The following is a 144,179-nucleotide window of genomic DNA, read 5'->3' as shown; positions in this document are numbered from 1 at the left end:
GCAATGGAAATTTCATGGGAAGTTCATGTTTAAGATGAAGGAAAATTAAGACAAAGAAGATATAATGTTTTGTGTGAAGGAGAGTAGGGGACTAGAAACTAAACTGAGATCCTTAGAGCTGTACTTTAGAGTAGATTTACAAAGGGATAGTAATTTGAAGCAAAGTTATTGAAACAAAATATAATAAAGAGTCCAAATTGTCCCTTTTCATAAGCAAAGACCATGATTTAGTGACATTTTCTTGGTAATGGGAGCTCTATAGGAAATCTAAGATCAATGCTGGATATAGATTTACTTGCATTAAACATGCTGATTCTACATTATTTTTGAAAGGTTAAGATATTCAGAGACTGGTACAATAAAAAGCATTTGTTTGACTTGTTTTTTAACCTGAATAGGTTGAATAAAACCTTAAAATGATTCTGTAAAATGATAGTTGTAGCAGATACAGTTGATATCCCACCAGTATTCTCTCACTTTTACCATCTCTGTTCATACCAGTGCACTTCTAATTGCCAACTACTGAATATTTATTTTCTTGGCCTCTAGGGCTTGGTGTGTAGCTATCCAGCAGGCCAGAAGATAGCCCCCAAGAACATCCCTCACTCAAGGACTGAAGTCAATCAGTATATAACTATCCAAACTTTCTTGACACTTAATTGGTATACCTCTCAGATGTATCTTCAGCAAAGATAACCTCCATTTATCCACAGTGGTAGGTTGCTTAATAATCATCCTTCATTGCATCTCTTTTTCCTGTCTCATTTACTAATTTTTTTGGTGCAGTGGCAAAGCCTAGTAGTCTGAGCTACTTGAGAGCTAAGGCAGGAGGATCACAAGTTTAAGGCCAGCCATGATAACTTACTAAGACTTAATCTCAAAATTTTATAATCCTTAATTATAAAGAAAAATGTTATTGATTGATTAATAGATTTATAATGGGGATTGAATCCAGGGGTGCTTTGCCAATCAGCTACATCCCAGCCCTCTTTGTTTTATTTTGAGGCAGAGTCTTTCTGTATTGCTGAGGCTGACATTGAATATGTGATCCTCCTGCCTCAGACTCCCAAGTAGCAGGGATTATCGGCATGCATCACTGTGCTCTGTATTTAAAAAGAATTTATATTGAAAGAATGGTAATTTTATTTTGTTCAAAGATTTTTACTTCTTTTTTCATTGAGACATAAAATATTTTACATGTATTAAAATGATTACTTGTCAGCTCTTAAATTTTGTTGAAAATACAAAAATCTTTCTTATTTGCAATTCTGCTTTTCCTGTGTTTCAACATACTCATTGCCCCACTCTCCAATTTTGCCTTACCTTAGAAAACAAACACACAAAGTTGCCAAAGTAATCAAACATTCTCATTTCTTGATGAGAACATGGCTAAACACTAGTTTTGAAGATCCATAAGAGCAGACAAGACACAGCAATGGATTAATAGGTAAATAGTATCTATGTTTTGTATATCTGTTCAATATCTGTACATTTATGTATGTGTTCATGCATACACCTATAAAGAAGGTAGGATTTTTTTAAACTTTGAACTTAATTTATATTGTTTTTTCAGCTGTGGTATTGAATCTGTATTACAAAATTTACTGTATGATTTATTAAGAATTTTCTATTATTACATAATTAATGAAGGAGTGAATTAATTTCTGATACTCTATTATTTTTTTCTCTTCATGGGATTTATAGCAAAAGAGACAAGTTGAAGAAAGAGATTTATCATGAAGATATGCAAATTGCTTCTGCCAAAGAACAATAGTTTATTGCACATAGACAAGAGTTTGTTTCTTTTTTTATCATGTATCTGACAAGATAAAAATCCATATATTTAGTAGGAAAAAGAATAAAGTCAAGTCAACAAGTTGAACTTGATCCTATCAAATTGCAAAGTACCAATTATATATTTATAAGGAAAGATAATGAAGTTACAAGTTTTCACGAAATATCTGAGCATCTGTAATTCAGAGCTTTTACAACTACAAAATAATTCATTTTCTCCTAACATATAGCAGAAATAGGAAATCTTTCTCTGCATACTTGCAGGTTTACTATCTAAATAACATCTTTTAGCAATTCTACAGATGACCTCATTTTGAGAACTGACTTAGGATATTGAACTGTAGAAACTGCAAACAACTGCAAGTATGCTAAATGAGATATACAAGTGTGTGCTGAGTAGTTGAGTGAAAAGGGAAATGATACACCCTTTTTGAACAGGTCTGCACAATTATACATGTTTTGACCTCTGTCACTATAGTCTTTCTCACTGTTGATTAATGGAAAAGCAATCACTTTGACAGTTTAAATTCAGGAAATATATTACTATTTTAACAAACTCTAAATAAGGCAATCCATGAGTATTTTTTGACATTATAAAGGCAAACAATTGGTTTGTTAATCATTTCTTAATTTAAAATACAAAATGATATGACCATCAGAGAATTTAGCTGTTCATTGCTTTGCCACGACTACTATGAGCCTGAAAAAGGAGTAAGAATTAGAACATGAAATTAGGTAATTCTTTGCCTAATATATAAAATGTATTAAGTTCATGGTTTCCTTTTTTCTTAAAAATATATAGAGTCCTCACTCCTTATGTTACTACATAGATCTCTAAACTCCAGCTTGGAGACAACTATGGGTGAATAAAAGGTAGTAAAACTATACTTAGTATTTGTGGATTCAATCATAAATATTAGTGAAAGCAAACACACACTGGACTGGAAATTTTTCCAATATATTTTTTTAAATATACACCAGCCCCTGTGTTTGCCCTAGTTCAAACTTCTCTAGCCATTTTTGCTAGTAGTCTACTCCTTAGTTTTTTTTTCTAACATTCTTCATAAGAACAGTCAAATCCATTGGTGTGTCTGTCCAGGTTGCTCCTGAAAATAATAAATTTAGATTATTTTCCCCACAATGTGTCTCTAACAATAACCAATGTGGTAAATGTCATTGTGACCATACTCAATTTATTTCAAGCAAGAAACCTCACCACTTTCATTCACTCTGTAAATCATTAACAGTTTCTACTTTTATCATTTTCCCAAAGACATAGTCCTGGTTCTCTCTACACTTAAATCTTCTTGCAGATTTTCACCTTCAGTGGACATTGGTTCAATTGCATTCCAGGAAAAATCAATTTTCTTTCCCTTCTTTTCTTTAAAAATTTTTTTTCTGGGCCACAGTGACACAAAAATACATGACTAAAAGAATTTTTATATTGCTATCATACCTTAAGGGGAAGGCAATTTGATTGTGTAATGTGGGGAATTCACAGTCATTTATTGGTGCATTGAGAGATTCCAACTTGGACCAGTAAAAGGTTGTTTTCATCACCATTTACACCACTGTGACCAAAACAACAAGAACAATTTTAGAAGATGAAAAGTTTATTTGGGGGTTTATGGTTTCAGAGTTCTCAGTCCAGAGATGGCTGGTTCCCTTGCTCTGGGCCCAAGATGTGGCAGAATATGAAGGCAGAAGAGTATGGTGAAGGAAAGCAAGCAGCTCAGAAAATGGACACCAAGAAGCAAAGAGATTCAGGGACAAAATATATACCCCAAAGGCAGCCCCCAAATGCCCCACCTCCTTCAGCCACACTCTACCTGCCTACAATTACCACCCAGTTAGTCCTTATCAGGGGATTGATGCACTGATCAGGTTAAGCCTCTCATAACCCTATCATTTCACCTCCAAACTTTCTTGCATTGTCTCACACATGAGCTTTTGGTAGACTCCAGCTTGGAGACAACTATGGGTGAATAAAAGGTAGTATATCAATATCTAAGCCATAAGGATACTCTTCTAAATATGGTTTTATAAGGTTTATGATTATTTTGAAGTCCCTTTATTGTTAACAAACTATTATTTTCTCCCAGAGGTCTTACCTTTTATTTAAGTTCTTGTTCCTTGAAGTGTGGTCTACAGAACAGCAACATCATTATTTCCAGAAATCATTTGAAATGTAGAATCTCAGACCCCACATGAAACACACAATTAGAATCTGTATTTTTTTAAATACTTATTTTTTAGATTTAGATGGACACAATATCTTCATTTTATATTTATATGGTGCTAAGGATCGAACCCAGTGCCTAATGTGTGCTAGGCGAGCACTCTACCACTGAGCCACAACCCCAGCCCCTGTATTTTTTTTAATATTTATTTTTTAGTTGTAGTTGGTCACAATGACTTTATTTTATTTATTTATTTTTATGTATTGCTGAGGATCGAACCTAGGGTCTCGCACTTGCTAGGCGAAAGCTGTACTGCTGAGCCACAACCCCAGCCCCTAGATTCTGTATTTTTAAAAAAGACCCTACTCATAGGTGGTACATATGAACATTAGAGTTTGGGAAGCATTGTTCAAAAATGTTTTTTTAAATGTAAAAGAAAATCCCATTTGGTCATTTCACTTTGTATATGATATACTCTGTACTCTTTCTATCTTGCCTAATTCAAAATAGGCACACACATCTTTGCCTGGATACTAACTGTTTAAGGTGCCTCAAAAATATGATATTTTTGTGGATGCTAGATTGAAACAATATATTTTCTATGAAAATACTTTTTCTATATTAAAATGGGAAATTTTATTTTCTGGGTCAAAAACTACACTGTCCAATGTAGAAGGCACTAGCCACATGTGTCTATTAGAGTCAAACTAATTAAAATCAAATAAAATTTAAAATTCAATTACTCAGTCCTTTTAGTCACATTTAAAATACAGAGCATATATTGGATATTGCTGATACTAACCATTTATATCACCCCAGAAAATTCTATTGGACAATAATTATCCAGAGACTACTACATTCTCAGTTAGGCTTTGAGAGTGTCAGTTGTTGCAACAGCTTTCAGATCAGATTGGCAGCTTCACGGAACCAGGATAATCAGCTAAAAGAGAAAATCTAGTTAACTTGAGGGATTATTCCTAGTGCACTTGATCTATTTCTGAAATATCAAGCTATTTCATGTAGGTTGGAAGTGCGGGAGGAATGGTACTAGAAAATGCCTCCTCTCCTTGCATGCCTCTACAATTAAAAAGAAATCATGGCGAGAGCATCCTACTGAAATGGAGAGACTTGGAAATGGAAGCATATGTGTTAGTTTCCAATCACTGAGTGTGTGCTATTGGCTAAATTGCTTGACCTGTCTGGCTTGAGTTTGCTTCTTTATGCAATGAGAATATTGTATATAGTAGTTACCATCTGTTTCTATAACTCTCAAAACTAAAAATGAGAAACATCTACTGTTGCCATGTGAAATCAACCCATAATTTTTGTGGATATTATTTAATGAGGGATACATATTTGCTATATAGCAAACACAAGTACTGATGCTACAAATTGTTTAAAGAAAATTATCAGTTCTTAGGGAAATCATAATTAGAAGAATGGTCAATAAAGTAGAGTCCTTACACCTCAGGATAACCTAAGTTGAATCACTAAACAGAGAAATGTTATGTTAAAATTTTACTGTTTTCATAGTTTATTCTAAAATGAGCCTTGAAGAATATAATATACAGATCATTATGTGTATATATCAGTGAAATATTGACAACAAATACATGCATCAATAAGTACTCATGGACACGTTGATGTCATAATGCATACATTTATTGGAGTGCATGTTAAGATATTTTTGAAGTTCTTGATGGACAATCATAGAAGTTTATATAGCATTTGTCTAGAATAAAGTTAGACAGGAAAAGAATAATACAGTGTGCAAGAGAATTTCATTATAAATAATACAGGATTTGGGATAGGGGTATATTTCAGTGGTAGAGCATATGCTTAGCTTGCACAAGGCTCTGAGTTCAATCCACAGAACCAGAACAAACCAACAAAAAAGAATGTAGGAACAAATAACTCAAAACACTTAACACCCAAAAATAAATGAATAGATAACCCAATCAATAAATGGGTTAAGGAATTGAGCAGGCACTTCATAGAAGAACAAATATATGAAAAAAATGTTCAACATCTCTAGCAGTTAGAAAAATGAAAATTAAAACTACACTGAGATTCCATCTCACTCCAGTCAGAATGGTAATTATCAAGAATAAAGTAACAATAACTATTGGCGAGGATGTGCAGAAAAGTGTTTACTCATACATTGCTGGTGGGAATACAAATTGGAGCATCCACTCTGGAAAGCAGTATGGAGATTCCTCAGAAAACTTGGAATGAAACCACCATTTTACCCAGTTATCTCACTTCTCAGTTTTTACCCAAAGGACTTAAAATTCACATACTATCACATCAATATTTGTAGCAGCTCAATTCATAATAGTAAGCTATAGAACCAACCTAGGTGCCCTTCAACAAATGAATGGATAAAGAAACCACAATGGAATATTACTCAGCAATAAAGAGAATGAAATTATGGCATTTGCCAGTAAATGGATGGAACTGGATACTATCATGTTAAATTAAATAAGCCATTCCCAAAACACCAAAGGCTGAATGCTCTCTTTGATGTATAGATGCTGATACACAATAAGGGAGGGGGGATGAATAGAAGTTCAGTGGATTAGACAAAGAGGAATGAAGAGAAGAGAGAGGGTATGAGAATAGGAAAGACAGTAGAATTAATTGAGCATAATTTTCCTATGTATACATATGAATACACAACCAGTAAAACTCCACATCATGTACAACTGCAGAAAATGGGATCCTAATTACAATAAATTATACTTCATATTTGTATAATATGTCAAAATACATTCTACTATCTAAAAAGAATAAATAAATTTTAAAAAAGAAAAGAAAAAAAAAGAACATAGGAGTGGGAGTGTACAAATGCATAAAAGAGGGACCCTAAGTGGGGGTGCAAGGGCAGGACATTTTAGAAGATGTGGTCCTTGAATTAAGTCATCAAAGTGAAAAAAAAAAAGAAGATCTGGGCAGAATCAGTAGCATGTGCAAAGATGAATATGCACTAAGCTAACATGAAAAATGTAGAAACCACAACAAGTTCAATGCATCTAGAAGCTAAATTATACCAGGGAAGTAAGATACAAGCCAGAGAGGAGGTATAGCATGCTTGTAAAAGCCCCTGAGTTCAGTGGTAGAGCATGTGCCAACCTCTACCTATTTGTCTAGTTTCCAGAAGAAAGTGTATCAAAGTATTTCAGCTATATCCTTTTTTTCCTTGCCAAATATGGATTTTTTAAAAATATTTTGTTAAATTGGGGTAACTTATCTTTCTTTGAATAACTTGAATCATCTGCAAATTATTATAAAGAAAAGGGGAACATTTTGATAATTTTGCAGGTTCCATGTTTATTAAGCTAGCTTAAGCTTAGTGCAAACATTAAAGAAGACTTAAGACCTCTGAAGAGCTCCATGACTTTTCTAAATGTTTTCAAACATTTGACCTATTCTAAACAGTAGATTATTTTTGATCTTTCTAATTTCCAGTGGTTAGCATTATCCTTAGTGCTACTTCCTTTCTATTATTTTAAAAATCCTAATATTTAGAGAAAAACAAATAACATATGTATATGACCTTGATTCTACTCAGGAGAAAAAGGGAAATATTATTTTTCTACAATGATGCTATATATTATCGTCAAGGAAAATAGCTGACTATGACATTGATCAAATATACTATCTATATATGTATGAACATATATACCTGTAAATTATAGCTAAAAATTTTTATCAGTGTTTTATTAACATTAATTTAATTAATTACTATTAAAGTTACTAATTTGAGAGTTACCCTAGATTAAAATAGATGCTATTACTTTGTGCTAGATTCATTTCATAAAGAAAAATAATATGAAAAACAGAGACATTAAAATGTTTAAATAATCTCATAGGAAATAATATTTCCCTGAGTATGTATTGCTATACATCTGAAACACATGATTTTATTAAAGGCATAAGAGTACTAGATGGTAAACATTCTTCTGCCATGCCCTTAGTATAAGAAACATCATTACATTTTCCTTTCTGTCCCATTTACTGTCTGAAAAACTTTGGTCTTGGAAACACAACTAGAATGTAGACAATAACAATGGTATTAAGACTTAAGTTACCTTTATGTTTTTATTGGTTCATTAATGACATCAATTCACTTATTCCTACAGACCTTGTCTATTTTGGATTATTTATGATTTTAAGATAGATTAAATAATGCTAATTAATCATCTCTAAATATCCTATGTAACAATGTGGTTCAATAAGTTTATATTTAAGGAAGACATTTGTACCATAGGATACAAGTTAAATACTGTACCAATTATGGACTTGAATCTCAGCAGAAGATTCCCTTAGAAACCTTTTCTAAATCCTTAAAAAACATTCCTTGTGAAAGTACTTCATTCTGAGGTTTATTACATCAGTTTAACATGTAAAACAAACTTTTCATGACATTTTCTATTAATAATGTTTAAATGGCAGTAAGTAAAGTAAAATTTCCTTTAGTTGCTGAAGAACTGTGGTAAAACTACTTCTGCTATTGATTCGAGGAATAGCTAAACTCTGAAAATGCTGAGAAGTGATAAATTCTTTACACTTCATTATTTTATGGCATATTTCTTTGCTTGTTCTCTATGCTACACAGTTGTTTTATAATATGAAAGTATTTTCAGTAATGAAACAGGAATGCAAAATGCTTCTTAAGAGACTTTTTGTACTCTCTGTTAACAATACATAGATATTTGAGAATATAAAATTTTATTAAATCTACTTCTAAATTGATGACATGTGACTTAGATTATGAGTTCTACAGAGGAGGATTTGATCAACTATAATGTATTTACATCAACAATGTAATAAGTATAACAGGCCAATAAAAGGCTTTTAACTCACACAATATCTTAGGATGTTAACAACTAAGTTTATATGTAATCCAAAACATTTATTACATACTATAAACCAGTCACTTGCTGATTCATTACTTAAAATATCTTTTTAAATGAGAACAGATAGGTTTTAACTTTGAGTGTCTTGTGACATGTTATGTAACCTTGAGAAAGGCCCTTTTCTTCTGCACTTCAGTTTCCTCATTTTTCCTTTAATCATTTAGGTATTTGCTTCAATGATGCTGCAAAATAATTGCTAAATCTCAATGGCTTACAACAGTAAACAGTCATTTTTTTTTCTCCCTGATATATTTGTAGGTCAACCATGGTAGCTTTTTTTCAGACTGTGGATTGGATCTAGGTCTCCTTACATGTCTGTCATATTGAGAGGAGCAGTTACTTTTGTGGTAAATGCACAGAAGTACAAGAGGCCAATACAAAACACCCCAAAACAATTGAAGGCCCCACTTACATCATCCTACTAAGTAGTCATTATCTCAAGCTACTCACATAGTAAAGCTCCAAGTCAATGGGGCAAAGAAGGAAAAGCCACATATTCTATTAATAGACACTACCAATTTCATGGCAAAAGGAATATGAGCAGAATTCAGATAGAGGAAAGGAATGAAAAATTAGTAACAATAATTGAATCTACTTTATTTCTCTTCATTCACTAGATTTGTAACTGTTTTTTTTTTTTTTGATAAATGAAATGGTTTCAAGAAACTTTATTTGTAGGGGTTGCATATTTACATGCTGCTTTAGAAAATGATGTACATGTGTAAGGATCCTTTGGTAGAACTATGGTATATTATTTACAGGCTAACAACAAATTACACATTAGAAAAAAATGTATTTACATTTAGAGAATTAAATTTTTAAATACATATTATGAGGCTCTGGTAGCTTTAATTATTCATTTCATCAGTATTATCATATTGCAAGAAATAAAAATCTTACAGAATCCAAGTGATTGGGTGAGCAGACATATGATTTTTCATTTAGTTTTACATATTTCCTTTGCTAAATAGGGCATGCAGTTTACTGGACAGTGCATAAAGCACAGCTCTCCCTTTTGGAACTAAGTTGGCAGGCAATTTGGTTTTAATCCTGTCTGCAGATTGCTTGTGCATTCCCATACATTTCAACTCTGATCCTCTAATGGTCATCTGTTATGCTGTGATTACATGGATGAACTACAAAGAGATCATCTGACTAAACTGTTAAGTTAAGGGCACCTTATCTGTATAAAGAAAAAACGTTGCAATTCAGAATAAAATATATTGATGATTTACAATGAAGTTTGACCCCTTAAAAAGAATACAAACATGCAACTTTAACATTCTGCCCACAAAAATGATCTAAGGAGTAATTCTCTACATTGTTGACAATACCAACACAATGGTGAGATTCAAGAGGGATTTGGGGACAGGAATATCTTTTTTTTTATTTGTTCTTTTTAGTTATACAATGATAGAAATAGCATTACACTCTAATGGCTACATATTTTAAAGTTACGAAGTGCTGAAAAGTAATAGTATCTTCTATTGGAACTAATAGTTTTATGTAGCATTTTTGGTACCCTTTTAACAGAAAAAAAAACTGACTATTATAAGCTTTTCCCAAGAATAATGTATTACTTGGTTCAAGACATTATTACTTCCTCTAATGATTCCTTCCATGTAATAACAAAGATAAATTTTCACAGTAACCTAGTGGTTTTTTAGAGAGGGATACAAGAGGTTGAGTTCGAAAAGGCCCAATTTAAAGTGAACAATAATCTCACTTGGCATATAAAGCATGCAAGTCCTTTCCCCTTTTATTCATGCCATAACTAGAATGTTAACAAAGGTTGCATACTTAATTTTTTAAAAATTTTTGTTTGTTCTTTTTAGTTATACATAGCTGTAGAATATATTTTGATATACATAAATGAAGTATAACTTCCCATTCTTGTGGTTGTGCATGATGTCAAGTTACACTGCTTGTGTATTCATATATGAACATAGGAAAGTTATGTCCAATTCATTCTACTGTCTTTCCCACTCCCATCCTCCCTCCCTTCCCCAGACTCCCCCGTTCAATCCAGTGAAACTCCACTCCTTCTCCCCCACCCCCACCCCCCACCTATTGAGAGTCAGCATCCATATATCAGAGAGAACATTCATTAGGCCTTTGATTTGGGGGGATTGACTTATTTCACTTAGCATGACAGTCTCCAGTTTCATCCATTTACTGGCAAATGCCATAATTTCATTCTTCTTTAAGGCTGAGTAATATTCCATTGTGTATATATATACCACAGTTTCTTTATCTATTCATTTGTTGAGGGTCATGGAGGTTGGTTCCATATCTTAGCAATTGTGAATTGAGCTGCTATAAATATTGATGTGCTGCATCACTATAGTATGCAGATTTTAAGTTCTTTGGGTATAAACCAAGGAGTGGGATAACTGAGTCAAATGGCGGTTCCATTCCAAGTTTTCTGAGGAATCTTCATAATGTCTTCCATAATGATTGCACCAATTTGCAGTCCCACCAGCAATGTATGAGAAGGTTGCATACTTCTAAGCATCATTTTACTTTTAATTTCCCAAAGTCCAGTTTTCCATGTATATGGTTTCACAGACAAAAGCTAATATCTGATTTCCTCTTATCATCTTGAAGGCAGTTGATTCCCCTTTTCCTTTTATCTGTATCGAATTATCAGTAAACACCTAGTGAGGATCTTCTAAGTTAGCTAGGTGCTATGTATGCATAATTATATCTCTACTATCTACTCACTGACCTCTGCTTCATTTTCATCTGAAAATTAGAAATAATCATTATACTCACATTCTGAGATGGTTTTAAGAATTAAAATAAATGCTGGATATAAAGTGTTCAGGAAAAAATTGCCTAATTCATCATTCATTAAAAAAATACATAGTAAGCATATAATATAAGCCCAGGCACAGTTCCAGACACTAGAAATTCAATATTTGAATAAGACAGACAATAATGCTGTTTTTATGATATTGATACTTAAATGAGAAAATAAAAATGATAAACAAAAAAATGAACAAAATGGTACTACTAATAAGACCATTTTTATAAGTGAGGGAATTGAAACTAAAAGAAGATAGACAACTTACTCAAGATTACAAAACTAAAATGCAATAGAGCCTGGATTAAAACCTAGGATTATGATATCCTCAAACCCAACTTTAAAACTGCCACTATCAAGATGCTGTTATACCCATTATGAGCTCTAAAACAATTCCCATTGCAGCCTTCTTTTATCCTTTCTACCCCAATCTCTAAAATCACTATACCATGTTGTTAACTTTATTGAAACATGATTTTCCCCTGAAGTGACTGTATCAGTTATGATAGTGGAGTTTGGGGATCACTTAGAGGTCTTTAATACAGTACTTATGCTTGGCTTATGCTTGGCTTGCCTCCAGAATTATTATTATTCTAGGGTGTGGATCATGTGATTCCAATGTACAGTCTTTTTAGAATGATGGATGCAAATATTTCTAATCTGAATGTATGCAAAAAAATATTGTCAAGTTTCTTCCTTTTGAAATTCTTCTTTTTCCCTGGGTAACTTTCCTGGATATTTTGGAAATTCTTATCATTATGGGTCACTTCTGCATTTCCCTTGATGCAAGCAAATTTCTCTCTCTTCAACTTCTTTCAAAGTTCATGTATCTATGTTTTTTTCCAGTTACTTGATGGTTTTGGCTTCCTTCTAGATGGCCCTGTTGAATAGTCTCTAGATATTTTGATTTTATTCAACTTTACTGCATTTAAAAAATTGTTCTTTATATTTTTCTCCAGCAAGCAACCCATAACTTTGACCCCATTACAGTCAATTTGCAGAGAAGTATCTCTCTATTGTGTCTGCACATACTAATCTGCAAGTCATCTTCAGTAGTTGTTTTTCTATCCAGTCTGTGTCTTCATATGTCACCAGTACATAGAATGAACAATTCAGGATATGAACATAATGCAATTTTATATTGGTCTCACTTTGCACATTTAATTAAGTGGGATAATATAATTTCACCCATGAACAGGACTCACACAAACTCATGCTCTATCTCAAATGTACTCCACAACACACATTTGAACATTTTATGCTCCAAAAGGTTGTAGGCTGATTTTAATGCAGTCACCTTAATCCAGTGATTAAAAATGCTTTAAGTTTTTTCAAGCAAGAGTCAAACACTGATCATCTATGTCTCATGATTGTAGACATTGAACTTTCAAAGTGTCTACAAAGAATTCTTCTTTATGAAAGCATATATTGGCTCAAAGTTTTGGAGGTTTTAGTCCATGGTTGGTTAGCCCCATTCCTTTTAGGCCTGCAGTAAGGTGAGTACATCATGGTGTGTATGTGTGGCTGAGGAAGTTGCTCACTTCATGTTAGTCAGGAAGTAAAGGGGGGACAGGGTCTCAAAATACCTTTCAAGGCCACTCTCTTATACAACCAGAAGACTTCCAACTAGACCACACCTTGGAAGGTTCTATAACCTCTCAATAGCACCACTAGCTAGGGACCAAACCTTTAATACATGTGACTTTGGGAGACATTTATACAAACCATAGCAATGATAAATCACTGATACTGAAAGAAATTGCATTCTTCCCTGTTATTTGACTCATTTTTTATAATGTAGTACAAGATATTGCATTCAATGTTTCAAATAGAATATATTTTAACATAGTGTCATAATTGTTTCACCTCAATCTACTAGGAGCTCAATCTTAGCATCACTGTAAGTGGTATCGCCAGACATTATGCGCCTTATGATGTGATGGAATGAAGTATTCTTGCTTTAAAAAAATGAAATCTAAGTCAAATCAGCCTCTAGATTAATTTAGAGTTTGCAGGAAATACATAGCATAAAGGAACAAGTTAAATGATGCTACTAGAAAGCACAGAAAAAAATATGACAAATGACTTAGTTTCTCCAGAATAATCAATGATAAAAGGAATGGAGAGCTTTATAGAATAAAATAGACTTAAAGGACTAAAGAGACAAACGTGATATGAGGTTCTTGTTTGGTACAATTAAAAATGAAAAAGAAACTGTAAAACTCATCAAATCATCTTGGGAAGAATGAGTGCATTGAATATTGTTTGGTTATTAGATGGCAGTAAAAACTATTGTAAATTCTGGTAAGTATGAAAAGTACGTAATTGTCATGTAGAAAAATTAAAATATATTTATGATTGATATATGTATAATAAAGTTTACATATGTATGTACAATAAAATATTTACATATACATTGAATCTAAAAGGGCTGATATCATAGAAGTGGATAGTAGAATAATTGTGGTTACCTGAGGCTGGGGAGAGTGGGGGGATGAGGAAAAGTCGATCAATGGGTGCTCAGTTACAGTTAAATAGGAGCTTAAAGTTCTGGGGCACAGTTGCACAGTAGGGTGATTACAGATAATAATAATGCATAGTACATTTCACAAAGAAGAAAGGAAGGTGAAAGTTTTCCCCACAATGATCAGTGTTTAAGGAGACACCAATATCTTATTAGTGTCATATAGAGAAAAAATAATTTCTCAAAAATTTGATATATATAACATACAGTATTCTTACTAACTCATTTAAATTTACTTAAACAGTAACTAATTTATACATTTATTGAACAGTACATAGTAACCAAGTAATATATATAAAACTTTCAGTTTTTAATTGTCACTTAAATTAAAATTTACTAAATTAAAAATAAATAAATCTTTGGGGGAAGAATGGGATTGGAATTTGAGCTATACTCTATTACAACTTATGGAACAGTGAGATTGCTGCAAAACTCATACTCTTTTTTTAAGAGGACACAACATCTTTATTTACATTTATGTGATGCTGAGGATTGAACTCAGTGCTTCAAGCATGATAGGCAAGCACTCTACCACTGAGCCACAACCCCAGCCCCCAAACCCATATTCTTTAAGAAGCAAAATATTAGCTAATATTGCAACTCAATACTCTTTAACTTAAATTTAGTGATTCTTAAATCTGGTTTTCTCCTAGAACCTTAAAAAATCAAACATACCGAGACCCTACTACATACCAATTAAAAAATAACCCCTGATGTTTGGTCTTATGTATTTCCTATTTTGTTTTATTTTTGGCTTTACCTTTGTTTACAATATGAAGAGTTGTGTATTACTGCAACCCAACCCAACTCTATTAGGTTGAGCAAACCTGGACATGTAGATAACTATACTAGCTATTTCTTTGTAGTTGGATATTTTATAGACTCTGCACAAATGATGTCCCAAAAGTAGATCCCACTGGTGGCAGTAAAAAGATGCTTACATGTACCATTCCTAGAGTGAAACACATTAGTATAGAACAATGTTTCTCAAACTTGGTTTTCATAAGAATCATCCAGGGAACTTGTTAAAAATATATTAAGTGGCCTACCTAGAACCTGCTGAAGAAAAATCTTTGAGGATTTCTAGGATAGGACCTCAGAGCTTGTGTTTTTAAGAAACATCTTGGATCAATCTTATGGTGAGGGAAATTTGCTCAACACTGGGGAAAGTCAGAGAAACTAATATATTGCACCTAGTCCTTGTATCAACAATTGCCATTTTTCAATCTCCGTGATTTTAGAAGATGAAAATTTTAAAGAAATTCCAAATGTTTACTCACTATATTATACATATGTACACTTTATTATACATATTCAGTTTTATATATATATTCACATACATACATACACAAACACAGTAGCCATTCTAATTGGGTGGACATGATATCGCATTTTGGTTTTGGTTCACATTAAATTTTTCTTTAAACACACACACACACACTAGAATTTTAACCAAAAATACAGTACAATAATATTCAGTTTGATTAATAAAATGTCTGATTTTTGTCAACTCCATAATTTCTAGTTACTTAAGAAACCATATCCCTAATTTTTAACAATTCTTCTTGGCCTCATAAGAAATCACTAATTTATGGTCTGACAATGTAAATATGTTTCATATTCAATAACAACAGTTAACCCCAATATCTTATTAGTGTCATATAGAGAAGAAATATTTTTTTAAAAAATTGATATGTATAACATACAGTATTCTTACTAACTCAATTAGCTGATTCTGAAGTCCCAATCAGTACTTTATTTGAAGCCTCACCTTCATTATCCCCTCAAGTTTTTGTCTAACAGCATGCCTCAAAAATAAAAATGAGTCTTCAGAATATATCCTCTTTTTTACATCTCTTGCTTCCCATTGCATCAACGATAGTACCTGGAACAACTTAACTGGTTCATTAATGTTTGTTGAATGAATTAAATGCATTAAAAAACACATTAGGAGTTGAATAGTCTCAGAACATTCAAAGGCCAAGTCATAATTATTTAGAATCGAATATATTTGTTTCTCTGGGACTTTTCTTTTTACACCTAACAGCATGTACCAATCCTAGGCCCCAATAGGGACACATCACACTGTAAAATAAAAATTTAGTGTTTATGCACCTCAGATAGAGCATTAATCTCCAGGATATAAAAGAACTCAAAAAACTTAACACCAAAAAAAAAATAACCCAATCAATAAATGAACTAAGGAACTGGACACTTCACAGAAGAAGAAATATAATCAATCAACAAATATATGAAAAAAATGTTCAACATCTCTAGCAATTAGAGAAATGCAAATCAAAACTACACTGAGATTCCATCTCACTCCAGTCAGAATATAAATTTTCAAGAATACAAACAACAATAAATGTTATCAACGATGTGTGGGAAAAGGTACACTCATACATTATTGGTGGGACTGCAAATTGGTGCAACCACTATGGAAAGCAGTATGGAGATTCCTCAGAAAACTTGGAATGGAACAACCATTTGACCCAGTTATCCCATGCCTAGGTTTATATCCAGAGGACTTAAAATCAGCGTAAAATACGCAGTCACATCAATGTTTATAGCAGCTCAATTCACAATTGGAACCAACCTAGGTGACCTTCAACAGATGAATGGATAAATAAACTGTGATATAAATACACAATGAAATATTATTCAGGCTTAAAGAAGAATGAAATAATGGCATTTGCCAGTAAATGGATGGAACTGGAGAATATTATGCTAAGCAAAATAAGCCAATCCCAAAGAACCAAAGGCCAAATATTTTCTCTGATATGCAGATTCTAATTCACAATAAGGGGGGGGCGGAATAGAGGTACTTTGGATTAGACAGAGAGTAGTGAAGAGAGGGGAGGGGGGTATTGGGGTAGGAATGAAAATAGAATGAATCTGACACTATTACCCTATGTGCATACATGATTGCATGACTTGTGTAACTCTACATCATGTACAACCAGAAGAATAAGAAGTTATACTCCATTTATGTATGATGTGTCAAAATGCATTCTACTCTCATGTATAACTAATTAGAACAAATAAATTTTTTAAACAAAAGAACTTAGTGTTTAATTTATACTTTCTGTTTCTCAGATGCAATTAACCCCATCTAGAACCTGACTTTCATTAGGGCTTTGCAGTCTCCCTCATGGATTTTATGTTGATGATTTTCTTTATTAACATGTAATTTCTTCATGTTTTCCATTTGACAAGGAGTAAGATTTCTTATTTCTTCTTTTCCTCTTTCCTTCTAGAGTATTCTTAATTGCCCTCTCACAACCTCTTCTGGAATCATCCATTATATTGATGATTCAGTGTTCCTGCCTCCAAAGGTATGGTGGTAATAGATCTACTGACAGAGACAAAGGGAAATGTTGCCAATTACTGGTGTTCGTGATATATACATACATATATTATATGTATGTATATATATGTGTATATATACATTATGGTATGTGGTGTTTGTGATATATTCACACACACATACATATATATGCATATATACACATATCTATTTCTATATTTAATTTTTCTCAAAACCTTGAACTAAAAGCTTTATACCCAATATTATATTGTAAAATATTTCAAGCATGCAGAAAATTTTACAATGAATACTCATATACCCAACACCATTATTCTATAATTAACATTTTACTACACTTGTTTTATCACATATCTATTTTCCCACCCATCTCACTGCACATTCATAATGCCATCTTAGTTTTTGGTAGGCATTTTAAAGTAAATGGCACATGTCAGTTCACTTCAGTCCCTAGCATTTCAGCATGCAAATCATAAGCTAGAGGTCAATAAAAGTACTTTTATTTTTTTTTTTCTAAAATTTCAAGTGACATTTACTTAAATGATAATCACAAATTGCAAACACATAGTTTGGTAAGTTTTGACAAAATAACTCAAATCCTGTCACAATGTAGAAATGTACTACCATCACCCCATAAATGTATTCTCATGTCCCTTTCTTGTCAGTCCCCAGCCTTACCCTTCCTCTTAGAGGTAATCATCACTCTTTTTACCAACATAAATTAGTTTTCTTTTCTTTTGATTCTTTTATAACTTCCATTGAATGAAATTATATGCTATTCCTCTTTTGGGAAAGGCTGCTTTCAATCAATATGATTATAACATTTATACGTACTATTCTGTATGCAAGATGCTTACTACATTTTAATGCTAATGAGTATTTCATTATATGAATATACTACACCTTGTTTTTATGTTTTTCTATTAGTAAATACCTGAGCTGTGTTTCCAGTTTAGTTACTATGAATTAAAACTCTAAGAATCTTCTTGTATGTTTTCTGCAAACATGTTTGCATGTATTTTGGGTAAATACCTACAAATGCTAGTTTTAATGCAGGTATACTTTAGTTTTATATGAAATTGCCTGACCTTTTTTCCAAGGTACTTGTGTTATTTCTCTCTCTCTCTCTCTCTCTCTCTCTCTCTCTCTCTCTCTCTCACACACACACACACACACACACACACACACACACACACCAGTATAAGAGAGTTGTATTCTAGTTATTTCACATCCTTACCAACATCTGGTGTTGTCACTCTTAATTTAACCAGTTTTGTGGGTATAGTAGTATATCATTGTGTTCTTAATTTTCATTTACCAGATGAATAATGATTTTGAGCTTTATTCATCTCCCTCTTGGCCACTCCTGAGATAAATAATATTTGTTTATTAGAAATTGTTTTTCTAAATATTACTTACTAGTATATTACTAAAGATTCTTGTGACCATATTCATTAGAAAATATAGTTGTTCTTATTGTTTATGTTAGATTTTCATCCATCCATTTTTATATGCAAATATATATACAAAATATATTTTTTTCAGTTTTCCTATTTAAGAATGCAAAGTTATTAGAACTTGCTTCCAGAGATGTAGACCATCAAGTGCTTAGTGTCTATTTTGTCTTTGATCCATGAAGATATTTATCTTTATTTTGAACCTGTCATTTTTATTTTTATTTTGTCTATTATTCTTTATGTTTGAATTATAAAGAATACATATCATAATGTCATCTTTCTGTGTCATCTTCACCAGAATTCACATCTTTACCACTGTATCATTGATTTTTGGTTTGATTCTTGGTTAGAGTTTTATTAGATGTAAAGGTTCTTTTGATGAGGGGACCCAACACAAGGACATTCAAATAGCTCTGAAAGGCAGAACACTTTGTTACTTACAGATTCAAATGAGACAAGGCTGCTAGGCAGGGCTATACAGATGGTTATAGCAAGGGACAAGTTAACTATAAGCTGGAACTATAGGGAACATCACGTATATTAAGAGTTTGTTGGCTATATTGTGCAGGCTACCCACAGATTGGCTAATTTGACTAATTTCAAGTGCTGTAAGGAAAGATGTCTGCTCCTATTTGTCTGATACCTAGCCCCAGGGCTATTGAGGCTGGTGTATAGCAGCCCCAATTGTGAAAGTTGATTAGGGAACTGGTTGAAGTGTGGTCTTAATCAGCCACTTAAGAAGGAGAAATGTCAAAGGCTGGGGTTGTGGCTCAGTGGTAGAGCACTTGCCTAGCATGTGTGAGGCACTGGGTTTGATCCTCAGCACCATATAAAAATAAATAAATAAAATAAAGTTATTGTGTCCATTTACAACTAAAAAAATATATTTAAAAAAGAAGGGGGAAATGCCCTCATCCAAGAACTCAAAACTGGGTTAACACAGCATTTTTTAAAAATATTCTTTGGTTGTTAAAAATATTTTTTAAAAATATTTTTTATTCATTGATACGTGGTGCTGAGAATTGAACCCAGTGCCTCACAGATGCTAGGCAAGCGCTCTACCACTGAGCCATGACCCCAGCTCTGAGACAACATTTTTAAAATGTTTTTATTAGTGCATTATAGTTATACATAATGTTGGAGTTAAGACAGCATTTTTCTAAATCTATATTATCATTAGGCAAACTAGAGGTCCATATACCAGTTTGTCATTCCTGGCTTTTTCTAAACTTTTAATGGAATAGTTGGAAGATCAATTATGTATGCAAGTTAATAAATAAAGATTTGAGATTATAAAATTAAAATTTGATAAATTGAGCTATGCCAAAATTTAAAACTTCTGGGCATCAAAGGACACAACAGAGTGAAAAATCAATCTACAGAATGGAAGAAAACATTTGCAAATCTGATAATGGGGTAATATCCAGAATATGTGAAGAATTTTTGCAACTCAACAACAAAAAAGCAAAAAAAAAAAATTAAAAATGGGCAAAGGAGTTTGATAGATATTTCTCCAAAGATGCGCAAGTGATCAACAAGTAATGAAAGGTATTCAGTATCATTAATCATTAGGGAAATGCAAACCAAACTTGTAATGAGAAATCACCTAACATTAACATTGCTTGTATCAAAAAGGGAAAATAAACATTGGCAAGGATATGTCAAAATTGGAACTCTTGTGTACTGTTTGTAAAAATGCAAAATGGTGAAGACAACTATGGAAAACAGTATGGTGGATTCCTAAAAAATTTTAAATTAGAATCACTATATGATCCAGCAATTTCACGTCTGAAACTGAAAGCAGGGTCCCATTGAACCCAGAATTAAATAGGCAGTCAGTATAGATAGGTAAATCAAGTCAGTCCAGTTTTGAGTGAGTCAGTGGAAGTTGGAGAATGTTCCCGGAGGGATTGATATTAATTCCTTCAGAGCCCTTCCTCCACCCACTCCAACCTATTGCCAAGGTAACCTGTCCCAGGAATTGCCCCTCCCTACAAGGAGCTAAAAGGTTGTTAATGTGTCCTTGGCTGCTCCATCCTGTGCTTCAGCCCACCTATTTTCCACCTTTTGGCCACCCACCAAGCATTCCTGGGCCTAGTCCTGAGCCTAGTTGTGTAAGCAGGAAGGAAAAAGATGTGTGTGGGGGCCATGAGAACAAAGGAAGCCTAGGACATAGAAAAAGGCAGAACACCTCCTTCTTGGGATACCAGTATACCAGGATACCAGATATGGCCCCCTTCTCCCTCCTGGGAGAAGTCTATGCTACCCCTTTTGAAATAAACCCTGCTTTATACTTGCCTTGGCATGCTTCTCTAATGTTCAAACTATTTATAGCAGCATTATTTACAGTTAGCCATGAGGCAGAAGCTGCCCAAGCATAAACTAATAAATGAATAGACAAAGTGTGGTATTTTCATTGTTATTATTATTATTATTTATTCTCAAAAAATAAAGAAATTCTGACACGTTACAACATGTATAAACATCAAAGACAATACGCTAGCTGAAATAAACCAGTCCCAAAACACAAATAAAAATTCCACTTATGTGATACCTGTGTAATCAAATTTATAGAGACAAAAAAATAGAATGGTGATTGCCAGGGACTTGAGAGTGGAGGATTGGGGGTTATTGTTTAATATGTACATATTTTTAATTTTTCAAAATGGGAGAAGTTCTGGAGATTGGTTATTCAACAATGTCAATGTACTTAATGCTAATGAATGAAAACTTAAATGGTTATCAAGATAACAAATGCTATGTCCTTTATATTTTATAATTTTAAAAATTACTAAAAATCTGGCATTTTATTTATTTTGGGGAGTCAATTAAATAGTTATATTTAACTACCATGTATTATATATAATTGTATCATTACTGTTTATCATATATCATAAATGCATGAACTTTATAAAATATAATAGTTTTATTAAATATTTGTGCTGAAATAATTTGAATGGCATGATAGAAAAATCTGAAATAAATAATAAATAATTATTTTTAAAGCATACAATGAAGACATAATTAGTTTTTGTTTTCCTGTAAGATTTCTCTGATACCAGTGATTGTGAAAAAACCTGAGTAAAAAGTTGTCTGGTGAAACAGTTCTGATAACTATTGCCTATTAAATGTCAAGCATATGATAGTTTCATTTGATTTTAGAATTGGGATAATTCCCTTTTTTAAAACATGGGATGATTATTATATTTGGAAAATTTCAGTTCCAAACTGCAGGCTGTTTATTGCAGAAACATGATACTCCATGGTTGGAGACTTATTTATACCAAAAGCCTTCTGCCACTAGTGAGAACTGATATCATGTATACAGGGACTAAAAGAGAAAAAGAATGTGAAGAGGATACACATAAGTCTCAGTCTTGAAAAGAAATATATTCCTAAAACACAAAGTGATTTTCAAAATCATGTTGAAACTACAAAATTTCATGTGACTTTAAACATGATAGTTACATAAATAATGACACATGTCTTTACATAAAGCCACTGCTATTATCTCTGTCCCAATATTTTGTTCATATATTTCTCCTTAGACAGGAATTTTGGGTAAATTTTGGGTAAACTTGGTATCAATTTGTCAAATATTTTGATCAGAGCAATGCAAACCTGACTAAAACAATGCAGACTTTATAATTAAGGTAAATTTGGATAAAGGAATATATATGTACATAGAGAATTAAAACCATTTACAAAATCAATGTTTGTGCCTATCAATGGATGAATGGATAAATAATTTTTGATTGATACATCTATATATCCGTGTGTGTGTATGTATATGTGTATATATGTATATATGTACATATATATATACATATACATATATATATACACATATACATATATATACATATATAGATACACACACACATCTGTGAATATAAAGCTACAGATATATATACAAAAAGGAATATTGGGCCAGGATTGTGGCTCAGTGGTAGAGTGCTTGCCTAGCATGCATGAGGCACTGGGTTTCATCCTTGGCACCACATAAAAATAAACAAATAAAAGTATTGTGTCCATCTACAACTGAAAAAATATTTTTAAAAAAGTAATATTATTCAGCCATAAAGAAGAATGAAATTCTATCCTTTGCAGCAAAATCAACATATTTACTGCAAATTCTAGCCAGAGCAATTACACAAAAAGTAGAAATAGAAGTATGTGAACTGAAATAAATAAAAATAAATAAAAACTGATCTTTTTATTAAAATCCCTTCTATTCACCTTTAAAGAGAACCTTCTTTATTTCAGGCTTATAATCTAACACTTTGCTATTACAACAACTTCCTCAGTATGCTTGTTGGGTAAACAACCAAAAATTAGTATCTCCTTACTGGAAATGCTACAACCATTTTGCAAAAAGCCAACAACATGATCTATTTGAAAAGCAATATTACAAATAGTTTAGCTGCTTAAAATGCTTCTATGGGTCCTAGCCACTTGTAGAATAGGTTCTAAATTTCTTAAAAATGCCTTATGACCCCCTCACCCCTTTTTTTCCCTAACCCCATCATTTCTCATTCCCTATTTCAGACACTAATAACCCTGACTAGTCATTAATTCCTTCATCCACTATTTAATTTTGCTTTACAAAGACTTTTATTATAATGTCCAAGGATATCCTTCATCTCTTTCCTATTCCTATTCTCACAGCCAATGCGTACTTGCACTATAACTAAGTAAACACACTATTTTCTTCCTGAATTCCTCATTTTAAATCATGGTATGCATTTCTCCTAGGCATCCAGTAACACCATGTGCACATTTCTATTAGCACATTTATTGTTTTATTACTTATCTTTTATCTTCAGTGTTTATCAAAATAAATTATTATTGCCATTCAATGCTAGTTGGTTTCATAAATCTTACAGAGATTTTTTTTAAAAAAATGTTTAAAAAAAAGGAAAGAAAGAGAGAAAGGAAGAAAGGAAGAATGGATGGATGAGGGAAGGACAGGGAAGGAAGGAAAGAAGGAAGGAATTCTACTGTAGAATATATTTGACATTTGAATATATTTTCCCTCATAGTAAGGTTTCTTTTCATTCCTAGATTCCACCATTTGGGGGAGAATGAAAGAAATTTTAACAATGGATTGATATTTTCCTTTTTGTCTCACACATATATCTCATGGCTGGATATGCCAGATATCCTCATTCATCAAGCCAGATTGTCTGATACAAGACTTTATATGTGATATTTCTCTCTCCATTGTCAAAAGTTTTATTCAGAATGTTGATTTCTAAGATCAGGACTTTCCCAACTATTACTTTTATCTGGTCCTTTGATTGAAAAGAAGTAATGTTTTTTATGGCAGGTAGATTTGCTTCTTAAATTTATTGTCCATCTATATTCCACTTTAACTTGCAAATTGGACACTGTGCTTACAAAGAGATATTTTTCTAGTCTTCACAGCTCTAAAGCCAGGTCTTCTTTTATTCAGGAATTAATGCAGTGGTCCCCTGTGGCCAGAGAGAAGGAAAGTTTAATGCTCAGGGCTTCTTTTTCATGTCCTCAGCCTCCACCGTTACAAAATATGCAGTCACACAGTTTATTTATTGCCAACCACAGCCTTTATTATGCATATTTCTATCTTCATAGACTAGTGTAAATATAAATAAAATAGCAAATAAAAAGTATGTAAAACAGCATGACAGAGATAATTTAAATGGAAAAAATGAAATAAGAAATTCTGAATGTGGAAATGAGTCATAAATGTCATTTCTATATTTTGAAGAATACAATTATACATTGTTTTGATACTAGATATAATATAAAACTATAAACCTACTTTAAATCCACAAAAGCAATAAAGTTTAAACATCAAGGTTGACAGTCTCATTATATAGTACATTTGCCCATCCTCAAGACTGCTTCAGAGATATCCAAAGAAAATGTATTTCTATGATCCATGGAAATATCTAGTCTCCAGCCACATCTCTGGAGATCATATAGTCCAGAAGCAATTTATTTGAGAAATCTAAGAAATTGAGCTTCACTAACCAAAACAAAAACAAAATTAAAAATAAAAACAAAACAAAACAAAAATGATTTCTGTATTTCTACTCTACCATTTTCATTAAACTTTTTACTCATGCCAGCTCTCACTTATCCATATTTAAAGCAATGTAAGATAATTCTGATAATTACAAATTCCCTAAGCATTGAAAAAACGTCTACTTTAAAACTATGGTAGCAACCCTTGGAAAGAAGTTCATGAAGACTGTTTATTTTCAGTTTTGACTAGTCAATAGTTCCACAGTAAAGTAAAATCCTCTTAATATAAAGAACATAATGGGCTATGAAAACTTCTTAAATTATGCAATAGTGAACTCTACCTTACTTAACGATCTTACTAAGCATTCAATAGGGGTTTTTTTATGTTTTTGTTAGCACATTACAGTAATACAAAATATTAAGGTTAATTTTGACATCCATGAAATATAATTTGCTCCACTTCAGTTCCAGATACTTCTTTCCCTCCTCTCACTTTTCCAACCCTTTCCCTATTTCCCTTCCTCTGTTCTACTGGTGTTTCTTCTTTTTATTTATAGTTCTTTAAAATTGGTGCTTTATAGATATAGATAAAGGTGGAATTCACTGTGTTAAGTCCTTATATGTACATACCATAATTGGGTCAATTTCATTCCACCATTCCTCCCTTTTCCTTTCTTTCCCTCCTCCCTCCCGCTGTATCGCTTTCCTACTATACTGATCTCCCTTCCATTTTCATGGGATTCCCCCCACACAACAGTGTTTTTTGAGAACTAGGGTCAATTAGGAATTAATATAACTTTCTAATGTTAAATGAAATGTTTCAAATTACACAGTGAGAGATTAGTTAGTATAATAATATTGTGATTTTATCCAAAACTTAAAATTAGCATATTATATAATATATTTATTAAAAATAAAACATTACACCATCATTTTTCTTTTATAAAAATATAAACTCAAACTCAACATACAATATGGTATGCTATGATAATGGAAACCTTATTTAATAAAGATATACTTTTCAAAATGAATATATTTGTGTATATATATATATATATATATATAATTGATAAAATAATTGACCACCTAAAATAATTTGGGTGGGCATATTTTCTGAAGGACAGTTTGGTCTTTAATCAATTTTCATAACAGGCATTTCAGGAATAATCCTCTGATCGAATATTTTTTAAAAACTAGTGGTTTTTAAAAAAACTTGTATGATTCCAAAACATTTACAGCCAAATAATATGGGATTATAAGATTTGATGCAGATTTGAACACCATGGTAATGCAATATACCCATTAGGAAGACAAAAGGGTAAAGTTAAGTATCATTCATTCTTTGTATCATCATTATTTTATGAAACCCTTATATAAATAAATCTTAATTGGCAGTGGATGTAAAAGTGATGTCGTGAAACAATACATAGTACAGAAATTTTAAGAATCAGCTACTGTGAGTGTGAAAATAAATTACAAACACATCAAGGTTGCTAAATATGTGAAGAATTTCAGCTGGGAAAATTGCAGTTCAAAATTAAGGGTAGAATTTGGTTTTAGTGCTATGAATCAAACTGTCATTCTCTATTTTCTTGGTTTCTGTTAATATTTGCTACCAATCCTTCTCAGAGTAATAACATTCAGTCAATAAGTGTTTTTAATTAATTAAATACAATATATAAATTATCTAACATATATTAGGTGTTGATATATTTTAGTTTTACTATATTTGAACAGAATAATCCAATTTTACTTATTTTGTTTCATTTATATCCTTATTTTCATTATTAATTGTACCAATATATATTTCTTAATTTAGTAGTTTTTTTTTCTTTCCACCATAAATGGAAATAGACAGCAACATTATTGGCCAGATAGTTTTTGATTGTTCTTTAAAACAAAACTTCCAAATCTGGTTCTTGGAAAAAAAATACAGCTGATATGGAATATTTAGATTATATCATTTTTAAAATTTTTTATTAGTTATTGATGGACCTTTATTCATGTATTTGTTTATATGTGGTGCTGAGAATCGAACCCAGTGTCTCACTCATGTAGGCAAGTGCGCTAACACTGAGCCACAACCCCAGCCCCTAGATCATATCATTTTATGTATAAAATGTTTTGTTTTGAAGTATGTGGAGGGATTGAGTTTCTCTTCATTGTGAAATGCAATTCATATAAAAGAAAGATCCATGCTCACAATTAATAAAATGTTCCACTTTGCTGTGAATTATTTTGAACATGTATATTATTTAAAGATCAAGGAGTGTATTTATAATATTTTCTTAAGGAGAGAATTTACATAGCCAGGCATGGTGGTGCACACCTGTAATCCCAGCGGCTAGGGGATTACAGGTTCAAAGCCAGCCTCAGCAATTTAGTGAGGCCCTATGCAACTTAGTGAGACCTGGTCTCTAAATTTAAATATATATATGGCTGGGAATGTGGCTCAGTGGTTAAGCACCCCTGGGTTCAATCTTTGAACCAAAAGAAGAAGAAGAAGGAGAAGGAGAAGGAGAAGGAGAAGGAGAAGGAGAAGGAGGAGAAGGAAATTTACCCATCAGTTTTCTGAACATGCAAAATATTTATGATATGGTGTTGATACATATAAGATAATTATTATTTAATATTTACTCTTGGTCAGGCACTAGGCTATAGAAATGACAACAAAGAAAACAACTTTGAATAGTCATTTTCTCCTTAGATTCTCAGGCTACTGAGACAGGTCATTTTAAATAAATATGTGTGACCAATGCTTTAAAATGCTGTTATCAGCAAATGAAACCGGACACTCATCTTGGTCCAGAGAAAAAGGCAAAATTAGAACCCATACTGCTGATGTGAGGGAAGAGTAACCCATAAGATTAAAATGAAAATATTATTTAGAGACCTTGTATGTATTTACAAATACACATGCATATATACATATAAATATACATATACATATGTAAATATATTGTAAACATAAATATATTGCAAACATAATAACTATAAATATTAAAATATATCATAAATATTGTGTATATCTCACTGCAGATCTTATGGTATCAGCTCAAAGTAGCCTTTTTTTTTTTTTTTGGTACTGGGGATGGGGATTAAACTAAGGGACACTTAATCCCTGAGCCACACCCCCCAGCCCTATTTTGTATTTTATTTAGAGACAGGGTCTCACTCAGTTGCTTAGTGCCTCAATAAATTGCTGAAGCTGTTTTGAACTCTTGATCCTCCTGCTTCAGCCTCTAGAGCGGCTGGGATTACAGTCTACAGCACCCAGCAGAAAGTAGTTTTTGACACTCAGAAGAGGAGATCAACTGCTTCATTATCATCCCAATTCATTGTTTAAGAAGGAAATAGAGCCTGATATCTTAAACCCATGATATATTTCATGATTTATATGAGTATTGAATATATATGTACATATTATGTTGTATATAATTTTAATATTTTTTAAGCTATCCTGCTCAGTTTGTTGCCTCCCCTGGATACTGCAGTAGGTACATGAGGGATCATTTAGAGTAATAAATTACAGAAGAGATAACCTCTCCACACTGCATCAACTCTTCCACACACATAAAATATTGCTGTATCTATGATATATTCTACTTGCATTGTGTTTGTATGGGAGTCTCTAGATTAGTATTATCCAATAGACATTTCTGCAGCTATAGAACTGTTGTAGTGTAGTACACTCTAGCTGCATGTGACTATAAAGTATTTGATATCTGTTAGTGAGACCAAAGAACTGGAATTTTTAAATTATTCTCTAATAATTTTGATGCAAATGGTAATTATCACAGGTGAATAGTGACTACTAGACAGTGCACTAGATTGGATCAGTCAAAAATCAATCTTATTGCCAATGGAGCAGAGCTTGCTAGGTGGTTCATTACACATTACACATTTCATTATATTAGCCTTTCAGAAAATGGGCTCCAGGCCTACCTAGATGAAAATTTCCAATATCAGCATTATTGATATTTTGGATCATATAATTCTTTGGTATGTGTGTAGGGGAGGTGTTCTGTGTATTACTCCTAACCTTTATTTGTCTCTTGGATGATAGAAACATCAATATCCCCAACTTAGGGCAACACGATATCTTCAGGTATTGTCAAATGTCACCTGGAATTTAAGGAGCATCCATTAGAGAACCACCATTAAGTGTAATTATTCCTGTTGAAATTCTGACCCTTCTTTGGGAAAACTGTCTTTAAGAATACCTGGCTTATTTAAAGAGGTTCATTGACATGTCCTGTGGACTGAATGTCTGAATATATGTATGGAATATCTGAAGTTATGACTATGTAGTCAGAGGTGGAGAGAAAACAATGAAGGAAAAAAAGAAGTGGAGAACTAATTCCATTACAAACTCAATAAAAGATTAAATTTTAAATCAGATACTTTTGAGTCTTTGCACTTTTGACTTTGCAATGTGACTTGCTCTGTGTTTCCTTGGAATTACTGTCCATTTGAAGAGTTTCTAATTTTACATTATTTGGGCACATTTAATTTAACAAGTATTTAAATAGCATTCTTAAATCTCACCCCTGTGTGATAAGAATAGAAATAAAAATCTGTTCTAAATCTGTTCAGGGTCAGAGTCACATTTATAACCTCAAATGAAAGCAAATTGACACAGTACACGTGAAGAAGGAATGGATCTGGTCACAGGCAGTGAGGGTGAAGAAGGTATTGTCTATAGGTGTAGTCCTAAATACAAAAATTCTAGAAGCAACAGTTATATACAGTCATAGAAAGAGGAGTCTCTGGATTCAAGTCTAGTCAGGCATATTCAAGCTGTATGACCTTTGGAAATTATGTTCTTCATAATTTCTTCATAATATTCTTCATGTCCTTCAGCCTGAATTTTCTCATATTAATTGTATTAAGGAAAACTCTATCTAGGTCCTTCATCTTTGATTTAGCATTAAGAATAAACTAAAATGCTATGAGTATTCATAGCATTATAAACACAACTAGATAATCATCTCTTTATGAGCTCATCGTGTAATCTGGGCTGCAATAACTTATACTTACATTCATAATGAAGGCCTACAACAATGTAATAACTACCTGTGATTTTTTTTCAGAGTACATAGTATATATTAATTTTTAGTAAAACATTTCTCATTTATCTGAAAAGCTTGACTTCGGTCTACCAAATTAAAGTTGATTGTATAGACTATAATTTGTCATTGTGCTAATGTTCTCTTTATTTTTTAAGCTGAAATATTAATATCTTTGGTGGTTTTAATTCAAAATTTTAAGCTTTTTTGGAAACAAATCTACATGTGTTTACTAATAACTTAAGTGCACATTTCATTCTATTTATTCCTACTGAGTGTAGAAAGATGCCTCCATGATTTGTTGGGGATCATCTTAGATATAGAGCTATATATGATAATAAGGAAGATATAATTCAATTCAGCAATTATCAAATGCCTTTTATTTTCAGGTGGTTATTAAGGAAATATGCCAGCATTGTATTTTAAAAAATTGTCAATTCTTGACATAATACTTCTAAATATGTTTTAGATTTCAAATTATTTGTTTCTCTCTATCCCAAAGAAAATATGATATAGGAAAATACCCATAATAAAAGGCAAAAGAGATTTTGACTGTATGGTATGTTGAGGAATAACACTTTAAAATTGTGCTGTGATGTTTTAAAATCGAAACCTAGAATGCAGTTTTGCAAGGTAGGTAGGGATTATGAAAATATGATGAGCTCAAATAAAATCAGCTTTTAAATTTTGAGGGAGTTCTCTAGGAATTGTGCATTATAGACCACATTGTGAAAGTATGATATTTAAAATAAAATGCATGTCAATAAAATATGTCTTGACTATATGAAAGACTAATATTAAGAAAACTTGGGGAAATTGTTATATAAGTTCCATTTCAAAAATAGCTCTAAATTTTTTAATTGATGATGTTGTAAACATATGTAAGGTGAATGCTTTGGTTTAAATGTTTGTGTCCCTTGCCAAAATCCATGTTGAGGTGTAATCCCCAGTGCAACAATATAAACAGGTAGAGATGATTAGGCCGTCAGAACTCAGTCCTTGTAGATGGGATTGTTGCCCTTCTAAATGGGATTGTTGCCCTTCTAAAAAAAACTTAACAAGGAGCAAATCCATCCCTTTTATTCCCTTTGTTCCTTCTGCCATGTGAAGACAGTGTTCTTCCCCACCAGAGGACACAGTAATAGGCTTCATCTTGGAAGTACAGAGTGAAATCTCACAGGACACCAAATCTGCCAGAGAATGGATGGATATTGAATGATGGATATTTTCAGATTCCAGAACTACAAGAAATACTTTCTATGATTTGCAAATTACCCAGTCTATAGTATTTACTTATAGCAACATAAGAAAACTAATCCAGTAAGGATCTCCATGAATAAGTTTTTTGAAATGATTGAAGAAAAACTGAGCAAAGGAGCTTGGCCTAATTACTTTCTCTATTTGTTTATATTAAAAAGGTTTGATTGCCTTGATTAAGTGCACTACTATGATACATAGATGGTCTGTTAATAAACAATGTCAGAAAATGAAGTATTTCCAACAGAGTTAATATTTTATAGTGTTCCATGAATTCAGAAATATTAATATATAAATATTTTTACAATAAGATGATTCCAACCCAATAAAGTACATTGATGATGGAATAGAATCCCCAAATTCTGGATTAAGAATTAATTTATTTTAATGCTCTTGGAAGACACTACCTATTTGGATAAATCAATGTTGGGGTAAGCCTCAGGGAGTTATAAAGTATATAGAGAACACAGAAAAGAGTTCTAAGGTATAAAGTTATTTGAATTACTGCAGTTTTATAGAAGAGCTTTTTAAAATTTTTATTTGTTCTTTTTAGATATACATGACAGTAGTGTATATTTTGACATATTATACAAACATGGGTTATATCTTATTCTAATTAGGATCCCAGTATAGGATGTGGAGATTGATTGTGGTGTATTCATATATGTACATAAGAAAGTTTTATCAAATACATTCCACTGTTTTTCCTATTCCTATCCTGCTCCCTTTCCTTCATTCCCCTTTGTCTAATCCACTGAACTTTTATTCTTCTCCTCCCCCACACCCTTTTTGTGTGTTAGCATCCATGTATCAGAGAGAACATTCAACCTTTGTTTTTTTGTTTGTTTGGTTTTTTGTTTTGTTTTGTTTTGTTTTTGGAATTGGCTTATTTCACTTAGCATGATAGTCTCCAGATTCATCCATTTACTGGAAAATGTCATAGTCATTGTTTTTTTTTTATGGCTGAGTAATATTCTGTTCTCTCTATATACCACATTTTCTTTATTCATTCATCTGTTAAGAGCACCTAGGTTGGTTCCATAGCTTTGCTATTGTGACTTAAGCTGCTATAAACAGTGATGTGGCTGTGTCACTGTAGTATGCTAAGTTTAATTCCTTTGAATATACACTGAAGAGTGGTATAACTGGGCCAAATGGTGATTTCATTCCTAGTTTTTGAGGTATCTCCATACTGCTTTCCAGAGTGGTTACACTAATTTGCAGTTCCACCCGCAAGATATCAGTATATCCTTTTCCCCACATTTATTGTTGCTTGTATTCTTGATTGAAAGTGTCCCTAGTCCCTTCGTGATCGATGGTCACTCGGCTACCTTGTCACGGGGCAGGGGAGGGGGGGGGCAGTGTAGAGACACAAAATCAACACACAGACTCCGGGAGCTGGTAAGAGAACTGGCTGGAGACCCGCCTCAGTTCATAGTCCAGTAGCTCAGTTTATTTTTAGAATGCACACAACAGTTATAGGGGTTGAGTGGGGCATTCCTGTCAATCATACATAAGCAAGACAATATCCATAAGCCAATCATCTTCTGCCTAATGTAACCACACTGTGAGGAAACTCTAAATATTGCTGTCCTGGCAGAAAGCAATCTGGAAGTGTCTTTAGCCCTTACTGAGTCAGGGGTTTCATGCCCTGAAGCCCCTGACTCTCAGTCTCTTGGCTGGGCAGTTTGGCAATGCTGACCACAAGTGCTGAGGATGTAGTTTCACCCCATCCTGCAGGCGCTCCTGTCAGGCCTGAAGGAAGGTGGATATTTCAAGCACTTCCAAGCTGCTAGTAGCTGCTAGCTGTGACTGAAACTTATTCCAACACTTGATCATTGACATTCTCACTGGAGTGAGATGAAATCTCAGTGTAGTTTTAATTTGCATAGAAGATCTTTTATTATAATGATAAGAAGACTCCTTAAAGATGGAAGGGTGGGGGCGGGGAGTCAATTATTTGGGAGTTTGTGCTTTGCAGTGAATAGAAGCCCAAAACAAATTCACACATTGTAACCGAACAAATGAAAGAAAAAATTTCCCCTGGTATGGTTGGAGGAGTAATTTAGGATAAATAACTAACTGACTTCTAGTCAGAGCTATAGAAATAATTCATATATGTTGCTTTATTTAAAATTTATGAAGCACATGTGACCTCCTTGAACTTGGAATCAAATCAAATGCTACAACCTCAAATGTTTATGTCAACAAGAACCTTACTTCTGCTTCTTGAGTTCTTCTCATAATACAGAGTCCAGATCTCCAAGTCTTTCACCCATTTTTTAATGACACATATGTGGGTGTGCTTGCTGACCTTTTGTGTCAGCAGATCTTATCTAAAATCAACACAAATTAGCACTGAATTTCTAATAATGTTTGAACTCCAATGGGATGTTACAAGTGTTTCAACCCTTTCCTCCCATGTTTCTCATTAGCTCTTAGGCAAATTTATTCATCTCATTCCCAATAAACAAGATCAATACCAAAAGCTATTGAAAGGAGCCTTCTGGGCTTGGCTGACTATAATCTAGATATATATGTCTCCCAAGTTTACAAATGACTCGTTTTTCATATTTGAAAAATTAATAATTGACATGTAAGAAGAAGTAGAAAGCGAGGGCAAAAAGAGAGAGAGATGGAAAAAGAAAGAGGAAGAGAATGAGAAATTCCAAGATGAATTTTTTTTTAGTATATAAACTGTTTATTAACAGAAAAGGCCTACAGACTCATTTCTTTATGGACACATCCACAGTATACCCACAGTGCCCAGTGTTCTTGGTATGCTGGCCTCAGACATGAAGTCCCAGAAGTGGCACAGCCCACTCTGGGCCCTAATCTTCTAGTTTCTCTAGGTCTTCCCCAAGCTTGTTGTCTAGACCCCTGGCTGGAACCTGGCTGTATTTTTCATCCTTTACATCCTTACATCTTTTCAAGAACCAGTCTGGGATCTTGTAGTCTCATGGATTCTGCATAATTATGATTACATGTTCAACTACATTCTCAGTGAGTTCTCCAGCCCCTTGGTACGGACAATATCTGCTTTCCTCAATACCATATGAGCTTGTTTATTTTCCCATTCCCCTCAAAACCTCTTATATGTAGATTCTGCAATCTGTATTTGGGGTAAAAATGGGAGTTCATAACTCACTTGAAGCTAATGTATGCTAATGTATGAAATATGATATGTCAAGAGCTTTGTAAGGTTTTGAACAACCAATTAAAAAAAATACCCATATGAGCATATCTTTGCCCCACACCCTTAATGGCAATGATGGCAAAGGCTCTTTTCTGCTACCCATTGAAATTTGTGTTGAGTACTTGCAAAAAGTGCTGGAACTTCTCAGGAATCACTCTAGATATGGCAGCAGCAGATTGGTAGCCTGCAGGCCTCCTGTGGAATAGAATAGATTAATTACTTTACAGAAGGATTTCAGGTCTTTCTTAAAAATGTTTAAACTTAATGTACCCATGAAGGTTGGATCAAATCCTGTTTCCAATATTCGTAAGGACACATATGCTGCTATTCAGTGAAGACAATTATTATGATGCAGATCATTGTGTACTGTGTCATTTTAGTAACAATAGAAACTATGTGTAGTGAACTGAGGGCTGTAGTGCATGCCTGAAATCCCAGTGGTTTGGGAAATTGAGGCAGGAAGATCACAAGTTCAAGGCCAGCCTCAGCAACTTAATGAGACCATGTCATAAAAATATATGTGTGTGTGTATGTTCCATATATGTGTGCGTATATATAGAACTGAGAATGTGACCCAGTGGTAAAGTGCCATAGGTTCAATCCTCAGAAAAATTACAAATAAATAAATAAAGATATATAATGAACTCATCTCAAAATCATTTTTTCTGTATTTCTAAAAATATACTAGTTTTTGTTTAAAAAGCTGGTTTAAAAATAGATGACATATGGTGTAAAAGACAGAGATAAAACAAATGAAATTTTTTCTGTAATAATACAATACTCAAAACCATATCCTATTTACAACAGGAATGAGATGCTATATGGAAATTCAGAAAACAGAAAAATAATGTAGGAGAACTTGTATCAGCAGCAATCAGATAAAATCCATTCTGCATTTCTAGTAAAGAAGATTTAGAGGCTTATACACAAGTTAGAATTTTTTTAGCAAAGGTGAGGGTAAGAAGGATCAAAATCTACAATTATTTTCATAGGAGTAGAAATTGCAGGGACCACAGTCAATTACAACACACTCAATTGACTGATTTTCAAGAGAGCACTTGGTCAACTGATTTGGGGACTTAATGACATCTGTAACATCTGTTCACAGCAATATGTAAATTAGTGTTTGATTGAGTAACTGGGACGTATATATACTCCAGGGAATGGGAAACTTGAGGAGACATCTTAATATTCTCCCTGTCATAATGCCTACAGGCCATAGGTTAATATTTGTCTCCTTGGGGAACTCTTACAAATTTTCCCAAGGACACATGTGGAAACATGTTTATTAGAGCATTGTTTGTAAGGAACTAGTCAGAAACAATTTAATGTAAATGTCTATTAATAGATTAATGGATAAAAAAGGTATTATTTTTATATAATGTGAAACAGTGGGCTGGGGTTGTAGTTTGGTGGCAGAGCATTTCCCTAGCATGTGCAAGACCCTGAGTTCAATACTTCATACCAAAATAAAAAAGGTTAAAAAATATGAAATATGTAATTAAGCCATATGTATCAAAATACATGAACCTCAAATATATAATGTTGAAAAAATGCCAGTTTTAGCAGAATCCATAAAGTTTTATATCATATTTAAAAGATAGTATCTGCAATACTTCTCTTAGGGGTATCAAAGCAAATAACACCTATAATATAATTAACTTTAAAAAAAAGCAATTAGGATGTAGACAGGAACTTCACAGAATGTGAAATTTTAATTTAATATAAAATAAGCGTTTTATTAGAAATTTGGAAAGTGCACATTATACAACTAGATACTACTTCATATCCTTCTGAAGTTCTGGCAACAACTAAAAAGTGTGAAAAGCCTCGTATAGGCTAAGATCATTCATAGAATGTCAATAAATATGCATATCGATGTAATTATTTTGTCCATTACTTTTTGGCAATGACTGGTTATTGAAAATGTCATAATCTGAGTACTTAGAGGGATTCCTTCTGTCATGAAAAGGAGGTGTACATGATTATATTCATTGCCAATTTCTCAGGCACGGTGGCACACACCTGTAATCCTAGCAGCTTGGAAGGCCAAGGAAGGAGGATTGAAAGTTCAAAGCCAGCCTCAGTAACTTAGTGAGGCCCTAAGCAACTTCATGAGACTCTGTCTGTAAATAAAATTAAGAAAAGTTGGGAGTTGGGGATTTTTTTAAGCTTTTTTATTTTGATATGAAGTATTGAACTCAGGGCCTTGCACATGCTAGGGAAGTGCTCTGCCACCAAACTACAAAAAAAAAAAAAAAAAAAATTGAAACTACCTAAATGTCAATAATAAGAGAAGAAATTAACAAATAGGGGGTCATTAGCATACATTGAATATTATATCTCTGTTTTTCTAGTAGTCATAGCTGATTGAATGGAAGACTATTTTGTGTGTTTCTTAATGTCCATGATTCCACTGATAGGTATTTGGAGACTTTTTAGTGTACTATGCTTGCCCACGTGTGTGACTGTTAAAATAAATGTGTATATTCCTTTTAAAGAAACTTTATGTAAGAATTATGAAATGTGTTACAATTTTGAGGTTTAGCAATAATTATCTAAGTGGGTGCTACTATAGCTATTATGTAACATGGCAAGAACAGAGTGATCAGTAACCTGGATTTTGAAGTGATTCAGATAAGGCAGAGAGGAATGATGATCATCATCTCCACAAAATGTTTATAATATCTTACAAATACTGAGGACACAAACCATAAAAGTCCTAAATAAATCCAGAAATATACTGTGTAAATGCATTGGAAATCTTAAAATAGTGAAGATATCAGTTCCTCCCAAATTGGTCTATAGATCTGTAGGTTTGCCTTAATTACTTTGAAAATTTCAGCAGTTTTTTGTAGACATAGAAAAAGCTTATTCTAAAATTTATATGGCATGGCACAAGCCTGTAATAGCTAAAATAATCTTCCAAAAGAATAAAGTGGGAAAAATATTTTTACCCAATGTTAAGGTTTACTACATAACTATGATAATAATGACAATGTAGTGTTGGTGGAGGAACAGAATGAAGACCCAGAGGCAGACCTTCACAATGTGCCCTACTAATTTTTGACAAAGGTGCAAAACTAATTCAATGGAAAAAGTATAACCTTTTCAACACACACTGCCATAGCAATTGGACATGCCATGTTTTAAAAAAAAATCAACTGGACATCCCTACATTAAAGAAAAAAAATCTTGACCTAAACTTCACTTCCTATTTAAGAATTAACTTAAATGTTAAAGGTAAAATTTTAAAACTTTTGAAATAACATACAGGAAAATCTTTGGGTACTGAGTTATGTGAAAAGTTCTTAGACCTTCGACCAAAAGTATAATCCTTAAGAGGAAATATTGATAAATTGGACCTCATAAAAATAAAAACTATGCTCTGCAAAAGATCCTGTTAAGAGGATGAAAAGCTATCCAACAAGGAACTAGTATATATAACATATAAACTCACAAAGTTCAACAGTAAAAAATAAATGATTCTTGTAAAACTAATTATGCACTCATGGGAATTTATCTCATACAAATAAAAATTCATGTTCACATCCAAAGTTTTACACTAATAAACTGCTTGTAGTGGCTTTATTTTATTAGTCCAAATTGGAAACACCAAAATATCCCTCAAGGGATGAATGGCTAAACAAACTATGGTACAATTCCTACCATGGCATTTTGGTATAAATAACTTTCTTGGTGATATAAGATGTTAGAGAATTGGCAATAATAATTTTCAGGGGCCAGGAATGAGGCATACTTGGTATAAAGGCAATACAAAGGATCCCGGTGGTGATGGAACAATATGTCTTCACTGAGTTAATACTGATATCTTGTTTGACAGATATATAGTACTAACATTTTACAAAATGTCATCATTGGGGAAACATGATAAAGTATATACCAGGTCTCTCTGTATTGTTTGTTATACATGCATGTGAATATATAATTATCTCAAAAAAATTTTTAATTAAAATTCAGTATAATTAATGATTAAAATTCTAGGTTCTAGAAACAGACTACCTGGTTTCAAATTCTTATTCTACAAATTCAGGGTTTTTTGCTAGAAGAGTAGATTTTAGGTACTCTTGCCACAAAAATATATAGGATGATAGCTATATTAATTTTTATGATTGTAGTGACCATTTCACTAACTATATGTATATGAAAATATCATGTTATACACATTAAGTATATACAATGACTTTTTTTAAAAGACCACAAGAGGCTGCGGTTGTGGCTCAGTGGTAGAGCACTTGCCTAGCATGTGTGAGGCACTGGGTTCAATTCTCAGCACCGCATATAAATAAATAAAGGTTCATCAACAACTAATAAAATATTTTTTAAAAAAAGATAAGTAGTAAAAATAAGTTAGGAGCTGGGGTTGTGGCGCAGCAGTAGAGCACTCGCCTAGCACATGTGAGGCCCTGGGTTCGATCCTTAGCACCACATAAAAATAAATAAATAAAATAAAGGTATTGTATCCAACTACAACTAAAAACTAAATATTAAAAAAGTCAGAGTTATAAATGTGATGGTTTATCCATACAGTCTTGCAAATTATATTTGTTACATTCATTTACTTATATTTTACAATGTTTCTTTTAGAAATGTAAATTGTTTACTTAGCAAGCAAAATAACTCATTTGCCTTATATTATTTTGATCTACAAATATTTCCATATCCAAGTTGCCTATATTCTTCTCATTCTCTCAACTTCTGCTATTCAGAAAACCTCTAGGTCTGTCTCTTGCATTCACAGATTTGCAAACTACAAGTAAAATAAATCATGGAACCAATTTAAAACCAATGTGAAGCTTTGTTCTTCCACATAGAGTAGTGGGGTAAATGGATGCCTAAGAATTTTATTATGATATGGTAAATGTTATGATAGAAGAATGCAAATCCTCATATAGGTTAACAACAGAAGGATATTTAATCTGAACTCCAAGAGTTATGAAAGTCTATCTGGAGGAAATGGCTCCTGATTTAGGTCTCAAAATTCAATAATGAAAGAGTAAGGAAAAGACAGGTTTTCTACGAAAAGGAAACTTAGGACAAATGATAAAGAGATATGAAGTTGCTTGATATCGAGGTCCAAAAGCAGTCCAATAATTCAATTGCACAAAATGAGTGGTGAGCAGTAGTAAGAAATAAAACTGGAAAGAAGAAATAATGAAAAGGTTTCATTTTACCTAAAACATTTTACATCATGGTAAGACAAGTATTTTATTTTGTTGAAGAAAAAGAATAATTAAAAGTTTTTTAAGTATATGAGGCATAGGTAATTTTAATTTCATATAAACCACTTTGCAAATGGATTTGAAAAACATCACAATAAAAAAGAGATCATTTTGAGGGTCGCTGAAATAATAACACAAGCTAGAGTTGAGAAGGACTTAAATAGAACAACGGCATTTGAAAATGAAAGGGTAGATTCCAGAAATGTTTGAGCAATAAAATTGGCAGAATATGGTGATTCACAGGAAGTAAGAGAACCAGAGTAGTTGTATTTGTTATCATAGTAAATTACCTCTGCAGCTGCAAACAACAATAAATATTTATTATCTCACACAGTTTCCGTGGGTTTGGATTCTGGGGCAGCTTACCTGGATGGTTCTGGCTCAGGTATTCTTATATGTTAATGTCAGCTAGTGCTGCATGTTAGCTGGCCTGATAATGGTTGGAGGATCTGCTATCTGGGTAACTCACTCACATGGAGGCTGGCAAGAGACCTAAGTTCCTTGTTGGCTGTGGCAGGAGAAATAATGTCCTTGCCAATGAACATTTTTATAAGGTTGCTTGAATGTCTCCATGATATGGCATCTGGCTTTCCCTAGAACCAGTAATTCAAGAAGAAGGACAGATAGAAAGCTGTAACCCTCTTTATGATTTAGCCTTCAAGTCAATCAGGCATTTATGAAATACCTTATAGAAGTAGGAGTTGACCACACATGAATGACATGAAAAAATCATTGCAGGCACAGCCGTCAATAAAGTCCACAGTTTCTTGGGTGTTTAGGTGGCTTACAATGAGAACTACATGATAATCAATAGAAAATGGACAGGATTATTGTAGTTTATTTGTTTGGTGTATCTATGTTTCTTGAAAGTGGAAGGTGTCAAGTTAAATTTTGGAACTATATGACAAATTACTATATGACAACTATATGACAAGTTCCTAAATGCTTAGAAAGTATATATATATTTAGTGATGGAGAAATAGATATTTTGGAATCATCAGCTTTTATATGGTACTTAAAAACTTAAGATTAGGGCTGGGGTTGTAGCTTAGTGGTAGAGCACTCACCTAGCACGTGGGAGGCACTGGGTTCAATCCCCAGCACCACATAAAAATAAATAAATTAATTAAAAAGGTATCATGTCCATCTACAACTAAAACAAGGAAATATTTTTTTAAAAAATCTTAAGATTAGTCAAATTGTCCAATTAGAGCATTAAAAATGAAATGAGAGAAAACATTGTTTTAAAAGGTTCAGCATGAAAAAATTAAATGACCAGAGAAGAAGAAATAATGAAGATTGGAATGGTAAAAATAAAGGAAGTGAATAGTTTAAGAAAAATAGCCCTTAGCAAAGTCGAAGAATGAAGAAATATCAAGAAAACTAAAAATGAGGATTGGATTTGGCAATATTTATGCCACTAAATGATGTTGCCAGAGCAGTTTCAAGTGTGGTAATATTAAGACAGAAAAAAGATGTTTTTTGTTGTTGTTGTTGTTTGTTTGTTTAAAATTTTTATTAGTTTTTGATGGATCTTTTTTTATTCATTTTATTTACATGTGGTCCTGAGAATTGAACCCAGTGCCTCACAGATGCCAGGTAAGCGCTCTACCAATGAGCCACAGCCCCAGCCCCAGATTACAGAGTTTTAAGTACAGGAAAATTAAATAAAAATAATTGTAAATATGTATTAGTTGTGTTCTTGTCTGGAAAGAGAAACTCTTCAGAATACTTAAGAAATAGGGAATATAGGGGGCTGGGGTTGTAGCTCAGTGGTAGAGTGCTTGCCTAGCACGTGTGAGGCACTGGGTTCAATCCCCAACACCACATAACACTAAATAAACAAAAATTAAGGTATTATGTCCATCTACACCATCTGCTATGGTTTGGATTTCCCCCTAAAACACCCATGCAGTTGTGTTCAGAGGTGGGGCCTTTGGGAGGTGGTTGGATCATGAGGGGGTCTGACTTCATGAACGGACTTATGAATTCACAGCTTAATGTGCTATTGGAAAGCAGTGGAAACTTCAGGAGGTGGGGCCGAGATAGAGAAAGTAGGTCATTGGGAACATTCCCTTGAAGGGTGTAGTTCCCCTCCCCAGTCCTTTTCTTCTTTCTATCTCCTCTCTCTTCTCTCTCTCCTTCCTGGTTACCCTGAAATGAGCATCTTTGCTTCACCACATGAACCGCATACTCCCTCCATGATGTTTAGTCTCACCACCTCACCACCACAGGCCCAAAGTGATGGGGCCAAGTTACCATAGACTGAAACCTGTGAAACTGTAAGAAAAAATAAATCTTTCTTCCTTTAAGTATATTTCTCTTCGGTATTTGTCATAGTAACACAAAGCTAACACACATTATCTCAGAAGTTGCTGAAGTTCCTTTGCTGAAGGGATAAAGTAAGGATTGAAGTTACTGATACCCTGAAATCACAGTATCCTGGAGGAAGTTAGAATCAACTCTTGTGGGACATGGAGCCAAAAAACAAAAGCAGCTGTTGCTGATCCTGCCTTGTTGACAGGCCGTGAAAATAATTGTGTTCTAATAGTGTTTCACATTGGCAGACTACAGCTGAAGACAATTGAGCTGACAATCTAGGAGAAATATTTCTCCTGGGGTCAGTCCCAGTATGATACAAAACAGAAAAAAAAAAAAAAAAAAGGAACGGATGTGACATAAAAGAAACATGTGACATAACTATTTTTTTTAAATGTACTAACCCTGTAAAGACAAACCAAATTTAGAAGCCCCATGTGAAAAACTTTGTAGAAGTTTAATGCATAATGAAAAATGATTTTCATTTAAGATATTTCAAAGTCTAGGCATATGCTCTAGGTAAAATACCTATAAATTGAAGCACTTTTATCTCACCACTTTCAATGTAGAAAGATTTAGCCTGACTTGAAATAATTGGGCTTGATATTATCTCTCATAATACAGGAAATCATCAAGAATTCCCTGCACAGAATATATTCATGCAAGATTTAGAACTCATTTTATTTCTAATTAAATATTTCCTTTCTTTTTGATTCAGTGAATTTTTCATTTTTAAAGATATGAAATAGTAATAAAATGAGATGTATACAGACATTCACCCTAGCCATAAGATAGACAACATGAAAAATATAATTTTATCACTCGAGTTACTATAGATATTGGTCCATCAAAAATTTAAATATTATCAATCTAGTAGGATATTCGGTGGTACACAATTATAATAAGCATTGTTGAAGGGCTCACAACATCCATTTCCCCCCTCTTTGTGAATCCTAATGGAATCTTGATTTAGTTCAAATATTTAATATTCTCATTCAATCTGCCTCAGAGGAATCTGGTTCCACATATCTCAGTGGTGTGAGCTTGACTGGCTTAAGCTAATTAGTACATACTATTTCCTAGATACTGAAAAAAAATTGGGCAAGTAGCATAAATGGATTATTGGGGCGTGGGGATAAAGATTTCTCAGAGTGCTGTAATGCAAGAATTCTTTCTTTTTTCCTGCAAAATTGTTCCATGCTCTTGTGGGGGACATAACTGCTGCAGCCATCTTGCTATCAGCTAGGGAAAAGGGGCAAGGGTAAAGTCAAAATAATTTCAAGAAAATTAGGCAAAAGTTATTGACTTATCCCCAACCTGAAACCTGACCTAAAACTTCTCGGTCAGTTATGTGGGTAAATAAATTTTTAAGAATTATTTAGGTTAGTTTGAATTGTGTCTTCTCTTTCTTGGCTGCCAAAAAACATCATAAATCAATGTACCAAGTATGTGTATGTGTTCATTTCTAAACTTATGAATCCTACACTTCATTCTTAACAATGTAGATATCATTTTAAACACCAAGATATTGAGAACAATGCCAACAGAATCTATATGCAATCTCAAGTAACACTGATATCTAATGTATAGTTTTTATTGGAAATGAATTTTAGCTCATATTTTAGCTTCAATTTTAGCTTCATATCTTAATGTTCTAAATTAAATCTTTCTTTACATTTAAATTGACTCTTCCTCTTTGTATATGATCTATCCTTATATGAACGAGTCAACATCTGCTTATTGAACAATTAACAAAATGCAATTAATAAATCTTAGTATTTAACCTAAAATTCAGTAGTATAGTAGATACTAGAGCAAAAATTCTCACCAGTCCTGGAATCTTTCTTTTCTAAATCATTTTAAACTCTTCAGTTTTTATTTATTTTATTTTTAGTTGACAAATAATAATTTTATATATTTATAAGCTAGACTGTGATATAAATCAAGCTAATTAACCTACTACCTCACCTATTCATTTTTTTAATGAGAGCATTTAAAATCTACTGTCTTAGCAGTTTTGAAGTACAATACATTATTGTTAACTAGAATCTCTAATTTAATAGATCACTAAATTCCTTTTTTGTTGTTAGATAATGAAATGCACTGACCCTCTTCCATGGAGGAAAATTATGTAATAGGAAAATACAACAAAAACTTGCATAAACTCTACTGGATTCTTAGTGTGAGTAATGACAATTCCTGCAATAGGTTACCCTTTATTCAATAGCAAAATACAGCTTAAGGAAAAACCTCTACCACTGTTAAGGCACATCATTTACAAAAATTTAAATAAATCTGACAGATAACCTTTCAATGAGGAAGAATTTACCTTGTAGTTCTGGGTTTGAGACCTAGACTTGGAGAAAAAAAATGTTAGCTCAGAGATAACTATAATCTTATTCATTGTGGTGTCCCTGAACACATAACTTGAATATATTTTGTTATTGGTCTTTTTCTAGGGGGTGGGTACCAGGGTTGAACTCAGGGGTACTTTACCACTGAGCCACATCCCCAGTACTATTTTTAATATTTTACTTAGAGTTGTTTATAAAGACCAGCTGATATAAAAATCACTGAGTTGTTTAGCACCTCACTTTTTGCTAAGGCTGACTTTGCTGAGGAACTCATGATCCTCCTGCCTCAACCTCATGAGCCACTGGGATTACACGTGTGCACCACCACATCCATCTGTTATTGGACTTAATGCTGGATTTCTTTTATTTTTGCACGTTTGAGGTAAGAACTCTTCAAAGATATTCATCTTACATGTATTTATATGTGGATTATATGCTTATATGTGATTTAAGTAATATTTAAATACTCTGAGGGAATTAATTTGTATTCATCACACTTTAAACATAAGATTTGGTTCATATTTGGAAATACTGTATCACATATTTATTAAAGTGTCTGATAAAACTACACATGAGTGCAAAAACTCTACTGGATTCTTAGTGTGAGTAATGACAATTTCTGCAATAGGTTACCCTTTATTGAATAGCAAAATACAACTTAAGGAAAAACCTCTACCACTGTTAAGGCACATCATTTAGGACAAATGAACAAACATGAAAATGACACGTGACCACTGGCATATCAAAAGCTAATTCTGACATCTGCAAACATTTAGAAGAATTTAATGTTTTCTATTTAATATTCAATAAATGCTTGTATTGTAAGTGAATCCACTGATTGTCATATAAAGTAGTTTGCCCCTCCCCACCCCAGTACTGAGGATTGAACCCTATGATGCTTTATTACTGAGCTACATCTCCAGCTCTTTTTCTTTTTTATTTTCAGATAGGGTCTTACTAAATTGCTCAGGCTGACCTCAAATTTGCGATCCTACTGATTGAATTTCCTGTGGAGCAGGAATTACAGGTTTGAACCACGATGCCTGGTTGTAGTATTTCTTTCAAGGTGACCAAAATGGACATGCCACACTAGGCATTCTAATTACCTGAACCCGTGTCCACTGTGTGTTTGAGTTTCTCATATTATTTGCATATATGATTTTTATATCAGCTGGTCTTTATAGTATTTTAAGGAATGAAATAAAATGTTTTGGCTTTGTAGTCCCTAACTGGAAATTATATTGTGTCAAGGAAACAAAAGCTTTTCCTTGCAATTAGGAATTAATTGCTGTTTCTGTGGCATTGGCATTTAACAAGAACATCAATAATGAAATTATTTAATAAATCAGAGTAATTTATTTATAGTGTATTAGTAATAGGACAATTGGGGAGAAACAAACTGGGAAAATCATCCTCTATTTTCTCTATGGAATAGCATTTGTTTTATCAAAATTTAGGAATTTGTACAGAAACAACAACACTTAAATTGCTCAGAGTTCTAAAGTATTCTTATTCAATGCTGTCATTTCCTGATATTTAACTGCTTTTTGGAGGGATTTAAAATAAAGAATTTTACCTATTACTGGAAAAGTCAGTCAGTATTTTTGTTTTAAGTGATGAATAAAAATTGTGTGTATTTGTGTTATACAACATGGTGTTTTGATATATGCACACTTTGTGAAATGACTAAATGAAGCTAATTAACGTACCATTTACCTTATAAGCTTGTTTATTATAGTGACAACTTTCTAATATACTCTTAGTGATATTCAAGTATATAATACATTATTATTAACTATACCCACAATGTTTTTCAACAGGTTGCCTGAACTTATTTATCCAGTCTAGTTAATATTTTCTATTTTTTAACCAACATCTCCTCTAGCCTTCCCTTCTCAGGCACTGATAATCACCTTAATCACCTTTCTGTTTCTGTGAGCTCAACTTTTTTCAATTTCACACATAAGGGAGATCATGCAGTATTTGTTCTTCTATCCCTGGCTTATTTCACTTAGCATAATATCCTCTGCATTCATCACTACTGTCACAAATAAAATTTCCTTTTTTAAGGCTAACTAGTATTCCATTATGTATGTACTGCATTTTTTTTTATCAGTTCATTTCTTCGTGGACATTTAAGTTGATTCCATAGCTTAGCTGTTATAATACTGCAATAAACATTGGAGTATAGATATCTCTTCAAAATACGAATTTCAATTTCTTTGGATATATATACTCAGAAATAGAATTGCTGGATCATAAGGTGGTTCCATTTTTACTTGTTTCAAGGAAACTCATCACTGTTTTCCATAAAGGCTGCACTAATTCACATTCCTACCAATAGTGTATGAGACTTCCCTTTTCTCTACATTGTCACCAAGACTTGTTATTTTTTTAATAGCCATCTTAACAGATGTTAGATATAAACTGATTGCGGTTTTCATTTACATTTCCCTGATGAACAGAGATGCTAAGCATTTTTTCATATACTGTTTTCCTTTCATATGTATTTTTTAGAAACATCTTTCCAGATACTTTGCTCATTTTAAAATTGGGTTAAAAACAAAAGACCCTGAATAGCCAAGCAATCTTGAGCAAAAAGAATAAAGTTGAAGGCTTTATTGTAAATTTTGATATTTTCAAAATTTACAATAAAGCTATAGTAATCAAAACAATATTATATGGGGACAAAAATCAGACATATAAACCAATGGAATAGAGTAGAGGGCCCAGAGATAATCTATGCAGTTACAGTGAGCTGATCTTCAATTAATGTGCCTAGAACATACAACAGGGGAAAACTGGGTAGCTATATGAAGAAGAATGAAGTTGGGCCCATAATCACCCAATATACAAAAGTCAATTCAAAATGGATTAAATATTTAAACATAAGACTTGCTATAAAGCTATTGGAAGAAAACTCAGGGGAAAGATTGTTGGCATTGGTCTTGGCAAAGAGTTTTTGGATATGAAACCAAAGCACAGGAAACAAAATTGATTTTAGACAATTTAGATCACAATAAACTAAAAAGCTTCTACAGAGCAAGGGAAACAATCAAGAGAATGAAGGTACAATTTACAGAATAAGAGTAAATATTTGTGAACCATACAAATATTCTGATAAGGGACTAATATCCAAAATACATAAGGAAATCAAACAGCTCAATGACAAGATGTCAGTATTGTTTAAATATATAGAAATATTTAAGGTTGAATGTATGTTTGAAAGAGCAAAACACTGAGGCTTTGCTGCTCAACTCCAATTCCTATAATATACTTTGTTTATTAATATAGAAAAATATACAAAACATACACATGAAGTGGTCCATTAAATAATACATCAAGATTATCTGTCATTATTAACAATAATCCAAGTCATAGTGATAAATCAAAAAGTATCACTTTCTTGTACCTCTATGTTATATGAAAAATTAATTCTTACTCATAAAAATGAACTAAATGTAAGATGAAAGTTTTGGTTACTGATTTTGTTCTTGGAGAAATTGCTGTGAAATACTGAGAAGACATGTTTTGAAAGAGCTAGTATCTATACTTCCATGGACCTCTGTTTTTAAAGGCTATTTTTCATAGAACTGAGCCACTGGTACTGTTTTTTCCATCTGATACTTTTTTGACATTCATGCAGCAAATATTTCAAATGGGACATTATATCTTGAGAGGATAGATAGCTAAAACTGAGTATGCAATCCTCTTCTCTTCTTTTCACAGTAATCACAACTTGGCCTTTGATCTGACTTGAAACTCTTTATCCTTCTCTAAAACACAGTGGGAGGAGGCTTCTTCTGCTGGAATTAAGTAGGGCAAGATGTCATGTGATAGTAATAACTCCTTCCATCTCTCCTAATGTGAAAAATCTTTAGATACCAACTATTTGGTAAAGACAGATGTATAATACATTTTTGGATTTTATCTCCATTTTTTTCCTGCCAGTTAGCATATTATTTTTTCTTTAAAAGCTCTAAAAGTTTCATGTCAGTGAACAGGAACAGAATATTTTACAGAAAAATTTCAAAGAGATTTTTTTGTAAAGATGCACCCCTAGTGATGAAGCGTTTGTGCCGAGAATGATAAGGGTAGTTTCCCTATTGTTCACACAGCAGGTTGTCATCTTTTTCTTCTTAATAGGGAAAGGTCTTATCCTCAGCAATGCTGCATGAGTTTTCCAGTTACTTGGCAACAATAATAAAAAAAAAAAGACACCAGCAATAAAGGGCCCATCATCAACATCATGACAAATCGGATGCCTCAGCTGGTTTTAATGGCCATATGGAGATATTAAATTCCTTGCTTTCAAGAATTAAACCCAATGCATGTGATCAGGATAAACCCTGGTATGTGTAGCAATGTGAAAATTTCAACTCCTGTATGTGACTTAATATGTAGAAAATGTGAATAAATATGAGACACTTAATAAACAAAGCAACCATGGTATATAAAAGGCATTTTTTTCTAATTTAAATATCAGGATAAATTTATTTGGCACATCCTTAAAATCACTGACAGCTAATATTATGAGGTCATTTACTATGTGTGTGCTGCTGTCTGTTACAGAATTAATAAACAGAAAGTTTTGATCAAGAAATACAGCCATTCATAAATGAACTGTTAAGACCAATCAGAATCAGGAGAAATCTTAATATGATACACAAACACAAACAAATGAAGTTACCTGTAATAAAAAGGAACACGATAACCATACTGAAGATGGGGGTGAAAAAAGAACTAATCTAAGTAACTTTGGAAAACAGCAAGATGATTGGTTGCTATAAAGATAAAGAAAAAAAAGAATTCTGCACAAGTGCTGTTTTCTGGTCAGTAAATGTATGTCTCATAGGAGTATTGATAAGACATTCTGAAACTAATGTATGTATATAGGTTTAAGCAAATAATAAATATGCTATAGATAATAAAATCAGGTTCCTTTTGGAGAAAGCTGTTAGAAATAAAGACTAAATTGATCTCTCTGCTGTTGAATTAGAATCTGAGATACCAATAAAAACTAATTATATGTCTAAACAAAGAGATATATAAAAATAGATGTGTTTCTATATATGAGCTAATGTCCAAATATTTTCCAGTGTTGTCTGCTGCGAGGCCCTAGAACAAATGACTCTTCAGTAATAATTAGCATACCTAAGTGCACAGATCTTTGTTTCTAGGCACTATTCGTATATAAAAGGAACCAAATTCATCTAGGACAAGAGTAGGAAAAACCAAGAGGAGCTTATGGAACCAGAATAATGAATGTTTTCAAAAAATATGGGAGGCAGTTGTTGTAAAACACAGAAGCCAAACTAAAAAGCTGCCTAAAAAGCTGCTAACGGAAAAGCCTTGAGCAGCAAAATAAATAATAAAATAAATAAATATTGAATTAAACTAAAAATAAAATAAATATTCATGCTCTTTTGCTAATATAAATAAATAATTCATGAAGTATATTTACAAAATGTGACAGCCCTTCTGTGTAGTGGAATTATAATTAATAAATATGTTAGGAAGTAAATAGAAATCTCCAGTAGGAAAATACCACAGTGGTTATTATTGCACACATGATTCACCAATGGGTACTAGAATCAGTGGACAAGGATTCAAGATGATATTTCCATAGTCTTAATGTTTCTCCCTTGAGATATGCTCTCACTAAAAGAGAAATGATTGGGCTGGGGTTGTGGTTGAGCAGTAGAGTGCTAGCCTAGTATATGTGAGGCCCTGGGTTTGATCCTCAGCACCACACATAAATAAATAAAATAAAGGCATTGTGTCCAACTACAACTAAAAATAAATAAATAAATATTTTTTTAAAAAAAGAGAAATGATCATAATTTCATAGCAGAAATGATCATCAGAGACCACCTTGATTAGGTAATCAAGGTCAATGTCACACATAATAATACATATCAACATAATGAAGCCATTATATGGAACACTGAGAAGGACTTTGCATAATTTTTATAGTTCTCTTTCCAAGAAAGTAAGATCTTAGTCTAATAATGAAAGGATACCAGATATCTTTGAATTTAATTGATGGATATGCAAGAAAAGAACTGATCAGTAATCTTAAAGATATCAAGGTCATGAAAAACAAGGAAAATCTGAGAAACTATCACAGATTGTAGGAGTTCAGGGACAAATATCTAAAAGCAATGTGGGATTTTTATTTGGATCCTTTAAAAAATGACATTAGTGGAAAAATTGTGATGTTTGTATAAGACAGTTAATTTGGTTAATGCTATTATGATAATATGACTTTCCAGGTTATGGTTACTGTACTATAGTTGTCTAAGATGTTAACATTGGAAGAAGCTGAGTGAGGGACATATTGAAACTCTATTTATTGCTTTTGAAAGGGTTCTATAGACCTAAGAGTATTTTAAAATCTTAAAAATGTGCCATTATTGAACAAATCCAAGAGAACTTCATTTCTAATTACTACAAACTGTAAAAACAGGTAAAATGCATGAAAGGATTATTTTCAGATGCTGAAAAATAGCCCAGAATTATGATCTCTAAAAGAAGAAAACCACATGATGTAAGCTTCCAAACCTTGAGAATAGAGCATCAAGTTGAATTCTGCCTAGATGCAATGTCTAGACTGATGCATGAAAGATAAGCCTAAACACAACACAATGGACCCTGTACTGAGGACACAGTGATTGGAATTTGGGAATACTAAGACCACTAGATTTGACAGGATAAGTTTTTGGAGAGAAGAAAGCTGTGTAGAGTTAATGCTCCAGAAATTTGTACAAAGGTCCCCATTTGACTGAACATTAGACTGCTCATATGAAGGGGAGGATTCCATGAGGCTGGACAAAGAATAACTACTGGTGGGATAAAGGAAAAAATACTGGAAAGCAGTGAGCTGAATAACAACTGGAAGGCAAACATGACAGGGATATCATTGATATTGTATAGCCAGATGGAGAGTCTTCTTTGATCATTAAGAGTCAGTAAAGCCTCAGAAAACAAGAATAATGGCTACCATTGTTGTATAACAGATACAGGATGTACTAGAATCCTGTCATTTAGGTACCTATGTTGTTTGAACTTAGTGATCCCTTACATGGACTCTGGAAATTGCTCTATCCCAGATCCTCTTGATGTTTCATATTGCTGAGGGTGTCCATTCCCTGACACCTGATCATTTTGATAAAAGTGTTTCCTCCTCAAAGTAAAGGGAAATATCTTGTTGACATTTTATTATTTTAAAGCATGCCCAAAGAAAGTCTGGTACTCAAGAAAGAACCAAAAAATTAAAAAAAAAAAAACACTTTCTATGGCTGAGAGATTAAGTTAATTTTCTGCTCAATCTACTTAGAGAACAGGGAAATTAAAAAATACAACAGTGAGACAATATAGCTTCAACCAAAAGTTTGAACAAAATTTAAAAGGTTGATACAATAAAATGCCTGTGAGGCTTTAGAATATTCACAGCTATAAAGAATATGAATTGGTACAGCTTTATAAGAACAAAATTTCAGAAACATTAATAAACATTTGCAATCATCACATTTTCTACTTTAATCCAATTTTTACTTCACTATCTCCTTCCTATAAAATGCATATTTGCACAAGAATTCATGTTCAATGATGTTGATATCAATTCTATTAATCATAGTAACAAATGGGAAACAATGTAAGTGTCCATCAGGAAAAGATTGATTAAATTAATTATAGCATATTCACACTTTAGAATTCTAAGTGGCTCTGTATGTATTTCCAGAAAGATACTGCATTCATTTTACTTGGTGGCAATGGCAAGAGAAGGAACAATATATAATCTGTTGTTCATATATGTTAATAACTCAGAATGTAGTTTTTTTTAACTGGTTTTGTTTAGTTATACATAGGTCAGTCCCAAAAAGCTGAAGGTCAAATTTTTCTCTGATATGTGGAAGCTAATTCAAAATAAGAGGATGCTGCAGTCTGGCTGGGCACAATTCAGGAGCCACTTGTCAAAAGAAACAAACTTTATTTTTAGAACCACACACACCACACCACACAGCTCCTCAGGAAAACCTTCAGAGCCCAACTGCCACCACCGGCTTCCCACAAGCCTCTCAACCTCCCCCACTCCTCCTGCTCTTGAGGCCGATTGGCTGGGTCACATGGGCGGAGCCAAAAAAAGTCTCCCAATGAGCAGCTCCATGGTCTGAAAGGGCGGGGAAACAGCCCAATGAGCATCACCACAGAGGAGCCAATCAGTTGGCAGTTAGAAGTTGCTGGGGCCGCTGTGAGCCAATCATTAGGTGGCAGCTGGAAGTTTGCTGGCAGCTGAAAGTTTGCTGGCAGCTGAAAGTTTGCTGAGGCCCCTTCGGCTGTGGCTCTCAACATCTCCCCCTCTCTGTTTAAACAACAAGCATGTGGCTTAGGGACCGTGCCTGCCTTAGGTTGTCCAATAGTACATATGGTTCTTACCCGTTATCGGATGAGCTGACCTCAAGGCATCAGCCTCCTGTCTTAGGTTGGTACCATTGCAATTGGATCTTACCTGTCACTGACTACCGGTCCAGTATACAGCCACACCTGTGGATAGGTCTTTGTATCAGTGAGGGGGGGTGGTGAGGTTCTTTGCCTCACCTCTGATGGTCCCCAAATTTTAGCTGAACGACCATGACAAGCAGAAGGGAGGAAGATACACCAAGCCAATTGACAGTTCCTTTTGGAAAAATTGTACCACCGATGACATCATCAGCAAAAATACCCCAACACTACCAAAAGTCACTGCACCAACAGATAGTTCACAATGCATACAAGTGAGTTCACAATGCATACAAGTGATACATAGTCCAGGCAAGTTTTACAAGCGGTTCAGTGATGGGTATTGCAGAAGCTGTAGATTGGTTTTATCTTTGTCTTCACCGGCACTCGGATGAAGATAGGAATTCTGGCAATAATGGCTAAAGAAAAAATTATATAACATTCCAGAAGGCACTAAAAGAAAACAATTTTCTTTTCTCTTTTTTTTTTTTTAGAAAACAATTTTCTTAACAATGTACCTTATCTTCAACAGAATTATTAAATATAATGAAAAGGAAAGGTGAAAGTAAACAAACAGATCTGTTAACCTCCTTTTTTGTTCATATATTAAAACAATCCTCAACAGCTGTTTACCCAATTTAAATTAAGCCATTTAAATCACGTGAAAAAAAAATATTTGGAACCATTTTTTCATGAGCGCTCATCATATATGATATATGGACATACATACATTCAAACATATAACACAAAACACAAGTGTGCCCACATAATATAATACATACAACACATAACATAATTAAAGGCCTTATAACTTTTTACAGGTGAAATCTCCATTGCAATGTTTAAAAACTCTATAGTCAAAAAAAACAGAACTGATCAGCAAAACATTAACCTAGGTCTGTATGAGCTCAAAAAACAAAATAGAACTTTATGATATGGGAAAGGGCAATAATAAAATAGATATTGAAAAAAGCATCCTGGTTCTGTCGCAGATGTAAGAATAGCCAAACTGGAGTTTTGGGTATCAGTTGTTATGGATTTGAGCCAAATCATCTTCTTTTTGGTCTGTAGAAATCGCTTTAGTTAATCTTTCTGGAATCCAAATCGGCTGCTGTTCTCCCTGTGGAAACACATAAACAGACCCCCAACTCCAGACAATCACTGGGTCAGGACCTTAGTTAATCTCTCTGGAATCCAAATTGGCTGCTGTTCTCCCTATGGAAACACACAAACAGACCCCTGACTCCAGACAATTACTGGGTCAGGACCTTTCCATTGTCCTGTTAGAATATCCTTCCAAAGTACCTTGGGCTTATGTACATTTTTTGGACACATATGCCTTTCTGCAGCACTAAGCCCTGATGAATCCAAATTTTAAAAGTTTAGAGTAAAAAGGTTTATTTTAAGTTTATCTTTGGGGAATATATACCCCTTCCCAATTCCTTCTTTTTGCTTTAATAACTACATTTTAATATTTGGTGAGCTCTTTTAACTATGCCTTGTCCCTGTGGATTGTATGGGATTCCTGTTATGAGTAATGCCAAATGTTGAGCAAAATTGTTTAAAAGAGGAAGAAGTATAACCAGGACCATTATCTGTTTTTAACTGTTTTGGAACGCCCACAGTGGCAAAATTTTATAAGCAATGAGCTATAACATTTTTAGTTTTTTCTCCGGCATGAAGGGAGCCCATCAAAAATCCAGAAGAAGTATCAACTGTAACATGCAAATATTTTAATTTTCCAAGTTCTGGCAAATGTGTAATGTCCATCTGCCAAATATGGTTAGGTATCAATCCTCTAGGATTGACTCCAAGATTAACTTGTGGTAAAAAGGTCACACAATTTTGACATTGTTTTATTATTTGTCTAGCTTGTTCCTTAGTTATTTTAAAATGCTTTTGTAAAGTATTAGCATTGACATGGAACTTTTTATGAAAATTTGTTGCTTCTTCTAGTGTAGAGAAAATATGTATGTCATGTGTAGTTTTATCTGCTAAATCATTGCCCAAACTAAGGGCTCCAGGCAATCCTGTGTGTGCCCTGATATGCCCTATAAAGAACGGATCTTTTCTGTCCCAAATTAGACTTTGTATAGTGGAAAGCAAAGAGAAAACAGTAGAGGAAGGGGAAATCCTACCAGCATCTTCAAGGGATGCTATAGCATTAACTATATACTGACTATCAGAAAATAAATTAAATACAGAATCTTTAAACATCACAAAAGCTTGTAATACTGCCTTAAACTCTACCTTTTGAGCTGATTGTTTGGGTACTAAAAATGTAAAAGTTTGATCAGGGGTAACTACTGCTGCTGTACCATTATTTGACCATCAGTGAATATATTTGGAGCACTCATGGTAGGTGTTTTTCTTGTCATTTTTGGAAAAATTACAGGATGCAATGACCAAAAAGACAATAAAGGATTAGATGGTAAGTGCTTATCAAATGAAACATTAGATTTGCACATGATTATTGCCCAAGTATTTAACTCATTAGCTAACTCATCAATTTGATCCATAGTACATGAAGTAATAATTTTATTGGGAGAAATTCCAAACACTCCCTTTGCTGCTTTTATTCCTTTGAGTATTAATTGTCCTACAGCCTCAGGATACCTAGTAAGAATAGTGTTAGGAGAATAAGATAAATGTATCCATAATAATGGACCTTCTTGCCAAAATACTCCTGTAGGAATATTTTTTGTTGGTATTACAATAAATAATAAAGGCAAACTTATATCAATTCTATCCAAATGCATATTTTCCATCTATGTTTCAATGATTTTTAATGCCTTTCTTGGTTCAGGCGTTAACATTTGGGGTGAATTTAGATTTGATGGACCTTTTAGGATATCAAATAAAGGTCCCAACTCTCCTATTGGTATACCTAGATAAGGCCTTATCCAATTTATGTCTCCTAATAACTTTTGAAAGTCATTAAGTGATTTGAGTTGATCTACTCGTATTTTAATTTTTGGTGGACGGACCATGGTTGAGGATATTAGAACTCCTAAATAATTAATTGGAAAATTTCATTGTACTTTATCTATTGCTATCTCTAGATTAGAATTTTTTAATAAATTTGTAAGTGTGACATAACATTCTAGCAATGTGTTTTTATCTTTGTGTGCTAATAATACATCATCCATATAGTGAAATATTTGTAGTTCAGGATTTTGATTTCTATGTGGCTGGATTACTTTGTTAACATAAATTTGACACATAGTTGGGCTGTTAGCCATCCCTTGAGGGAGTACTTTCCATTCATACCTCTGATCAGGACCTTCATGATTCAGTGCAGGGATATTCAATGCAAAACGTGGACTATCCTCAGGATGAATTGGAATTGAAAAAAAAAAACAATCTTTAATATCTATAACTAAAACATACCAGGTTTTTGGCAAAGCAGACAATTGAGGAATCCCCGATTGAGCAGGTCCCATAATAACCATCTCATTATTAATGGCTCTTAAATCTTGCAATAATCTCCATTTACCAGATTTCTTTTTGATGACAAAAATGGGAGTATTATGGGGAGATACAGAAGGTTGTATATGTCCTTCCGCTAATTGTTGTTTGACCAGGTCATGGGCTGCTTGTATCTTTTCTTTAGTCAGGGGCCACTGAGGAACCCATACTGGTCTTTCTGATTTCCAAGTAATTTTTATTGTCTCAGTGGCCCTTTCTGAAAATCCAACCCATGTCTGTCCATTCCTTGATCTATTTGTATTGGTGCTGCTATATCTTGTTCTTGTTTTTCTAATCTTTTTCCTTTCCTAAAACCTTGTCTAGTCATAATAGTGGGTGCATTTTGGTTGATGTTATTTGTTAATGACAAACCTAATTGATCTAGGACATCTCGTACCCATAAATTTACGGGAAGATGATCCAATACATATGGCTGTATAGTTCCTTCACATCCTTCAGGATCCTTCCAATCTAATACCATTGCACTTCTATGGGGATTAGTCGCCACTCCTAGGCCTCGAAGCGTTTGAGTGACTTGTTGTAAGGGCCAGTGTTTTGGCCATTCTTGATGAGAGGTGATGCTAAGGTCTGCACCTGTATCCAGTAGCCCATTAAATTCATGTCCTTGAATATTTAGTTTTAGCATGGGGTGAGAATCTAAATTTAAAGAAACCATAGCCCAATCTACACCTGTGGAGCCTAATCCCTTGGAACCTCTTTCTACAGTATGACTGGAAAATTTATCATGTAGGCTGGGTATTATTAGTACCTGTGCTATTCTATCTCCTGGTGAAATTACTGATATACCCTTTGGAGAACTGGCTATAATTTTTATTTCACCTTCATAATCGGGATCAATTACCCCAGGACTTATCATAACTCCTTTTAGAGTAGAAGAGCTGCGTCCCAATAATAAGCCTACTGTTCCTTTGGGAAGAGGTCCTTTTACCCCTGTGGGAATGATTTGAACTCCCATCTCTGGAGTTAGTACTGCTGTGGCGGAGGCACAGATGTCCAACCCTGCGCTCCCTCTGGATTGTCTGATGAGGGATCTGATGGACAATGTGTCCTGGGCACTACCCTGATGGGGTTGCTGGGTTCCTCCAGTGCTCCGTATATTTGTGGTTTTGGGCCCGGGAGCATTGGGCCCCACCCTGTCCATTTTTTGGCAACAGAGCCTGATGCCTTTCTCCATGATATCGTGGATAAACACCTGGTCCTTGTTCGTTTTTTGATAATGGAGTACCCTCTATGGTGGTTTGAGAACGGCATTCATTAGCCCAATGTCTCCCTCTATGGCATCGTGGGCAAATACCCGGTATTCTACTCCTTTGATACCTAGCTTTGTTAAACCCTCCTCCTATGGGGCAATTCCTTTTAAAATGTCCTGTTTGTTCACAATTGTAGCATGTTCTTGGCCTGGCATCTAAAGCCTGTTTTACTGCAGCTGCCATGACTTGCTCTTGTTCATTAATGTCTCTACATAATTTAATATATGTGTTTAAATCTTCATGTTTCCATGGTCTAATGACTTCTCTGCACCAACGATTCGCTTGCTCATAAGCCAGTTGTTTTATTAATGGCATTGCTTGTTCTGTATTCCCAAAAACTCTGGTAGCTGTTTGAATAAGCCTATCTACAAATTCAGCATAAGGTTCATTAGCTCCTTGTATTACCTTAGATAATTGACCTTGTAAACCTCCATGTCCTTGTAAAGTCTTAACTGCATCTACAGCAATTTGTGAATATACACCAGGATCATCTCCAGGGACAGGCAACTTAAAACAAAAGTGAAGCAAAACAAAAGAAGAATCTTAAAATGGCTACCCATCCTCTTGCCCTTCCCTCAGGGGCGAGCAGTTTACCTTATCACTTACCCTCAGTTGTTCCCCATGCGGCCCACTAAATGCTGCAGTCTGGCTGGGCACAATTCAGGAGCCACTTGTCAAAAGAAACGAACTTTATTTTTAGAACCACACACACCACACCACACAGCTCCTCAGGAAAACCTTCAGAGCCCAACTGCCACCACCAGCTTCCCACAAGCCTCTCCACCTCCCCCACTCCTCCTGCTCTTGAGGCTGATTGGCTGGGTTGCATGGGCGGAGCCAAAAAAAGTCCCCCAATGAGCAGCTCCATGGTCTGAAACAGCCCAATGAGCATCACCGCAGAGGAGCCAATCAGTTGGCAGCTAGAAGTTGCTGGAGCCACTGTGAGCCAATCATCAGCTGGCAGCTGGAAGTTTGCTGGCAGCTGGAAGTTTGCTGGGGCCCCTTAGGCTGTGGCTCTCAACAAGAGGAGATTAAAAAAAAAAGAATAGAAGAAAGATCAGTGGAAGAGACAAAGCGTAATGAAGGGATGGGTAGAAGGGAAAGGATAGGGAAAGACAGTGGAGTGAATCTGACCAACGAATCTCACCATTATGTACATCTACAATGTAGTTTTTATAGTACATCTATGGAAGGAAAGTCCTAGAATAAATTTTAAAATTGAATGAGTCTTTAATTGTAGTTACTTCTGAGGAGAGGCATGAGTTTTGGAGGAATATGATAACAAAGGAGAATAGTCATTTCTCCATATTTAGAATTTGGAGGCAATAAGAGTATCAGCAAAATTACCTAAAACCAAAATTTTTCTCAGGAGTGAACAGAGAAACAAAGGACAGTGAATAATTCATTCATTATTTATTTTCTTATCAAAGATAGCCTGTTATAGAACCATTCGTCAACTTCCAGAAGGACTCCTTTGTTTTTCAGGATTCAGCCTCAGTATATGTTTGTTTACATAGCAATTTCCTTAGTCTTTCTTCATGAACTATTTATTGTATAAACTTTTGGTTTCTGACCTAGGTAAGCTCACTCACTGCTCTAATGTTCAGTGGCCAGTCTCAAATAATTAACCGTATTAGTATCTGACCTCAGATATCAGGTGATTTCCAAAACCTTTTTTTCTAACCACAGGTTTATAAATTAAGAACAAGTAGGTTCTGTACCAAATCAGACTCTACTCACCAGCAGATTTGAAAGCACTCTGTCAGTATGGTGAGGCCACCTAGGGAGGTGAACTCTAAACTTCCCTGTCCAGAGTGAGATGACTGTTTCTGTTACAAGAGGTTCATGCTTCAGGACAGGACCTCCAGAGGGTTGGAATCATCTTTCAGGGAGAAGGCAAGGGAATCTGGGATGTCTGTTCCTCTGGGAGCAGATGTAGTCTCCAGAAAATGATGCTGTGAAGAGCTAGCCAACAGTTAAATTCCAGTTAGGACAGGAGGGCACAGTGGGGAAGACCCTGGAGAAGGGTTCTATAATGCAGAAAAGTGCTGGAACTGGGCACAGGTGCTGATACCAGGGCAGAATCAGCACTAGAGGCACCCCAGGCGTAGGGGCAGGAGGACCCCAGGTAAATGAAATGAGCTCCACCGATAGTTTGATTCTTTTTCAAATTCCTTCTTTGGGTTTGCTTTTGGTACATTGGCTACAAGATCTTTCTTTTTATTGACTAAGAAGAATTGTGAAATAGTGAGGAAAGAATTAAGTAGTGACAAAATAATTAAGTATTAATTAAGTATTAATTAAGTAGTGGCAAAAGTGGAACACTGTGGCTTCTAGAGGAATTCAGAAAAGGGATCTGATCCTGGCCCTCTGACATTAACTATGTAAACTAGGCAAATTACTAAACTAAATGAGCCTTAATTTCTTCATCAGTGAAGTGGGCCAGGCAAACCCTATCTTCTCGGATTTGTGCGGCATGTAATTCACATAAAGTACCTGGTACTGACTGGTATGCATTGAGATTTTGAAGACTGGCAGTTATGGCCAGGCACAGTGTTGCATGCCTGTAATCCCAGCATCTTGGGATGCTGAAGCAGGTTCTTTGAACTCAAGATCCTCTTGCCCTAAGCAATTCTGTGAGACCCTATCTCTAATAAAAGATTAAAAAACAAAAGGTGGGAATTGGGGGGGGTAGCTGGGGATGTGGCTCAGTGCTTAAACACTCCGCAGTTCCATCCCTGGGACCAAAAACAAACAAAAAAGAATGGCAGTTAATAATTTGATGTTTTGACCCCAGATGATACAATCCCTTATGAGATGTAGTCTTTTTTGTTTTTTTTTTCTTTGTTTTTTAATCCAAGAGGTGGCCTTGAACATGCAATGCTGTAGGACATGGAATAATAAATTGACCAAAAATTCTGCCTAGCAAGAAAAAAAATGACCTAGTAAGTCTTCTCCTCTTTCAGGGTAACTTATTTATTTTGGATGTGGGAGAATTCTCTCAATCGGGATGCAATTCAAATCTCCTAAAATGTGTATCAAAAACCAACTCCTGTCATGCAGGGTGGCAGACACCTGTAATCTCAGTGACTGAGAAGGCTGAGGCAGGAGAATTGTAGGTTCAAGATCAGCCTCAGCAACTTAGCATGGCTTAGTTACACCCAGTCTCAAAAAAAGCATGTGTGTGCAGTGCGCATGCGTGCACGTGGTGGTTGGGGGGATGGGGGGATGGGGGGATGTGGCTCAGTGGTTAAGCCCTCCCCTCCCCCCTGTAATCCCCAGTAGCCCCCCCAATGAAAAAAAAAGCTCCTTCCCTTCCTTTCTCCCAATTTCCTTTTGATCCAAACTTTTCATATTTTCATCATTTAATACATATCCAAAATCAAGTCCTCTCTCAAAGTTTGTCAAATTATACTAAAGGTAACCTAGTGCCCTTCTAATGGAGTAGGCTCTGGTTTCCTCAACCTAGAGCAAATTTTATTAGCATAGTGTTTTATGGGCTTATCACCTCAAGAGAGTATTGTCTAAATGTTGGCAAGGATGGAGGGAAAAGGGTACACTCATACATTGTTGTTGGGACTGCAAATCAATGCAACCACTCTGGAAAGCAGTATGGAGAAAACTAGAAATGTAACCACCTTAGAAAACTAGGAATGTAATCACCATTTGACTCAGTTATCCCACTTCTTGGTGCATATCCAAAAGAAATAAAATCAGCATATTACAGTGATGCAGCTACATTAATGTTTAGAGCTGTACATTTGCAATAGCTAGGCTATGGAGCCAACCTAGATGCCCACCAACAAATGAATAGATAAAGAAATTGTGGTATATTCCACACAGTGGAATATTACTCAGCCATAAAGAAAAATGAAATTATGACATTTGCTGGTAAATGGATGGATCTAGAGATTATAATGCTAAGTGAAATAAGCCAATCCCAAAAAACAATAGGGCAATTGTTTTCTCTGATATGTGGAACCTAATCCACAATAAGTTGGGGGGAGAATAGAAGTTCAGAGGATTAGATAAAGGAGAATGAAGGGCAGGGAGGGGGGATAGGAATAGGAAAGACAGGGGAAAGAATCTGACATAACTTTCTTATGTACATGTATGAATACACCACAGTGAATCCCACCATTGTGTACATCCACAAGACTGGAGCCCTAGTTAGAATAAGATGTATTCCATGCATGTATAATTTTATCAAAATGGACTCTACTGTCATGTATACCTAAAAATAATCAATTTTTTAAAAGAGAGTATTGTCCTTATTTTTAAAAAGCAAACAAAAATTCCTTGGTCATGATGCCGATAAAATCACTAATATGAGCATTTTGTATACCTGCACTGGAACAAAGAACAGGACAATTTCCAGCTCTGTTCCAGATGGAGAATTTGCTGTTGTTTACCAATTATTTCAAATACCTGCAAAGAGCATTTTTTCTTTATAGGCTTAGTCTCTCACCTCTGAGACATACCTCCCAAGGGTCCAGTCCCTGATCATCCTCCTTTAACTTACCACCCAGCTTAAGTTAAAATCATCTCCCATCAAAAAGCTTGAGGTTTTTCAAGATCCTACATTATCTTGTTTCAGGGCATTTATTCTTCATTGCTCTCATCTGAACCTTCCACTCTCACCCACACTTCACTATACATTTTCACTTGTCTTTTATGTCTTAAAGGATATATTACCATCTTATATGATAGCTATTACCGGACTAAAATTTTATAGATAGTGGTTCAGTCTTCCTTTTCTTGTCATCCTTACTTTTACCATGGAACTTTCCAAAGAGCACATGCTCAATTAATATTTGAGGAATAAGAAGCCAGTGAATAAGAGGTCAAATTTACTATAGTTTATTTTTTCCATATTTTTCAATAACTTAAACACATCAGATATAAAATTTTACTATACAAAGTAACAGGATAGAAGAAATAAGGAAAACCATGAATTTGCCATCTTTTACTAATATTTTCTCTATTTATTAATTTCAACTATGTTACTGCTCTTTTTTTTTTTTTAGGGAAATGCCCATTCCAATGTCATGTTTTCTTATTATAGACCATTAAATAAGATGGTAGCTTTCTCAATTTGTTTAATAATATAGCAAAACTCTTAACTCTTTTAAGATTTATAAATAATATTGAATATGTAATCAATATTCATATACTTAGATACTGAAGCTAATTAAACTTTTCTAAAAGAATCAACATTTGAAATCTTTCAACAAGAAAAAAATATACAAGTTATTCATGTAGAACAGAAACACAGATATGATATGCACTGTGTATCTTCCAATAGTATCTCCAGTCTCCACCACTTGGTTGAATGCTCTCTTCAAACACAAAGTAAGGAAAGTGCTTTAGCCATCATTGGGGTGGGAGAAGCTGCTAGAACTGAACCCGGAAAGTGCACTGGCCATTGCACCAGTAAGAAACAGAGCTGCAAATCTGGCTCAGGCTCTCTATTCCTCATCTCTCAAAGCTTCCTCATACCAGGATGGGAAGGCACTAGGGACCACATCATGGATCTTGGCCAGAAACTCAAGGATTCTCATTTTGCTGGTTTTGGCATGGGTCCAGGGGCCCCACAGGAATTGATACTTAGGAGGATCACTGCTGGGCACCTGCTGGTACTCTAGGTACCTTTCCTGCACCAAGTCTTGGGTGATGAGCTTCCATAGATGGAGCACCTCCTTCCTGTATATATCCCCACCACATTAAGACTTCCCAGATATCTTCCTCAGTGGCACAATTGCCCTTCTTGAAGCTCACATATAGGACAGTCATCAAGAAGCCAGTCTTAGGCATGATCTCCTGTCCTTAAAGCCTTGCATCTCTGGTGGGATGCAATTTGCTAACAAGGATATAGCAGTGCCTGGTTGGATCAACTTCCTTTACTTCAATACCAAAGGCAAGCACCATGAGCTCAGAGGATTTCTTGAGGATCTCAGGGAAGTGCTTCTAATACTCTTTGATGGTATACTTCAGCAAGTCTTCCTTTGTTATGGAGTCTCTTATGTTACGCTTTCATAACAGGAATTGCACCAACAAAATCACATTCTCATCTAAAGGAGTTGTGCATGAATGATTGCTGGTGTACAAAGCCTGCAGTGTTTGGCTTTCCTCATCTTGGCTTTGAGAATCTTCATCAGATTTAGTGCATGAAACACCTACAGAGGTAGTGGTCATGGATAGGACTCTCTGAGGCTTCTGGTATTTACTACATGACTCAGCAACAGGGGAGTTCTTAGGATTATCATCAGGAAGAGGAGAGGAGGAAGAGGGGTACTCTTTTTCCTCTGATGCAGTGGCCTGAGCACCCTGGAGACCCTGAGTCTCACTTGAGGCCTGCTGGTATTTCTCACAAGCACAGAGCTTACTTTTCTGACCCCAAGGCATGATGACCCTGATCAAGGATAGGGGAAGGACAGCAGGTAATGCAGGTACCTGGAGGAGTGAAAATGAAATGAATGTCTGCATTAACCAAGTTTGCCTGTACAAGTTTCTGTGAATGTACTATTTTAAGAATCCTCAGGGCTCCTGTTGTAATCACCCTGTCCCCTGAGAGCCCAGTGGAAGAAGTCTGAGGCTGCAGCCAACCAGCCCTGCCTAGGGCGAGTAAGGGCTAAAAACAGGTGCTAGCTGGTCTACACCCTGCAGGACATGAAGTTTACTATCCGAATCATCCTGTCAACTGTTGACAGAGTCTAGGCCTCCTTCCCTCTTTGGTCCCTGAAAAGGAAATGAGAGTCTTTGCCAGGTACCCCAGCCTGGTTTTCCCAATTTAACAACAGGAGTGGGTTTCTTTGGGATCCCTGCTTTGTAGATGATTAGGGTTTTTGTGACCGTCTCCATTAGATCAAGGCCCTCACCTTCCTGAGACCTCCCCATCCCTAGTGGCCCTAACAGGGGCCTTTCCAGGGAGGCCAAAGGGGCAAGTGTGTGTATATCTACCCTCTGTTGTAATGTTAAGGGTCCCCTCAGTCCTCACTCAAAATCCTCTCCCTTATTTTGTGTAAGGACCAGCCTCAAATCAAATTCTTCATTTTAAGAGACTAAAAGACAGAACTGAGGGGGTGTTAGACCTAACAGACCTGTCTAGGGTCTCTTAGCAATGTGGGTGGGGGACAAGGCGTGGTTCTATGAGTCTTCCTTTGTTCAGCCAGGATATGAGAGGCTTAAAGTTCTAAATGTCTTCATTTTGACTCTGCATCACACCTCTCCTCTGCAGACCAAGGCATGGATCTCCCCAAGTTCCCTGAAATGGAAATCAAGGGAATATTTCAAGCTGAAAACTCTGCCTGGGGTTTCCCATGGGTAAGGCTCTGTGCAGGACCTCTCTGTTCTGAGGTGCTTCAGGGTTGAATATGGAGGAGAAGTAAGGTGTCCCCATCCTTGCTTTTTTAAGGCTCCTTAAAAAATAGCAACTCCCTAAAAGCTCTGAGTAGTTTCCCTACTGCAAACCTTGCAGAGAATGGGTCATATTTCCAGATGAGATAAAGATAAGAAAGCTGCAGCACAAAGTAGGGCTGGATGTGTAGTGGGTCGTAAGGAGTGGGGGTGGGGGGCACTGCAAGATGCGGTCTGTTTGCCAAACTGCCAAACTTAAACTTTTGGGACTCTTCTGTTCCAAAAGGTCTGCTTTCTAAGGGGAATTGCCTGAGCTGAATGATTTTGTGAGTCTCGGATCTGTTGACAATACTAACATTAATCTGCCCAGTGTAGTGACTTTATTTTTTTGCCCCTCCTTTATGGTATAACTTATATTTACAACCCTAAGCAAATACATGTGCATGTGTATTATTTTTCATGAAAGAACTCTTAACCCTTGTTTTGTGTGGTTCACTCTTTTTTGCAGTTTGATATGATATTAAATTTTAAAGGCCAGTCATCAGCCAAAAATAAATGAATAGAGGTTTCAGATGGTTTTTAACACAGTTTTGAAACCATCCTGTCTCATCTAACTCAAACCTTTGTGTTGTTTGATACTATCCCAAGATACTTGCACAAAGGGTCTGATGTACATTTCCAGATACTTCAGTGAAGTAGAAATTCATTGTTCCAAGACACACTGGGAAGAAGCCTAAACTTAAAAACTTGTCCAACCAATTCTATCATCTGCTTCTTTTGCAAGCTACAAACCTATCTCTACTTCAGGGCATGCTCTCACTTGCCCACAGCAAAGTACTAGTTCAACACAGACTTGGTGTCCCTCAGGGATGTCACACATTTGTTGTTTTTCTGCTGTTCATATTGTTCTTTCGTTTCTCTTTTCTATTGTTTCTCCAGGGTTGATTTTGAGAAACAGCAGCCAGAGTCTGGTTGTCATTCCAGATGTAGGCAGTATGTTAGTCTACTTGGACTGCCATAACTAAGTACCATATACCATGTGACTTAAACAACAAAAGTTTTTTTTTTTTTTTTTTTCACAAATCTGGAGACTAGAAGTTCAAGATGAAGGTAGTCAGTAGGATTAGATTTTGGTAAGGACTTTTTTACAGGCTTGCAGACACCAGTATTCTTGCTGTGTCCTCACATTGCACATTCTGTGTACCTCTGTAGTGAGACCTGTAGTTTCTCTGCCTCTTCTTATAAGGATACCAGTTCTTTCAGATTAGGGCCCCACTCTTATGATCTCAATCAACCTTAATTACCTTCCTAAAGGCCTAAGTTCCAAATAAAGTCACATTGGGTGCTAGCACTATACATGTGTGTGTGTGTGTGTGTGTGTGTGTGTGTGTGTGTGTGTAAAATTGGTGGGAGCATAATTTAGTCTACAATAAACAGTAAATCTGTAAATAAGAAGTGACATCTTTACAATATTCTTTTCCCCATGAATAAACATACTGTGCTGATCTCTCTCTTTTTTTTTTTTTTGAACTTCTTTTCCTTAAGCTTATTTTTATAATTTCCTTCAAAAAGATTATGTACATGTTGTTGGGTTTCATCTTGGATAAATTTTGGATATTTTCTGCTATTGTGAGGGTTCTTTTTATTATCTTTCCTAACTAGTTATTGATTTTGTGTGGCTAGGCTTCTGAGTTTTTTGTAGAGATATATATACAAGAGCTTTCTGAAATCTCTTATTCCTTTGAGTATTTTATACACTTATTGCTTTGGATTTTCTAATTAGAGGATCATATTTTCAACATTTATTGTGTCTGTCTTTTCAGTAGTTCCACTTCTTATTTAGTTTGATATTTTTATTGCTCTGGTTATGTATTCAAGTCCATGTTTTAACAGTAGAGATGGTACTGTATATCCATTTTTGTTTCTCAACTTAAAGAGGATATTTCTAATACTTTACATTTATGTAAGTTTTCTGTAGATTTTAGGAAATGAAAATTCTCTTATAATGTTATTATTTTTTAATATTTATTTTTTAGTTGTAGTTGGACCCAATACCTTTATTTTATTTATTTTTATGTGGTGCTGAGGATTGAACCCAGGGCCTCGCACTTGCTAGGCAAGCTACTCTACCACTGAACCACAACCCCAGCCCTCTAATGTTATTTTGCTATCAGTTTTTATCCTGAATAGATGTTAAATATTTTTATAAGTGCTTTTTCTGCATGCTTGGAAATGATCAAATGGCTTTTTTTTTCTCCAAGATATCAATATAAAGAAATTTCAACTGGAAGTTTTCCTAATGTTATATCATCTTTTCATTTCTTAGACACAGCCTACGAATTCATTGCCACATTGACATGAATTTGTTTATGATATATGCCTCTATATGAATGAGTTTGGATCAAGTGATCATTTATTGGGATGTCATTGCATGGTCTTTGTATCAAGGTCAACTCAACTGTTAAAATGTGCTTAATAACTTCCCATCTTTTTGCATAGCTATCAAGAGTTTAAAAAGGCAATTAGTTTTTTCCATGACCATCTCGTGAAATTGGCCTCCAAAATTTGAAGGTTCTGTAATATTTTGAGGGAGGAATGGAGCCTAAACTAGAGTCTTAAAGTTCATAGCAAAGTACAAGCAACAACAGGAAAAAGAACATCAATAGGACTTTATAAAACACTTTTAAAACCAAACAGTTTTGTATATCAAAGGATATTATTAAGAATGAAAAAGATAACCTTTAAATTACAAAGTTCAAGTAATTCACAGAAAGGCAAAAAGGGGAAATAAAAGAACCAAAAACAGAGGAAACAAACAAAACAAATTGTAAAATGAAAGATATATCAATAATTGCATTAAATCTAAATGGTCAAATCATAACAACTAAAACAAACTGGTAAAATAGATAGATATACATGTCCCAAACATTTTCTGTCTACTAAAATATCACTTCACATTTTATATACATGGGTTAAGAGTAAAAGAAAAGGAAAATACATGCTATACAATGTGGTATGCAAACCATAAGCAAATAAAAACTGATGAATGAGATCCTAGATTCTATCCTTAGTTCTGCCACAAAATATACAAAACAAAGCAAAGAACAACAACAACAAAAAAAACTGGATTGAATTGACTTTATTAATGTTAGAAATGTAGATTTCATAATAAAGAGACTACCAGTGATAAAGAAGGGATCAAATAATGATAAGAGAGCAAATTAATCAAGAAGGTAAAATAATTATAAATGTCCATGCATATAAAACATAGTTTTAAAATATCTAAAAAAAAAAACTGACAGAACTGAAAAGTACACATATTCAAGGTTGTACTTAGGATCTTTAAGACTTCTATCTCAGGAATCAAAAGAACCAAGAGAAAGGAAATTATTAAAAGCATAGAGTGAAAAACACTATCAGATAACAGTATCCAGACAATACTCATAAAACACTTGATTCCCAAACACTCAAATACATATGATTTTTTATACACAGAGAATATCCCACCAAGAACAACAATATGCTGAGTCATAAAACATACCTTCAAAATGTAAAATAATTGAAATCATGCATTTACATTCTCTTCCCCTAACGGAATTGAACTAGGAATCACTACCAGAAACAAAACAGGGAAATTTACAGACAATTAAACGAAGCAACATAATTATAAATCACATGTAGATCAAAGAAGACTTCTTACTGGAAATTTAGAGTATATAAATCAATTAAATAAAAAGGAAAAATATTTCAAATCTTTGGAATGCATCTAAAGGAATCACTTTAGGGAATTGTATACCATTAAATTTTTTTATGTTAGGAAAAAATAAATAGTTAAGTCAATAATATAAACTTCCTTCTTACAAAACTAGAAAATCAGACAGATTGAAGGAAATACATTAAAACAAAATTAGAAACCAATAAAAATGAAAACAGAAAAAATAGTAGAGAGTATCTATTAACTAATAATCTGCTTCTTTTAAAATAATAAAATCAATACATGTTTAGCATGATTGACAAAGAAAAAGGCACAGAAAATATTAGAAACAATATCAGAAAAGAAGTAGAGGAAATTACCAAGGACCCAAGAGATATTAAAAGGATTACAAGAAAATACTATAAGTGACTCCCTACATAAAATTTGGCAACTCAGAAAAAAATGAACCAATTCCTTAGAGAAAACTACCTACAGAAACTCATTCAAATTATAATAGCATGAAGATTTCTATAGCTATTTTTCCAAGTATTTCTTATTGGTTAATAATAGTTATATATAATATTAGGATTATTTTGACATAATTATAAATGCATGGAGTATAACTTGCTCCAATTAAGGCCCTAGTACTTACCCTTACCTTCCCCTTCTTCCCCCTGTTCCCTCTCCTCTACTCTACTGGTTCTTCTATTTATTTCCATTTTTTTTGGTAAAATCAGTGTCATGTGGATATACATAATGGTAATATTCAATTTAATATACTCATATATTTGCATTGGAAAATTATTAGGTCAGATTCATTCCACTGTTTTTCCCTTATACCTCCCTCTTTTCCTCCTCTTCAATCCCCTTCTTCTGCTTCCCATAACTATTTTTAAAATGGAGTTCATAGCTAACAACTTGAAAGCACATTCTCCCAACTTAGGTGGGAAATTCCACCAACCACCTAAAGAAGAAATAACACAAATTCTATAAAACATCCCCAAAATTAAAAATGAAGATGGTGTTTTCCAACTGGATAATGATTATAAGTACTTTTTTATTTTTTATTTTTAGATACACATGACAGTAGAGTGTATTTTGACATATTATACGTACATGCAGCATAATTTATTCTAATCAGTATCCCAGTCTTGTGGTTGTACATGATGTGGAGATTCACTGTGGTGTATTTATATATGAACATAGGAAAGTTAAGTCAGATTCATTCCACTGTCTTTCCTACTTCTATCCCTTCCTTTATCCCCCTTTGTCTCTACTCCACTGAACTTCTATTAAAATAGACAAAACAATACAGTAAAGGAAAACTACAGAACAATATCTTTCTCTCAAACAAAAATCTTCAACAAAATACTCGCAAACCAAATCCAGAAATATGTGAAAAAAAAATAAGGCATGAAAAATTCTAGGAAATTCAGGGCTGTTCAAAAATTCAAAATCAATCAGTTATCCATTATATTAACAGAAGAAAGAAAACCACAAAATTGTATTGAATGATGCAGAAAAAGAATGTTACAGAATCCAACACTTATTCATTATAGAATTTTACAAAACATTAGAAATAGAAAGGAATTTTGTCAAGGTGATAAAGATCATCTATAAAATATCATAGCTAATATTATACTCCATATGGAGAGAATGAATTCTTCCCCACGAAGATTGGTAGGTTGACTCTCACCACTGTGCTTTGACACAGTACTGGGAATCTTAACTAGCTGATATCACAGGAAAAAGAAATAAAAGTCATGAAGACTGGAAATAGATGAAATAGAAAAAGTTCCTATTAGCAGATGACATGATTGTCTAAAAGAAATCCCAAGGATCTACAGGAAAAATCGGGGAAAAAAGTGCCCAAATCCTTTAAATAGTAAGTTATCTAAGCAAGTTTGTGGGCTATAAGCAAGATGATGAAATAAAATCTTTATTTTACATATTAGCAATAACAATTGGAAATCAAAATTAAAATAGACAATACCACTTACAACAACTAAAACTTAAATACTAACTTTAGGTCAAATAAAGTGCTTATTTAGTCTGTAAGCTAGAAACTATAAAATGCTAATGGTGAAATAAAAGACTTAAATAGAGAAAAGCATCATATCCATGAATTTAAAGAATCAATAAATAAAGATGGAAATTTTGCAAAAAGCTCTCTGTATGTTTAAAATTTGCTATCAAAATATCAGATGTTTTGTACATCTATACAAGCTGATTCTTTGATAGAAAAGTGAATGAATTAGAATAAATAAAACAATTTCAGAAAGAATTAAATGTGAGGAATTATACTACCTCAGGGTAAGACTATAAAACTGCATTAATCAAGTTTATATTAATTGACTGGGATATATACATAGCCAAAAAAACTAAAATAGAAATAGACCCTTACCAGTATAAGCAACTGATTTTTAACCACATATATAGGAATAGCAATTCAATAGAGAATCTGTAGTCTTTTCAATACTGTTGGGACACTTTGATGCTTACAGATTATTAAAAAAAAAAAAGGCACATTGGCCTAAATCTCCTCCCTTATAAAAATTATTTAAAATAGATTATAGTTCTAAATATAAACCATAAAGTACATTACTTTTAGAAAAGAAAACAGGAAAAACATCTTGATGGTGACCAAGAGTTCAGATATGGATCTGAAGCCATAGTTCATAAAATAATTTATGGGTAAATTAAATCATATATACAACAAAGCATTTGTAATTTCAAGAATTCCTTAAATTCAACATCAATCAAAAAAGACTCCAATTGTTTAGAAAGACATATAATTGAAACATACAGACTTCAGCCAAAGAGGATATATGGATTACAGACAGATGAAAAGGTATTCAAGATTATTATCATTTAGGGAAATGTAAATTAGTAGAATATAACATGGCCTAGGCTCTCTGGACAACAATTCATAAGTTTCTTATAAAATCAAACATGTATTTATCATATGATCTAATATTTACCCTAGAAAATGAAAACTACTCATAGCAGCATTATTTGTAATAAGCAAAAATTAGAAACACCTCATATATCCTTTGATGAGTGACTGGATAAACAGATCATGGTACATCCATGGTACATAAGAAACACTACTCAACATTAAGAAGAAACAGACAGATGATACAAGCAATAACTTGGATGTATATAAGTATGTTTTGATGAGTGAAAAATACCAATCTCTAAAGGTTACTGTGTAATTTGATTTACATAAAATTCTTAAAATTGTAATATTATTATTGAGGAAGGACCAATAGTTTCCAGGTTAGTTGGAAGACAGTAAGATTATAAGGAGGGTATACAATGTCATTTCTTTAGGGTGTTGGAAAAATTTGCATTCTTATTGTAATAGTGGTTACAAAAATCTAAACATATTACATATACACATATATATCTTTATTGAATTATATATATATTTTTTTCTCAGACATGAAAAACTAACAAAAACAATAAAAGCAATGAATGCATGTTGAAATTGATTAAATCCAGATTAGATTTTCATTTTAGATTTATTTTACTTAATAATATACCAGTGTCATTTTCTGAGTTTATATCATTGTACTATCATTATTTAAACTGATATCTTTTGAGAAAGCTGAGAGAAAGGTGTTCAGGAACTCAATGTACAATGTTTGCAATTTTTAAGAGCCTAAAATAATGTTAAAATAAAGGGTTTAAGGACTTATGATTTTAACTCCAACATAGAAAGAGCTCAGAAGTCATGACTTCCAACTTCATAAGAACTAGCTGGAAAAAATTGAAAATCAATGACTTTCCTTGGACTCAACAGGGATATTAGGTTACAGAGGTCAGAAAGCAAACTGCCACCCTGAAATCTGAAGAGACAGGCACATTCAGAAAGTTACAGTGATTTGCTTACCTGAAGCAGAAATTACTGTGAGCCACTGAGGCAAAACCAATTACTTCACTAGTAATATTGACAAACTGCTGTAGGTTGAATGCAGACTTATGTGACACTGCAAAACTTCTGGGGGTTACAATCACAGAAGAGACTGCAGACATTTTCAGTCTTTCCCTCCAGGAACTCCCATCAAGTTCTCATGATGAGGATCTGAGAAAAATCTCTTGGTGGCTCTGTCACAGGGGAAGGAGGAATAACCACTATGTTGTCTTCACAAATCCTTCTCCATAACAGAGTCCTATTCTCTAGGGCATCACAGAAAGCTTATCTCACATAGAGGAATCAATTTCCACTCTAACCCCTAGCAGCTTTTCTGTTTCACTTAAGGTGGGGAGGGGTATAGTCAACATGGTATGGGGATCCAAAGAAATATATTGGGAAATACATAGCCACTTCTCAGAAGATGATATATAATCAATCAACAAATATGTGAAAAAATGTTCATCATCACTAGCAGTTAGAGAAATGCAAATCAAAACCACTCTAAGATTTCATCTCACTCCAGTCAGAATGGCAGCTATTATGAAGGCAAACAAAAGTAAGTGTTGGCGAGGATCTGGGGAAAAGGTACACTCATACACTGCTAGTGGGACTGCAAATTAGTGCAGTCAATATGGAAAACAGTATGGAGATTTCTTGGAAAATTGGGAATGGAACTACCATTTGACCTAGCTATCCCACTCCTTGGTCTATACCCAAAGGACTTAAAAACAGCATACTACAGGGACACAACCACATCAGTGATTGTAGCAGCACAATTCACAATAGCTAAACTGTGGAGCCAACCTAGATATCCTTCAGTAGATGAATAGGCAAAAAAAAATGTGGTATATATACACAATGGAATATTACTCAGCATTAAAAGAGAATAAAACCATGGGATTTGTAGGTAAATGGATGGAGTTGGAGAAGATAATGCTAAGTGAAGTTAGCCAATCCCCCCCACCCCCAGGAGGCTGATTCATAGTGGGATAGGGAGAGGAAGCATGGGAGGAATAGACAAGTCTAGACAGAGCAGAGGGGTTGGAAGGGAAGAAAGGGAAAATGGAGTTATTAATGATGGTGGAATGTGATGATCATTATTATCCAAAGTACAGGTGTAAAGACACGAATTGGTGTGAATATACTTTGTATACAACCGGAGATACGAAAAATTGTGCTCTATATGTGTAATAAGAATTGTAGTGCATTCCACTGTCATATATAAATAATAATTTGAAAAAAAGACATAGCCAGGTATGGAAGCTAAGAACAGAGGCAGGCAATATGGTGATAAACTCTTTGAAGAGGAACAAAAACATTTATGATGATCAAATTCCCTAGTAGATGGACCATTAAAATATTGAGATCTTGTTTAAAAAAACTATAGAGCACTTTTTCTTTCCAATATCCTACCACCACAGCAACAAGCCTGCAGTATAATAACAATGGATTACAGTTGAAAGATCTGCAAAACACATGTGTTCTCTGAAGACCAATACAAAGAGATCATAAAGCAAGTAAAGGAGACAAAATCAAAGATAGAGAAATTTAAAGCTTCTTATACCTATAATTACCAGAAACATTAAATATAAGCCAACTCTTAGCCATGTTAATATCAATCCTTACTACAAAAGCACATTTTTCTCAGTACCTGTCACTAATACACATCTGGCTTTCCACAAAAAAATTACAAGGCAGATAAAAAAAAATCAAGAAAGAACACAATCTAAAAAATAAAGCGAACACTAGAACCACACTTGGACATATTGCAGACATTGAAATTATCAAATGAGTAAAATAATAATTATGATTAGTGTTTTAAAGCCTATAATTGAAAAAATAGAAAATATGTAAGACCAAATGAGCAATATTGTAAGTGAAATAAAAATTACAAGACTCAAAACTAAATTCTAGCAATACAAACTGTAGTAAAAGAAACAAAGAATATCTTTGACAGGCTTATTAACAGGCATGATACAGTTTTGAAAAGAGGGTTGATAAAAAAACTTCCCCAACTGAAAAGAAAGAGAAATATAATTAACAGAACATCCAAGAACCAAAGGATGAAATCAAAAGGTATAATAGAATAATTAGAATGTCAGAAGGAGAAAAAAGAATGCGATAGAAAAATATTTGAGGTGATACTGATCAAGGGCTTTCTATTATTAACAGATACCAAACCATATATCCAAGTCAGAGAATATCAAGCAAGGAAATTATCAAAACTAACAAACTCTACCTAGGCATATCATATTCAAACTGAAGAAAAAAAGACAAAGAGAAAAATATGAAGAAATTCAAAGAGGGTTCAATATACCTTTCCTACAAAGAAAGAAAAGTAAAAATTACAACAAATTTCTTGCATCAGAAAAAGTGCAAGCAAGAAAAAAAATAACTGTTTACTCAGTTTGGAAAGAAAAAAAATGTCAACCAAGATTTCTATATTCAATAACATTGATACCGCAAGTTACTGGTGACAAGTCCTGCTTCCCCACATGTTGAAGTATTGAAGTATAACATTAGAGAAGCACACCAAGGCAAGGATATAAAGCAGGGTTTATTTTAAAAGTGGTAACAGACTTCTGGGAGGGAGAAGGGGGCCATAGTTGGTATCCTGGTATCCCAAGAAGCAAGGACCTTCTGCCTTTTTATATGTCCTAGGCTTTCTTTGTTCTCCTGTTCTCTTCCCCTCATCTCAGTCCTTCTGTGTATGTGACTAGGCCCAGGAGATGCTCCAGGGAGAAAAGCCAAGACCCAGACCTGGTTCCCTCAGGAGGAGGGGTGTCTTGCTTTTTATAGAACAACCCCCCTCCCCCCACACACACACCCTCTCTTTGTTTTCTGCCTACAACAAGTCCAAAAGACAGGAAGGAGTAGCCCCAGGGGGTAATCCTTGTGTTGCAAAGTGAGATCCTCCTTCTCCCCCAGAGGTGTTAACAACCAGTTAAGCAGAGAGGTTACCTATTAACAACTCATTTCCTTTTCTTTGATAATCAGCCCTTTTGCCCCAGTCTCCAGTGAAGGAATAAATAGAAGTAAAATAAATATTTAATTTTTATCATTCTTAACACATCCCTGAACTGACTGGTGGATTTCCATTATTCACAGCTAAATGAATCTCAGAATATTCAAGACCAAGGTTCCTGGAAGCGGAAAGGCTAAACCATCCAGGAAGCTTAGAAAGCTGAACAAAAATCACATTAAACTTTTCCCAGTAACCAATATACTGTACTTCCAGTCAGGCGACTTTTTTTTTTTTTTTTTTTTTTTTTGGTACCAGGATTTGAGCCCTGGGGCGCTTAACCACTGAGCCACATTCCTTTATATTTATTTATTTATTTATGCACTTATTTATTTATTTATTTATATTTTAATACATATACATATATTTTATACACATATATTTATACATATACTTTTTATTGTTTATTTTGCTAAGTCATTTTTACTTTTTATTTTGAAACAGAGTCTTGCTAAATTGCTTAGGGCCTCACTAAGTGCTGAGGCTGGCTTTGAACCTGTGATCTTTCTGACTCAGTCTAAAAAATCTTTGAAAAAAATCTCCTGAAACTAGTAAGTAATTATGATCATCATATTGTGTGCCAACAATAAAAATTAAAAAGCAAAAATACCACACCACAAAAATAAAATACTTAGGTATAAATCTAATAAAATATGTACAGGACTCATATGCATAAAACTACAACCAATAAAGGAAGATTTAAATGAATGAAGAAACATTTCCTCTTCATGGATTGAAAGACTTTTTGGAAGATGCCAATTCTTTCTAGCTTGATTCATAGATTCAATGTAATGCCAATAAAAATCCCCACAAGTTTTTGTAAATATTAATTTGAATAACTTGGATCTAACTCTGATATTAGGTAACAAAGATCTTAGAATAGCCAACACAATACTGAAAAAAATGTATGAGGATTCACAAAACCCAACATCTAGATTTAAGATAAAGCATTATCTAATACGGTGTTGATACCACCAGTTATTGGAGTTCTGCTCCCTCACATGTTGAAGTTTGAACATTAGAGAAGCACACCAAGGCAAGCATATAAAACAGTGATTAGCAGAGATTCTAAGAGAGGTGTATCAAGCATTCCTGTGCTCCTTTTATATGATATATCTGCTCATGCAGATCACCCTATAACTTCAGACTGATAATGATGATTCAAAGATCCCTTAAGTTACTTGTATAAGTTGTTCAGGACCCTCCAAGATTCCATATCTTCTCTCCTTTGGTCCCTTGTTTACCCCTTGTTGACTATATGCTGAACTCTGAATTTAGAACCTGACTGCCATCTTCTGTGAACCCTCTTGACTTGGTTTAGCTTTTGATTTCTCTCATAGACTCTGGAAATTGTTCTATCCCCAAACCCTGATATTCCTCACTAACATAAAGTGTCTCCTTTGGAATATTTCCTGGCATGGAATCATTATGACCAAATCCTTGTTTCTCAAAGTAATAGTCTTAACTGACATTTTTAAATTTTAGAATTTTAAAGCATGCCTCATAATACTTCAGAAATCACTGCAGAAATTCTGCCTAATACGTAAGAACATAAATTGATATAGCATTGTTGGAACAGAATTTCAGCAATATTAATACAAGTTTATTATCATCACACTCTTTTCACTGTAACCCAAATTTCACTTTTCTGTCTATTCCAAAAGAAAATATTCATATTTTCCCAAGAAATCCTGTTTGATGATGTTGATATCAACTTTATTAGTCATAGCAACAGATGAAAAACAGTTTATGTGTTCATCAGGAGAATTGTGAAATCAATTATAGCATATATGCACCTTAGAATTTTATGGAGTAGTTAAAAGAGGAATATGGATCTATGTGTATGTTCATAAAAAAAGATCCTTCATTTATTTAATTAATTGACAAGGTCAAGAACAGGCAGAACAGCGCGCACGTGCGCGCGCACACACACACACACAGACACATACACACATAGGTTAAAATGCAGACTGTTTTTTCTAGTACATCTCTGTAAAGGAAGGTCCAGAAGATATTTTAAAATAATGTCTATAATATTTTAGATTGTGATTACTCATAAGACAGAAATTTAGAGGAATATAGTAAGGAAAGGGAATTGTTATTTATCTGTATTGTTAGATTTTTTGCAGCACCACCAGCAGCCACAATATAGGTACTATTACTTTTGTTATTTAAAATTTTAAATAAAACATAAAACAGTGTGTGTATTCATATAAAGTAACTGTTAATGTATATAATGGAAGAAGCTGAAATATGAAAGCTTTAATACAGAAAAAGTTTATTTCTTGTGCACATAAATTCTGATATGACTATGCAGGGATTTCCACAGTCAGGTGATCAGGGATCCAGACTGGCTTCCACTGTATGACTCCACATTCATCATGGGATCTGCCTGAAAGCATAGATGTGACATACCAATTCTCAAGTACCTTGGCTGGAAATGACACACATTGTTTCAGTGGAAAAGATTCAAATGAACCTTCCTAAGTACTAACGAACTTGGAATGTAGTATCCCTATATGGATAAGAAGGAAAGCAAGACAGAAAGTAGATCAGCACTTGCAAATTTTGCATAAACAGTTATATAGTAGGTGATCCGTATGATGCAACTTTTTTAAAGAAATTCTTTAAATAACTTTATTTATTTTTATTTTTTTAGTTATACATGACAGTAGAATCTATCTATACACACACACACACACCACACACACACACACACACACACACACACACACACACATATATATATATATATATATATATATATACATATATATATATATATATAATTATATGAGAATGGAGTATAGCTTATTCTAATTAGGACCCCAGTCTTGTGGATGTATGCTATGGTGGGAGAGGATTCACTGTATGATGCGAATTTTACAATTTGCATGACAGAAGCCCCTGCATTGTCAGAGAGGTTTCTGAGAGTGCCAAAGTTGGCTTGCAACTCACCAATTTTTTCTGGTGCAAGTGTTTTCATATATGATACCAATTTTCTAAATGATCCTTTATAAATATCAGCACTTGGGGTTTACATTCTTTAGTCAGTAAAACTTTTCATACTTACCTTTACAATCATCTTAATACATGGAATTTTCTTCTTTTCATTAAATGACCAAAATCATAACTAGTGAGTGTCTGCTACCCACTCTTGATGAATATGCCTGAACATTTATTTATACAGTTGTCTATACACATATTGGAAAAACAGGATTTGCCCCTGGAGTAGATACAAACAAGTCATCTGAAACATGGGAATTATTTTTACATTTTTTCATAAAGGCTAGCATGCTAGGAGCATTTTCAACATTGGTGGTAGACTAAATAATTGCTAGAAAATGATGTCCATGTACTTATCTTTGAGACCTGAAAATATGTTATGCTACATGGTTAAAGGCACTTTGCAGGTTTATTAAGGATATAAAACCAATAATAAAATAGGGAAATTATACTGGATTACTGGGGTGGGCTAAATATAATGGCATGAGGCTTATAAGCAGAGATCTTTCTATGGTTGGAGGCAGAAAAGATATGCAGCAGAGGGGGAAGTTCAGAAGACTCCAAGTGTGAGAAATATTGAAATTGCAATTGCTGATTCAAGATGAGTGGGCCCATGCACAAGAAATGGGATGATGTCTTGAGGAATTCTGGTTGGGCCAGCTGAATTCAGCCAAGAAACAGAAATTTAGTCTTATATCTGCAAGAGGACCAAAACCTCCAATAACCTGAGTCAGTTTAGGAGGTTCTTCCTAAAGCCTAGTAATGAGTCCAAGCTCTCATAGTTTTGTATAGGCCTGTGACAAGCCATAGTAAGAATATAGTAGAGATATCCTGTATTTTTAATTCACAAATGTGAGATCAGAAGTATGTTTTGTTGTAAAATGTGGATTTGCAGAAATGTGTTATTGCAGCCATAGAAATCAACTACATTCTCCTTGAGGTACTACAGGATTTGTTAGAATCCAACCTCTGTAGATGGTTGGTTGCTGCATAATGACTTCCTTGATCCTTTCTCATTTGCTGATTATAAGAGAAGTTTATGTTCTTGACCACTTAAGTGTACTCAGTGATGAATGGATTTAAAAGCTAGTCTCAAATAAGTCTCAGATTAATTTCTTCTTTCTAACTAATGTTATTTGCCTTCTAAAGTCTCTAACTTCATAGTTAACATCCCAAGAATCAGTTGACTCTATGTTAAATTTGGCTCTACCCACAATTTGGGGGAAAAAATCCTTTGAGAGTGGGGTAGAAACATCCAGAACAAAAAACAGATGCTTAAATTTCACTGCTAAAGTAAATAATTGTGTGAAAGGGGCTCTTGTTTTCGGAGGGATTCCACTATAAGTGAAGTGAAAAACAGGGGATATTTGTAGGGAGTCAGGTCAAGCTTTCTTTTGACATAGTGCAGATACAGCATCCATGGAAAGAAGTAGGGCAGAACTTGGTGTCAGGTATGATGCATATGTGGCCATGAGGACCCACTTTGCTGACTCAGGGGAAGAGCACTGTAATTCTTTTTCTAGGCCTGGTCCCATGTGCCATGCCTGGACAGAGTCAACTCTACAAGAGGACTGGAGGGACAGGTGAATGCTAGGCAAATGATGCCCATAGGCACTCTTCAAATGATGTTTAATTCTCATTTTCTCTTTTATTTATTACAACTGTGTTCAGTTCATTGCTCCCTCACGTCTTCTTTTAATTTCCTAGGAGATATTGTGGAGTACCAAGAAATGAATTAAGAGGCTTAAGGTTGGCCTAGGCAAGGAGGAGTGAGAACAATATGAATTCTAGATGAGTTCCATGAGCCTGATTCTTTGTCTTCTAAGTGGGCTTGATAATCTGCTGCTCCCTTTCTCATGTTTTCTTTGTGAATGAGGAATATTGAAATGTATTTATGAAAGGAAACTGGTACAGTGCCTGATCCTAATGTGAAGACTGCCATGCCAGCACAGTGGCTTCTAAGCATTCCATCTCATATGAATATTACCATTTTTTTCTCAGACACTCCCTTGTGCTGATGTGCACAAATCATCGTTTATACACTTACATGGAGACCAGACTATAGGACATCTTACACTCCCTCCCCAGGCAGAGATTTATCTCCCCTTTATTCATGATATAAAAATGTCTTGTAAAAGCAGTTTTCCATTCTAGACTTTAGTCTCTTTACACTGGAACACACCATCTGAGGTTTGGGCCCCTGCCCACTACTTCCACAGGCTAATCTGTCCCACCACTCTGTTTAAGTTAAAATTATTTCACACTGAAAGACTCGCAATTCCTCAAGGTACCAAATCCTTGCCATATGGCATGTATATTGAAAACCCCACCGTCTTTTGATTTTTGCCCTTTTGGTTAGAAGATTCTCATAGCTATGGACAAAATGTTTGTCCCCCCCCCAAAAAAAAAAAATCAGACATTAAATTTTATATCCCCAATGTGATGGTATCTGGAAGTGGGGCCTTTAGGAGGTAATTAGGTTATGAGGGGGAACCCTCATAAATGAGATAGTGCTCTTATGATAAAGATCCCAGAGAGATCCCTCACCCTTTCTTCTATGTGAGGAAACATTAAAAAGACTGTAGTCTATGCATCAAACACTGTATCTGTAAGTACTTTGATTCTGGATTCTGCAGCCTTCAAAATTGTGAGAAATAAATTTCTGTTAATGGAATAAGGACACCAGAGTTCTCTTTCTCCACTATGTGAGGATACAATAAGTAAACTGTGAAACAGGAAGAGAACTTTCACCAAGAATCTGACCTGCAATATGATCTCAGACTTCCAGCCTCTGGAACTCTGAGAAATAAATGGTTGTTGTTCAAGCAATCTGAAGTGAGACATTCACCATCTTCCTTTAATCATGGCTGCTCCAAGTCTTTAAATTTATAAGTACAGGGATGATTCATCTTCATCTTAGCATTTCAGGTATGAAAACAAGCCTCCCAAAGAGTAAATTCTCAATTATTTCTTGAGAAAAATATAAGCCCCTAAGAAAGAGTTCTAATGTATTATTATTTTACATTCTTCAATAAAGTAAACATAATCTGGTACAAAACAACAATTACAGTGATAAGTGAGACCACTTATGATCTTTTATTTTTTTTCTCTATATCTTGAATCAACTTTTACAATTCTGAGTTTTTTCACAATCTTAGGAAATGCCTAATTTACTGCCATGCTGTCATGTCCTAAATGAATAAATATGATGGAAATTTTCCTAATTTGTTTTACAAAAGAAAAAACCCTCTTACTCAATTCCATTCACAGCAATAAATGTTTGAGCAATGTCATTCATAAGTTTACATATGAAGGTACTTTAACCTTCTGATGACATGAATAATATTTTTGAAAACTTGTTGAGGAACACAGAACAGGAAAATAACATTTTTACACATTGTATTGTCTCCAGACCCACGCTTGACCTTCCACTATGTAGATTGTGGACTTTTTGACCACAACGTGGTAAATGACTGAGAATTTACTTGGGGCGGGAAGAATAACTGGACAGGGCCCTGGATCGTGCACTAACTATGGCACTTATGTGAGCCCTTGCTGCAGCTCTGGCTTGGGCTCTTGCTTCCTCATCTCTCAATGCTTCCTCATACAAGGTTGGGTAGGCACTTGGGATGGTATCATGGACTTTGGCTAAAAACTCTAGGACTTTCATCTTACTGGTTTCTGCATAGGCTCTTGGGCCCCACAGGAATTCATAGCGCGGAGGATCACTGTCGGGCACCTGCTGATATTCCAGGTACTTTTCTTTCACTAAATCTTTGGTGATAAGCTTCCTGGGCTCGCCAAAAATAAAGTGCTCTCTACCACTGTATAAGCCCATTGCATTCAACATTTGCCAGACTTGCTCCTCAGTGGCACGGTTTCCCTTTGTGAAGATCACACCCAGGATAGTCATCAGAAGGCCAGTCTTGGGCACACCTCCATCGTCACCCAGCCTTGAATCATAGCTTAGTTCCAGTTTATTGATGAGGATATAGATATGCTTGTTGGAATCCATTTCCTTGATGTCTAGGCCAAAGACCAGTTCCAAGTGCTCAGAAGCTTTCCTCAGGATCTCAAGGAAGTGGCTCTTGTGCATTTGGATTATGTTTCTCAGCATTTCTGCCTTTGTAATGGGCTCCTTCATTTGATACTTGTACAGCAGGTAATGCACCAATATAACTACCTTCTCATCCAGACGGCCTCTGGACAGGTGCCCAGTGGCAAGCTGGGCTTGAGAAGAGCTTGGTCTTTCCTCCACTTGGTTGTTCCCACTTCCATTAGATCTTCTGTATGAAACAACAGCAGAAGTAGTGGTGGTGGGTGCAGCTCTCCAAGACCCTTGAGGATTACTAGTTGTTCCAGCAGCAGCTGAACTCTGAGGATTACTCTTGGAACGAGAGGAGGAAGAGGAGTGAAACTCTCCACCTGCTCTTGCAGTGGCCTGAGCATCCACCAGACCTAATGGCTGTTCTTGGGTCTGGGCCTGACGGCGTTTCTCACGAGCACGGAGCTTACTCTTCTGACCTCGAGGCATTATGGTTTTAGACCGGGCAGTAGGGAGAGAGACAGGTATTCTGCAAACAACAAAAGAGAGTGAAATTGTTGGGCCACTTCAATTAGGAGACAACTCCTTGGCTTTACTGAAGGTTACCTCTGCAGTTTTCCTTGAAATCACTGTTCTAGAAACTCACAATGTGCCTATTCTGTGACCTGTCTGTCCCCTTAGGAGTCTGTGGAAATAATTAAGGTATGCTTTTGGTTGTTAGATGCCAGATCTGCCTGGAGCTTACTGGAGCTTAAGGCAGTGGCATTGTTCTGGGTTGTGGGTCTTTCTTAGTTCACATTAAGGGTTATCAACTGAATCCTAGCAGCACTTGGGGTCCCTATGATCTATTTTTTTGATGATGACCCCTCATTTTACAACCCTCATATCTGTGAGGTTCCATAGGATGAACTGAGGGGAACCTCACCTCACCACACCTACCTGGAGACACAAAGGGATGAAATCACAGGCTTCATGGGAATCTGTACTGGGGTAATTAACGTTCCTAGTCATCACACAGTGTTTCACCTTCACTTTTGCTAGGAACTGTGACTCCTCCCCCTTCTGACTTTAGATCTATTGCCCCTGAGCAAGGGTCTCAGTCCCTGAAAACTCCAAAAAGACAGGGAAGCCATAGCATAATACATCTGCTTTTGGTTCATTTAGGTCTGAAGGTGCAGCTAGTACTCTTTGTGACCCTTGCAATTCTGAGATTGGTAGTCCTCTCAGTCTACACACCTGCATTGGAACCTCAGGGAAGTAAAGGGATTGATTTTAGAGAGGTGGTGCCAAATCAGCTGGTGTCAAATGGTGAGGGAAGAGTTCCAGATCCTGCCTAAAATTAAGGTAAAGACTCTGAGTTAACAAGAAAGTCTACACACAGGATCTCACATTGACTTCCAGAAGAGCCTGGGACTTCTCCCTAACAAGATGGGGCTGACCCTCTCAGGCAAATGACCTTATTTCCTTGGCTTCTGAAGTGCAATGTAAGGGAATGCCTCTCCTGACAGCTTTGCCCCAAAGCCTCCCTGGACTAACAGCAGGTGTGGCTTTGTGTGGTACCCTTTATTTGTGGATCCCTCACTCTAACCCCTAGCAGAGCTGAGGGATCATCCCTATGTTGACAATACCATCTTGCTCCCATTCTAAGGCATTCACTTCCCCGAGACCCCAAAGGCATTACTCAGGGTTCCTTACATCAATCCACCCTCACATGTAGCCTCACTGGACCGGAAGTATGAATGTGGGTCTGTGATTTTATGGACATTTTGGGGTAACTGTATCAAATTTCTCCCATTAGAACCTGAGAACCCTTCCTCTGCTGGTCTGAAGTCAACACCCTGGCCCTCTCAAAATCCTCTGAGGGAATTTAGTAATGACTTTGAGATCATCTGTATGTCGGACAACTCCAATCTAATTTCTATCAAAACTGACCTCAGGCGGGGTAACTCTGGGAGGCCCACCAGTCTGAGGTGGGCAGTCCCATCACACCCAACTTATTATTTACCTTAATTCTAGGCAAGGACTAGGGCTCTTCCCTCAACTGACCTGGTGCTGTGCCACCTCACACAGACGCTGTCATCTCCCTCAAACGCCAGAGGCGGAAGTTGGTATGCGTCACATCCTCCCATGCCCCGCTCCCCCAGACAGCCGGAGCAGGAGGCGGGGCTCTGTGATGTTCCTTCAGTTCAGAGTGGTTGATTTCCTCAGACTTTATTCAAGTTCTCCATCTTTTCTTTGATTAAAGTCTGGGAACCCTTCCTCTGTTGGTGTGAAGAAAACACCCTGGTCTAATATCCTTACCCGCCTTAGTCCCTTTTGAAGGAATTTAGAAACTACTCAGAGATCATTAAGTCCTATGATTCTGGTCTAGATCCTACTAGGGCTGACAGCAGAGTCAGAGCTCTTGCCTTCCAGTCAAGTGGGGGATATCCACACACTTAAATCAAGGTCCTTACCTTAATTTCAAGAGGAATCTGGAACTCTTCCCTCAGCTGACTTAACACCACCCCTCTCAGACAAAACCCTTCACCACTTCCCTGAGGTCCCAAGGCCAGTATCAGGGTGCATCACCTCCTGAAAACTTTGCCTGGGTTCTCCCAGGATTTACACATGAATAGGCTCTGTGGAGTTGACACTGATCTGAGATGAGGGTTTGCTTAGAACTCATATAAGTTTGTTTATTTGTTTATACTTATTTTTTAAAATTTACACCACGATGGAACTCTTCTTTCTGATTACCTGAGTTAGCCTTAAATGAAGGGCATCCTCATGTTACCCTTCAATTTTCAGAAGAAATAGTAAAGGAACATCTGAGCCCCCTCCATCAGGAGGGGCAGAGCTCATAGCGGGGGTGGGTCACTGTGCCTCTTTGTATGTCTTGCATGTGTGGTTTCTTCAGAAATCACACAGAGTCCTAACATTCCGTTAGCACCTTGGACCCCACTCTTAACAGACTTTGGGCAAATACTCAGGTCCAATGCTCTCAATTTCCTGAGTCCCCAGAGGGGCACTTCAAGGAAATTCCAGCTCAGGGTTGACCGACCGGAACTGAGAGCAGAGCAGGATTATGTGAGCAATCCTCCCTCTTCTGCTGGGAGGATCTTCTCAAATTCAGTCATGTGTAAACCATGGGAGAACCTATATAAGGATTGCAGAAATCGATGTACCCTGATACCCACCTGCATTGGTACCTCAGGGAAGTAAAGGGATTGGTCTTAGAGAGTTGGTGTCAAATCAGCTGAGGAAAGAGTTTCAGATCCTGCCTAAAATTAAGGTAAAGACCCTGAATTAACAAGAAAGTTGTCTGAGATACACTAGTCTCTCAATCTTCTCTCCTCTGACTCTTTGTTACCTAATGTTAAACCCTGGTTATACACCCATGAATGCCAGCTGCCCTAGGCTCTATGAACATGGTTTAACTTGTGATCTTTAGCACGAGTGTTTGCAATTATTCTGCTGTCTGGTTTGCTTGAAATAACCTCATGAACTAAGGTTTTCCTCTGTTGGCCCATTCTGATACCTGATCATTTTGTCCAAATTACTCCTCAAAGTAAAGAGAAATACCTTTGACATATCAGAATTAAAATTCTGTTTTGACATATCAGAATTAAAAGCACGTTCTCAGAAGAATCCTAGTGCTCAAGTCATCACTACAGATATCCTGCTTTATAGATTAGGGATTAGTTTCATTTCGTGTTAAAACTACTGAGAAAACAGACAATTGAAATAATAGACAATAACAGCGACAATAATTGTACCAAAATTTTTCTCCAAATTTAAATTGATCAAATAAAATATTTGTGAGAATATGCAACCCTTTTTTGGGAAGGAATTTTAGTAATCCAAAAATTTCAAGTCATCACACTTTCAACTTGAACCTAATTTAAACTTTTAAAAGCATCTTTAAAATAATGAAATAACACTATTTGTCCAAAAATTTATGTTCAGTAATTTATATTTCAATCAAAGTATCAAATGTGAAACAACTTACACATCTATCAAGAAATGAGTGGTTAATTATTGCATATACAAAGTGATTTTAAACGTGAGGGGGACGGGGTTGTGGCTCAGCAGTAGAGCGCTTGCCTAGCATGTGCAAGGCTCTGGGTTCAATCCTCAGCACTACATAAATAAAATAAAGGTATTGTGTCCAATTACAACTAAAAAAACTATTAATAAAAAGTGAGGGGCTGGGGATGTGGCTCAAGTGGTAGCGCGCTCGCCTGGCATGCGTGCTGCCCGGGTTCGATCCTCAGCACCACGTACAAACAAAGATGCTGTGTCCGCCAAGTACTAAAAAATAAATATTAAAAAAAATTCTCTCTCTCTCTCCCTCTCTCTCTCCCTCTTTAAAAAAAAAAAAAGTGAGGTAGATCTGTATGGACAGTTTCTTCATTCATTTATTTCAGTGACAAGGGTAGGGGAAGAACATGTTTTGACACATATATAACCAATACAATCAATATAAAAAGCATTTTCATTACTTTTTAAATAAAATTTGAAACCATACAGATTTTGTTTCTTGCATGATTGGTTACATTAGAAATCAATCACTTTAAGATACATGGAACCCCACTCCCACATGTCAACTACTTCAAAATTAAATGGCACACTTATAAATATCTCACAGGTCAAGGAAGAAAGCACAAGAAAAGTAAATAAAAGGTGCTTTGAACTAAGTGATAATAAAAGCTTAAAATATCAGAATCTCTGGGATGAAACAGTACTCAGATGAACATTTGTAACTTAAAATACTTGTATCATAAAGAAGTTAGATTAACAATCAAATTATTTTCAAATAAGGTAGTAGGAAGAAAAAAATAAGAGTAGGAGCAGAAATATATGAAATAGAGAAGAAATAATACAGCTAAAAGTTGATAAAAATCAAACAAATCTAATCAAGAAAAAATCAAGAACACAAACAATATTAATAGAAAGGGAGCTATCATAACTCTACAGATGCTAAAAATATATTAAGGTAATATTACAATTTAATGCCAATATATGTGATAGCTTACATAACATTGTCTATATTAGAGAAGGATCCATGTGCTGCTGAGAAGAAAGTGTATTCAGTTGTTGATGGATGAAATATTCTACATATGTCTGTGAAGTCTAAATTTTCAATCGTATTTTTTAGTTCTATAGCTTCTTTATTTTGTTTTTGTTCAGAGGATCTACCCAGTGGTGACAGAGGCAGGGTAAATTTACCCAGTATAATTGTGTTGTGGTCTATTTGATTCTTGAAACTGAGAAGGCTTTGTTTGATGTATATAGATGCTCCATTGTTTGGTGAATAAATATTTCCTATTGTAATGTTTTGTTGATGTATAGTTCCCTTAAGCAGTATGAAATGTCCTTCTTTCTCTTCTGATTAACTTTGGCTTGAAGTCCACTTTATCTGATATGAGGATAGAAACTCGTGCTTGTTTATGAGATCCATGTGAATGATATGTTTTTTGTCCATCCTTTTGCCTTCAGTTTGTGGGTGTCTTTGCCTATGAGGTGAGTCTTTTAAACACAGCATATTGTTGGGTCTTGTTTTTAAATCCAATCTGATGGTATATGTCTTTTGATTGATGTGTTTAGGCCATTTACAGTCAATGTTATTATTTTTTTTAAAGAGAGAGAAATAATTTTTTAATATTTATTTATTTATTTATTTTTTTTTTTTTGGTGGATACAACATCTTTATTTTATTTTTATGTGGTGCTGAGGATCGAACCCAGCACCCCATGCATGCCAGGTGAGCGCGCTACTGCTTGAGCCACATCCCCAGCCCCAATGTTAATTTTGAGAAATGATTTTTATCACCTTCCATTTCGATTTATCTCTGGTTTTTACTTTGAATTAATTTATCCTCTGATTAACTATTCTTCTAGCATAATTCCTCCCTCTGCTAGTTTTCACTTTTATTTTTCATTTCTTCTTCATGAAATATCTTATTTAAAAATGTTTTGTAGTGCAGACTTTTTTACTTGTGAATTCTTGTGATGAACAGGGACAGAGCAGAGTTTATATAGGATGTGATGATTATGAGGGAGGAGGAGAAAAGATAGAAGTAAAAAAGTAAAGGAAGAGTGAAAGAACAATAGAGATTGACTCTTAACAGAAGAAGAGAGAAAATAATCAAGGGAAACAGAAAAATATATATGTAAATTAAAAATATATAAAGAAAAATATATATGTAAAGTAAAAGAAAAAATATATATGTAAAGTAAAAATTAAAAAAAAATTAGAGTACAAAGTAAAACTAAAATATAACAATCAAACATTGTAGTCCTCAAAAAATGATCCATGAAAAATAACTCTCTTCAAAAATGCTAAAAATGAGAAGAAAAACAAATATGAGCATATATAAATGTCTGTATAATATTAAAGTCACAATTAAACAGAGAAAAGGGAAAAAAAAGAGAGAGGGAGAAAAATCTTGATGAAAACTTAAAGAATTCTTTCCATTGGAGTTCAAAAGATTCTCAGCTTCTCACCAGTTTTAGGTTGGGTCATCTGGAGTGTGATGTTCCACCTTCTAGATTTCTGGAGTGAGGGAGGTAATCCCATAGGTGGAATTCCTGAAGGCAGGATTTAAGTTTAGGTGGGCTCCAGGCTCTTTGCTGAATGCCAATTGGTCTGGAGTTTCAAATCAGCCGAACTCCAGGGCCTAGTAATTGCCAGTACACACTGGAAGACAGTACCCCAGAGATCCCCCTTGGGTTCCACTTCTGTAGTGGAGGAGCTAATTCTTAGTCCCCTATGTCACTGGCAGCCCCCACATTTCCTGGTCTTGGGTTCAGTCTCCAAACTCAATTCTCTCCCACCCTTGCCCTTCCAAATTCCCCACCAGACACATCTCTCTCAGCCTGTCCTGAAAGCAGCCAGGTTGGAGGGGGAAGGGTAGAGCCAGGTGGGCTTCCATGACCAGTTATCCACTGGCTAAACCTCACTCCACATTTGATTTTATACTGTTCATTTAAGCACTCTCTGTGGTGTTCAGTGTGTGTTTACTGGGACTGTATTTCAGGCCAAACTCAAGTTTTACAGGAATTAGCTCACTCAGCTGTTGGCCCCACACCAGCTGCAAAATGATTCCTTCTTTTGTCCTCCACATACCGCCTGGAGAGATTCTCCCACAAGGATATTGTGCAGCACACCTTTCAGTTTAGTTAGGCAATGTCCTTGATCTCTAAATGCTCTGTACCAAGACATGCCTCAGGTCTCCTAGAGATTTGGGTTCCTTTTAGTTCCTTATCCCTCCACCTTGCTTGTGGAGGAACTCCTCTGACTAGTGCTTCCGGCCCAGCTACAGCAATGGCTGTGCTGCTGGGGATTTCTTCCTTATTTTATTATCTCCAACCTTCTGAATTCCCAGTCTGCTTTGAATGTCCAGTTTTAAATTCCAGTAAAGTTCCCCCACTTTGCTAAGATGTTGCCTGTCTACTTTCTTGGTTTCACTCCACAGAACAACCAAGAAAGTGACCGCTTCTATTTTTGCCATCTTGAGAACCCCCCACAAGTCCATTTCCAAGTACATGTGGGTGGACTGGGAATATAATAATCTTCTCATGTGCCAAGGGAGGAGAGCACAACAAGAAATAGAGTCTCTCTCATGAACTGTTACATGTCTCATAACTATGAAACAAAAAAGTAATTATTAAAAAGTCTGGCTAAAGCTGCATTAACCAATGCATATTAGAAGCAGCACAACTGAAGTACTTGCAAGAGAAAAATGAAGAGCTGGGCAATAAAGGAAATTGAATATTAAAGGTGTTCAGTAAAACCTGTCACCAAGCGATAGACTGGATAAAAATAGGAGACTTGGGTCCACAGCATTGAAGCAAAAATATACTGACAACATAGGAATTATTACAATGATATATCTATTACCCCCTCATAAATGAGGAAGAGTAATCTATCTATCTAAACATGAAGAAACAGGCAAAAAAGCCCCGCCACCAATTTACAATCTCCAACAAAAGGATCCACACATATTTAAAGGGATGAAATTCCAGAGAAAGATTACAAAAAAAAAAAAAAAAAGATTATTTAAAGGATTACTGACCAAAAAGAAGATATAAGGAACAATTAACAGAGAAAATACCAGAGGTGGAAAATTATTTTAATAAGGAGATAGAGATTCTGAAAAGAATCTAATCAGACCTGAAAATGAAAGAAACCATAAATCAAATACAGTATTCAGTTGAATGTATCACTAATAGATTAGATTATGTAGAAAAAAGAATTTCAGACCTTGAAGACAGGGTAAATAACCTTGTAGGTCAGTAAGCAGTAAGGAAAAAAGACAATCATCAGAATATACAAGAAGTCTGGGAAACATTAAAGCAACAAACTTAAGAGACATTAACATTGAAAAAGAGATGAATACACAAGGTAATGGCATTAAGAACATTTTCAGTGAAATTAGAGCAGAAAATGTCTACACCTTAGAAAGGGGATTGGCATTTACATATGGGAAGCACACAGAAACCCAAATAGACAAGACCAAATCTGAACCCCACCAAGACATATCATAATCAAATGCCTAACCTATATAATAAAGATAGAATATTAAAAGCCACAAGAGGAAAATGTTGGATCACATTTAGAGGTAAATAAATAAGACACACTTCAGACTTCTCAGACACTAAAGGCCAGGAGAAATTGGCATGAGATAATCCAGACTCTGAAAGAAAACAAATGTGAGCCAAGATTGCTATATCCACCAAAATGTTCATTCATAATAGAAGAAGAAAATAAAAACTTTCCAGGGCTGGGGATGTGACTCAGTTATAGAGTGTTTGTCTAGCATATGTGAGGCACTGGGTTCAATTCTCAGTACCACATATCAATAAATAAATAAAATAAAGGTTCATCCACAACTAAAAAATATATATTAAAAAAAGAGATGAGGCTGGGGTTGTGGCTCAGTAGAGTGCTTGCTTAGTATGTGTGTGGCACTGGGTTTGATTCTCAGCACCACATAAAAATAAATAAAGTTCCACCAACAACTAATAAAATATTTAAAAGAAAGAAAGAAAGAAAAAAATTCCAAGATAAGGATAACCTAAAAGAATTTGTGACCATTAAGTCAGCAGTACAGAATATACTTAAAGAGGGGTTCCTAAAATCAAACAAGAATAGTGCTACAGGGCTGGGGTTGAGCGCTCGCCTCGCATGTGCAAGACCCTGGGTTCGATCCTCAGCACCACATAAAAATAAATGAATTAATAAAAGGTATTGTGTCAAACTACAACTAAAAAAAAAAAAAAAAGAATAGTGCTACAATGTATCCAAATCTCCAAGACACTATGAGTGCAGTTCTAAGAAGAAAGTGTATGGCACTAAATGCCTACATTTAAAAAATATAAAGGGTTTGGGGTTGTGGCTCAGTGGTACAGCGCTTGCATAGCATGTCTGAGGCACTGGGTTGAAGCTTCAGCAACATAAAAAAATAAATAAGGGTATTGTGTGCATCTACAACTAAAAAAAAATCTTTAAAAAAAAGATCCAAATAAACAATCTAATGTTACATCTCAAGACCCTAGAGAAGCAGTAACAAATGATTTTCAAAGCCAATAGAAGACAGGAAATAGTTAAGATCAGAGCTGAAATTGATACAATAGAGAATTTCAAAATTACAAAGTATCAATGTAACAAACAGTTCTTTGAAACAAGATTGTAAACCCTTAGCCAAACCAAAAAAAAAAAAAGAAAGAGAAAGAAGACCCAAATTCACAAAACTAAAGACGAAAAAGGAAATATCACCACAGACACTTTTGAATCCCAAGGATCGTTAGAAAATCTTTTGAAAATGTATACTTCAACAAACCGGATTATATAGTAAATTGACAAATTTCTAGTTACATGACATGCCCAAATTGAATCAGGAAGATATAAAAAAGCTAAGCCAACAATTATCAAGTAATAAAATTTAAATATCAATTAAAAGCTTTCCAACAAAGAAAAGTCCTGAACCAGACATATTTTTAGTAAACTTCTACCAGAACTCTAAAGACGAATTAACACCAGTCTTCTCCAAATTAGTCTACAAAATTTAAAGGGAGGGAATGCACCAAGATATATTTTTAAAAAATATTTTTAATTGTAGATATAGCTATTTTTATTTATTTTTATGTGATGCTGAGGATTGGACCCATAGCCTCACATATGTCAGGCAGGTGCTCTACCACTGAGCTACAATCCCAGCCCACACCACTATATAATCTATGAAGCCAGTATAACCCCAATATCAAAACAGACAAAGACACATGAAGGAATAAAAATGATATGCCAATATCCCTAATGAACATAAATGAAAAAATCCTTAATAAAGATTACCAAACTATATTTGAAACCACATTGAAATGATAGCACACCATGATCAAGTGGGTTTCATCCCAGAGATGTATGGTTGGTTCAACATATGCAAAACAACAAATGCAATTTATTACATAAATAGAATCAAGGACAAAAATCACATGATTATCTCAATAGATGCAGAAACAGCATTTGATTAAAAATCAGCACCCATTAATGCTAAAAATACCAAAGAAACTAGTGATATAAGGAACTTACCTCAACATCATAAAGGCTATATATGTTATATCCAAATCAAATATCATACTTAATGGAGAAAAACTGAAACCATTTCCTCTAAAATCAGAAACAAAGAAAAAGATGTTTACTCTCAACACTCTCATTGAATACAGTTCTTGAAATTCTAGCCAGAGCAATCAGGTAAGAGAAAGAAATTAAAGGGATACAAATAGGAAAAGACATCAAATTATCTCTGTTTGCTGATGACATGATCCTATACTTAGAAGTCCCCTCCCCCCAACAAAAAGCCAGCAGAAGACTTCTAGAGCTGAGAAACAAATTTAGCAATGTAGCAGGATACAAAATCAACATATAAACATGAACAGCTTTCCTATATGTTGATAATGAATCTGCTGAGAAAGGAATCAGGAAAACAATTTCATTTTCAATGGCCTTTAAAATACCTGGGAATAAATTTAATCAAGGAGGTGAAAGATACCCTAAAATGGAAACTATAGAACACTGAATATCGAAATTAAAGAAGGTTTTAGAAGATGGAAAAACCTCCCATGTTCTTGGATAGGCAGAATTAATATTGCCCAAATGGCCATCCACCAAAAGCAACCTATAAATTCAATGCAATCCCCATCAAAATATCAATGACATTCTTCAGAGAACTAGAAAAAAAAAACCCAAAATTTATTTGGAAGAATAAAAGACCCAAAATTGAAAAAAGCAATCCTGAGCAATAAGAGCAATGCTGGAGGCATCACAATATCAGATGTAAAATTATACTACAGAACTTTAGGAACAAAAACAGCATGATAATGGCATCAAAACACACATGAAGACCAATGAAATAGACTAGAAGTCACACAGAGAAAAACTCATATAAAAAAGTCATCTGATCCTTGAAAAAGGTACCACAAGCATACATTGGAGAAAAGATAATATTTTTAACAAACTGACTATCCATATGTAGAAGAGTAAAACTAGATCCTTATCTTTTAAACTGTACCCCACAAAAAAGCAATTTAAAGTGGACCAATGGCCTAGGAATTAGACAAGAAAATCTGAAATTGCTAGCACATTATGATTACATATATAAACAGGATTCTTTGAGGTGTATTTGTACATGGACATAACATAATTTGGTAGATTTCATTCCCTAGGACTTCCTCATGCCCTCCCACCCTCCCTCCTTTTCAATCCCCTTTCTCAAGAAACAAGGAATGGAATTACCATATGATCCAGCTATCTCACTCCTTGGCATTTATTCCAAAGAACTAAAGTAAGCATACTATATGATATATGCATACCAATATTTATAGCAATTTAATTCACAATAGACAAGTTATGGAAGCAGCATAGGTGACTGTCAACTGGTAATCTGATAAAGAAAATGTGGTACATATTCCCTATTACTTACGAATCGAATCTGTTTCCTGCTCATCATGCCTGACCATAGTTATACCGGTGCCCTTAGGCACATTGAAAATTGAGACTTTTTTCCCCTGTGCCAAATACAGACAAGAATCAGAATGATGGTGAATTTTTTAAAAAAATTTTCTTATCAAAGTTGACATATCTGCCAGGGAGACAATATCCACATTGATGGTAGGCTAAGTAATTGTTTCACAAAGATTCCCATGCCCTTGTCACCGAAACATGAATATGTTATGGTACATGGCCAAAGGCACTTTGAATGTACATTAACATTATAAAATAAAAGAAAATAAAGATATATGGGATTATCCAAGTGGACCCAAGCTAATGACATGAGAACTTAAAAGCACAGAACTTTCTCTGACTGGAGGCAGGAGAGAGAGATGCAGTAGAAGGGGAAGTTAGACTCCAAGTATGAAAAGGACTCAAAATGTGTAGATCCACATGCAGGGACTGGAAGGAGGCCTTAAGAAAATCTGGCAGTGCCAACTGAATGACAGTAAGGAAGCACGGTCTCAGTCATATTACTGCAAAGAACTGAATTCTGCAGCAACTTGAATGAGCTGAGAAGATTCTCCTGAAAGCCTATGATAAGGTAACTGCCAGCTGAAAGCCTGATTTGAGCCTTGGGGTAAAATGAGTCCAGAATCTAGCAGAATCATCTCATCCTTCACACCTATGGAAATATAGCTAATATTTATAGACATAATAAACGTGTGCTTCTTTAAACAACTAAAATTTGTATCAATTTGCTTTAGCAGCCATAGAAAACTACCACAGCTTCCTAGAAAGACTACAGAGTTTATAAAAATTAAGTGTCTAAAATATCACAGTGACTTCATTGGTACTTCCTTATCTAATCACTCAGGAAGCAGATTTTGGGGTTTTGTTTTGTTTTGTGGTACTGGGAATTGAACCCAGGGCCTTGATACATGCAAGGTAAGCACTCTACCAACTGAGCTATATCCCCAGCCTGAGATTTTGGTTTTAAGTTAAGTTCACATATTAATGTGTGGATTCAGTAGTCAGATTCAAAAAAGTTGTCAGATTAGAACCACTTCTTTTTCTAATTTCATCTGCTTTGTAATACCTCCTCTTTATTTCAGTATTATATCTCTACTTCAGGGAATAATATCAGTAGAATCTGCACCAAATCAGACTCTTCTCACCTTTGGATTTGAAAACACTTTTAAAGTGTGATAAAGACACTCAAATAGATGAAGATGTCTCTAAGCCTCACTGTAGAAACTGATTACATGGCAGGAGCTGTTGCTGTCATAAGACATTCAGAGGAAGGCAGGACCTCTATGAAATTGGAACCCTTTGTGTCAGGTGAGAAGGTAGGGGAGTCTGGGCTATTTCTTCCTCTGGGAACAGAAGAGGCTGCTGTGAAGAGCTGACCAGCAGGTCAGTTTCAGTTTGGACAGGAGAACACACTAGGGAAGACCAAGGAGCAAGGAGAAGGACTCAGTAATGCAGGAAAATGCTGGGACTGGGAACAGGTTCTGGGTCAAAGGTAGAGTCAGTTCCTGAGAAGCCCTAGGGCTAAGGGCATGAGGAACCCAGACAAATGAGCCCCACAACCTGAGTCTCATTCTCACCTTCCTTCTTTAAGCCTGCTTTGGTATTTGGCTACAGGGTCTTTATATGTTGTGATGTTGAAGTCCTAAGAAGAGAAATGAATTAAGAGATCCAAAATATGCCTCAGTCTGGAAGAAAAAGAAAAGTGTGGGCTGTAAAAGAATACAGACCGGGAGTTTTTTCTTGGCCCTGTTTCTTATGAACCATGTGAACTCAAGAAAATTGCAAAGTTCCACAAACTCAAGGTTTGTATCTGTGATGTGGGCTCAATGTTATCTTTTTCTCTGGCTCATGTATATATATATATATATATATATATATATATATATATATATATATATATATATATATAAGTTTTACTGTTGGAATGTAAGTATTATATAAGAAATCTGCCCAATGCCAGCCTGTATGAGTCTCTTGACAGTTACTAGTAATTAATAATATATATTTTTATTGCAAGCATTACTGAGCTCCCTTCTTGGAAAGTTTTAGTTTAATTTTAATCCTGGGGATGTCAAGAGAATATGCAGTCCTCTAGAATATGGAACACCATTATCAGCTAGAATGTTTCTAAGCAAAGGTTACTGAAGATCAATCGATCTATCTTTTGATCAATTGATCATGCTTGGGAGAATCTTCCCCAACTGGATGCAACTCAAGACTCCTAGAAAATGTGTAAAATGCTTTCTCACTTCTATCAAAACATGTATCCTTCAGCTTTGAGTTTGCCAAATTATGCTTAAGATAAGCTAGTTTAAATACTCTATTAATAGAATGGACTCTGCTATGATTTGAATGTGTCCTCCAAACAAACATGTATTGGAAAGTTAATCCCTAGTGCAATACTTTTGGGAGGTGGAGACTGATGAGCAATGATTGCACCATGAGGACTCTCCAATCATTAATGGATTAATGCCACTATTCTGGGATTCATGTTATTATTCTGTGAGTAGGGATATTCTAAATGAAAGAGTAAGTTTAGGCCCCTTTTCTGTCCCTGTCATCCTCTCATCTTTTGCCATGGAATGATGTAGCAAGAAGCCTTTTTACAAGCTGGATACAGTGGAGAACAGCTGTAATCCTAGTGACCTATGAGGCTGAGGAAGGAGAATTCTAAGTTCAAGGCCAGCCTCAGCAACTTGGTTAGACTCTATCTCAAAATAAAAAATATACTGCCAGGCGCCAAGGTGCATGCCTATAATCTCAGCGACTGGAGAGGCTGAGGCAGGAGGATCGAGAAAGCCAGTCTCAGCAAAAGCAAGACACTAAGCAACTCTGTGAAACCCTGTCTCTAAATAAAATATGAAATAGGGCTGGGGATGTGGCTCAGTGGTCTAGTGTCCCTGAATTCAATCTCCAGTACCCACCCCAAAAGACAGAATTATCCTAATTTCACAGAAACTTGTAGGAAGTGATGTGTATAGAATATCTAGTTTGTACATCATGTTCAACTGCACTGGAGTAGAGAGAACACAGGACACTTTCCATTCCTGCCCCAGGTAGAAACTTCTCTCTGGAGAAATTATCCTAAGCAAATACTAATAAGTAGTTTGTTTGTTTTTCCATTACAGGCTTTAGTCTTTCAACTGTAGTCACATCTTCTAGGAGGATGGTCCCTGCTCACCACTCAGAGCTTCATCTGAATAACCTTACCCAACTTAATTTAAAAACGATACCTTTGAAGGACTTGCATTTTCCCAATGCCCCAAATCACTTGCCTCAAGCAATTTATACTAGATGCTCTCCTCTAGATACATTTTCCCCTACATCCTCACTCTTTCTTTTGACTTGTCCTTTAGATCTTATATCTCCCCATGTAATGTCTACTCCTAGATTCTAAAATTTATTGGGCATAGATAGGTCTTGTTTATTCTGTCATTCCTAGTTCAAGCACAGACTCTACCAAAGAGTGATGTTCAATTAATGTTAGAGTAATAAATGAGTTAGTGTGCAGTTGGTTTACTTTGTTACTATGTAATTATCCCATATTCTTGAATAATATATCTAAAGTGTGTGTGTATGTGTGTGTGTGTGTGTGTGTGTGTGTGTGTGTGTTTGTGTGTATTTGTACCAGGGATTGAACCCCCAGAGTGCTTAACCACCGAGCCACAGTCCTAGTTCTTTTTTCTGAGAGAAGTTCTCACTAAGTTGCTTAGGACCTAATTAAATTGCCAAGGCTGGCCTTGAACTTGTGATCCTCCTGCCTCAGCCTCCAAAACCACTGGGATTACAGGCATGTACCACTGTGTGCAGCTAAAGTGTATATGCTTTAATCTTACAGGGCAATCGAGTAAAAGTGAATAGGGAATGCAATAACTAATCATTTTTTATCTTGTTTTCTCTGTTTCATGATCCTCATTATTACATTGTTCCATTCTTTCATATGTCTAAGGAAATGCTTAATTTACTACCATGGTACCTTTTTCCGAATCACTAAATAAGATGGATAGCTTCTCAATTTGATTTTCAAAATAAGCCGGGTATGATGGCACATGCCTGTAATCCCAACAGCTTTGGGAGGCGGAGGCAGGAAGATCGCAAGTTTAAAGCCAGCCTCAGCAAATAACAAGTACCTAAGCAACTTAGCAAGATCCTGTCTCAAAATAAAATATAAAAAGGGCTGGGGTTGTGACTCAGCAGTTGAGTGGCCCTAGGTTCAATCCCTGTTACAAAATAATAATAATAATTAACAAAATAATAAATCACTATTAAATATCATATACAGAAAAAGGTTGAGCAATGTCATTCATAAACTTAGATTCTAAAGTTACTCAGATTTCTAATAAAAGGAACATTGCCTTAAACAAATTATTAAAATTACTACATAGAATATAAATACCAACATGTTACATGCTGTATTGTCTGCAGCCCCACCTTGACCTTACACTACTGATATTATAAACTTATCAATTTCCTAGAGACGAATCTGACTTAGACTTTACTAAGGGTGGGATGAACTCCTGGATGTGGCCTTGGAGCGCACAATGGCCAGGGCACTAATGCAAGCCTTTGCTTCAGCTTTGGCTCAGGCTCTTTCTTCCTCATCTCTCAATGCTTCCTCATAGCAGGCTATAGGAACAGAATCATGGATCTTGGCCAAAAACTCCAGGACTTTCATCTTACTGGTTTCAGCATGAGCTCTTGGGCCCCACAGGAATTCATAGCATGGAGGATCACTGTTGGCCACCTGCCGATACTCCAGGTACTTTTCCTTCACTAAATCTCTGGTGATCAGCTTCCTGGGATCCCCAAAAGTGAAGTGTGCTCCTTTCCTTCAAAGAATCCCATCATATTTAACACTTACCAGACTTGCTTCTCAGAGGCACAGTTTCCCTTTGTGAAGATCACAGCTAGGATAGTCATTAGCAGGCCATCTTGGGTACACTTCTTTAGCCTTGCATCAGAGCTTGGTTCCAGTTTGTTGATGAGGACATAGATGTGCCTTTTGGGATCCACTTCCTTCAACTCAAGGCCAAAGACCAACTCTAGGAGCTCAAAAACTCTCTTAAGGATCTCGGAAAAGTGGTTCTTATGAATCTGGATATCATTTTTCAGTATTTCTGCCTTTGTAATGGGCCCCTTCATTTGAAGAGCAAGTAATGCATCAATGTTACTACCTTCTCATCTAAATGGCCTATGAGAAAGTTCTCAGTGGCCACTGGGCTTTCTGGGGATCTTGCCCTTTCCTCTAGATTATTGTTTATACTTTCAACAGATCTTGTGAATAAAATAGCTGCAGTAGTGATGGTAGTAGATGGGATTCTACCAGGATCTTGGGGTTCATAAAGTGTCTCAGCAAGGCAAGCATGAGGAATACCCTTGAAATGAACAGAAGAGGAATAGGCATAATCATCTTCCTTTGCTACAGTGGCCTGATCACGCACTAGATCTTTAGGTTCTTTTGGAGTCTGGTGGTGTTTTACCCTGGCCTTGACTTTGCTTTTCTGACCTGAAGGCATGATGACTGTTCAGGTGCAGCAGGCAAAAGTAGATGATCTAGTGACCTGGAGAAGAATGGACTAGGTGTTTGTTCTTCTTCACTAGAGAGACACACACTTTGGCTTTATAGATGGGTCTTTTGCATATTTTGTGTGGTGTGTGTGTGTGTGTGTGTGTGTGTGTGCACGGGCATACATGCGCGCATGCTATTCAAGGAACCCATACAGCCTTGAATCTCTGATCTGCTCGTCTCCTGCCTGAGACATAACTAGGATGTGTCATAGTTTGCTACCCACCACATCTGATTTCTGAGGAGAGAAAACAAGGCCTGGCAGGTTCCAGCTTTGAGGCAGGGGATGTCTCTTTGTTCCTATTCAGTGTTTTCTGGGATTCTTCTACGCTGTTGCTTTGATGTTGACTCCTTATTTCAGTGCCATCATCTCCCTTCTATCCTGGAAAAGAAACTGAAGGAGATTCTTATCTGACCATATCTACCTGGTGATACCCAGGATGACAGAACAGCTCTGAGGAACACTGTTTATACTGGGGTCAGAATTAGGGTTCTCATTCTTCATTCAGGATCCTCATCTTCACTTCTGGCATGGTGTGGGCCTCCACCTTCTTCTGATGTGAAACCTATCTCCCCAGAGAAAGTACCACATCCCTGAGAATTCCAAAGCAGGAATTGAAAGAGCCCTCACCCTCACATAGCTCTCTGATAGTCCCTTGGTGCTTAAAGTGTGGGCAGGACTCTGCCCAACCTAAGCCTGGAGTGGATAGTTCCCTCAGGACTTAAGATCCTTTCCTTTAATATTCCTGTTCGAGGCCTGTGACTCCTGTTCTGAATTAAGATTGATACTCTGTTTCAGTGACCTTATCTCCCTGAGTTTCCACCAGGAGAAATCAGTATGTTTCATCAGGTGATCCTCCTTTAGGGCCCGTCAGGAATCTTTGAAGTCTGTTATGGGGAAGAAATAGCCTCAAGCTTCACTCAAAGTCCTTACATTACTTCTAAGCAAAGTGGGGAAATAGTTCCTCTGAAAACCAAATGCCAGTGTTACATTCAGACACTCCCATCTGGGGCCTACTTGGGCTGATATCAGGGGTAAGACTCTGTACCAACCCTGCCCTTCTGGGTTGGGTGGTTCTCTTATATCTCAATCACTGTCCTTACCTTTAGTTATGTTAGGATCCGGAAACACCTCCATCTGTTAGCCTGAGGCCGTAATCCTGGATCAATATTTACGTCTTACCCCTGATATCAGCCAAGTAGGCCCCAGGAATGGGTGTGTCTGAATGTAACACTGGCATTTGGTTTTCAGAGGAAACTATTTCCCCACTTTGCTTAGAAGTAATGTAAGGGACTTGAGTGAAGCTTGAGGCTATTTCTTCCCCATAACAGACTTCAAAGATTCCTGACGGGCCCTAAAGGAGGATCACCTGATCATTTATCAATCTTAATTCAGAACAGGAGTCACAGGCCTCGAACAGGCATATTAAAGGAAAGGATCTTAAGTCCTGAGGGAACTATCCACAGGCTTAGGTTGGGCAGAGTCCTGCCACACTTTAAGCACCAAGGGACTATCAGAGAGCTATGTGAGGGTGAGGGCTCTTTCAATTCCTGCTTTGAATTCTCAGGGATGTGGTACTTTCTCTGGGGAGATAGGTTCACATCAGAAGAAGGTGGAGGCCCACACCATGCCAGAAGTGAAGATGAGGATCCTGAATGAAGAATGAGAACCCTAATTCTGACCCAGTATAAACAGTGTTCCTCAGAGCTGTTCTGTCATCCTGGGTATCACCAGGTAGATAGTTCACTTGAGATGATGGCCTGAAATAAGGAGTCAACATCAAAGCAACAGCGTAGAAGAATCCCAGAAAACACTGAACCACAGCAGCCCAGTTCAGACCAGCAATGCCTTTATTTCTCTTTGAAATCAGAAACAGATATAGAGAAACCAATGTATGCCACCCCCTTTATATAGGGTCTCTCAGGGCTCAGAGCAAGGGTGTAGCTCTTAGGAGTACTGAGGTAGCCTGTGTTTTGTGGGGATTATTTATTCTGAAAGAGCTCACACAGGGGTCTTTCTTCTACTTCTGTGAGGGCTGGGACTCCTCTCTCTCTCCTGATCTGACTCATCCAGTCAGAAATCAATGTTTTTCTCCCCAACCACCTCACCTTATACTCTATGATCCTCAGTCTCCATATGAAGTGAAAAGGTACCTCAGCCTAACATCTGGGCATGGAAAAGTACTAACCAGGCACCAGGTTCTGGGCTAAACGGTCTTTTCTGAAGTGAGTGATTCTCTCAGAACTTCCTTAGGGTTTTCACTTTTACTTCTCTTAGGGTCTGGAACTCTTCCTTAGTCAGCCTAAGGATGGTAACTGGTTCAATGCCCTCATCTCACAGTAAAAGTTGACATAAATTTTTACTGCATAGAATGCATGCAATAATTTTGGCAATCGCTAGTACAAAATCCTTTTTTTCCTTAAATTTTCAATTCAATCAAGTCAAGGTTATGACAGTAATAAATGTAGAGATTTTGATTCCACATATACCTGTCACCCCTTCAATTTATAAAGGAACTATACTATCTTTAGTGTTTATGCAACTACCTGGAAATGTTTGTATTGAAGACAAGCCCCCTCCTTTAGCATCTGATAGCAACAAAGACCACCAGACATAGTCACAAGAACAGCACTGTTCTGCAGAGAAATCAGGGACTATGGGAAGCAAAATAAGCTGGGGATAACATCAGGATCATTTTTCAAGATATATCTACACTCAACCCTTTACTATAGAGTCAGTGAAATAATTAGCTTCAGGGACTACCGCCTCTTTACACCCACATACTCCCTTGTATTATTCATGGCCCCTACTTGCCCTGTTGTAGCTGGCTTTAATCACCAATCACACCCAGTTTTACAGCATCAACTTCTGTGGTAGAAGGGACACATATACAGAGGAAGAAATACCCATTCTTGTCAGGGATCACAAGAATTCCTAGGCCTGCAATGCTAGCAAGAATGCATTGAACCACCTGACACCTGGTTTATTGTCCTCACTTCATAGTAAAAGGTGATAGAAATTTTTACTACAGGTCACACAATAACTTTGGGAATGGCTACTACAGAATCCGTTTTTTTTAAAAAAAATTTCCAATTCAATCAAGTCAGGGTTATAACAGTAATAAAGATACTGAAGAGATGTAATAAAGGCACTGAAGAGATGCTGCTCTTCCAGAATCCATTAATATCACTGAGTGATGCAGAGGAGCTTGACATACTCTACCTGACAAGTGGGTAAAGGAGATTCTGAGGGTGGGTGTCTGTAATGCCTCTGATCATTTTGTCCAATTGATCCATTCACTCAGATCATCATGCTAATAATGATTCAGAGACTCTCAAGCTTAGTCATCAAAGTTATTCAAGATTCTCCATTTTCTCTCCTTCCTTCTTTACCCTATTGTAACAGTGGTCCACTTCACCTTTGGAATATAGCCTCAGCTGCTTATTTTAAAAGGGACATTATTTTGTTCTTTTCCTCTTCTTCCTCTCCCCCTCCCTAACCTGGGACAAGGAACAATATTACCTTTTCCCCATCGTTGGCCTATAAGTTATCTGTCCTTGAGTGCACACACCCAGCACAGGAAGGAGATATCATCAGAAGACCTAGGAAGTGACTTTCTCCCAAATTAACAAGTGAATTTCCATACACCATCAGGGCACACCAGGGACCCCGTTTGGGACACACCTGGAATGCAGCCTTTGAGGAGCTCCTTTAAAAGCCCTATTCTCCCTTATAGGCAGAACCACAGCCTGTGGGACTGGAGTCCCCATGCTCCTCCTTTGCTAGCAAAGCAATAAACCTTCGTCTTCCTTTTTCTCAAAACCATGTCCTTGTTATCCAATTGGCTATGAATTGGCATCAGGGACAAGGACCGAACTTTCAGTAACACTGCTACAAGTCAGAAGTGGATATTTGACTTCCAGCTTCTGTAGGCTCTCTGGACTAGGATTAGCTTATGATATGTCTCATGCATTCTGAAAATTGTTTTACTCTCCCGAAACCCCTCATTAACTGTGGGTTTCCTGTGTGGGTCCATTCCTGGCATTTGATCATTCCACCAAATTGTTTCTTCTCAAAGTAAAGAGATATATTTTATTGACATATCAGTATGCTAAATTATGTACCCACTGTTGTTCAAGACAACATTATTGAAATTTAACTTTATGTATGTAAGGAATTAAGTACAATTCCTGCAAGACTTTCTTAGAAAACAAGGAGATACAAATTAAAATAAGAGTGAGACAATCCATTTTCAATCAACTTTAACCAAAATTTTAAAAATTTGATAAAATAAAATGCCTGTGAGATATTAATTTATTCACATTCATTAATATGTGAGAATATAAATTGGTACAGCTTCATTGGAACGAAACATTGTGAGCAATATTCATAAAAATTTACAGTCCTCACACTCTTTCCACTTTAATTTGTGTTTTTACACATCTTTCTTATAATGAAACATGCATGTTTGCTCAAAAATTGATGTTCTATAAAATGTTGTTATCAATTGTAATCATAGCAACAAATGGGAAGCAATTTATGTGTCCATCAGGAGGAGATTGGTTCAGTTAATTGTGGCACATACATACTTTGTAATTCTAGGGAATAGTTAAAGGAGTAAAGTGGATCTATAAGTATTGTCACAGAAAGATATTGCATTCATTTTAGTCAGTGGCAAGGGTATGAGGCAGAATGATATTATGACAGTTATAAATTTATGTTAAAACTTGTATATAGATGAAAAAGCCTTAAATAAATGTTAAAATACTACATGTAGTATTTTTAATGTGGTTATCTTTGAGGAGAAGCCGAATTTTGGAGGAAGCAGAGTTTGTATTTATCTGTATTTTAGAATTTTTTTACTACAATAATATGTCCCTTCTTCTTTGTAATTAAAATATTTCAATAAGAGTAACAGCAGAAAAAGTAGCTGTGTGTTATACACACATATAGGATGTATACAACATAATAGGAGAAGCCTGAAATCTGAATAGCTTTGAAAGGAAAGTGACCACAACACTCAGAGCGACCAAGAGAGCTTTATTGCAGCAGTGCAAAAGCGGAGAAAGAGAGATTGAGAGATAGAGATAGAGATAGAGAGAGAGAGAGAGAGAGAGAGAGAGAGAGAGAGAAAGCAAGAGAGGGAGACAGAGAGAGCAAGAGAGCAAGAGAGACAGAAAGCAAGAGAGAGAGAGAAAGGAAGGCCCCGCAGGAGGGAGTTTTTATAGCCCAAATCTAATGGGGTCTCTGGGTCTGCAAGCTGCCTTCTTGGTGTACAATGATTGGATCACACAGTATTTGCTAAGGGTGTCATCTTCTGCCTTCAGGCAGATGGGACTGGGGTCAGATGTGGGTTTCTGTTACCAGACCGGTGTTCAGCCTTGAGTGGGGTTGAGTGTTCAGACTTGGCACATATGGTGTGACCCTATACTGCGTACATCCATAGAAATGTAAAGTTGTGCTGCAATTGTGCATAATGAATAAAAATGCATTCTGCTGTCATATATACCTAATTAAAATAAATTAATTTAAAAAGCTTATTTCATATGCAAATAAAATTTGATGTGAATTGGCAGGTGTTCTCTGCTGTCAGATGACCTAGGGATCTAGGCTACTTCCAACATATGGCTCCACATCTAAACATGTATTTTACATGGTCATTACTGGATGGAATAGAAAGCATGAAGATGGCAGACAGGCTCTCAAGTGCCTTGATCTAAAGTAAAAAATCACAATTCTGCTCATATTTTTTCAAGGTTAGTGACATGTCCTTTCCTAACCACAAGTAAACTGGCAATATAGTCTCCATATAAACCAAGAATAGAAAGCAAGACACAAAGTACATGAGAAATTGTAGTCTCTTCAATTAACTGTTACTTTGTAGGCACCCAATAAAAAGCTACTATTATAATTTGTTATGATGATAGCCTTCTTTGTTCTTGGGAGGTTTTTCTGAAAATATAAAATATCATTGCTATTCAGAAGCACTTTCTTGTGACTATCTATGACAAGTGTTTTTAAATCCAGGATCACACCATTTTTCAAAATGATTCAATAAATCTCCACAAGAAGGGTTCACCCTTTTCTATTCAGTAGCATCTTTCTATACTAACCTTTTCACTAACCTCTATAATCTCTAAAGACTGAGAAATTTATTATTTTGTATGGTCTCTGGTCAAAATCATAACTTGTGAGTTTCTGCTATCACCACCCCCCACCTGATGAACATACCTAAACGCTTGTACAGGTGCCCTTAGGCACAATGAAAAAGCCAGAATTTTCCCTTGGGGTAGATACAGACAAAAGTCAGGAGAATGATGGTGAATTATTTTTTATTTTCTTATCAAGGCTGGCATTTCTGCCAGGGAGACATTTTCTACCTCTGTGGTAGACTGAATAATTACTCCACAAAGATTTCCATACTCTTATCCCTGAAAGGCATGTTATGTTACATGGCCAAAGGCACTTTGCAAATATAATTAAAATTATGGAATGGACCTTAAAAATAGGTTATACTGGATTGTCTGCACAGACCAATCTAATTGCATAAGCCCTTAGAAGCACAGAAATTTCTAAGGCAGAAGAGAGATGCAGCAGAGGGGAATGTTACAGTCCAAGCATGAGATAGGTTTAATGTGCCATTTCTCATTCAAAAAGTAGGAATTCACATGCAAAACTTCAGAGAGGCCTCAAGGAACTATGGCAGCTCCAGCTGATAGTCAGCAAGGAAACTCATTCCTCACTCAAAACTACCAAGAACTAGATTCCTCATAGAACTAGATTCTGAGAACAACCTGAACAAAGCTGGAATAAGATTCTCCCCAGTGTTTCCAAATAAGAAGCCAAGATTTGAAATTTCTATTTGGACTTAGGTAACTGGGAAAATAAACCAGAAGCAGCAGCAGCACACACTTCTCACCTACAGAAATGTGAGATAATAAATGTGTGTTGCTTAAGTCCCATAATGTATGGTAGTTTGTTACATCAGCATAAAAAACCAGGGCTGGGGTTGTGGCTCAGCGGTTGAGCGCTTGCCTAGCACGTGTGAGGCCCTGGGTTCGATCCTCAGCACCACATAAAAATAAATAAAATAAAGGTATTGTGTCCAACTACAACTAAAAATTAAATATTTAAAAAAATATTATGTTCTCTTGGAAGGACCCTAGGATTTTAAAGAATCTAGCAGTCCCCAGATAATATGTAATTCTCATTTTCTCCTTTATTTATTACAACTGGGGTTGGTATATCAACCCTAGTTCCTTCTTTTCATTGTCCATAAACATTATGTAGTAGTGTGAAGGGAAATTAATGAAGACATAACATTTGCCTCATGTAGGAAAGTGCTCACTATGTGGCTTAAACAAATTGAGACCAGGGTTCTGACACATAGGAGCCATGAAGTCAGGTATACTGCAAAGTTCTATAAGGCTCAAGCTTTTTGTGAAGTGAGCTTGATAAGCACTGCCTTTTAGGACTCTTGGGATATATGTAATGTCTGAAAGTCTCTGGCACAGTGCCTGGAATTTATTGCCTCTTTAATAATTGACAGCCAGTACTATTAATTTGACCACAGACCCTATCAAAATCTGCTCCGTGATTTTTGTAAAACAAGAGATGTCAGAGAATATGCAGCACTCTGGTAACTGCACACAACTCATTGAAAATAATGTATAGCAAGTAAAACTGAGTTATTTACTATACAACTTTTTTTTGGGGGGGGGCAGGAGTACTGGGGATTAAACCTGGGGTAATTTACCACTGAACTACATTCTGAGCCCTTTTTCTTGGGACAGGGTCTCACTAAGTTGTGTAGGGCCTTGCTAAAGTTGTTGAAATTACAGGAGTGCACCACCACACCTGGCATTATATAACTTTTTAGGGACATGTTATTTATTGTGGGTGTGGCAGATTCTTCTCCAGCTGGAGGCAACTTAATGATTTCAGGATTACTTTCAAGTACTAACGCCTTCCTTCCCTTCCAACTGTCTTTTCATCCAAACCACACTTTTTTCATTTATTTCACACCCATTCAAAATCTATCCCTCATTTAGGAGTTTGCAAATTATACTCAAGACAACCTAAAACGATGTGCTTTTAATTGACTGGTATCCTTTCCAGGCCAAAGCAAATATTGCCAGCAGGGTGGCTTCCAAGGACATTCCTATCAGGTGACCATTATTTCTCAGAAACTTCCTAGACCTGATCTGCATAAAACACATAGTTTGTGCAATGTGCTCTACTATAATGTAAAAAGGATACTGGGACAGGAGGCAGAACCCCTTTCATTAGGAAGAAATCTGTTTTATCTGTGACTCCAAAGTAATTGCTAAAAGCAGTTTCTGTTTCAGGCATTAGTCTTTTAACTATTGACACTTCATTTTGAGGATCAGGCCCCTGCTTACCACTCCCATAGCCTCATCTGATCCACTCCCCAGCTAGTTACAACTTGATTCATACTGAAGGATTGACAGTTTCTTAAAGCCCCCCACCCACTTGTCTGAGGGCATTTGAAACTGACTACTCTCATCTGGATTCTCCTGACTTCTTTTAACTTGCTATCTTCTTAAAATGACAGCTGTTCCTAGATTCTAAAATTTAGTGGGCAAGGGTGGATCTTGTTTATCCTGATATTCCAAATATTAGCATAGAGGCTTCTATAAGCAGATGCCTAGGTAATGTTTAAGAAATAAATGAGGACAGCTGTGTGCAAAAGAATTTATTATGATATAATTTCTACTATATTCTTGAAGAAGCTAAATAAATCCAAGCATATATCTCTTAATTTTATAGGACAGGCCAAAAGTGATTACAAAATACAGCAATTTATCATCTTTTACTTTTTTTTATTTAGTTATTTCAGTCTATTTAGCTGCTGAGTTCTTTCATATTTCCAAGGAAATGCATAATCCACGTTCTGTTATCTTGTTTCAAATCACTAAATAAGATGGAAAGTCTCTCAATTTATTCTGTAAAATATTAAGACTCTTGCAGCTTATAAGCATCAATAAATGCATAAATCATGCCATTCATAAGCTTGGATTCTGAAATTATGTAAACCTTCTATTAAACAGAACAACAGTTAAATAACTAAGTTACCATATAGAACAAGGATACACATTATACACTGTATTGTCACCAGCTTAAAGCATAACTCACATGAATCAAATGTATGAAAGATGAAAAAAAAAAGAAAAAAAAAAGATCCACTGAAGAGAAGATTAGCTTTCCTCTTCAAAATCATAATGCATTTTTCTTAGCCTTCACTTGGGACAAGAAAAGCTGCTGGATGTGACCTTGGGACGAGAACTGGCTATGGCAGCATTATGGGCCTTAGCTGTAAGTCTGGCTTGGGCTCTTTCTTCCTCATCTTTCAAAGCCTCCTCATACCAGCCTGGGAAGGCATTAGGAATGGTATTGTGGATCTTAGCCAAAAACTCCAGGACTTTCATCTTGCTGGTTTCAGTATGGGATCTTGGGCCCCACAGGAATTCATAGCGTGGAGGATCACTGTTGGCCACCTGCCGATACTCCAGGTACTTTTCCTTCACTAAATCTCTGGTTATCAGCTTCCTGGGATCCCCAAAGATGAAGTGCCTCTTCCCATCATACACCCCCATCATATTTAGTACTGCCCAGACTTGCTCCTCACTGGCACAGTTACCCTTTGTGAAGATCACACCCAGGATAGTCATCAGCAGGCCGGTCTTGGGTATACCTCTGTTATCATTCACTTTTGCATTGTGGTCTAGTTCCAGCTTGTTGATGAGTACATAGATATTCTTGTTTGGATCCACTTCCTTCATGTCAAGGCCAAAGACCAGCTCCAGGTGCTCAGAGGCTTGCTTCAGAATCTCAGAGTAGCGATTCTTGCACATTTGGATTACATTTCTCAGCATATCTGCCTTTGTAATGGGCTCTTTCATTCGATACTTATACAGCAGGTAATGAACCAATACTGTAACCTTCTGGTCTACAACGTTTTTGTGCCAGTGCTCAGTGATAGCCTGTGAGACATTTGGCTTTCCCTCAACCTGGTGCTTAGTGTCTCCATTAGCTGTTTTATGTGAAACAGCTGTAGCAGCAGTCACCACAGTAGATGGGGCTCGCCCAGGTTCTTTTTGATTGCTGATTGCTCGAGGAGTAGATGAACTCTTAGGGGTATCTTTGAAATGAGAACATGAGGAAGAGTGGGTCTCTTCTTTGGCTGCAGTCGCTTGAACATTACCCATATTCTTGGGTTCTTCTTGAGCCTGGCGGCGTCTCTCCCGGGCACGGAGCTTACTCTTCTGACCCCGAGGCATGATGACTGGCCACAAAAAGTAAGCAGGAGTGTCAGAAAAAGGACAGGTGATTCAGTGTCTTGGAGAAAAGAGAGAGATTATGTCATCCCCTTCTGCAAGGAGATACCAACCACCTTCCTAGTTTTCCTGGAGGGCACTGCTCAAAGAATTCATTAAGTTCCTTCTCCCGGTGAGGCTTCCCACAAGGCACTGTGAAAATAACTAGTGTTTAAGCTGCAGCCCTCCAGTCCCATCTGTATCCCATTGGGGCTGACACAGTGTCTGACAGTTGCAGATCCTGTGGAGCCTCTTTTATTTTTGGGTAGGGAATATTTTCCTCAATTCACATTCAGGACCATTACTTTGATTTCTGGAAGGACCTGTGATCTCTGTGCTTAACCATACTGACTGACTCCCTCATTACAAAGCTTTCATCTCCCTGTGTGAGAAAATCAGAGAATCTCATATGACTTTATCTGCTGGGGACAACCTGGAAAGGTTGCAATGGAAGAACTCTGTAAGATCCTTTCTATCCTGGGATAATAATACCTATCAATCTTCCCTCAGGGTCCTCATCTTTGCCTCTTCTGGGATCTTATTGCTCTTCCTCTACTGACCTGAGACCTAGACCCTCACACAAGGCCTTCACATCTCTCAGATTACTGAGGAACAAATTAGGGAGGCTTCATAGTAACATATCTTCTCCAGAAATCCCTTTCAGGAATCACAACCCTGGTAGGGTTTTCTGAAACCCCCTATTTTCTCAGTATGAACTCACGATTTCTCACCAGAACTCCTTACCTTGGCTGCTTAATACATTTCCCTCTGCAAACTTGAGGTTAATACCAATCAGACCAAGGCCCTCACTCACATGATATTCCTAAGTATGTTGTGTATATGTAGAGTTAAGGCACTCAGAATGACAGATATACTTAAGGCTGCCCAAAGTTATCAAAAAAGGCAGGATGTTCCTCCCTCACTCTTCACTTTGACTTTCAGAAGGGCCTAGGTGACTACCCTCTAATGACTTGCCACTGCCCTGTCAGGCCAAGGATTTCATCCTCCTGTGACCACTAAGGATAAAGTAAGGAATACTTTAACCTGACAGTACTGCTGATGAGCTCACAGCAGTAGTGGTGCTCTGTGGGGCTTCCTTTGTTCTGGGAGAGAAAGTCTCCCTGGTCCTTGCTCAAGTTTCTGAATGTAACTCTTGATTACCCTGGAGACTCCTCCCTCTGCTGAATTTAGCCTTACACCAAGGTTCTTAAGAACTCTGTGCCCACCAGAAAATTAAACTGAGGCCTGGAGGGGTGGTGCATGCCTATAATCCCAGCAGCTTGGGATGCTGAGGCAGGAGGATTGCGGAGTTCAAAGAAAGCCTCAACAACTTAGTGAGGCCCTAAGCAACTCAGCCAGACCCTGCCTCTAAATAAAATATTAAAAAAGGCTAGGGCTATGGCTCAATCGTTGAGGGTCCCTGGGTTCAATCCCTGGCACACACACACACACACACAAAAGTTAAACTGAGGGCGTCAACTGTCTTTTTTTTTTTTTTTTTTTTTTTACAGTAAGCCATGGGTTTCAGAGGGCTCAAGTCAGGGCGTGGCTCTGTAATACTTCTGTGGGGAAGGGAGAGGGGATGGGGGAGAGAGGAGAGGGAGGCGGGGAAGGATGAGGGAGGGCAGAAGGATGAGTGGGGGAGAATGAGGGAGGGCGGAAGGATGAGGGAGGGGGAAAAGGGGTGGGGGAGAGAGGAGAGGGGTGCCCAGGGGTAAGGATGAGGAGGGGAAAGGGAGGGGAGAGAGGAGCGAGGGGAGAAGGGGGAGGGGGAAGGAAAGGGTCGGGATTACAGGCATGCACCACATGGAGAAACCTCAGTTTACTTTTGGGGGGGAGGAGGAAGGGCAGTTTTCCACCAAGGTCACGTGGAGGTATTTCACTGATTAATGGCAGAGCCTGGGCTCCTTTCTCTACTTGTCTGGGATAAACACTCTAGTCTAATACCTTCAATGACTTGGAGTAGTTAGAGGTGGCAGTGGGGCACAGTACTTCCAACCACTTCTGCTTGAAATCTCCCAGGGTTGACAGCAGGGGTCATACTTTGTCATAGGATTCCACTATTATGGGGGAGGGGTAGTTTTAGAGAACTCACATAGAGCTCTTGTTGGTTCTAGGCATATGATAGGACCCTTCCCTCAGTTGGCTACAGGCCAACACCCAGGTCTAATTTTCACTTCAAACGCTTAAGCCTCTATAAATGGAATTCAGAAGGTAGTATACCAGGCAGTCCCCAACCAGGGTCCTCTGAGGCTGACGGCAGAGGCGGGCTGGGAGGGCTTTCTGTTTTCGAATGTAAGGGGTCCCCTCAAACCTTATTTAACATCTTTACCTTGTGGAAAGACCTGGGTTCCTCCCGCTGCTAAGCTGACGCCATTTCTTTTACAATAAAGTTTCATCTCCTAGATTCCAGTGGCGGAAGTCAGTGGGGGGAACATATCCGGCCCCCCCTGCCCTTGCGTAGGAAATTTTCAGGGCTTCCTGCACTGTGGTACAATATGGGGGTGACTCTTTGGCGCCCTCTCTGTTTCGGAGTGCCTAGTAACATAAGAAAATAGAGCCACATTTTGTTTACTGGCTCATAGATTAAAGGCTCCGTGAGGAGAAAGAAAAAGAAAGAAAAACAAAAATTCCCAGCAAGCTCTGGACACTTTCCCAGCTTAAGCCTTTACCCATCACGGGTTTGCACCCCAGATGAGAGCTGAAATGGAGAGGATGCAGCGCAAGGTAGGCATCCCGGGAAAAGTTCTGAATTGTAAGAGAACATGCAGAGTGATCCTGGGGGTCTTCATCAGCTAAATTCAGAGGGTTGGCAGCAGGGGTCATACTTTGTCAGAAGATTCCACTATTATGGGGGAGGGGTAGTTTTAGAGAACTCTCATAGAGCTCTTGTTGGTTCTAGGCAGATGATAGGACCCTTCCCTCAGTTGGCTAAAGGCCCACACCCAGGTCTAATTTTCACTTCAAACGTTTGAGCCTCTAAAAATGGAATTCAGAACTTCAAGATATATTCTCTTGAAATTATGCAAATATGCATGTTTGCATAATTTCAAGAGACTCAGATCTTTTTTATTTTTATTTTTAAAAATGTAATTCTATTTATTTATCTGTACCAGGGATTGAACCCAGGAGTGCTTAGCCACTGAGCTACATCCCCAGCCTGCGCCCCCCTCCCGCCTTTTAATTTTTTTATTTATATGTGGTACTGAGGAGCAAACCCAGGAGCTCACACATGCAAGGCAAGTGCTCTACCACTGAGCCACAACCCCAGTCCCCTCAGCCCTTTTCATTTTTATTTTGAGACAGAGTCTCACTAAATTGCTTAGGGCTTCCCTAAATCCCTTAGGCTGCCTTTGAACTCAAAATCCTCCTGCCTCAGCCTCCAGAGCTGCTGAGATTGTAGGCATGTGCCACCACACCCTGGGAGACCCAGATCTTTTGGCCTTATCTAATATTGCATTGAACTGTGCAGTGAAATTCATTTTAGATTTGATCCTCATTTGTGGTATCAAATAAATTACATGTATGTTCTAATATTACTGCTTTGTGCAGCAAGACTTTTGACTTTACTATAGTGATCTATACACCATCTTTCAGAAGTTAACTTAGTTATTTGAATAACCCCATGGCCTTGTCCTTGGGTCTTTGAAAATGACAATCATTTTTTTTTTTTTTTGAGAGAGAGAGAGAGAGAGAGAAGAGAGAGAGAGAATTTTTTAATATTTATTTTTCAGTTTTCGGTGGACACAACATCTTTTTATTTTTATTTTCTGTGGTGTGGTGCTGAGGATCTAACCCAGTGCCCCGCACATGCCAGGTGAGCACATTACCGCTTGAGCCACATCCCCTGCCCGACAATCATGTTTTTAACAATGAAGTTCTATTTCTTTTTAATATTCCTAACATTTATTTAATTTTGTATCTTATTATCTCTGGCTATATTTTCTGGTGATATACTGCTATGTCTTGCTCCTTATGTTAACAGGAATGCTCCTAACAGTTCATATTTTACACTTAAGTTTGAATACTGTAGAATTTGGCAAATGAAGCTTCCTTTTTAATGTTAGTTTTTTAAATGTTATTAAATGCATTTGTGTTTTTTTCCCCCAAAGTCTTTTTTGAACTTTAGGACATGATTAAATGCCTTAAACAAAACAAAACCTAATCTGTTAATGTGGTGATATTTTAGACCATTTTTTATTCTAATAATATTTTTACATTCCTTGGACACAGACTGTATTCACAGCTGTACTGTAAGGATTTATTTAGAATCTTGGCCTCTACGTGGATGATGTTGGCTCAAGTGTTCTTTTTGCAGTGTGTCCTCAGATGGTGGTTTTCTTACCAAAGAGAGCTAGTCTAGGAAAATGAGTTGAAAAATTTCTGATGGTTTTGTGTTCTTTGGATGTGTTTATGTGAGATGGTGGTTACTTATTTGCTTATTATTTGGTAAAATTGCCCCCCAACTACCTAATGTTGAAATATTTAAGGATGGCTGGAGCTTTGTTCACAGTTAAACTTTGTATTGCTTAATTACATTTTTCTATTTCTGTTTGGACCAGTTAGTCTATTCAAATATTTTTAAATAATAGGCTCCTTTCATTTGGGGTTTCAAATTTAATGGCTTTATATATTCCTTATATTACAGAAATTCTCAAACATATTCAAATGTAGAGAGAATATATTAACACTCCGAATCAGCAATCATCAACACATGAGCTGATCTGGTTACATTTATATTCATACTTGCCATCATCTCTACATAATGTGAAACAAATTCTATATATCATGATATTTAATTTTTAAATATTTCAATATCTTGTTCTAAAAGATGAAAGCATGACAAGGTATACTATCTTAAAAAGTAACTCCTTAATATAATCAAATGTCCGGCTATTTTTCACATTTACCTAACTGACTTACATAATTTAAAACGATTTTTCCTTGAACCTGAGTCCAAAAAGATCTATTTTTGTCCCTGTTTTTTATATCCATTAATATATAGGTCCTTCTCCCATCACAACACACATATATATACACACATAGACATACCTCTTTTTCCTAGTAATTTTTTGTTTTAAAAAAGCCAGACCTGTGCTCTGTCCAGCTTCACATAGTATGAGTTTTGCTGATTACAAAACTGGTATCTTTTTCCCCTTGTATTTCTTTCAATTGGTAGAAATTTTTTTTTTCTAGATTAGGTTTAATGAATGTTCTCTTTGTTTTTTGTTTGAAAAAAATCACCAAAGAGCTAATACAGTGAATTTCCAACATGAAAAATGCCTTCCATCATGAGGGAAACTAACCCAAATGCCTGTCTTGCTTTCTGATAATACTGGCAATCTTTGAAGATTAGCACATTTATCTATTAGTTAATTAAAGGTTGCACAAAGTTAATTTTCTAGTTCTATGAGTCCCTCTGAGTTTATTAAATAAAATATATCTTTATGTAGAAATCATTCTTTGTCTACCATTGGTAATGGCATTTATTGTGTTCTCTTATAACATTTAAATTTTTCCTGTTCCTATAATTTATATAATATTATTTAACAAATGTCATTTATTTTCCTGTCTTTGTTTTATAATTAATAGTACCTATGAAATGACCTGTTGTGTGAATCTTTTCAAAGAATGGGCTTTTGTTAGTTGCCTTCACTGTCTTCTAATTGATAATTTCTTCATTTATATTCTTTATTGCCTACAATCTGTTTCTTTGGGATTTTTTCTATTCTTTCTCAAACTTCTTGAGTTTTCATGTTTTAAATACTTCTGATTTTTCTATTCAATCTATTGAAGTCTGTTAATATCCCTCTGAGTAACTATTACTTAGTATTTTCCACAGGTAATGTTATAGAAATTTATGTGTAGTGCTCCAATATTTTACAAGTTGAATGTATGTCTACTGTCATGCTCTTATACCTTTTTGAATAGGTGTGTAAATACTATTGAGTGAAAAAATATTTTTGAGAAGTATGTGAAAGAGTAGAAAAGATCATGGACTCTAGAGCCAGAGGTAGATGTAGAAAAGATTACACTTACTGGGAGAATATAAATTGACACATTTATTTTGGACAAAGGTTTGTCAGTTGCTTAAAAAGTTAATTATACATCTGCAATATGACCTACCTATAATACTCCCAGGTATTTTTCTGAGAAGAATGAGAAGAAATGGCTATGCAAGGATGTATATATAGAAGTTCATGGCACCTTTATTTGTAATTTTGAAAAAGTGGAAACAATCCAAATATCCATCAATAGATGACTAGATAAACTGTGGTGTATACAATGAAATATTATTCAGCAATAAACAGAATTAATTTTGTTTCCAGGACCAAGGGCCAAACTCAGGGCCTTTTGTGTGCTAGGCAAGCATTCTGCCACTGAGCTAAAACCCCAAACCCCAGAATGAATTATTGATAAAGAGTATAACATGGATGCATTTCCAAGCAATTTTTCTGAGTGATAGAAGCCAGACAAAATAGTTGGTGCTGAATTATTCCATTTATGCTGAAATACAGGAGATGAAAACCAATTCATAGTGACAGAAAGAAGATCAGTGGTTACCTATAGACTCAGGGATTTACAAGAGATTACAAAGTAGCATGAAAAATCTCTTGGAGACAATGGACATATTCATTATAATGATTGTGAGGGTGGTTACATGGATGAATACATGTGTCAGAGCATATCAAATTGTATGCTTTAAGTATATACAGTTTATTGTAGATACGTATTTGTTAATAATAATAGAACTATGAAATCAACATAGAACAAAAGATACTTTAAGGAAAATGAATCTCCAGTAAGCTTTATATTGGTAGTGCTTAGTCTGTTTGTTTAACTCATTTATAAACAGGCCAAATATTACTTAATTCCTTTTAGCTTAGTAGACACCAACTATTTAAGTAGTTGTACTGCATTTTCACATAGGTGAGATGCAATTGTGTATATATTATTCAACTGATCTTTCTCTTCGATAATTTTGGGCTCATCTTCTTTCTTTCTTTCTTTTTTTGTTTTTTAAAAGTTATTGATGGACCTTTATTTTATTTATATATTTATTTATATGTGGTGCTGAGAATAGAACCCAGTGTCTCACACATGCTAGGCAAACACTCTGACTGAGCCGCAACCCCAGCTCCTCAGCTTATTTATTTACCTATAATTGATTTCTAATATATTTAGCCATAATTAACCAAATTCCAAAGCTCACAATAACAAAAACAACAAGTTAATAGTACCTTTAAATTAAGGTTAAACAGCCAGATTTGGTGGCACACAACTGTGATCACAGTGATTCTGGAGATTGAGGTAGGAAGATCACAATTCAAGGCCAGCCTCAGAAACTTGGTGAGACCCTCAGCAATTTAGTGAGACCCCGTCTCAAAATAAAATAAAATTAAAGAAAGGACTGGGAATGTAGCTCAGTGGTAAAGCATCCATGGGATCAATCCCCAATACCAAAAAATTAATAAATCATAAATAAATAAACTGACTAATTAAGGTTAAATAAATTCTATATGAATAACTTTTTAGACCCAGGATTATTATTATTATTTTGGGGGGTACTGGGGATTTAAGTCAGGGGTTCTTGTCCACTGAGAAACATCCCCAGCCATATTTTATTTAGAGACAGGGTCTCACTGAGTTGCTTAGTGCCTTGCTTTTTGCTGAGGCAGGCTTTGAACTTGTGATCCTCTTGCCGCTGGGATTACAGGCACATGATTATTACAAAATAATCATGCAGATAGTTTAACCATGTAGGGGTGACTAATACACATTAATTATATCATAGTAGATGCTCATTATTCTGTAATTACCATACAAATGTAAAAAATATTCAGTAAGTTTCTTTAAACAAAAGAGAATAATAAACTAGCTCATGACAAATGAACATGTTCAGGTGAGCTCAATTATAACCAGCAGTTACAAGGCATAAGCCCCCAAACAGAGAGTAAGATAAAGTGCTTGAGAAATTTGTACACTGACTAGACTTTGTTTAGAATAATTACTTTTTTGCTCCTTTCACAGGTAGGTAGCACTTTACTCAAAATGGGTTATTTCTTTTTGAGATTGGCTACCACATCCAATATTGTGCTTTGCTTATACATTTAATGTGACTATTATATAGATTGTATTTTGATATTCACATTAATTTTATAATCACAAATGAACTACTAAGATCTAAGATTACCTTGGCAAGTAATTCATTCTAAAAGCATCTTACTCCTGCTTTGATATTTCTGTTAGCCCTGAAATCTCTATCTAATCAATGAATATATGGTCACTGATTACTCCTTTGGGTAATGTCTCATGCCCTTATATTTACCACATCCTTAATCTCTGCTATCACTTTAAATACTTAAACAATTTCTGACCTGGTTTTCATATCTAGCTCCAGTAATTAGAATTGGGGTGGAGTTGAGATTTTGGTCAGTATATAATTAGTTTTGAAAAAAATAATTAATTCTATCATCCTATGACTTATGTATACCAACTGTCAACATTTGGGTTTTAATTTTTTACTTATCTATACATTTTAGCATGCTGTCTATAAATAAGGACCAAATGTTACCATTGCATTTTTATGAGTTGCTAGGTCTGAGAATAGGAATAGTAGAAGTGTAAGCATAGATTTCAAATATCATCAAACTAATAGTACTGTGATGAATGTCCTAAAATTTATTTTTTTTTCATGTCTCTTTATCTCTGGGTTTTTAGGGTCCAAGATTAAGCACAGAGTGATGCTGACACTGTATTTCAGAGACATTTAGTAATAATCATAGACTACTGAGATAGCAAGATGACAAGAAGATGGTCCCTGGGCAGTGTAATGGCCTCCCTGAGGTAGAACCTTACTTTCTTTTCCCATCTCCTTTGCTCATGTCATCTAGTTACCTATTCTAACAGGGAGGGTAGTAGGTAGGACATGAGCCTATGACAGAAAGTCATGCAGTTTCAGTACTTAAATGCCATTGTTATACCCCTGTAGTTTTGAATATAATCTTATGAAAAAGTAGCATGTAAATCTTTTTCAGAATTAAATAAGATAACCAGTGGGAATTATGAATAGAATGGATTTGTGTACTTCCGATTGGTATACTTTCCTCATTGTTCATGTTGCTTACACATAGAGAAAAGAAGAAATAAATTCATATGAGTAATTAGCAAAGGCGCTTAGAGTGTTGTGGTTTAAATATTCACATATAGTACTCCAATTTTATATTTGTATATGAAATAGAAAAAAGTATAATATAATAATATAAATTATATTTATACTATATATGTATTATATATAATGTCTGACAGTTCTAACATCTATTTAAAATAAAAATGAACATAAACAAATGAAAACAAAATTTTAACAATTATAGTGTTATCATCATTAAGACATGCATGTGTGTGTGTGTGTGTGTGTGTGTGTGTATGTGTGTATGTGTGTATGTGTGTGTCTTCCAAGGATTTTTACACAAACTTTCTTGAAAAGACAGTCTAGAACAAAGGGTAATCAGTATCCCACTTGAAAGACATACAGAAACAAGTGGACCATGGAAAATTGTTCCGTAACCATTACATGTTCTATATACTCCATTTAATAGTTGAAGTCATTGGCATGGTTTGTTTTCTCCTACTTATACCTAAACTTTTGATGAAGTAATAGAGATGGAGTTAATTTGGGAGAACACATTGACAAAAATGATTGTCTCACCTAATATATTTTCTTAACATCCATATGGATATTATATAATTGGAAGAAAATAAACAGCAGGATATAAATTTAAAAATTCACATAACATACTGGTTTCAAGTATTATATGTTTTAGTGACAAGTTACAAAATGTACTCATTAATGTAAAGCCTGTTCTAGATGAGTTTCTTTAGTAGGAAGTTAAAGTTTAACTGTAATGAAGTTAAGATCCTTCTTTTTCTATTTTGTCTGTAAAGTAAAATATTCTGTAAAAATATTTCTATGTGCTTCTAAAATAAATTGAGGATATGAGGGACAGACAGGTGAATATAATGAATGAAAGCTGAAAGGCTGGGGAAATGTTCATTTCACTTTACATACCCCATTAGTATATGACAGGTAAATGTTCTTGATTGTTCTGACCCCAAAGTCCTAAGTTTTTCCTTTTTAAGTTTTCTTTTGTTTTTAATGGATACATAATAATTGTATAAGGTCTAAAACTTTCAGTGGCATAATTATTAGCATTCATTCTCTTCCCTAATAAAGCATGTTTAAACCACTTTCTAATATCCTATGAAAAATGAATCAGTGAGAGATAATAATACATAAGTCCTTACCATTGTTCTAATGGTAGTATCTTCTGGTTACAGGAAGACTTTTGAAGCATTAAAAGTAAAATCAGATTTAAAGATTTAAAAGTTTTAAGCACTGTAATAATCTATTCACGAGAAACCTGAGTGCTCATGATTACTTTAGAATTAATAAGAAAATGCATAGCAGTGCCAAGAAAAAGAAAAAGTTGCTTAAAGCATCCAAGGGAGAGGGAGGGGCACATCCCAGAGACATATCCCATCCTATTTCCTAAACACCAATAAAAACAAATTGAGAAACAAAAGAAAAAAAAAGGAAAAAAGAAATGCCTCTTCTTGTACTTTTCAAATCCCTAGTGACTTTAACAGATGAAATTTCTTGTTGAGGAGGAATGGGGTGTGCTTTGGGAGTAATCCTCTTCAAATCAACTCAAATCACAGATACACACAAAACTGCTAAAAATCTTCTGGTTATTATATCACTTATCAGAATGTGTTGAAGCTATGTTTCAAAACCAAATATAGTCATATTAAAACTGGCTGTAAAATAGTCCAAAACATATCAGCTCTGCCTCTAAAAATTCATGAGAGTATAAAAATAAAAATACAGAATATACCATGTGAAGCTGAAGATTCCTTATCATTAATTTTATTTCTTGTTATAAATTCATGAACATGACAATAATTATTGCACTAAATGAAAAAAATCTTTCTTATGAACTGACCCTGATGGCAAGAAGACAAAAATCCACATTTTAAAAATATGAATTCAAATTTCTCCTTAACATTGACATAAAAACAGACAGTGACTAGAGTTGCATCAATCCTTCCCAACTGTCTCAAAAAATATGTGCACTGTTACAATAAAAACAGTTCACCAGCTGTTTATGTAAAAATTATTTGATGAAAAACAAGCATGGCCATATGGCACTCTAGCTCTGCTGTGGGAGCATGAAGAATAATTTTGTAGGCTGTAGTACATAATGGTCATGCTAAGTAGGGTGTCAACTATTGCAGGCATATTACATTAATAGTTAATCTGTCCTTTTATCCTCTAAGTACTTACATTTCTTAACAGCTTGTAGTTTGGAAACAAGTTAACAACTCACTGATTAAGAATTAAAATTTTGGAAATGACAAAATATTTGATGTAATGTGGACATACAGAATATTCATTTACTAATTAAAGGTATTGTTTAAATAATACATTAATTGGCTAATGTGAATGTGATAGGGCAGCTGGTTCTCATTTCTAACTAAAGGTTTTAAAACTATGAATATGTTGAAGGTACTACAAAATTGATTTAGAAGAAAAAAATTAATTAGAAGAGGTACTTCATGTAAGAGCCAAATCAACATACCCACTTTGCATTCCCAAAGTGTGAGAATTGAACCTATTCGCCTTTTATATTCTTTGTCATGTCTATTGTTGTGGCTTGCAAATAGTAAGCATATAATAAATGTTTGCTGAATAGAATCCTCTTAGAAAGAATGAGTTGTAAATGCCACTAGCAGATCCTCAAGCCCTTAAGTTTGTTTAGAACTTCTGGAATACTCAAGGACTAACTCTTAACCATTATATAGGCTTTGTACTTGAATGTTTATTAGGTCATGAAATTTTAATATCTATCTTTCACTTTAATTTTTATATTTTGAGTTGTTTACATACTTAGAGCTAGAGTCAACTAAAAAGCAAAACAGAAAGATTTAGGTCTCATTCAGCAAATTTGAGTACTTGACCTAAGAACATTTAAAAGAAGGTGGAACCTAAAATGGAAAACAAAGCCAGGTTAGAATCCAGTCACTCACATTTGTATGTTTTGGTCGATATCTTGACAAAAATTGTTCGTTGACATGTGGATCATTTATAACTTCCAAATGTCAATTGAGTGTCATGGTGACATTAATAACTGAGAAAGAAACCACAGCAGAGATAGTTCTGTGAGAAAAATGTTGCAGACATGCCATCTATTTCTAGAATGCTTATTCTCTATGGTTTCCATGGTTCATTTGATACATGAATGCCTAGTTTAAAGTCATGATCTATGTGTTTTTCCCCATACCAATTTCAAGATAAATATATTAATCTTTTGTTTCAGAGATTTAGAACTACACATTAAATAATTTCAGATTGGTAACGGACTTCTTGCTCACAAATGGTAAACACAATTAGTATGTGGGTAATGTGTCTCAGGATAATACAGTAAAAAGGCTACAAACTCGAGTATGGATACATATCTGGTATTGGTTTGCAGAATGTAACAGTCATAATCAATGAAAGATAGATAGGAAAGTCACTAGAAAGAACTTTCTAGGAAACAAAGTCATTAAGTTGATATAGACAGAAAATGACAGCTCAAGGCTTAATATTTGAGTTGAATATCAATGGTCAGTCTAATTAAAAGCAAGAACTACACTAAGAGGCTATCCAGTAGATGTGTTAATGAGTACCATCAAAACATATTTCAAGTGTAAAAGACCTTGAGGCTCTCTTGTGGGAATGCCTCCAGCCTGCTCTTTTGTTTCAGAGGTGCAAAAACAGGAAGACTGGGGTTAACCCAGATGGAAGTTATAGGAAACCTGTAAATTTGGTGCTGTGTTCAATTTGTGTTTTACACAGAAACTAACCTAGTTGTGGTTTAAGTTATAAGACTGTTCTCCATTTTGGCAAGACCTAGAATTCACCTGGACTTCAAACCTATCACAAACATATTTGGCCTCCCAGAAGGCTTCAAGTACACCAAGTATTGATTTTACTTCTAGATTTCTGTCTTCTTCAAAGTATTTCCTCTCTACTTCCTTATGGTCTTGTTACTTTTCTGATTATGTATGTATATAGGTTTTTCCCTTGTCCACATTTTTTCACTAATGTTTTAGATTATGTTGGTTTTAGATTATGCAATCTACCATTACAGAGTTGGTCCGACATTTTCTTCTAGTAGGTGCCAGGTTTTTTGTCTAATGTCTAGGTCCTTGATCTACTTTGAGTTGATTTTTGTGCAGGTTAAGAAATAGGGGTTAAATTTCATTCTACTACTTATGGATTTCCAGTTTTCCCAGCACCATTTGTGAAAGAAGTTATATTTTTTCCAATGTATGTTTTAGGTGCCTTTATCTAGTATGAGATAACTGTATTATGTGGATTTGTCTCTGTGTCTTCTACATTGTACTATTAGTCTAAATGTCTATTTTGGTGCCAATAGCATGCCGGATGGCTCAGTAGTATAGTTTAAGATCTGGAATTGTGATGCTTCCTGCTTTACTCTTTTTGCGAAGGATTGCTTTGGCTATTCTGGGTCTCTTATTTTTCCAAATGAATTTCATGATTGCTTTTTCTATTTCTATGAAGAATATCATTGGGAATTTAATAGGGATTGCATTAAATCTGTATAATGCTTTTGGTAGTGTGGCCATTTTGACTATATTAATTCTGACTAAGAGCATAGAAGGTCTTTCCATCTTCTAAAGTCTTCTTTAATTTATTTCTTTAGTGTTCTATAGTTTTCATTGTAGAGATCTTTCACTTCTTTTGTTAGATTGATTCCCAAGTATTATTTTTTTTGAGGCTATTGTGAATGGGATAGTTTTCCTAATTTCTCTTTCAGATGATTCATCATTGGTGTATAGGAATGCAATTCATTTATGGGTGTTAATTTTATATCCTGCTACTTTGATATATGAAACTTTAGCAGTAACATTTATAGTTTATACAGATTTGAATTTTCAAGTTAATATTAATTTCAGAGAAAGAAAAATTATAATTTGTCACTTGTTTTTAAAGTCTTACATTTTACTATCAATAACAAACCCTCAAAAGAGTATATTCATTTCTGAAGTAAATATGCCCTTCAGTTGATGAATGGATAACAAAAATGTGGTATATATACACAATGGAATACTATTCAGCATTAAAAGAGAATAAAATTAGGGCATTTGCAGGTAAATGGATGGAATTGGAAAATATAATGCCAAGTGAAGTTAGCCAATCCCAAAAAAACAAATGCAGAATGTTTTCTCAAGGTATAAGAATGTTGATTCATAGTGGGGTTGAGAGTAGGACCATGGGTGGATTAGACAAACTCTAGATAGAGCAAAAGGGAGAGAGGGGAAAGGAGGTGGCATGGGTGTAGGAACACAGTAGAATGACATGGATGTCATTACCCTAAGTATATGAATGAAGACACGAATGTTATGAATATACTTTTTGTATAACCAGGGATATGAAAAATTGTGCCCTGTATGTGTAATATGAATTATAATGCATTCTGCTGTCATACATAACAAATTAGAGTAAAAAAGGAGTATATTCATTTCTGAAGTAAATAAAATTATAAATTTATAGTTATAAATTAACATTAAATTATAAATTTATCAATAGTTACATGGAGTAATGATTTCATAAATAAATACTTGGTGATCCCTATTAAGGAAAAATACAGAGCAAGGGATAGTAGTTAACACATGTAAAACAATAATTTCATAAACTAGTCTGACATATCTTCAGCATAAAGTTAATTGCACACCTGAAAAAAATGAAAAAGTAAATAACATCTAATAAAACTGATAATAAATAAAATCTCCTCTCTTCATAAATGAGCTATTGAAAGAAAAATTGTTTTTTAATCAGAAGAAAATATACTCACATATGTGACCTTGAAATATATATATTTGCTTATATATATAAAATAAATATAGAGTGTAAGACAGGGCTATTGTATATTTTGCATTAACAGATGCAACAACTTTTCTGACTTTTTAACCTAGCTTTTGAAGTTTTAAAATATAATGAAATACTTGTACATAGGTGACAATAACCAAAGAAATATCCTCCCAATCCCAAGCAAATTAATATATTTCTCAAATTAAGATTAATAATTATAATATTAGAAAAGGCAAATGTTGTACTTGTCAAATCAAAATATGAACTTCTTGAAGAATCAAGCATGATAGCTTAATGTACATGGATGGAAAACAAGAGTCACAGAAAATATCTCATTCTTTCATTATTTAGTTACCCTATTGAATATTAGTGAACATCTACTGTCATGCTAGTATTACATGGTACAAAAAAGTACAATGTTTTTGCCTTACGGTTGGATATTTAGATTGTATCTATTTTTCTTTTAGTGAGAAAAGATGATTATTTTTAAATATCCCATATCTCTGATTATTTCCTTAGGACACAGTCTAAGAGGTTTACTGGGATACTTCTTGAGGTGATATAAAACAACTTTAATTGATCAATTCAGAAGAATTTGTGACATTGTTATCACTTTTTTTTGTACCAGTGATTGAACCCCAGCATTTAAATTTTTTTTTATTTTGAGATAGGGTCTAAGTCAGCAAGCCTCACTAAGTTGCTGATGCTGGCTTTGAACACAACTTAATTGTGTAAAAATGTTATCTGGTGTTCTGATTGTCATTCTAGGCAACCTATTTAACTTGGAAACCCTTACATAGTTGAATATATGATTTCCATTTGAAAGATCTTCTTAAACATTTTTCTCTGTTACACCAACATTGACTTCAATGATTCCAAAGTTACTTTTTAAATATATTTTAAAATAATTTTAATTACATTTTATAGGATATATCTTACTTTGGCAGTGTGATGAAACGTAGGAAAACGTGCCTGTTTGCTTAACACTTAACACAGAATGTTTTACGATTCTATTGTTCTAATGTTTGTGATCAAATCCATGTGTTCTAAACTGCTCATTTTAAGAATAAAATTCTAATACTTACCTAGCAGGGGAGATACCACGATCACGAAGGTGGTTTTCCCAGGGCGAGGCTTCTCCATTGCACTCCGCATGTGCTGACCCCTGCTATTTCCCAAAATGTGAGAAGCTTGACTGCATAGTTTGTGATAGTAGGGACTCCGTTCATGCTCTCCCTGGGAAAAAAAAAAAAAAGAATAAAATTCTACATGTTATTTATATTTCATCCCATTTTTCTTAAATTTAGAATGCAAATTTGACTCTGTTGTTACCTTAGTATGTAGGTCTTGAAATTAACATGTCAGTCCTAAAAGTAGTTACTTTGAGCACAGTTTATGAAAAGCATGACACTCTGAATAAAAGAAACAAAGCTAAGCAACAAAAACAGAAAAGTTTTCATAAGTTCATTAATTACTCTTTCTAAGAAAAACACCCAAAGCTCTTAACCCAGGCCTATAACTCTTCACATAGCCACACGATCTAGCTCCTTGTCCTCTTTCCAAGCTCAACTCCTGTCATTCTTTCCTGCCCTTCCTTTTCCTGGTACTGCTACCTTTTTCACAATACCTTTACTACTTGTTGTTCTCTCTATCGAAACTTCCAATACATATTCACATCAATCACTCATCTAATATTTTTGGAGCTCTCGATCTTTCCTGACTACCCTCATTATTCTGTAAGCCTTTGCTTGCTTTGTTTTTTTATTTGTCTGTACCTGTCATTATGTGTATAATGTCATACTACCCAATAAAATCCAAGCTTCATTAGGACAGTGACTTTGTTTTCTTAACTACTGCATTCCCATCACCTAAAGCATAGTTTATTAAGTAATAGGCTTCTCAATTAATATATACTGGGAGCCAAAACTGAATCAATATAATCTTCATATTCTCCATGTGAGGCCAGTTAATACTCTACTTTGCTTCTGACACAGAAAATTAGCAAGTTAGTACACAGATTAATGCATGTAATCAAGTGATGCAAATTCTGTCATATATTTAGTATAACAATTTTATGAAAATGTTATCAAATCAATGTCATATTATTATAATTGATGACATTTTTGTGTGTCGAAAAATATATGGCCAAGTTATATATTATATTTTAACTGATTATTTCCCTGATAATTATCTCTTTTGTTTTTCACTCCTCTTTCCCTGCAGTCACCCTTTCAAGTGTCTTATTTTGTTGCTTCAGGAGAGGGATAAGAATGCAGGAAAGAAATATTAAATCTCTTCTGGATTTAGAAACTTAATATCTAAAGTTCTTAGGAAGATAACTGTCGAGGACTGAAAAAACAGAAGGAAAAAAATCACAAGAATAAGCAGCTGTTAAGTTTTGTATATGCTCTATCCCCCAATAGGCTCACGTACAGAGAATGCAGGAATGTTCAGAGGTGAAATGATTTGATTATGAGAGCTGTAACCTAATAATTTGAAAGGACTATTGTACTAGGTGACAACTGTAGGTAGCTAGGATATGGCTGAAAGAAGTAGTTAACTGGGGTTTGTATTTTGTCCATGCTTCCTCATGCACATGCTCTCTCTTCCTACCTCCCTCTCTTTCTCTACTTCCAGGCGCCAAGATCTAGCAGCTTGTCTCCCCAGTGCCATTCTACCATGATGTTCTCCCTTACCTCAGGCCCAGAGTAATGGAGTCAGCTGATTATGGACCGAGACCTCTGAAATTATGAGGCTAAAATAAACTTTTCTAAGTTGTTCTTGTCAGGGATTTTGGACACACAATGAAAAGCTGACTAACACAGCAGAATTTCTTTATTTGCTTGATTTTATCTACAAAATACATTTTCTACATTGAGGAGTAGAGAGAAGACAGTAAGTAGAGTGGCGTTTAAAATATAAGATTTTGGGTACTAATCTGCTGACCTATCAGTCACATCTGTTGGTCATAAACAACCTATATGAACTATTTTTGGAGGTGACCTTCTAGATAAGAATACATATTAGAGTATTCCAGAGAGAGTGGCCAAACCGTGGGAAGGGAAAAGGACTCCAAAGAAAAAAATGGCTACATAATGGAACTAGACACACTGTGTCTTCAATGGCCCTAGTAAGGATGATCTGTTCTTTTTTGTGGCAATGGGGTGGGGGATAAATTACAATTTTTAAATTGGAAAACAAATAGACAACTTGGAATATTTTTGAGGCAAATTGTGCCATAAGCAGACATTCTTTAAGTGGCTAAGCAATAAAAAACAACTAACAATAAAAGAAAATGTTTCTGGTACAAGATCAGCAGAACAAAAAGATAGTGAGTTCCTGTTTTGCAATAGTGCAACTTTTAAGTATTGTTGACTGTCCCTAGTCCATGCAGAGTTACAACTCCACTCTTCAACAGCAACATGCTGACAGTTCCTACAGAAAACTACTTTTAAAAAAGGCATAATCCAGATGTTCCCTCATTTGACCAACTCTATCTAAAGTTTGGATGCTCAGAGGGCTTACCTATATCCAGAGTAAGCCGCATACAACATGTTACTTGATCAATTTTTTAAAATAAGGGTTCAGGACAATGACAAGGGAAGAAAACATGGAGGAATGAATTCCTAATTACTATTCATGCATATTGTTTTTGATAGTAGGGGGAAACCTTTTATAGATAAGTTACAAACAAAAGGCAAATGAACAATTTTGAACAAGAAATTTAACACATTCTGTACAATGTCTTCACTTTGTTGTCATCATTTATATAAACTCTTCATAGTTTACTTGACCATCACCATCAATATCTGCTTCCCTCCTCATTTCATCAACCTCTTCATCTGTTAACTTCTCTCCGTGGTTTGTCCTCACATGGTGAAGCTCTGCTGCACTAATATAGCCATTGCCATCCATATCAAACACACAGAATGCTTCTCTAATTTCTTCTTCACTGTATCTTTCACTTTTCTTGCCATCATTGTCTGAAATTCAGGGAAGTCAGTTGTTCCATTACCATCAGCATCTACTTCATTAATCATGTCCTGTAACTCTGCTTCTGTGGGATTCTGCCCAAGAGACCTCATTATAGTTCCCAATTCCTTTGTTGTTATAGTTCCATCACGATCAATGTCAAATAGTGGAAAAGCTTCTTTGAATTCTGCAATCTGCTCTTTAGTCAGTTGGTCAGCAATGCCGCAAGCACTGCTGGTTTCTGACACATGACCACACATGACTACTTGGCTCACTCGTTCCACTTGAACTAATCAATGATGATCTGTTCTAACTCCTTAGCACTTTGAAGCTTCCTTGAAATTTGACCAAACCTATAAGAAAGGTGTTTAAGCCCCAGTTAACCAAGAACAAGTTTCCATTGCTCCAGTAAATTGGGGATCTTAAATAGATATTTGCATATAACAGGAAAAAATAAATAAGTGAAATAAAATGATTACATTTCATTTACTGTAAAGCTATATACACTTGTTTTCCATATTCCATATACCCTCTTGCAAATTGTGTGAGTAATGAATTTTAAATTTCAGGGTCTTTCCCTTGCACAGGACCTCACTCAAAACTGTAGTATGCTCTGGCAGCTAGTTTGCACAGAAAGTGTTCTCTACAAGCCTTTCCAGAAAATTGTCTAAAATGCTCAGAGACTTGATAAGAAATGAATTTGAATTATTAACTGCATCAATCAGTTATGATTTACCTTCTCACTCAAAAAGGAACCTCATATATATTATACTGGAAATACATATGTGTGTGTGTTTGTGTGTGTGTGTGTATCAACCTAATTACAAATGTATAATTTTTGTATGCTTTTTCTTGACAAGGCTATCAAATTATTTAAGTTTTGTGTTTCATCTAACCTGAACCAACCCTTGTATATATGTAGAACTTTAGAAAGATACACACCAGGCTGATTAAGTGTGTGAACATTTGGGAATCAGTTGTAATGAATCAAGTAGGGAAAAGCTTTTCTAGTTTACCTCATATGCTTTTTATAAGTTTTGACTGCTTTCTGTCATATACATATCTTTTTCTAATTTCCTAATAAAGATAAATTAATAAAATATAAAATAAACAAACTGACAAACAAAAGGAAATAAAGTGTTCTGATCACTTATTGAGACAAAATAATACCACATCTTTTTCATTTCTTTCAAATCCAAATTTACATAAATTTTATTATTATTTTTAGAATGTATAATAATTTCATTTTTCAGCTTTATTGAGGTACAATTTACATATCATAGAAATTTATGCATTTTTAATTCAATATTTTGTATTGAATTTAGACTCATACAACCAGCATCACAATTTAGAAGCACTCCTTTGATATTTCTGATGTTCACCCTATAAATTAATATTTTAAAAAATGTGTTTTTATTTGCTTGTCCTTTTCCTCCCTTGTTAACTATTTTAGTTGGCTTTTTTGCTGTTGTGACCAAAAGATCCAATGAGAACAATTTAAGAAGTGGAAAAGTTTATTTGGGGCTCACAATTTCAGAGGTCTTAATCCATAGCTGACTGACTCCATAGCTCTGGGCTCAAGGTGAGGCAGACTTCATGGCAGAAGGATATGGTAGAGGAAAGCAGCTCAGGTCAGGGCAATCAGGAAGCAGAGAGAGAGAGCTCTGTTCACTAGAGGCAAAATATAAACCTCAAAGGCCCATTTCCAGTGACCTACCTCCTCTAGCCATATCCTCCTGCCTATAGTTACCACCCAGTTAATCTCTATTAGTATACTAATCCATTGATTATGTTACAGCTTTCATAATCTAATCATTTCACCTCTGAAAATTCTTGCATTGTTATTTATCACATACGGGATTTTGGGGGACACCAAATAAACAAATGATAATATTCACCTCTTGATGCTTACTTCACTTCTTTTGACTTCTGCTACATCACTCATTGAATGTTTCTTGGCCATGGTCATGAGTAACTTTTTGTTATAAAAACTAATGGATGTTTCTTACTTTTTGTCTTACTTGATTTTTCAGGTATTCTTGCACAAAGTACTTTATTTTTGGCCTAATTTGATAATTAAGGGCATACTTAGTATATGTTGTACTGCAATGATTTGCAATGATTACTACTTTTACTAGGAAAATGTTTGAAGTGATGATGAATCTGAAATACCATCTTCATTAATTATATGGGGAAAAGCCACTATACATGATTAGGCCAGAGGGAATATTAGAAGTGAAAATTTTATTTATTTTTATTTTTGTTACTTGGGATTGAACCCAGGGTCACTTAACCACTGAGTCATATCCCCAGATCTTTTTATTTTATTTTATTTTTATTTTGAGACAGAGTCTTACTAAGTTGCTTAGGGCCTTGCTTAGTTGCTGAGGCTGGCTTTGAACTCTTAATCCTCTTGTCTCAGCTTCTCAAGATGCTGGGATTACAGGCCTGCATCACCATGTATGGCTTGATGTTTTCATTTATTGTAAAATCAAAGAAATATGTGATGATAAAAGATTACTTTACATAGGACTTACGGATCTTAGGAACATTTTACAAGTACTTTTATATAATTATATTTTGTAAATGAGACATCTGAAAGTGTCTTTATAGTCTTCAGTTTTTTTGCCAAGAAACTGAGTGGGAAAATCTTGCAATGCAGCATGACCTGGGACTTTCTTCTATCCTGTGTAACAAAAGTATATATAATAATTTATTCCAGAAAACCATTATTTGTAGACACTAACCAACCTTCCTCCACATGATCTGATGTTCTTCAGGGAAGTTCTTTAAGCCTCAAAAACAGAAGATGGAGCCTTGCCCAAGGCTATAAGACTTGGCAGGTTTTCTAACTTCTGAACATTGTGACTCTCTAAGAATTTCAATTCTTTTGTATTATCTTCTTCCTGTTCAAAAATCATCTTGAGGTCTTTAAATAAAGATGATACCTCAGGGTGAATTGCCAGAAGCTCATCACCTCACTCTTTTATGGCGGCTATCAAATATAGGAGATCAAAACTCCCTAGAACTTTCTAGACATGGAATGCCCAGAGTTAACCACTTTGAGTAATTTTATAGAGCCTCAGATTCAACACTCTATTTCTTTTCAGAATTTGAAAAACATAAATACATTTCATTTATTTTGCTCCTAATTGATTTATCCCTCTAATTTTACTTTTAAATTTAAGGAGATTTTTTTTTCTTTTCAGATTTAATAACTTTACATGGTTACCTTTTTCTCATATTCATATTACCCTGAATTCTGAAAAGAAGACTCCAAAATGAGAAAACATCAACAATTGAAAGTACTGACTTAGTTGTCTCATAGACACTAAATTAATTTTTTCTTAGGTCTACTGAAGCCAAATGATCTCTGCAGAGCAAATGTTAACCCATTTTCTCTTCTTGGATTCCACTGCAGCTCTTTATTGAACAGTAGCATGGAAGGGTTATGCCTCTCTTTTCAGTCATGAACACCACATTCCTTAGGTTTGTAAATATTTTCTTCATTTTTTAAAATACTATAATAGGAAAATAGTTATAAATATATTTTCATAAAAATTTTTAAAATCATCAATTAACTGCTCATGGATAATTTGTATATCTTAGGGTATTTTGATGAAAGGATAGGATATCAGAGAATTCCAGTAAATAACTGAAGGAGAGAAATGGCAAGAATTAGGTAGAATTTCACAATTTAAAGTGATAGCATTGCTAATAAAAACTTTTAAAAATCCCCCAAAGAGATAAAAATGTCAACTGTCAACCCATGAAAGATAAGAAATACACATACTTTGTTAATTATTGTATTTAAAAGAGGAAAACACTTGCAATGATGGTACAGCAAACAAGCAAAGTTTTATAACATGGTTCTAGTGGTTACTAATAAAATACTGTGGATAATAATAAAAAAAAAAGCATGAAAAAGTACCCCCAAACTACAAGTCTTCTGGAAAATATATGGAGTACCTATGGTGGAACAGAATCAGTAAAGTAATATTGAAAGACTAAATGCAAATTAGATTATGTGTGTAAAAAAGAATGCTGCAAAACATACAAACGAATCTGTCTGTGCTCCATGACTAGAGGGGATTGATGGAGAAGAAAGTCCTGAAAAACCAATAAGCTGATTGTTAAACTGATGTTCTTCCTTGTTGAAGTCCTCATCCTCAACCTCCTACTGGAGCTAGGGAATTACAAAGCAAGGGTATGGTTTCCTTATAATTCCAGGAATTAAAAAAAAAAAAAAAAACAGTAGTACCTTTTTTACAAGAATGTTAAATTCATACTCCAACCTGCTCCAAAACCTATCACTGTTGTAGAAGAAGGCCATGGTATTTTATAGAAAAAAAAGAAGATTAGGTCAAAAATTATAACAGTGTTGGAAAGGATAGTAGAAAAGTTAAGTAAGAGGCTGTAGCAGACTTTCCAAGAATCTATTGAATAGCCATCCTAGTTAGTCAGAACTGGAAAAGAATATGGAAAAGTGCAGTTGGGAATTTCTTTTGAAGTAAATGTGAAGATAGAATAGATGCTTCCATTTATATACCTGCTATCACATGGTTATATAATTGGAGGCTGTGAAATGAAGTTTAGCTCTGTGGTAAGAAAGAACACATTTGTTTTTGGTAGACAACTGGCAATCCCACTCATATTCTCTACTTCTCATTATTGAATATCTAGTTTGATTCTTCTGTTTTCATGGGAGGGATTCTCTTGCTGTTCTCTTCCTATTAAGGAATTCTTTTCTCTGTAGCCCTTAGGTATATTTTCAGGAAGATCCTGCTAGCCCATTATACTACTTGGTCAAACTTAAATGAGTGTTGGGGAACCATGAGGCACACCAGTAATTATATATTTTATACATTTTCTAAATAAAGATACCTAAAGATGTTTACTAAACCTAAGGTCTTATTCCTTTAGTTGTTCTCTTATTTGTTTACATTTTTATTTGCTTGCTTGTTTATTGCTTCTTTACCACCATTCCAACAGAGGTTGAAAAGTACTAAGTAGATAAGGGTGAGAAAAGATATTTAAGATATTTTTGAAGTGGATAAAAGCATAATATGATTCTGTGGAAAGAAGTCCCTAAGATAGCCCTAAATGATGCCCTTCTCCTGACATTCATGTCCTTGAATGTGTGTTGGGTTAAGTGACCCACTTTTAATAATACACTAGGTTACAAAAAGATCGTTGAACTCACCTTTCACCCTCTTTCACTCATCTTTTTGCTCTAAGTCTTCTACCATATTGTGAACTACATGTGGAATGGCCCAGTTGACCAGGAACTGTTGTCTCTAGTAACAGCTGACCTCAGAAGCAGCTCCTTTCCCACTGGAGTCTGGAGATGACTGCATACCCAACTGACACTTAATTGCAGTTTCATGAGATACTTTGAATTAAAGAACACAGTTTAACCATAGACAGATTCCTGGCCCATAGAAAATGTAAAATAAAAAAAGTTTGCTGTTTTAAGCCACTAAGTTTTGGATTAATGTGTTCTGCAAATTTTCTATGAAAAAAAAAAGATATATGAATACTTGTATACCTAGATATGTTTTCCAAAAAAGGTTAAGAAATTATCAACCCTACTTATCTACAAATAGAGAGTATGAAGAATTAGAAAATTAATTTAACTTTACACTTTATACTATTGTATATTTTTAGATATTTTGGATATTTTACCATGAGAGTGGTTTACTTTGTAATCATAAAAATAAATATATTTATTTATTTTATTAACTTTCATTCTAATGAAGAAATAATAACATATATTATGTACAAAAAATGAGGACACTGTATATTAAAACCTATGAGTTAACTTTTGTGCATGGCGAGAGAAAGGGATTCAGTTTCATTTTGTTGCATATGGATTTCCAGTTTTCCCAGCACCATTTGTTGAAGATGCTATCCTTCCTCCATTACATGCTTTTAGCCCCTTTATCAAATATAAGATAGTTGTAATTTTGTGGATTGGTTTCTGTGTCCTCTATTCTGTACCATTGGTCCACCCACCTGTTTTGGTACCAGTACCATGCTGTTTTTGTTACTATTGCTCTGTAGTATAGTTTGAGATCTGGTATCGCTATACCACCTGATTCACACTTCCTCCTTAGAGTTGTTTTTGCTATTTTGGGTCTCATATTTTTCCGTATGAATTTCATGATTGCTTTATCTATTTCTACAAGAAATGCCGTTGGGATTTTGATTGGCAGGAGCTTGATATCAAATCAGAGACACGGCATCTGATAGAAGAAAAAGTTGGCTCCGATCTACATACTGTGGGGTCGGGCTCCAAATTCCTCAATAGGACACCCATAGCACAAGAGTTAATAACTAGAATCAACAAATGGGACTTACTCAAACTAAAAAGTTTTTTCTCAGCAAAAGAAACAATAAGAGACGTAAATAGGGAGCCTACATCCTGGGAACAAATCTTTACTCCTCACACTTCAGATAGAGCCCTAATATCCAGAGTATACAAAGAACTCAAAAAATTAAACAATAAGAAAACAAATAATCCAATCAACAAATGGGCCAAGGACCTGAACAGACACTTCTCAGAGGAGGACATACAATCAATCAACAAGTACATGGAAAAATGCTCACCATCTCTAGCAGTCAGAGAAATGCAAATCAAAACCACCCTAAGATACCATCTCACTCCAGTAAGATTGGCAGCCATTAGGAAGTCAAACAACAAGTGCTGGCGAGGATGTGGGTAAAAGGGTACTCTTGTACATTGCTGGTGGGACTGCAAATTGGTGCGGCCAATTTGGAAAGCAGTATGGAGATTTCTTGGAAAGCTGGGAATGGAACCACCATTTGACCCAGCTATTCCCCTTCTTGGTCTATTCCCTAAAGACCTAAAAAGAGCATACTACAGGGACACTGCTACATCGATGTTCATAGCAGCACAATTCACAATAGCAAGACTGTGGAACCAACCTAGATGCCCTTCAATAGACGAATGGATAAAAAAATGTGGCATTTATACACAATGGAGTATTGCTCTGCATTAAAAAAATGACAAAATCATGGAATTTGCAGGGAAATGGATGGCATTAGAGCAGATTATGCTAAGTGAAGCTAGCCAATCCCTAAAATACAAATGCCAAATGTCTTCTTTGATATAAGGAGAGTAACTAAGAACAGAGTAGGGAGGAAGAGCATAAGAAGAAGATTAACATTAAACAGGGATGAGAGGTGGGAGGGAAAGGGAGAGAGAAGGGAAATTGCATGGAAATGGAAGGAGACCCTCATGGTTATACAAAATTACATACAAGAGGAAGTGAGGGGAAAGGGAAAAAAAATAAGGGGGAGAAATGAACTACAGTAGATGGGGTAGAGAGAGAAGAGGGGAGGGGAAGGGAGGGGAGGGGGGATAGTAGAGGATAGGAAAGGCAGCAGAATACAACAGACACTAGTATGGCAATATGTAAATCAGTGGATGTGTAACCGATGTGATTCTGCAATCTGTATACGGGGTAAAAATGGGAGTTCATAACCCACTTGAATCAAAGTGTGAAATATGATATGTCAAGAACTATGTAATGTTTTGAACAACCAACAATAAAAATTAAAAAAAAAATAAAACCTATGAGTGTGGGTTGGGGTTGTGGCTCAGTGGTAGGGCACTTGCCTAGCATGTGTATGGCACTGGGTTCAATTCTCAGCACCACATATAAATAAATAAGTAAAATAAAAGGTCCACCAACAACTAAAACATATTAAGAAAAAAAACACTATGAGTGTGGTTCAAAACAGGAAAAAATTGAGATAAATGGATTTGATTTTTTAAAATGAAATTAAATATAAGAAACAATTTTTTTCTTTAAGGAGAAAAAATAAAAAATTAAAAATCAAACTTAATAAAGTGTTTATAAGCATAAATGTAGAGATTAATGAGGTAGAAAAGAAGCCGTCCAAACACAAAGAAAAACAAAAAACAGTAATCTAGAGCAGTAAAATTAAACTCTCATGCTCTAAAAAGATTGGTAAAATATATCAAAAATTGACAAACATAAACAAGAAAAAAGGAAAAGGTGCCAACATACACCAAGAATGAAAAGACATGATTACAATCAGTACCATTCCCATAGAAAACAGGGAAAATGCCTCAGGACATTGAATAGGCAAGGATTTTTTTTGGACAAGACTCCAAAAGCACAGCAAACAAAAGCAAAAACAGACAAATGGTGTTACATCAAACTAAAAAGGTTCTTCACATCAAAGAAAACAATCAACAGAGTGCAGAGACAGTCTACAGAATGAGAGAGAATATTTGTAAAATAAACATCCTGCAAAGAGTTGATATCCTGAATACATAAGGAACTTACAAAAACTCACTAGCAGAAAACAAAACAAACCTGATTTTAAAATGGGCAATAAATAGACATTTCTCAAAAGAAGACACACAAATGACCAACATGTTCGTGAAAAAATGCTCATTGTCACTAATGATCAGGGAAAAGCAAATCAAAAACCACAACAAGATATCATCTTACCCCAGTATGAATTGCTATTCAAAAGACTAAAGGTAAAAGTTCTGGTGAGGATGTGGAAAAAGGAACTCTTGTACACTCCTGGTGCAAATATAAATTATTTTTTATTTATTGTGGCATGGAGATGCCACAAAAAGTTAAAAATCAAAGTACTGTATGATCCAGCCACCCAACTCTTGGGTAGATATCCAAAGGAAATAAGTCAGTATGGGAAAGAGACAGCTTAAGTGTTCACTGTACCACTATTCACAATAGCGAAGAAAAAGAAACAACCTATGCATCCATTAGTTAATGATTGTATAAAAAATGTGGTACATACAACCAGTAGAATATGAATCATCCATAAATAATGAAATGCTGTGTCATGTTGGGCAAAGGTGTGACATATGCTGTCAAGGGGAGAAATAAAGAATGTTCACGTGCTAATGCCCTTTTTTAATGCTTTATTCATCAAATCACTTAATACAATTTCACTCTATAGGTTCTTAATCAAGAAAATGACAATCCTTAATGCTGGACACTACAATCACAATAATTCAGGCTGATAAAGCAATAAACACAACTAATTCAAAGGAAACGAATTCTAAGTTAATTCTTAGCACTTCACTCTTAATCATGACATTCCCTCTTATTAATCATGACATTCACTCTTATTACAGACATTCCCTCTGCATGCTAAGCTTAAGTGCTAGATTTAAAGTCTTAAGTCTTATTCCTTAGTCCAGCAGATGCATACTCACCCAGACCACAGTGATCCGGTCAGGAACTGATGGAGGCTTCTCCTGGCGTGGAGTTGTGTGGCTGGTTGAGAAGACAGTCGTCGTAAAGAGAAGTCACCTTTCTCACCAGGGTCACGAGGCTGCTGCAGAATTTCAGAGTGGTGAGGACAGTGAAGAGGATCAGGCAGATGATAAGAGATGGGATGTCAGTCCAGGTCCTCATCAGGCTCTCCGGCATGTGTGCATCAGTATTGGCTGGCTCAATGTCTGTTCATTTGTTCCATTATTTATACTAAATTTTGGGAGCTCTATCACCTGTTACCAGGTTTCTTAGTGACATCTTACATCTTAGAGAGGACATATGGTCTGGTAGTTTCTGCCCTGATACCCTCTGACTCTTATCAGGGTTACAACAAGTTTACGACAAATGACATGTGACTTCACCCTCTCATCAGGGTTGTAGAAAGTGACTTGTTTTATCAGGCTATGCCCAATGACATATCAGAGGACTCTGTCTTTTCTGGTGAGACTACAGGTTTATTTTAAGATGGAGTTTAAAATGGTGTTGCTTAGGCTAAGGCCATCCTTACATCCTGCCAATTGGATAGAACAACATGGATAGAACTAAAGATCATTAAGTTAAGTGAACTAAGTCAGCCACAGAAAGACAAGTAATGCACTTGTGAAATCTAAAAAGTACATCTCATGGAAAGGTGAGGTTTGAATGGTGGTTACTAAAGGATATGGACTACAGGACCCAGGGAGGGAACTTCCTTTACTAGTTCCCTACCTACCCTCCTGCCAAACCTGAAATTAATTTCTCACCACCACCAAAACTCCTCCCATGACCTGACTCTGCTAAGGCTCTATAAAACCCAGAAACTTGTGGTGGCTGGCCACCCTACCCCTTAAGTTGTGCCCCTCTGGTGTTTCCTACTCAGTTCATTCCATTGAGAAACTGATGACTGCATTTTTGAGAAACCAGCCTCTACCTCAGAGCAAGGCCTGTCCAGAGGGAGGGGCCATGACCCTTGTCCTTGGAAAAACCCACAGAGCATTCCTAGGCACATAGCCACCCTGCTGAGTTGTTTGTCTGTAAATAACAGGAGAGATTTGCAGCGCCTGGTGTCCCTGACTCAGTCAGGCTAGGTGAGGACCCATAGCAACCCCCTAGCAACCAGCAATTAGCATGAGACAGGGAAAATACCTGGGATACCAGATGAACCCCCAAGTAGTCTCAGTGATTGATAACATGTTAGGAAACCATGTAGTTTAGCACGTACACTCCTCATGGATTAAGCAATCAGTTCAAATGAATCCCCCTCTTGTACTAACCAATCACCCTTATCCAACTTGTTCCCGCTGGTGAATGTGTTAATCAATGTTAAGAGTTGTTGTTTGAAATGATTTTCTGTGTGATGTTGTGACACATAGAGTATCCCCCAAACCTATAAAATCTCACTGAACAAAGGGCCAGGACCCACTCCTTGGGACCACTGCATCGGAAATGGTTGTGAGTCCAGGCTGGAGCTTGCAATAAAGATTCTTGTGTGATTGCATCAGAATTGGCTCCTGGAGGTCTATTGGGGTCCTATGAATCTGGCATTACAGAATAAAGCATCACTGGTCCATGAGGTCTCACTCCATTTTCTTTTCCTTTTTTTATTCTCTTTTGTGTGCTTTCATTTGGTTCCCCGAGCAGGAACGGGATGTTTTGAGGGTTCTTTTTACCCCTCCCCATTCCAAGGCATCTCCATTTTTTTTTCTCTCTCCATTGAGACCTCCGGATCAGAGGCCACTTTCTGCCATTTTGTTCCCACAAGGCCTTCTCATTCCTTGGAGAGGTAATATCCCTTCCAGTTTCTCAGAGAAGGTGCCCTGCCTGAGACCTCCCCCTTTGGCTTGTCCAGATCCCTGGGGGTTCCCACCATTAAGCCTGTAGGGGGTATGTCCTCTCATTCTTTGGTGGAACTCTGTTGGTTGATGGGTGATATCGGGGGACACCCTGATCTTGACTGTCACATGGGTCAAACCTCTCCAACATGGGAGCTACTCAGTTCATTCCATAGAACTTCCTCTTAGGTTGCCTTATTGCTCACCCAGTCCTCAGGGGTCCTCCATCAGTCTGGCCACAATCTAAATTAGGCAACCTAAGTCAATGGCCCAAATTCTGAATTTGTGGTCTTTGACCCCCAAATTCTCCAAGACTTAGATAATTTCCGCTAATGAAATGGCAAATGACCTGAGGTTCCCTACCTCCGAGGTTTTTTTTTTTTTTAATTTCTGCTCAAAGCCCTTATTATGCCAAGCTCTGCTCTACAATTAATCTCGCCAACACCTCAGCCCTCTTCTTCATTTACTGTCCCCAAAATAGCAGTCCAGCTTTTTCTGTGCATCAGTGCTGCCCACAACAAAGTCTATGTGTTGGGGAGAACATGGGTTCCTGTTGGGTCTGCACCCAGTGGCAGCCTGCTCACATGTGCCAATCCCCTTTACTGATTTACCTCCCCATTCTCTGGATTCCTGCATGGCCCAGTCCACTGTGGGGCCCAGGCTATTCAGAAGGTCACCACTGCCCTTATCCACCCTGCCTGAGATCATGGGAGAAAGTGCAGGCATGGGCTGTGTCTTGGGGGTGCGTGCCCTAGCAGTGACCCACAGGGCACACAACATCATCCACCATCCTGTCACAAGTGATAGATTGGATTTCCCTTCACCCAGGTGTTGGGAATGTCTGTTCTAACTTGGCTTCAGTTTCTTTTCTGTGGGAGAAATTTGATGGGTGAGACAGAGGAAGGCTTGAGACAACTGAAGGCAGCTGGCCCAGGCTACCCCTGGTATTGCATGACGGTCTCATGTTCCAAATATGACCCACATTACTGATAACTCTGGTAACTAATATCCTTAAAGATTTATATTCCCAAATGAAGCCCTTGTCCTAACTGGCCTTGTTATGGGAAAAACGTACCTCTTGTACCTGATGAGAGGTTAGTGGTTTCTGTCATCCTCATGATATTCACTGACATGTTCCAGGTGCTGCAACATTTATGTATTAATCTCATTCCAGTACTCATGTCATTTTGTTCCTCTCATAGAAGCATACACCACCCTAGATGACTTTTCAACCCATTCTTTCCAAACCAGACATGGACCGGACCCCTCCACTGACCAAAATATTCCTAAAAGGGAAACCCTAACTGCTTCCTTGTGTTGCCTCCTTTCAGCTCAAAGCAGCCAGAGCAATCATCATCCAGCCAGTGTAGGTAATAAATGAGTAGGTCAGAAAGATGGGGGCTAATTCAGGAAGAAAAAAAAAATGTTGATCCTCAGGATACTTCCCCCTCTCTACCTGCTACTAAGGTAACCACCTCTATGGAATTGTTCTTCCCTGCAGGTAGTTGTAGGAGTTGTTAATGAAGTACCCCTGGGCTGCCTCCTTTCTGCCCTTGGATCACTCTACCTGTAGCCCACATTTTGTCACTAGTCATGTAAGGATGGGGGAGGAGAGAGGCAGGATGGGGGAGGAGAGAGGCAGGATGGGGGAGGAGAGAAACAGGATGGGGGGAGGAGACAGCATACTAAATGCTGGTCCCCACATGCTTTATTTTCCAAAAAGCAGTTTACCTGAAGCCCTGCCTGGCCTCTGAGGACAGGATATGTCACATTCCTTAGTAAACTACCCGCTCACTGCAGGAGAAATGGAGGCAAAAATAATGTTGATTAGAGGAACCAAGTTTCCTGATGCAAGAGTCTTTTGTGACCAGATCCTGAAACTCTGTGAGGTTCTCTAGATAGAGCTCCCCTAGCTTTAAAATTAGTCTACCTTCTCTAGACTTTCATAAGACACATTTTCTCCTGTACTCCCCTCTTCTGTCAGGAAAAAGACCAAAAATATGTCTCCAGTTAATTAGAGTAAAACTACCCCTCATCTGTCCTAGTTCAGGAATCCAAATTATTTATTTTCTGTAGTGGAGAAATCACCCAGAGCATTAACAGGCTTGCCTCCCACTTCAAATTGAGGAACATAATATGAAGTCACCGTCCTGTGAGTATGAGGACCCAAAAGGACAAAGGGAAGTTCCCTCCCTGGGACCTATTGTCTATATCCTTCTGTTACCAGATGCTGGGGAGAATGGGGCAGAAAGGAATAGTAAAAGGTTGATCAATGGGTACTAAGTTACATCTTGCTTATGTCCCACGTGGGCGAGGGAATGGGTACCCATCTGAGGGATGCCTGGCTGCAAAGTAAAGCTATGGAAATAGTACCATGAAATAAAGACAAAAGACTAGAAATATGAAGAGTGGGGGAAGTGATGGGTTAAACCCATCGGAGGGGTAAGGCTTCTAACCAAGGGACCCGCACTTGCTTTATTTATAGTGGTATAGATCAAAAGTGATCTACAGATCAAAAGGGATTGGTAGGAGCTTCTTCAGGAAAAACAGAATAGGGGTTGTGAGTAAGAAGGCTGTTTGGCTCTAGCAGGTTATTCCATCTCTGGGGCTGTGTTTGAACTTGAGCTGTGAGCTAGACCAGGGGGCCAACATGAATTGGGCATTCTCTAACCAGGGGTTCCTTCTGGGAGTTCCCAAGACTGGGCTTCCTGGCCTAATGGCTCCAACAGTCTGTTAGTTCATACAGGAATCATAGATGCTTCCTGCAGTTACAGTCAGAATTAAGTTTTAGTCAGATACTGTGTAACTGTAAACTATCTGACAGGAGCAAGAAAGTCTGGCATGCTGCTACATGGTAGGGTAACTATAGACAACAATAAAAATCTGTATGTTTCAAAAGGCCAGAAGAAAGGAATTCAAAACTTTTTACTATAAAGAAATAACAAATGTTTGATGAAATAAATGTTTAACCTAATTTAAAGAATAAGCAATATGTTCATGTTTCAAACAATGTTTACATGGTATCCCATTAATATGTGCAAATTCTATGATTTTATGTATCAGTTAAAAAGATTAAGTTAATAAAAAGATGTATAAGCAATATATTCATGTTTCAAACAATGTTTACATGGTATCCCATTAATATGTGCAAATTCTATGATTTTATGTATCAGTTAAAAAGATTAAGTTAATAAAAAGATGGGAAAAAAAGACCCCTGGAGTCTCCTATGTGAAGGAAAAATACCCTAACCTTCTCTCAAATTCTTGCAAACTCTGTAAATTCAATTAAAAAAGGTGGTAAGAAATTTGGGTCTGACTTTACTTGAAATTGTCCTTTGGGGGTTCATTTGCAAATCACAATGAGTGAAAGAGTGCACATACAACCCAATACACACTATGATTTCAAGTATATGAAGTTATAGAACAAGTGAAAGTAATCTGTAAACCTAGAAGCTAAAATAACAGGTTTACCCAGGATGGAGGCTATGGTGTGTGAGGAAATTTTCTGGGG

At 35.6% G+C, this 144,179-nt stretch overlaps 3 protein-coding genes, 1 non-coding gene and 2 pseudogenes across 4 annotated transcripts; 1 reads left to right on the top strand and 5 right to left on the bottom strand.

Annotated features, from left to right (window-relative positions):
• Positions 1–34,066: 34,066 nt before the first annotated feature.
• LOC143639356 (small ribosomal subunit protein uS13 pseudogene) lies at positions 34,067–63,119 on the bottom strand (annotated as a pseudogene).
• A 42-nt stretch (positions 63,120–63,161) lies between these two features.
• On the bottom strand, positions 63,162–64,098 carry LOC143639355 (melanoma-associated antigen B10-like). The gene is made up of 3 exons (XM_077107515.1): positions 63,757–64,098; positions 63,575–63,660; positions 63,162–63,396 (listed from the first exon to the last, which is right to left on the bottom strand). The coding sequence occupies exons 1-3, from the start codon at positions 64,096–64,098 to the stop codon at positions 63,162–63,164; spliced, it is 663 nt and encodes a 220-aa protein (XP_076963630.1).
• An 18,073-nt stretch (positions 64,099–82,171) lies between these two features.
• Positions 82,172–83,224, bottom strand: LOC143639244 (melanoma-associated antigen B10-like). The gene has a single exon (XM_077107438.1). It carries the CDS (start codon positions 83,222–83,224, stop codon positions 82,172–82,174), a length of 1,053 nt encoding a protein of 350 aa, XP_076963553.1.
• A 16,096-nt stretch (positions 83,225–99,320) lies between these two features.
• LOC143639354 (melanoma-associated antigen B10-like) lies at positions 99,321–100,254 on the bottom strand (annotated as a pseudogene).
• Positions 100,255–109,565: 9,311 nt separating this feature from the next.
• LOC143639353 (melanoma-associated antigen B10-like) lies at positions 109,566–110,606 on the bottom strand. Its single transcript, XM_077107514.1, has one exon. The coding sequence runs from the start codon at positions 110,604–110,606 to the stop codon at positions 109,566–109,568; it is 1,041 nt and encodes a 346-aa protein (XP_076963629.1).
• A 16,051-nt stretch (positions 110,607–126,657) lies between these two features.
• On the top strand, positions 126,658–126,819 carry LOC143639620 (U1 spliceosomal RNA). Its single transcript, XR_013154763.1, has one exon. It is a non-coding gene; the product is annotated as a U1 spliceosomal RNA (small nuclear RNA).
• Positions 126,820–144,179: the final 17,360 nt, after the last annotated feature.

Source organism: Callospermophilus lateralis, chromosome X (genome assembly GCF_048772815.1).
Source record: "Callospermophilus lateralis isolate mCalLat2 chromosome X, mCalLat2.hap1, whole genome shotgun sequence".
NCBI classification, from domain to species: domain Eukaryota; kingdom Metazoa; phylum Chordata; class Mammalia; order Rodentia; family Sciuridae; genus Callospermophilus; species Callospermophilus lateralis.
The sequence above is the reverse complement of the archived record's forward strand: the minus strand, read 5'-3'. Positions and strand labels throughout refer to the sequence as shown.

Bases quoted from the DNA above. Each gene is read 5' to 3' on its own strand.
- LOC143639355 (XM_077107515.1), bottom strand. From the start codon at position 64,098: ATGCCTTGGGGTCAGAAAAGTAAGCTCTGTGCTTGTGAGAAATACCAG. The intron at 63,661-63,756 runs GTGATTTTGTTG...AAAGAGTATTAG, and splicing joins CAACTCCTTTAGATGAGAAT to AAGCACTTCCCTGAGATCCT. The intron at 63,397-63,574 runs GCACTGCTATAT...GGATATATACAG, and splicing joins AAGGAAGTTGATCCAACCAG to GAAGGAGGTGCTCCATCTAT.
- LOC143639244 (XM_077107438.1), bottom strand. From the start codon at position 83,224: ATGCCTCGAGGTCAGAAGAGTAAGCTCCGTGCTCGTGAGAAACGCCGT.
- LOC143639353 (XM_077107514.1), bottom strand. From the start codon at position 110,606: ATGCCTCGGGGTCAGAAGAGTAAGCTCCGTGCCCGGGAGAGACGCCGC.